General features: G+C 43.6%; 2 protein-coding genes across 12 annotated transcripts in view; both read right to left on the minus strand.

Moving 5' to 3' along the window:
• Positions 1–17,977: 17,977 nt before the first annotated feature.
• Positions 17,978–62,278, minus strand: macroh2a1 (macroH2A.1 histone). Of its 4 annotated transcripts, none has more exons than XM_084178690.1 (9): positions 62,200–62,278; positions 60,072–60,268; positions 58,788–58,894; positions 58,322–58,519; positions 47,806–47,916; positions 40,984–41,074; positions 37,729–37,818; positions 19,407–19,581; positions 17,978–18,801 (listed from the first exon to the last, which is right to left on the minus strand). In XM_084178690.1, exons 2-9 carry the CDS (start codon positions 60,241–60,243, stop codon positions 18,636–18,638), a joined length of 1,110 nt encoding a protein of 369 aa, XP_084034816.1. In that variant the 5' UTR covers positions 60,244–60,268; positions 62,200–62,278; the 3' UTR covers positions 17,978–18,635. The 4 variants fall into 4 exon arrangements, with proteins under 4 accessions (XP_084034816.1, XP_084034818.1, XP_084034819.1 ...); XM_084178692.1 differs by having other exon boundaries at positions 47,806–47,913; positions 62,200–62,268; XM_084178693.1 differs by lacking the exon at positions 40,984–41,074 and adding an exon at positions 42,875–42,974 and having other exon boundaries at positions 47,806–47,913; positions 62,200–62,268.
• Positions 62,279–90,777: 28,499 nt separating this feature from the next.
• Positions 90,778–144,179, minus strand: part of LOC311142213 (la-related protein 1-like) — a 53,490-nt gene continuing 88 nt past the window's right edge. The window contains exons 1-20 of one of the 8 annotated variants that reach the window (XM_084177809.1): positions 143,617–144,179; positions 129,886–129,956; positions 129,441–129,506; positions 125,869–125,949; positions 122,235–122,385; positions 116,917–117,051; positions 112,929–113,084; positions 111,947–112,109; positions 107,359–107,503; positions 106,797–106,974; positions 104,182–104,366; positions 102,696–103,100; positions 101,068–101,191; positions 100,296–100,501; positions 99,231–99,337; positions 98,839–98,996; positions 96,876–97,020; positions 94,308–94,417; positions 93,953–94,080; positions 90,778–91,757 (exon numbers count right to left, since the gene is read on the minus strand). The exon at positions 143,617–144,179 is cut by the window's right edge and continues 85 nt beyond it. In XM_084177809.1, coding sequence (XP_084033935.1) covers positions 91,536–91,757; positions 93,953–94,080; positions 94,308–94,417; positions 96,876–97,020; positions 98,839–98,996; positions 99,231–99,337; positions 100,296–100,501; positions 101,068–101,191; positions 102,696–103,100; positions 104,182–104,366; positions 106,797–106,974; positions 107,359–107,503; positions 111,947–112,109; positions 112,929–113,084; positions 116,917–117,051; positions 122,235–122,385; positions 125,869–125,949; positions 129,441–129,506; positions 129,886–129,956; positions 143,617–144,013 — 3,333 coding nt within the window. In that variant the 5' untranslated portion in view covers positions 144,014–144,179 and the 3' untranslated portion in view covers positions 90,778–91,535. Of the gene's footprint in view, positions 91,758–93,952; positions 94,081–94,307; positions 94,418–96,875; positions 97,021–98,838; positions 98,997–99,230; positions 99,338–100,295; positions 100,502–101,067; positions 101,192–102,695; positions 103,116–104,181; positions 104,379–106,796; positions 106,975–107,358; positions 107,504–111,946; positions 112,110–112,928; positions 113,085–116,916; positions 117,052–122,234; positions 122,386–125,868; positions 125,950–129,440; positions 129,507–129,885; positions 129,957–143,616 lie in introns of all 8 variants that reach the window. The other 7 variants (XM_084177807.1, XM_084177808.1, XM_084177806.1 and 4 more) reach the window with 7 other exon arrangements.

A 144,179-nucleotide genomic window follows, 5' to 3' on the forward strand; every position in this document is an offset into this window, starting at 1 on the left:
TGGGTGGGGGCCGGTGGGATGTGGCTGGGGGCCGGTGGGAGGTGGCTGGGGGCCGGTGGGAGGAGGGTGGGGGCCGGTGGGATGTGGCTGGGGGGAGGTGGGATGTGGCTGGTGGGAGGTGGGATGTGGCTGGGGGCTGGTGGGATGTGGCTGGGGGCCGGTGGGATGTGGCTGGGGGCCGGTGGGATGTGGTTGGGGGCTGGTGGGAGGTGGCTGGGGGCTGGTGGGATGTGGCTGGGGGCCGGTGGGATGTGGCTGGGGGCTGGTGGCTGGTGGCTGGTGGCTGGGGGCTGGGTGCTGGGGGCTGGTGGGAGGTGGCTTGGGGCTGGTAGGAGGGGGCTGGGGGTGGTGGGTGGTGGTTGCTCCCAGGGGGACAGACAGCAGGAATTCAACTGAAGACATGTCTGATTACAGAGTCTTTTATACTCTCTCAATACTTTCCTACTCTCTCAATACTTTCCTACTCTCTCAATACTTTCCTACTCTCTCAATACTTTTCTACTCTCTCAATACTTTTCTACTCTCTCAATACTTTTCTACTCTCTCAATACTTTCCTACTCTCTCAATACTTTTCTACTCTCTCAATACTTTCCTACTCTCTCTCAATACCTTTCTACTCTCTCAATACTTTTCTACTCTCTCAATACTTTTCTACTCTCTCAATACTTTCCTACTCTCTCAATACTTTTCTACTCTCTCAATACTTTTCTACTCTCTCAATACTTTCCTACTCTCGATCATCAACTCAATTTTCCAAGAAAAACGTGTTTATTAATGGATTGATTGATGGAATTTATTAGATCATTAAAAGTAGTCGGAGACAACAATAGAGCCATTTTCTGTTTCCTATCAAACGTCATGTATTTGTGATATTTTACCTGCCTGACTGACTGGCTGGCTAACTTGCTAGGTAATCAATCTTCTGATGACATCTGCGTTGTTGTAATAACCATAACTGCTGGTGTGTCTGCACTGGACACACACACACACACACACACACACACACACACACACACACACACACACACACACACACACACACAAACACACAAACACACAAACGGCGCGCGCGCGCGTGTGTGTGTGCATGCGTACGTGTGGTTGCTCTGAACCCCATTGTCTAATCAATCCAGGGAAGCATCCCTCCACTAGCACTAACAGGGGGTCTGACTGGGGACCGTCCCCTCTCGGGTTTCACACTGATTCAGCTGGATGTTTCTGGGGATTATGGCCAGTAGCCAGTCAGTCTAGACAAGGTTTCTGTTACATTAGTCTCAGACAAAAGACAGTCACAGGACCTGTGCACACGATCAGAGTGGAGGGGACACTACGGCTGCGTTCCCAAAACGGAACCCTATTCCACACGCAGCGCACTACTTTGACTAGAGCCCTGTGTGGGCCCTGGTTAAAATTAGTGCACCCTATAGGGAATAGAGGGCAATATGGGACTCGTCCGTAGTGTGTGCCTATTACTGGGGGGGTATAAAGGTCTGCATGTACTGTATGTCAGGGGGGTGAAACGTCCTCCAGGTTAGGCGTCTGTGAATCTGCCTCAGTGGTCATCTGCCAGCCTCAGCCAACAACTCAACGACACTCACGTCCTTTGTGCACTAACATGGTGCCTTACAACACCTTACATGAAGCCTCATTCATACACGGTACATACGAACGTGTCATTCGTCCTGATCTTGTCCACATTCTGATTGTTGCCCACATTATTTTTTTTGTCGGGTGTAGAACATTAAAAATACATATTGTGATCAGATCTTTACGCCCACCTCCAGAGGTGTTCAGGCACGCATTGTGTCTGGATATCAATCAAGTGTGAACAGATATGAATCGTCAAACCATTTAAATTATAATTATACTATATTATAAAATCATTGACAGGTAGCACCATTGACTTATGGCATCAGTAATTGTCTTAAAATAAATACATTCATATTATCTTGAAAGAATATCTGTCAAATAATTTGCATACAAGGAGGCACCAGCTAATCTGGTCACAATGCCGACACAGCGGACGGATAAGACACATTTTAATACAATGTCTAGGCGCAACAAACCTTGATCAGATAGTGATTGGATCATATTGATTAGATCATGAAATTCACGTTAAAGCAAGGTGTAAACGAGGCTAGAGACAGTACCGGAACAAGACCAATAGAATATTCTATGGCCAGTGGTGTAAAGTACTTAAGTAAAAATACTTTTAAGTACTACTTAAGTAGTTTTTTTGGGCATCTGTACTTTACTATTTATATTTTTGCAAAATTTTACTTCACTACATTCCTAAAGAAAATAATGTACTTTTTACTCCATACATTTTCCCTGACACCCAAAAGTACTCGTTACATTTTGACAGGAAAATGGTCCAATTCACACACTTATCAAGGGAACATCCCTGGTCATCCCTACTGCCTCTGATCTGGAGGACTCACTAAACACAAATGCTTCATTTGTAAATTATGGCTGAGTGTCGGAGCGTGCCCCTGGCTATCCGTAAATAAAAAATAAAAAATAAAAAAATGTGCCGTCTGGTTTGCTTAAAATAAGGAATTTGAAATGGTTTATACTTTTACTTTTGATACTTAAGTATTAAAAGTAAATGGAATTGCTAAAATGTACTTAAGTATCAAAAGTAAAATTATAAACCATTTCAAAATCCTTATTTTAAGCAAACCAGACGGCACATAAAAAAAAAAAAAAAAGAATATTTACGGAAAGTCAGGGGCACGCTCCAACACTCAGCCATAATTTACAAATGAAGCATTTGTGTTTAGTGAGTCCAGCAGATCAGAGGCAGTAGGGATATTTAAAACCAAATACTTGTAGACTTTTACTGAAGTAGTATTTTTATTGGGCGACTTTTACTTTAGTCATTTTCTATTAAGGTATCTTTACTTTTACTCAAGCATGACAATTGAGTACTCTTTCCACCACTGCCCATGGCAGACTCATTCATCAAGTTCAAATAAAGTATAGTTAAGCAACGTAGAGGTGTCAACTCATCCAAATCATACATTATGATCAATATTCATAACCTCTGATTCCCCAGCGATAAGGACATCATCTAATTTCCTTACAACACGACCACCTATCACCAAAACGAATTCCACTAATGGAGGGAAAGCCTTGCCCTCATCCTAACACTTCCTTTATCCCTGATGAGCAATATATCCCTACTTTTCCTTTACCCAAACCAAAATATTTTCCTTTACCCAAACCAAAATATTTTCCTTTACCCAAACTGAAATCCCCAACATGTCTTGAGAGGAGTCTTCAATCAGACAGGATCCATCAGCCCTGTGACAGGCTAGAATCCCCCTAAGCTCCTAATTGCTGTTCATTGTTCTGGTGGATTTTGAACTGTATGGTAATACATGACAGCCCTGGCCTGGGGTCTGGAGTCTGGGACCTGGAGTCTGGGACCTGGAGTCTGGAGTCTGGGACCTGGGGTCTGGGACCTGGAGTCTGGAGCATGGGACCTGGGGCCTGGAGTCTGGAGTCTGGGACCTGGAGTCTGGGACCTGGAGTCTGGGACCTGGAGTCTGGGACCTGGAGTCTGGAGTCTGGGACCTGGAGTCTGGGACCTGGAGTCTGGGACCTGGAGTCTGGAGCATGGGGTCTGGGGCCTGGGACCTGGAGTCTGGGACCTGGAGTCTGGAGTCTGGAGCATGGGACCTGGGGCCTGGAGTCTGGGACCTGGAGTCTGGGACCTGGAGTCTGGAGTCTGGGGCCAGGAGTCTGGAGTCTGGAGTCTGGGGTCTGGAGTCTGGAGTCTGGGACCTGGAGTCTGGGACCTGGAGTCTGGGACCTGGGGCCAGGAGTCTGGAGTCTGGGACCTGGAGTCTGGAGTCTGGGGCCTGGAGTCTGGGGTCTGGAGTCTGGGACCTGGAGTCTGGAGTCTGGGACCTGGAGTCTGGGGCCTGGGACCTGGAGTCTGGAGTCTGGGGTCTGGAGTCTGGAGTCTGGGGTCTGGAGTCTGGGGCCTGGAGTCTGGGGCCTGGAGTCTGGGGCCTGGAGTCTGGGACCTGGAGTCTGGAGTCTGGGGCCTGGAGTCTGGAGTCTGGGGCCTGGAGTCTGGGACCTGGAGTCTGGAGTCTGGGGCCTGGAGTCTGGAGCATGGGACCTGGGGTCTGGAGTCTGGGGCCTGGAGTCTGGAGCATGGGACCTGGAGTCTGGAGTCTGGGGCCTGGAGTCTGGGACCTGGGGTCTGGAGTCTGGGGCCAAGAAGAGAAGCCAGAGCACTGAGTCTCTGTGGCAGCCGGAGAAAAGCCCTAACCTACCCAAACGTCTCTTTGATTCAGCCCTACCTCTACCCCTCAACCCCCCCCCCCCCCCCCCCCCAGCCCAGCCCAGCCCAGCCCAGCCCAGCCCAGCCCAGCCCAACCCAAGATCACCAGGTGTGTTGCACCTGTCTGTCTGTTCCTCTATCTGCCCTGCCTGTGAAGACGGACCCAGACATAATCTATCTTTTCAGCCCAACGCAGCACTGGCGGCATTTAAGCCCAACGCAGCACTGGCGGCATTTAAGCCCATGTTGCACGTCTGTCTGTCTGTCTGTCAGACCAGCCTGACTGAGAATGTCTCTGCTCCCTGCAGCACATCTATAATCATGGACGTCAGAACAGACCTTACTGTATGACATGTGTCTGTGTTAAAGGATCAATGGCCCTGTCTTCACCAGGCTTACCTGACAGGATGTGACTTATGTGCCAAGAAAGCCATGGGACGGGTTGCTTTATAAAAGGGACTTGGGAGGTACATTTGTTGCTGGGCTTGTGCGCACGCACACACACACACACACACACACACACAAGCTCCAGATGAGAGATTTTGACTGGGCCTCCCTCAACAATGTTATTTAGACATTGTTGTTGTTGTTGTGTGTGTGTGTGGTTGCTCAGCACAGTTTATCCTGCTGGACTACATTACATTTACATTTACGTCATTTAGCAGACGCTCTTATCCAGAGCGACTTACATTATTATTATTTTTTTCATACCCCCTGTGGGAATCGAACCCACAACCCTGGCGTTGCAAACGCCATGCTCTATCAACTGAGCTACATCCCTGCCGGCCATTCCCTCGACTATGAGGGAGTATGTGTGGCTAAACACATACTATGACGTAATATTGAACAGTTCATCCATTATAGGCAGACATGTAAGCAAAATGTGTGTGTGCTCGCTTGGTTGGACCCTCAGATCACACACATATCCCTTAGATGGGTGTTGTGGATCAAACATCTCCTGTGTGATTCTCAGCCTGGTCCCTGGTTCGTACTGAAGGCATAGTTCACCATTGGATCCACTGGCAGGATTGAGACCACTGTTGATTTAAGATTAAAAATTTGCCAACTGCGTCACCCAAGTCAATCGTTCAACAAATATCCCCCAACATCCTTTTTTCGAATCCCTTCACATTGGCTGTGGGTGTATGAGAAGATTTGCTCTGGATAAGCCCCTGGAGAACGTTAACTCTTTGCAAGTGCTCCTGTTTCATGAAGTACGTAGTACACAGTATAGGACCTATGGGTCATGAGTCAGTATAGGACCTATGGGTCATGGTCAAAGTACTACTATAAATAGAATAGGGTACCATTTGGGATGCTAGGGTACCATTTGGGATGCTAGGGAACCATTTGGGATGCTAGGGAACCATTTGGGATGCTAGGGAACCATTTGGGATGCTAGGGAACCATTTGGGATGCTAGGGAACCATTTGGGATGCTAGGGAACCATTTGGGATGCTAGGGAACCATTTGGGATGCTAGGGTACCATTTGGGATGCTAGGGAACCATTTGGGATGCTAGGGAACCATTTGGGATGCTAGGGAACCATTTGGGATGCTAGGGAACCATTTGGGATGCTAGGGAACCATTTGGGATGCTAGGGAACCATTTGGGATGCTAGGGAACCATTTGGGATGCTAGGGTACCATTTGGGATGCAGTTCTCATCATCCAGACGGTTCTCCGTACGTTGATACCCAACTCCCATCCATGGCTGTTGTATGGAGCCTAGTGATGTTGTATGGAGCCTAGAGATGTGCTATGGAGCCTAGAGATGTGCTATGGAGCCTAGGGATGTGCTATGGAGCCTAGAGATGTGCTATGGAGCCTAGTGATGTTGTATGGAGCCTAGAGATGTGCTATGGAGCCTAGAGATGTGCTATGGAGCCTAGGGATGTGCTATGGAGCCTAGAGATGTGCTATGGAGCCTAGAGATTTGCTATGGAGCCTAGAGATGTGCTATGGAGTCTAGAGATGTGCTATGGAGCCTAGAGATGTGCTATGGAGCCTAGTGATGTTGTATGGAGCCTAGTGATGTTGTATGGAGCCTAGAGATGTGCTATGGAGCCTAGTGATGTTGTATGGAGCCTAGTGATGTTGTATGGAGCCTAGTGATGTTGTATGGAGCCTAGAGATGTGCTATGGAGTCTAGAGATGTGCTATGGAGCCTAGAGATGTGCTATGGAGCCTAGTGATGTTGTATGGAGCCTAGTGATGTTGTATGTAGCCTAGAGATGTGCTATGGAGTCTAGAGATGTGCTATGGAGCCTAGAGATGTGCTATGGAGCCTAGTGATGTTGTATGTAGCCTAGAGATGTGCTATGGAGCCTAGAGATGTGCTATGGAGCCTAGTGATGTTGTATGGAGCCTAGTGATGTTGTATGGAGCCTAGAGATGTGCTATGGAGCCTAGTGATGTTGTATGGAGCCTAGTGATGTTGTATGGAGCCTAGTGATGTTGTATGGAGCCTAGAGATGTGCTATGGAGCCTAGAGATGTGCTATGGAGCCTAGAGATGTGCTATGGAGCCTAGAGATGTGCTATGGAGCCTAGAGATGTTGTATGGAGCCTAGAGATGTTGTATGGAGCCTAGTGATGTTTTATGGAGCCTAGTGATGTTGTATGTAGCCTAGTGATGTTGTATGGATCCTAGTGATGTTGTATGTAGCCTAGTGATGTTGTATGGAGTCTAGAGATGTGCTATGGAGCCTAGATATGTGCTATGGAGCCTAAAGATGTTGTATGGAGCCTAGTGATGTTGTATGGAGCCTAGAGATGTTGTATGGAGCCTAGTGATGTTGTATGGAGCCTAGTGATGTTGTATGGAGCCTAGTGATGTTGTATGGATCCTAGTGGAGCGGCAGGTAGCTTAGTGGTTAAGAGCATTGTGCCAGTAACCGAAAGGTCGCTGGTTCTAATCCCCAAGCCGACTAGGTGAAAAATCTGCCGATGTGCCCTTGAGCAAGGCACTTAACCCTAATTGCTCCTGTAAGTCGTTCTGGATAAGAGTGTCTGCTAAATGACTAAAATGTAATGTAAATGTAGTGATGTTGTATGTAGCCTAGTGATGTTGTATAGAGCCTAGAGATGTGCTATGGAGCCTAGAGATGTGCTATGGAGTCTTGTGATGTTGTATGGAGCCTAGTGATGTTGTATGTAGCCTAGTGATGTTGTATGGAGTCTAGAGATGTGCTATGGAGCCTAGTGATGTTGTATGGAGCCTAGTGATGTTGTATGGAGCCTAGTGATGTTGTATGGGGCCTAGTGATGTTGTATGGGGCCTAGTGATGTTTTATGGAGCCTAGTGATGTTGTATGGAGCCTAGAGATGTGCTATGGAGCCTAGAGATGTGCTATGGAGCCTAGAGATGTTGTATGGAGCCTAGAGATGTGCTATGGAGTCTAGATATGTTGTATGTAGCCTAGAGATGTGCTATGGAGCCTAGAGATGTGCTATGGAGCCTAGTGATGTTGTATGGAGCCTAGTGATGTTGTATGGAGCCTAGAGATGTGCTATGGAGCCTAGTGATGATGTATGTAGCCTAGTGATGTTGTATAGAGCCTAGAGATGTGCTATGGAGCCTAGAGATGTGCTATGGAGCCTAGAGATGTTGTATGGAGCCTAGAGATGTTGTATGGAGCCTAGTGATGTTGTATGGAGCCTAGTGATGTTGTATGGAGCCTAGTGATGTTGTATGGAGCCTAGTGATGTTGTATGTAGCCTAGTGATGTTGTATGGAGCCTAGAGATGTGCTATGGAGCCTAGAGATGTGCTATGGAGTCTTGTGATGTTGTATGGAGCCTAGAGATGTGCTATGGAGTCTTGTGATGTTGTGTGGAGCCTAGTAATGTTGTATGTAGCCTAGTGATGTTGTATGGAGTCTAGAGATGTGCTATGGAGCCTAGTGATGTTGTGTGGAGCCTAGTGATGTTGTATGGAGCCTAGTGATGTTGTATGGGGCCTAGTGATGTTGTATGGAGCCTAGTGATGTTGTACGGGGCCTAGTGATGTTGTACGGAGCCTAGTGATATTTTATGGACCCTAGTGATGTTTTATGGAGCCTAGTGATGTTGTATGGAGCCTAGTGATGTTGTATGGGGCCTAGTGATGTTGTATGGGGCCTAGTGATGTTTTATGGAGCCTAGTGATGTTGTATGGAGCCTAGAGATGTGCTATGGAGCCTAGAGATGTGCTATGGAGCCTAGAGATGTTGTATGGAGCCTAGAGATGTGCTATGGAGTCTAGATATGTTGTATGTAGCCTAGAGATGTGCTATGGAGCCTAGAGATGTGCTATGGAGCCTAGTGATGTTGTATGGAGCCTAGTGATGTTGTATGGAGCCTAGAGATGTGCTATGGAGCCTAGTGATGTTGTATGTAGCCTAGTGATGTTGTATAGAGCCTAGAGATGTGCTATGGAGCCTAGAGATGTGCTATGGAGCCTAGAGATGTTGTATGGAGCCTAGAGATGTTGTATGGAGCCTAGTGATGTTGTATGGAGCCTAGTGATGTTGTATGGAGCCTAGTGATGTTGTATGTAGCCTAGTGATGTTGTATGGAGCCTAGAGATGTGCTATGGAGCCTAGAGATGTGCTATGGAGTCTTGTGATGTTGTATGGAGCCTAGAGATGTGCTATGGAGTCTTGTGATGTTGTGTGGAGCCTAGTAATGTTGTATGTAGCCTAGTGATGTTGTATGGAGTCTAGAGATGTGCTATGGAGCCTAGTGATGTTGTGTGGAGCCTAGTGATGTTGTATGGAGCCTAGTGATGTTGTATGGGGCCTAGTGATGTTGTATGGAGCCTAGTGATGTTGTACGGGGCCTAGTGATGTTGTACGGAGCCTAGTGATATTTTATGGACCCTAGTGATGTTTTATGGAGCCTAGTGTGGACAGTCAGTGGCGTCCAGCGGACTGGTCTAGATGGTTTTGGTGACAGATCCACCCTGTCTGTCACACTGGCGTGTTTCTTCATTTCTACTCACAAAAATCTGCATTCCACTTATACATACTGGAACCCCCCTGCTAGCATTTAGGTTGTGTGTTGTGCATAGGCGGTGGATGAGCTTCTGACTTCTCTAAAGAAAGGTGAGCTCACAATTATCTCGGGGGCAACCTCTTCCCCCCTCCCTCTCTCTCGCTCGCTCCACGGTCCCAGCATTCACCTTATACACAGGCACACAGACACACAGGTATCACCACGCATGGAGATTAATGACTTCACTCACTGACAATGATCCAAGAAGTTCAAGGGTGAGCCCCTTTTCAATGTGTTCAATAGAAACAGCATATTTGCGGCCTACTTGTGTAAAGGGCGTTCAGCTGTCAGCTTCTTTCCCAGCGAGAGGACTGGTTTTTTTTCTCTTCATGCCGACCTTTCCATGCTTTGATGCCCTTCATTTAGCCTGTCAACAGTGATGACACGTGCCATTTATCAGTTCCTCCATATATTGTGTGAGGCATGTTTTCCAAATCGAACAAGAACAAGCAGGTTTGTTTCGCTCAAACATAGCTGCTCGATAAAGCATAGCCCACTGAATATTTCAGCCTTTTTACAGTCAAAAGATTCTTTTGAATCTACAAAGCTGGGAATAATATAATTTGGTATTCATAAAGGCAGCAGTCCAGATCCCTTCCTGTCAGTCAGCGTAGTCTTGTTATTTTATCCCCTGGGTCTCCAAGCGGCACTCATTTCTGCGCAGGCGCATATATCAGCTCAAAAGGGAGTGACAGAATAACTGTGTCTATCTGTAACTCCATCTCTGGGTGAATGACAACGACGTCGATAGCGACGGTTTGAACAAATCCTCCCTGTCGGCTGGTGGAATCCTCCGTGGCTCCTTTGCTCTGCTATATGCCATACGCCCATCCATGAATCACCTTGAGTTTAATCATCTGCAGATACTAGAGAGAAGAGACCTCAAGGGCTGGAGTTTATCTGTGTGCCTGACCCTTTGATCTGGCCTATAGATTAACCTTGGTAGACAAAGACAGGTTGGAGATAGACGGGTGAGGCTGGGGTGTGGGGGGGGGGGGGGGGGGGGGGAGGAGAGAGGGAGGAGGTGGAGGGAGGTGGAGGAGGAGAGCGCTCAGAAACCACAGCCTGACCCCTAAGAACCTGGCAAGTCCAATAAAAGTCCACTGGTAAACAATTTACTACCCCAGCAGTGATACATCACTTGACCCGTCCTGGTATTCCCACGAGGTTGAGAGGTGCCTGCGCCTTTTTCCCTGTTATTCAGTAGGTCAGGTACTACTGAGATCTGCTAAAACAAGCAGGGAGAGCTTTACCTTAGTCATAGGGCAAAGCTCAACAAAGGCGGCATGATGATTAAAATAAATCTCTTTGTAACCATCTTGAGAAAACATTTTTATAGCTATATAAGTTAATGGCTTTTCATTCTTATCCGGAAAGGGATTCGAGTAACGTTCTATAGATATTACACTGCCTTAATAAAAAAATAGGTGAGATCAATAAGTTACTGTGACACAATCCTGGCCATTTAAAGTAAATGTTTTATAGATATCACACTACCTTTGTAAAACAAAAATAATTGGAAGATGACTCTTAATTACAATTCTGTGCAAGGTTGTTTGCTTACTTCAACGATTTCTATAAAAAGATTACTGTGACACAACCCTGGCCCCACTGGAATAAAAAAAAAAAAAAAAAAAAAAAAAAAAAAACTAAAAACAGAACATAAAGTTGAAGTCGGATGTTTATATACACTTAGGTTGGAGTCATTAAAAATCGTTTTTTCAACCACTCCACACATTTCTTGTTAACAAACTATCGTTTTGGCAAGTCGGTTAGGACATCTACTTTGTGGATGACACAAGTCAATTTTCCCCCAAAAAACTTACAGACAGATTATTTCACTTATAATTCACTGTATCACAATTCCAGTGGGTCAGAAGTTTACATATACTGAGTTGACTGTGCTTTTAAACAGCTTGGAAAATTCCAGAAAATTATGTCATGGCTTTAGAAGCTTCTGATAGGCTAATTGACATAATTTGAGTCAATTGGAGGTGTACCTGTGGATGTATTTCAAGGCCTACCTTCAAACTCAGTGCCTCTTTGCTTGACATCATGGGAAAATCAAAAGAAATCAGCCAAGACCTCAGGAAAAAATTGTAGACCTCCACAAGTCTGGTTCATCCTTGGGAGCAATTTCCAAACGGCTGAAGATACCACGTTCGTCTGTACAAACAATAGTACGCAAGTATAAACACCATGGGACCACGCAGCCGTCATACCACTCAGGAAGGAGATGCGTTCTGTCTCCTAGAGATGAACGTACTTTGGTGCGAAAAGTGCAAATCAATCCCAGAACAACAGCAAAGGACCTTGTGAAGATGCTGGAGGAAAAAGGTACAAAATTATCTATATCCACAGTAAAACAAGTTCTATATCGACATACCCTGAAAGGCCGCTCAGCAAGGAAGAAGCCACTGCTCCAAAACCGCCATAAAAAAGCCAGACTACGGTTTGCATCTGCCCATGGGGACAAAGATCGTACTTTTTGGAGAAATGTCCTCTGGTCTGATGAAACAAAAATAGAACTGTTTGGCCAAAATGACCATCATTATGTTTGGAGGAAAAAGGAGAATGCTTGCAAGCCGAAGAACACCATCTCAACCGGGAAGCACAGGGGTGGCAGCATCATGCTGTGAGGGTGCTTTGCTGCAGGAGGGACTGGTGCACTTCACAAAATAGATGGCATCATGAAGAAGGAAAATTATGTGGATATATTGAAGCAACATCTCAAGACATCAGTCAGGACGTTAAAGCTTGGTCGCAAATGGGTCATCCAAATGGACAATGACCCTAAGCATACTTCCAATGTTGTGGCAAAACGGCTTAAGGACAACAAAGTCAAGGTATTGGAGTGGCCATCACAAATCCCTGACCTCATCCTATAGAAAATCTGTGGGCAGAACTGAAAAAGCGTGTGTGAGCAAGGAGGCCTACAAACCTGACTCAGTTACACCAGCTCTGTCAGGAGGAATGGGCCGAAATTCACCCAAGTTATTGTGGGAAGCTTGTGGAAGGCTACCCGAAACGTTTGACCCAAGTTAAACAATTTAAAGGCAATGCTACCAAATACTAATTGAGTGTATGTAAACTTCTGATCCCACTGGGAATGTGATGAAAGAAAGAAAAGCTGAAATATATCATTCTCTCTACTATTATTCTGACATTTCACATTCTTAAAATAAAGTGGTGACCCTAACTGACCTAAGACAGGGAATTATTACTAGGATTAAATGTCAGGAAATGTGAAAAACTGAGTTTAAATGTATAAGGTGTATGTCAACTTCCTACTTCAACTGTATATTGCCAGCTCTGCAACTCCTGAAACAGACACCAAATGAGGCCTAGTTTCCCTAATAAACTACGTAGATATGCACTAACAGTGCTGTAACAGACAGGGAGACAGCAACACTAATGTGGAGTGGGAGTCTCTGTCCAGCACTGGGAACCCAAGTGCTTGTTGTTCTGGCGCAGTTTGTTGTTCTGGCGCAGTTTGTTGTTCTGGCGCCGTTTGTTGTTCTGGCGCCGTTTGTTGTTCTCCCAACACCGCTGTACAGTCACATGGGCCGTGATCGGCAACACACAGATATCTGAAGTCTAAACACATTCTACAGTGCTGTTATTCTCCCCTAGCGTTAGACTGGTGCTGTTATTCTCCCCTAGCGTTAGACTGGTGCTGTTATTCTCCCCTAGCGTTAGACTGGTGCTGTTATTCTCCCCTAGCGTTAGACTGGTGCTGTTATTCTCCCCTAGCGTTAAGACTGGTGCTGTTATTCTCCCCTAGCGTTAGACTGGTGCTGTTATTCTCCCCTAGCGTTAGACTGGTGCTGTTATTCTCCCCTAGCGTTAGACTGGTGCTGTTATTCTCCCCTAGCGTTAAGACTGGTGCTGTTATTCTCCCCTAGCGTTAGACTGGTGCTGTTATTCTCCCCTAGCGTTAGACTGGTGCTGTTATTCTCCCCTAGCGTTAAGACTGGTGCTGTTATTCTCCCCTAGCGTTAGACTGGTGCTGTTATTCTCCCCTAACGTTAGACTGGTGCTGTTATTCTCCCCTAGCGTTAGACTGGTGCTGTTATTCTCCCCTAGCGTTAAGACTGGTGCTGTTATTCTCCCCTAGCGTTAGACTGGTGCTGTTATTCTCCCCTAGCGTTAGACTGGTGCTGTTATTCTCCCCTAGCGTTAAGACTGGTGCTGTTATTCTCCCCTAGCGTTAAGACTGGTGCTGTTATTCTCCCCTAGCGTTAAGACTGGTGCTGTTATTCTCCCCTAGCGTTAAGACTGGTGCTGTTATTCTCCCCTAGCGTTAAGACTGGTGCTGTTATTCTCCCCTAGCGTTAAGACTGGTGCTGTTATTCTCCCCTAGCGTTAAGACTGGTGCTGTTATTCTCCCCTAGCGTTAGACTGGTGCTGTTATTCTCCCCTAGCGTTAGACTGGTGCTGTTATTCTCCCCTAGCGTTAGACTGGTGCTGTTATTCTCCCCTAGCGTTAGACTGGTGCTGTTATTCTCCCCTAGCGTTAGACTGGTGCTGTTATTCTCCCCTAGCGTTAGACTGGTGCTGTTATTCTCCCCTAGCGTTAGACTGGTGCTGTTATTCTCCCCTAGCGTTAAGACTGGTGCTGTTATTCTCCCCTAGCGTTAGACTGGTGCTGTTATTCTCCCCTAGCGTTAAGACTGGTGCTGTTATTCTCCCCTAGCGTTAAGACTGGTGCTGTTATTCTCCCCTAGCGTTAAGACTGGTGCTGTTATTCTCCCCTAGCGTTAAGACTGGTGCTGTTATTCTCCCCTAGCGTTAGACTGGTGCTGTTATTCTCCCCTAGCGTTAGACTGGTGCTGTTATTCTCCCCTAGCGTTAGACTGGTGCTGTTATTCTCCCCTAGCGTTAGACTGGTGCTGTTATTCTCCCCTAGCGTTAGACTGGTGCTGTTATTCTCCCCTAGCGTTAGACTGGTGCTGTTATTCTCCCCTAGCGTTAGACTGGTGCTGTTATTCTCCCCTAGCGTTAGACTGGTGCTGTTATTCTCCCCTAGCGTTAGACTGGTGCTGTTATTCTCCCCTAGCGTTAGACTGGTGCTGTTATTCTCCCCTAGCGTTAGACTGGTGCTGTTATTCTCCCCTAGCGTTTAGACTGGTGCTGTTATTCTCCCCTAGCGTTAGACTGGTGCTGTTATTCTCCCCTAGCGTTAAGACTGGTGCTGTTATTCTCCCCTAGCGTTAGACTGGTGCTGTTATCCTCCCCTAGCGTTAGACTGGTGCTGTTATTCTCCCCTAGCGTTAGACTGGTGCTGTTATCCTCCCCTAGCGTTAGACTGGTGCTGTTATTCTCCCCTAGCGTTAGACTGGTGCTGTTATTCTCCCCTAGCGTTAGACTGGTGCTGTTATTCTCCCCTAGCGTTAGACTGGTGCTGTTATTCTCCCCTAGCGTTAGACTGGTGCTGTTATTCTCCCCTAGCGTTAAGACTGGTGCTGTTATTCTCCCCTAGCGTTAAGACTGGTGCTGTTATTCTCCCCTAGCGTTAGACTGGTGCTGTTATTCTCCCCTAGCGTTAGACTGGTGCTGTTATTCTCCCCTAGCGTTAGACTGGTGCTGTTATTCTCCCCTAGCGTTAGACTGGTGCTGTTATTCTCCCCTAGCGTTAGACTGGTGCTGTTATTCTCCCCTAGCGTTAGACTGGTGCTGTTATTCTCCCCTAGCGTTAGACTGGTGCTGTTATTCTCCCCTAGCGTTAGACTGGTGCTGTTATTCTCCCCTAGCGTTAGACTGGTGCTGTTATTCTCCCCTAGCGTTAAGACTGGTGCTGTTATTCTCCCCTAGCGTTAGACTGGTGCTGTTATCCTCCCCTAGCGTTAGACTGGTGCTGTTATTCTCCCCTAGCGTTAGACTGGTGCTGTTATCCTCCCCTAGCGTTAGACTGGTGCTGTTATTCTCCCCTAGCGTTAAGACTGGTGCTGTTATTCTCCCCTAGCGTTAGACTGGTGCTGTTATTCTCCCCTAGCGTTAGACTGGTGCTGTTATTCTCCCCTAGCGTTAGACTGGTGCTGTTATTCTCCCCTAGCGTTAGACTGGTGCTGTTATTCTCCCCTAGCGTTAGACTGGTGCTGTTATTCTCCCCTAGCGTTAGACTGGTGCTGTTATTCTCCCCTAGCGTTAGACTGGTGCTGTTATTCTCCCCTAGCGTTAGACTGGTGCTGTTATTCTCCCCTAGCGTTAGACTGGTGCTGTTATTCTCCCCTAGCGTTAGACTGGTGGCTCTCTCTGGGCCTTTTGCACGGTTTAACCAGATTAGAGCTGCATATTCCCAATCTCCTTTTGGTTGGCTGTGGGGTCAGCGGGGGGGGGGGGGGGGGGGGGTTGGCTTTAAACTCCACAGATGAAGAAAATAAAGCAGTATGCCCCTCCATTGCAGCTGAGGTCTAGCTGGGATTGCATTTAATTTATTATTGTAAGCCAGGGAATCAGGCCATCAAAACGAACAAAACTATCAGGTTTCCTGTGCTGACTGGTCCACAGTGCGACGGGGCGAAGCCTATCAGGTTTCCTGTGCTGACTGGTCCACAGTGCGACGGGGCGAAGCCTGAGATCTGCCTTAACCGTTTGCTGCTGTTTGGAGACGAGTGGCAACACTCTGGCTGTTCCTCCTAATTCATACGCTGACGCTCGGAGACCGCAGGCCCAGAAACACAAGCAAAACACAGGCAGGCATGGCAGAGTGACAGTTGCTAAGAAGTGCCACTCCCTCCTTCACTACTTTCGTGTAACTTTCCCTTCGGCCCATCGTATTGGCTGTGGATGGAACTGGAGTTCCCAGTTCCGTGAGTTCCATGAAAGCTTAGTAGATCCGATATGTTCTCAACGGTAGTGGAAGAAGGTACTGTATCTATGTAAGCAGGGTGGCCATATTGGATAGGAAACCTACTGCCTACTGCTACTTAGCCACTGACTGTTCTCTACTTAGCTCAACCACTTTAGGTAGGAAGAATTCCTTTTCAATACTTTCATATGATTGGAGAGTCAGGAAGAACTGGTTCTCCATTCATATTGCCATTTCGCACAGAACATGATGCGGGCGAATAAAAATACAACAAAACTCCAAGTCCTCACATGACACAGACCACATAAGACTAGGCCAGGATCAGCTCCAACTTCATACCAGGCACACAACCTCCGCCACATTCACCAATATCCAGCTCTTTTCAAATGACTGACGCTTGCATACATTGACAGAAAACAATCCAGTGGAACCCAAAAACACTTTAGCAGAAACACGGAGTAATTAAGATAAATCACCAGTGGTTTGAACAGGGGCTGGTGTATGTATCTGAGAGAGGGTCCCACAGCATAATGAAGGAGGCATTACATTCCTTTCACGAACACTGGCAAGATCTTTGATGACCAGCTTCTTAACGTCCTTGATCTTCGCCAGTGTTTGTTTTTCACTCTGTAATTTTTTCTCTCTCGCAAAGAATACAATTTAAATCTGCAAGGGACTCTGGGAACGCGGCCCTGTTCACAGGGCGGAGGACTGGCCCCGGCCTTGTACAGATGCTTTGAATTTACAGAGCTTTCCCTGCGAGAGGAGGGGGGGGGACCTTGCCTGTATTTCCTGGGGATTAGTCGTCAGATGGGCGCCCTTCGAGGAGGTCCTGGGTCTCTGCCTCCCTCTCTCTCTCTCACTGTGGCGCTGGGAAAGTGACCCCCGTCTGACTCCTGGTCCTCAGAGCGCCCTGCCAACATAGCCCCAGGATGAGACCGAGGCCTAGGGTCTCTGCGCCCACCGCCTTCACACTACTTAAAATGGTAGTAGGCTACAACAGCTAGTCCTCCATGCTCGCTCATTCACACAGACAGACACACACGCACACACTTTCTGATATGGTTACATTAGTTACTAGAGAGTATAAAAAAAACATTGTTTTCAATATATGTTACTGGATTGGATAGTCCTGTATTTTCATGTTTTGCAATATTAAGAAAGCTTTTATTTTTCTTCAAGTCATCATTAGAAAGATATTGAATATTCCAAAACGCAAGTGGTGCTTACAGCAATTAGTTAATGCAGCATCCATTCTGATCCACTCATTGTATCAGACACTTCATTTTGGACATCTTAATGAAAAGAGGTCTTTCCAGCACAAAATGGCTCTGTGAAAGACCCCACTCCTGACGATAGGGAGCCATCTACTGGTGAGAGAGAGAGGACTCATTGCCTGTGAGCAAAGAGAGGACTAATTGCCTGTGAGCAAAGAGAGGACTAATTGCATGTGAGCAGAGAGGGGACTAATTGCCTGCGAGCCGAGAGGGGACTAATTGCATGTGAGCAGAGAGGGGACTAATTGCATGTGAGCAGAGAGAGGACTAATTGCGTGTAAGCAGAGAGGGGACTAATTGCCTGCGAGCCGAGAGGGGACTAATTGCATGCGAGCCGAGAGGGGACTAATTGCCTGTGAGCATAGAGGACTAATTGCCTGTGAGCAAAAGCCTGTACAACTTCTTTCAACTCCTCAAACAAAATGCTATATTATGTCAATAGCTTTATAGCTCAATAAAAACACAAATAACTATTTTCTTTTCAAATAAGTTTTTCTTTTAGAGTTGGCAAAGTGAAAATCAGAATAAAAACTAACCGTTTAAAAAAAGGAAAACCTTGTCACTGTAATATTTTACTAAAACATTTCACACACTCCATCTAGTGTATACCACTGGTAATACATCATGAACATAAAACGTTCTGTTCCAATTAAAAAAGAGACAAATTTAGAGACAAATCTCTACCACAGTATTGCAAACACTTGGAATGCAACCCTTTCAGTTTTAGCACACAGAACTTAAGTAATAATTAGCCCACAGAACTTCAGTTTTAGCACAAGGAACTTAAGTAATCATTAGCACATAGAACTTCAATTTTTAGCACAAGGAACTTAAGTACCACCATCCTGATCGAACAGGGCCTTGCTCAGTGCGACGCAACATTACAGAACATTCAGATAGAAACAAACAGAACAGACTCTGTCGTGTACAATAAAGGGGAATCATGTCAGAGAGAAGACAACATTCAGAACGTTTGTGCCCTTCTGAGCGGGACCCGGGTCTGACGCCACCAGGGACAGAGTGACATCTGAACTCCATGTCAAACAACAACTTCAAGGATATATCTCAACAAATAAAATAAAATATAATCCAAATAATTTCCTCTCAATAAAGTTTTTTTTTTTTTTTTTTTTTATCACTGGTAAACATCTTTCATTTTTCTCTCAAAAAAAAAAATCCAAAACAAGCCTGTAGTAATGCAATGGGGAGGTAGCTTAGTTTGTGTCGAGCTTGGCCATTTCCTGCACATAGATCCCTATGCTCTCGCTGTCGAACAGCACAAAGTAAACCGTCTTGATGGAAGAGGACATGGTGGCAACAAAGTAGCTGGAGATGGCTTTCAAAATGAGCTGGGCAGCCGTCTGCTTCGGGAAGCCATTCCTGAGGGAAGAAATAATAATAATACAATTATATTCATTTATTTCACTTTTATAGCGCTTTTCATTACATAAAGAATATCGAGGGGGGGAAAGAGACAAGCAATATAGAAAAACTAAAACAAACCATTCATGAGTAGATGAAGATCAGGACAAAAGGGTCAAATAACTGATTATGACGACAGTAAGTGTCAAATTGTTAGTTGTAAAGCTTTTCCTTAAGTTATCAGGAGAAATGGGACTGTTAAGGTTGGTGAATTGACATCCTAAAGTGATAGTCATTTTCAATACATCACAATAATAATAATAATAATAATAATAATAATAATGCCATTTAGCAGACGCTTTTATCCAAAGCGACTTTTACAGTCATGTGTGCATACATTTTTACTGTATCACAGCAAGCCATATTACATACTACTATACCAACGTATGGATCATACCTTAATGTGACAACCATTACTTCAACCAAAACAGTAAAATGAAGTAGCATGCTTTTCATGGTGACAAGCATCATGGTGATAACCATGTGGATGGATACCATGGAGACACAAAGGCCTTAGGAGCGTGTTGAGGCTTGTTGCTAGGGGAGGGGAGGTTATATAGTACCTTCCACTGCCAATCGAAGGGAAGGCCACAGACTTGAGCTTCTTCTCGTCAGCCAGGGCCAGGCAGTTCTTCACAGTCTTCTCCAGCAGTTCCTCACACTTGTCCGAACCCCAGCCTGGACTGTTGCAGTGGATCACAAACTTGGCAGGGAGTCCATAGCCAGAGGACAGCACCGCTACCAGATGAAGACAGAGAGGCAGAAGAGAGAGAGAGAAACAGAGAGGAGAGAGAGAGAAACAGAGAGGAGAGAGAGAAACAGAGAGGAGAGAGAGAGAAAGTGAGACAGAAATGAGTATTAGCCTTCTTCCGCATGTGTTGAATTTTCCCCTAAGTGTGAAGAAAACTGACAGAAGAATTCCAAAATACTGACATATTGCAAATTCACACTCACGATACACAATTACAACATTCATGTCAAATAATGAATAAGGAAAGAGAGAAGAGAAGAGAAAGAAGGGGGGAGGGGGGAATGCTCCGATAGCTTGATGCTGCTGATACCAGGGAAATAGACGAGGAGGGTTGGAGAAATCACTTCTCCAGAGGGACTGAGCTCTTGGAAGCCGCATGAAAGGTTGGCCGCCAGAGAAAGAGAGAGGCAAGGGGGAGGGAAGGAGAGAGAGAGAGACACTTTCCCCCCCCCCTCAGGGCTGGAGGTAATTGAGTGACTGTGTTCATCTCTGGAGCACACAGCATCAGGAAAGCCCCCTCCCCCTCTCCCCACACTAACTCATCTGAAGGCCCTGATGCTGTGAAGTGAAATACCCTCCATTTGGACTTCATTAGGCCTCTGTGAGCGTGTGACTGGCCTGGACTGGCTTAAGACAAAGTTAACCAAAAAAGTTGATCTCCAGATGGAGGCGGAGAGCCAGATATGGTGTGACTTGAACATGATTTACTGAGCGCATTTACTGACTGACTGTATAGAGGGAGAGTTAATGATGACTGGCTGACTGTATAGAGGGAGAGTTAATGATGACTGGCTGACTGTATAGAGGGAGAGTTAATGATGACTGACTGACAGTATAGAGGGAGAGTTAATGATGACTGACACTGTATAGAGGGAGAGTTAATGATGACTGGCTGACTGTATAGAGGGAGAGTTAATGATGACTGACTGACAGTATAGAGGGAGAGTTAATGATGACTGACACTGTATAGAGGGAGAGTTAATGATGACTGACACTGTATAGAGGGAGAGTTAATGATGCCTGACTGACTGACTGTATAGAGGGGGAGTTAATGATGACTGACTGACTGTATAGAGGGGGAGTTAATGATGACTGACTGACTGTATAGAGGGAGAGTTAATGATGACTGACTGACTGTATAGAGGGGGAGTTAATGATGACTGACTGACTGTATAGAGGGGGAGTTAATGATGACTGACTGACTGTATAGAGGGAGAGTTAATGATGACTGACACTGTATAGAAGGAGAGTTAATGATGACTGACTGACTGTATAGAGGGGGAGTTAATGATGACTGACTAACTGTATAGAGGGGGAGTTAATGATGACTGACTGACTGTATAGAGGGGGAGTTAATGATGACTGACTGACTGTATAGAGGGGGAGTTAATGATGACTGACTGACTGTATAGAGGGAGAGTTAATGATGACTGACTGACTATATAGAGGGAGAGGTAATGATGACTGACTGTATAGAGGGGGAGTTAATGATGACTGACTGTATAGAGGGGGAGTTAATGATGACTGACTGTATAGAGGGGGAGTTAATGATGACTGACTGTATAGAGGGGGAGTTAATGATGACTGACTGACTGTAAATAAGGGGAATTAATGATGACTAACTGTATAGAGGGGGAGTTGATGACGACTGACTGACTAGAGGGGGAGTTAATGATGACTGACTGATTTTATAGAGGGAGAGTTCATGATGACTGACTGACTGACTGTATAGAGGGAGAGGTAATGATGACTGACTGATTGTAAAGAGGGGAGTTAATGATGACTGACTGCATAGAAGGGGAGTTAATGATGACTGACTGACTGTATAGAGGGGGAGTTAATGATGACACTGTATAGAGGGGGAGTCAATGATGACTGACTGTATAGAGGGGGAGTTAATGATGACTGATTGACTGTAGAGAAGTGGAGTTAATGATGCGTGACTGACTGTAGAGAGGGAGAGTTAATGATGCCTGACTGACTGTGTAGAGGGAGAGTTAATGACTGACTGACCGTATAGAAGGGGAGTTAATGATGACTGACCGTATAGAGGGAGAGTTAATGATGACTGACAGACTGTATAGAGGGAGAGTTAATGATGACTGACTGACTGTATAGAGGGAGAGTTAATGATGACTGACTGACTGTATAGAGGGAGAGTTAATGATGACTGACTGACTGTATAGAGGGGGAGTTAATGATGACTGACTGTATAGAGGGATTATTAATGATGACTGACTGTATAGAGGGAGAGTAATTGATGACTGACAGTGTATAAAGAGAGAGTTAATGTTCACTGAATGACTGTATAGAGGGAGAGGTAATGATGACTGACTGTATAGAAAGGGAGTTAATGATGACTGTCTGACTGTATAGAGGGAGAGTTAATGATGACACTGTATAGAGGGGGAGTTAATGATGAATGACTGAGTGTATAAAGGGAGAGTTAATGATGACTGACCGTATAGAGGTAGAGTTAATTATGACTGACAGACTGTATAGAGGGGGAGTTAATGATGACTGACTGTATAGAGGGGGAGTGAATGATGACTGACTGTATAGATGGGGAGTTAATGATGACTGACTGTATAGATGGGGAGTTAATGATGACTGACTGTATAGAGGGGGAGTAATTGATGACTGACTGACTGTATAGAGGGGGAGTTAATGATGACTGACTGATTTTATAGAGGGAGAGTTAATGATGACTGACTGATTTTATAGAGGGAGAGTTAATGATGACTGACTGACTGTATAGAGGGAGAGTTAATGATGACTGACTGTATAGAGGGGGAGTTAATGATGACTGACTGTATAGAGGGGGAGTTAATGATGACTGACTGTATAGAGGGGGAGTTAATGATGACTGACTGTATAGAGGGGGAGTTAATGATGACTGACTGTATAGAGGGGGAGTTAATGATGACTGACTGTATAGATGGGGAGTTAATGATGACTGACTGTATAGAGGGGGAGTAATTGATGACTGACTGACTGTATAGAGGGAGAGTTAATGACTGACTGTATAGAGGGGGAGTTAATGATGCCTGACTGACTGTAGAGAGGGAGAGTTAATGATGATTGACTGATTTTATAGAGGGAGAGTTAATGATGACTGACTGATTTTATAGAGGGAGAGTTAATGATGACTGACTGATTTTATAGATGGAGAGTTAATGATGACTGACTGACTGTATAGAGGGGGAGTTAATGATGACTGACTGACTGTATAGAGGGGGAGTTAATGATGACTGACTGACTGTATAGAGGGAGAGTTAATGATGACTGACTGACTGTATAGAGGGAGAGTTAATGATGACTGACTGACTGTATAGAGGGAGAGTTAATGACTGACTGTATAGAGGGAGAGTTAATGATGACTGTCTGACTGTATAGAGGGGGAGTTAATGATGACTGACTGTATAGAGGGGGAGTTAATGATGACTGACTGACTGACTGACTGTAAAGAGGGAGAGTTAATGATGACTGACTGACTTTATAGAGGGAGAGTTAATGATGACTGACTGTATAGAGGGAGAGTAATTGATGACTGACTGTATAGAGGGAGAGTTAATGATGACTGACTGACTGTATAGAGGAAGAGTTAATGATGACTGACTGACTGTATAGAGGGAGAGATAATGATGACTGACTGACTGTATAGAGGGAGAGATAATGATGACTGACTGTATAGAGGGAGAGTTAATGATGACTGACTGACTGTATAGAGGGGGAGTTAATGATGACTGACTGTATAGAGGGATTATTAATGATGACTGACTGTATAGAGGGAGAGTAATTGATGACTGACAGTGTATAAAGAGAGAGTTAATGTTCACTGAATGACTGTATAGAGGGAGAGGTAATGATGACTGACTGTATAGAGGGAGAGTAATTGATGACTGACTGACTGTAGAGGGGGAGTTAATGATGACTGACTGTATAGAAAGGGAGTTAATGATGACTGTCTGACTGTATAGAGGGGGAGTTAATGATGACACTGTATAGAGGGGGAGTTAATGATGAATGACTGAGTGTATAAAGGGAGAGTTAATGATGACTGACCGTATAGAGGGAGAGGTAATGATGACTGACTGATTGTAAAGAGGGGAGTTAATGATGACTGACTGTATAGAGGGAGAGTTAATGACTGACTGATTGACTGTATAGAGGGGGAGTTAATGATGACTGACTGTATAGAGGGGGAGTTAATGATGACTGACTGCATAGAAGGGGAGTTAATGATGACTGACTGACTGTATAGAGGGGGAGTTAATGATGACACTGTATAGAGGGGGAGTCAATGATGACTGACTGTATAGAGGGAGAGTTAATGATGACTGACTGACTGTATAGAGGGGGAGTTAATGATGACTGACTGTATAGAGGGATTATTAATGATGACTGACTGTATAGATGGGGAGTTAATGATGCCTGACTGACTGTAGAGAGGGAGAGTTAATGATGCCTGACTGACTGTATAGAGGGAGAGTTAATGATGACTGACTGATTTTATAGAGGGAGAGTTAATGATGACTGACTGATTTTATAGAGGGAGAGTTAATGATGACTGACTGACTGTATAGAGGGAGAGTTAATGATGACTGACTGACTGTATAGAGGGGGAGTTAATGATGACTGACTGTATAGAGGGGGAGTTAATGATGACTGACTGTATAGAGGGGGAGTTAATGATGACTGACTGTATAGAGGGGGAGTTAATGATGACTGACTGTATAGAGGGAGAGTTAATGATGACTGACTGACTTTATAGAGGGAGAGTTAATGATGACTGACTGTATATAGGGAGAGTTAATGATGACTGACTGTATAGAGGGAGAGTTAATGATGACTGACTGACTGTATAGAGGGGGAGTTAATGATGACTGACTGTATAGAGGGATTATTAATGATGACTGACTGTATAGATGGGGAGTTAATGATGCCTGACTGACTGTAGAGAGGGAGAGTTAATGATGCCTGACTGACTGTATAGAGGGAGAGTTAATGATGACTGACTGATTTTATAGAGGGAGAGTTAATGATGACTGACTGATTTTATAGAGGGAGAGTTAATGATGACTGACTGACTGTATAGAGGGAGAGTTAATGATGACTGACTGACTGTATAGAGGGGGAGTTAATGATGACTGACTGTATAGAGGGGGAGTTAATGATGACTGACTGTATAGAGGGGGAGTTAATGATGACTGACTGTATAGAGGGGGAGTTAATGATGACTGACTGTATAGAGGGAGAGTTAATGATGACTGACTGACTTTATAGAGGGAGAGTTAATGATGACTGACTGTATAGAGGGATTATTAATGATGACTGACTGTATAGAGGGATAGTAATTGATGACTGACAGTGTATAAAGAGAGAGTTAATGTTAACTGAATAGAGGGAGAGGTAAGGATGACTGACTGATTTTATAGAGGGAGAGTTCATGATGACTGACTGACTGACTGTATCAGTCATAGAGGGGGAGTTAATGATGCCTGACTGACTTTATAGAGGGGGAGTTAATGATGACTGACTGACTGTATAGAGGGGGAGTTCATGATGACTGACTGACTGTATAGAGGGGGAGTTAATGATGACTGACTGTATAGAGGGATTATTAATGATGACTGACTGTATAGATGGGGAGTTAATGATGCCTGACTGACTGTAGAGAGGGAGAGTTAATGATGCCTGACTGACTGTATAGAGGGAGAGTTAATGATGACTGACTGATTTTATAGAGGGAGAGTTAATGATGACTGACTGATTTTATAGAGGGAGAGTTAATGATGACTGACTGACTGTATAGAGGGAGAGTTAATGATGACTGACTGACTGTATAGAGGGGGAGTTAATGATGACTGACTGTATAGAGGGGGAGTTAATGATGACTGACTGTATAGAGGGGGAGTTCATGATGACTGACTGAATAGAGGGGGAGTTAATGATGACTGACTGACTGTATAGAGGGGGAGTTAATGATGACTGACTGACTGTATAGAGGGGGAGTTAATGATGACTGACTGTATAGAGGGGGAGTTAATGATGACTGACTGTATAGAGGGGGAGTTAATGATGACTGACTGTATAGAGGGGGAGTTAATGATGACTGACTGTATAGAGGGGGAGTTAATGATGACTGACTGTATAGAGGGGGAGTTAATGATGACTGACTGTATAGAGGGGGAGTTAATGATGACTGACTGACTGACTGTATAGAGGGAGAGTTAATGATGACTGACTGACTTTATAGAGGGAGAGTTAATGATGACTGACTGTATAGAGGGATTATTAATGATGACTGACTGTATAGAGGGATAGTAATTGATGACTGACAGTGTATAAAGAGAGAGTTAATGTTAACTGAATAGAGGGAGAGGTAATGATGACTGACTGATTTTATAGAGGGAGAGTTAATGATGACTGACTGATTTTATAGAGGGAGAGTTAATGATGACTGACTGATTTTATAGAGGGAGAGTTAATGATGACTGACTGATTTTATAGAGGGGGAGTTAATGATGACTGACTGTATAGAAAGGGAGTTAATGATGACTGTCTGACTGTATAGAGGGGGAGTTAATGATGACACTGTATAGAGGGGGAGTTAATGATGAATGACTGAGTGTATAAAGGGAGAGTTAATGATGACTGACCGTATAGAGGTAGAGTTAATTATGACTGACAGACTGTAAAGAGGGGGAGTTAATGATGACTGACTGTATAGAGGGGGAGTTAATGATGACTGACTGTATAGATGGGGAGTTAATGATGACTGACTGTATAGATGGGGAGTTAATGATGACTGACTGATTTTATAGAGGGAGAGTTAATGATGACTGACTGACTGTATAGAGGGAGAGTTAATGATGACTGACTGACTGTATAGAGGGAGAGTTAATGATGACTGACTGACTGTATAGAGGGAGAGATAATGATGACTGACTGACTGTATAGAGGGAGAGTTAATGATGACTGACTGTATAGAGGGAGAGTTAATGATGACTGACTGACTTTATAGAGGGAGAGTTAATGATGACTGACTGTATAGAGGGAGAGTAATTGATGACTGACTGTATAGAGGGAGAGTTAATGATGACTGACTGACTGTATAGAGGAAGAGTTAATGATGACTGACTGACTGTATAGAGGGAGAGATAATGATGACTGACTGACTGTATAGAGGGAGAGATAATGATGACTGACTGTATAGAGGGAGAGTTAATGATGACTGACTGACTGTATAGAGGGGGAGTTAATGATGACTGACTGTATAGAGGGATTATTAATGATGACTGACTGTATAGAGGGAGAGTAATTGATGACTGACAGTGTATAAAGAGAGAGTTAATGTTGACTGACTGATTTTATAGAGGGAGAGTTAATGATGACTGACTGATTTTATAGAGGGAGAGTTAATGATGACTGACTGACTGTATAGAGGGAGAGTTAATGATGACTGACTGACTGTATAGAGGGAGAGTTAATGATGACTGACTGACTGTATAGAGGGAGAGTTAATGATGACTGACTGACTGTATAGAGGGGGAGTTAATGATGACTGACTGTATAGAGGGGGAGTTAATGATGACTGGCTGTATAGAGGGGGAGTTAATGATGACTGACTGTATAGAGGGAGAGTTAATGATGACTGACTGACTTTATAGAGGGAGAGTTAATGATGACTGACTGTATAGAGGGATTATTAATGATGACTGACTGTATAGAGGGATAGTAATTGATGACTGACAGTGTATAAAGAGAGAGTTAATGTTAACTGAATAGAGGGAGAGGTAAGGATGACTGACTGATTTTATAGAGGGAGAGTTCATGATGACTGACTGACTTTATAGAGGGGGAGTTAATGATGACTGACTGACTGTATAGAGGGGGAGTTCATGATGACTGACTGACTGTATAGAGGGGGAGTTAATGATGACTGACTGTATAGAGGGATTATTAATGATGACTGACTGTATAGATGGGGAGTTAATGATGCCTGACTGACTGTAGAGAGGGAGAGTTAATGATGCCTGACTGACTGTATAGAGGGAGAGTTAATGATGACTGACTGACTGTATAGAGGGGGAGTTAATGATGACTGACTGTATAGAGGGGGAGTTAATGATGACTGACTGTATAGAGGGGGAGTTAATGATGACTGACTGTATAGAGGGGGAGTTAATGATGACTGACTGTATAGAGGGGGAGTTAATGATGACTGACTGACTGACTGTATAGAGGGAGAGTTAATGATGACTGACTGACTGTATAGAGGGAGAGTAATTGATGACTGACTGACTGTATAGAGGGGGAGTTAATGATGACTGACTGTATAGAAAGGGAGTTAATGATGACTGTCTGACTGTATAGAGGGGGAGTTAATGATGACACTGTATAGAGGGGGAGTTAATGATGAATGACTGAGTGTATAAAGGGAGAGTTAATGATGACTGACCGTATAGAAGTAGAGTTAATTATGACTGACAGACTGTATAGAGGGAGAGTTAATGATGACTGACAGACTGTAAAGAGGGGGAGTTAATGATGACTGACTGTATAGATGGGGAGTTAATGATGACTGACTGTATAGAGGGATATTTAATGATGACTGACTGTATAGAGGGAGATTTAATGATGACTGACTGTATAGAGGGAGAGTTAATGACTGACTGTATAGAGGGGGAGTTAATGATGCCTGACTGACTGTAGAGAGGGAGAGTTAATGATGCCTGACTGACTGTAAAGAGGGAGAGTTAATGATGATTGACTGATTTTATAGAGGGAGAGTTAATGATGACTGACTGATTTTATAGAGGGAGAGTTAATGATGAATGACTGTATAGAGGGGGAGTTAATGATGACTGACTGACTGTATAGAGGGGGAGTTAATGATGACTGACTGACTGTATAGAGGGAGAGTTAATGATGACTGACTGACTGTATAGAGGGGGAGTTAATGATGACTGACTGACTGTATAGAGGGGGAGTTAATTATGACTGACTGACTGTATAGAGGGGGAGTTAATGATGACTGACTGACTGTATAGAGGGGGAGTTAATGATGACTGACTGTATAGAGGGGGAGTTAATGATGACTGACTGTATAGAGGGGGAGTTAATGATGACTGACTGTATAGAGGGGGAGTTAATGATGACTGACTGTATAGAGGGGGAGTTAATGATGACTGACTGACTGACTGTATAGAGGGAGAGTTAATGATGACTGACTGACTTTATAGAGGGAGAGTTAATGATGACTGACTGTATAGAGGGATTATTAATGATGACTGACTGTATAGAGGGATAGTAATTGATGACTGACAGTGTATAAAGAGAGAGTTAATGTTAACTGAATAGAGGGAGAGGTAATGATGACTGACTGATTTTATAGAGGGAGAGTTAATGATGACTGACTGATTTTATAGAGGGAGAGTTAATGATGACTGACTGACTGTATAGAGGGAGAGTTAATGATGACTGACTGACTGTATAGAGGGAGAGATAATGATGACTGACTGACTGTATAGAGGGAGAGTTAATGATGACTGACTGTATAGAGGGATTATTAATGATGACTGACTGTATAGAGGGAGAGTAATTGATGACTGACAGTGTATAAAGAGAGAGTTAATGTTGACTGAATGACTGTATAGATGGAGAGTTAATGATGACTGACTGACTGTATAGAGGGAGAGTTAATGATGACTGACTGACTGTATAGAGGGAGAGTAATTGATGACTGACTGACTGTATAGAGGGGGAGTTAATGATGACTGACTGTATAGAAAGGGAGTTAATGATGACTGTCTGACTGTATAGAGGGGGAGTTAATGATGACACTGTATAGAGGGGGAGTTAATGATGAATGACTGAGTGTATAAAGGGAGAGTTAATGATGACTGACCGTATAGAAGTAGAGTTAATTATGACTGACAGACTGTATAGAGGGAGAGTTAATGATGACTGACAGACTGTAAAGAGGGGGAGTTAATGATGACTGACTGTATAGATGGGGAGTTAATGATGACTGACTGTATAGAGGGAGATTTAATGATGACTGACTGTATAGAGGGAGATTTAATGATGACTGACTGTATAGAGGGAGAGTTAATGACTGACTGTATAGAGGGGGAGTTAATGATGCCTGACTGACTGTAGAGAGGGAGAGTTAATGATGCCTGACTGACTGTAAAGAGGGAGAGTTAATGATGATTGACTGATTTTATAGAGGGAGAGTTAATGATGACTGACTGATTTTATAGAGGGAGAGTTAATGATGAATGACTGTATAGAGGGGGAGTTAATGATGACTGACTGACTGTATAGAGGGGGAGTTAATGATGACTGACTGACTGTATAGAGGGAGAGTTAATGATGACTGACTGACTGTATAGAGGGGGAGTTAATGATGACTGACTGTATAGAGGGGGAGTTAATGATGACTGACTGTATAGAGGGGGAGTTAATGATGACTGACTGTATAGAGGGGGAGTTAATGATGACTGACTGACTGACTGTATAGAGGGAGAGTTAATGATGACTGACTGACTTTATAGAGGGGGAGTTAATGATGACTGACTGACTGACTGTATAGAGGGGGAGTTCATGATGACTGACTGACTGTATAGAGGGGGAGTTAATGATGACTGACTGACTTTATAGAGGGGGAGTTCATGATGACTGACTGACTGTATAGAGGGGGAGTTAATGATGACTGACTGACTGTATAGAGGGGGAGTTAATGATGACTGACTGACTGTATAGAGGGGGAGTTAATGATGACTGACTGTATAGAGGGGGAGTTAATGATGACTGACTGTATAGAGGGGGAGTTAATGATGACTGACTGTATAGAGGGGGAGTTAATGATGACTGACTGTATAGAGGGGGAGTTAATGATGACTGACTGTATAGAGGGAGAGTTAATGATGACTGACTGTATAGAGGGGGAGTTAATGATGACTGACTGACTGACTGTATAGAGGGAGAGTTAATGATGACTGACTGACTTTATAGAGGGAGAGTTAATGATGACTGACTGTATAGAGGGATTATTAATGATGACTGACTGTATAGAGGGATAGTAATTGATGACTGACAGTGTATAAAGAGAGAGTTAATGTTAACTGAATAGAGGGAGAGGTAATGATGACTGACTGATTTTATAGAGGGAGAGTTAATGATGATTGACTGATTTTATAGAGGGAGAGTTAATGATGACTGACTGATTTTATAGATGGAGAGTTAATGATGACTGACTGACTGTATAGAGGGAGAGTTAATGATGACTGACTGACTGTATAGAGGGAGAGATAATGATGACTGACTGACTGTATAGAGGGAGAGTTAATGATGACTGACTGTATAGAGGGAGAGTTAATGATGACTGACTGACTGTATAGAGGGGGAGTTAATGATGACTGACTGTATAGAGGGATTATTAATGATGACTGACTGTATAGAGGGAGAGTAATTGATGACTGACAGTGTATAAAGAGAGAGTTAATGTTGACTGAATGACTGTATAGATGGAGAGTTAATGATGACTGACTGACTGTATAGAGGGAGAGTTAATGATGACTGACTGACTGTATAGAGGGAGAGTAATTGATGACTGACTGACTGTATAGAGGGGGAGTTAATGACTGACTGTATAGAGGGGGAGTTAATGATGCCTGACTGACTGTAGAGAGGGAGAGTTAATGATGCCTGACTGACTGTAGAGAGGGAGAGTTAATGATGACTGACTGTATAGAGGTAGAGTTAATTATGACTGACAGACTGTAAAGAGGGGGAGTTAATGATGACTGACTGTATAGATGGGGAGTTAATGATGACTGACTGTATAGAGGGAGATTTAATGATGACTGACTGTATAGAGGGAGATTTAATGATGACTGACTGTATAGAGGGAGAGTTAATGACTGACTGTATAGAGGGGGAGTTAATGATGCCTGACTGACTGTAGAGAGGGAGAGTTAATGATGCCTGACTGACTGTAAAGAGGGAGAGTTAATGATGATTGACAGATTTTATAGAGGGAGAGTTAATGATGACTGACTGATTTTATAGAGGGAGAGTTAATGATGACTGACTGTATAGAGGGGGAGTTAATGATGACTGACTGACTGTATAGAGGGGGAGTTAATGATGACTGACTGACTGTATAGAGGGAGAGTTAATGATGACTGACTGACTGTATAGAGGGAGAGTTAATGACTGACTGTATAGAGGGAGAGTTAATGATGACTGACTGTATAGAGGGGGAGTTAATGATGACTGACTGTATAGAGGGGGAGTTAATGATGACTGACTGACTGACTGACTGTATAGAGGGAGAGTTAATGATGACTGACTGACTTTATAGAGGGAGAGTTAATGATGACTGACTGTATAGAGGGAGAGTAATTGATGACTGACTGTATAGAGGGAGAGTTAATGATGACTGACTGACTGTATAGAGGAAGAGTTAATGATGACTGACTGACTGTATAGAGGGAGAGATAATGATGACTGACTGACTGTATAGAGGGAGAGATAATGATGACTGACTGTATAGAGGGAGAGTTAATGATGACTGACTGACTGTATAGAGGGGGAGTTAATGATGACTGACTGTATAGAGGGATTATTAATGATGACTGACTGTATAGAGGGAGAGTAATTGATGACTGACAGTGTATAAAGAGAGAGTTAATGTTGACTGAATGACTGTATAGAGGGAGAGGTAATGATGACTGACTGTATAGAGGGAGAGTAATTGATGACTGACTGACTGTATAGAGGGGGAGTTAATGATGACTGACTGTATAGAAAGGGAGTTAATGATGACTGTCTGACTGTATAGAGGGGGAGTTAATGATGACACTGTATAGAGGGGGAGTTAATGATGAATGACTGAGTGTATAAAGGGAGAGTTAATGATGACTGACCGTATAGAGGTAGAGTTAATTATGACTGACAGACTGTAAAGAGGGGGAGTTAATGATGACTGACTGTATAGAGGGGGAGTTAATGATGACTGACTGTATAGATGGGGAGTTAATGATGACTGACTGTATAGATGGGGAGTTAATGATGACTGACTGTATAGAGGGAGATTTAATGATGACTGACTGTATAGAGGGAGAGTTAATGATGACTGACTGTATATAGGGAGAGTTAATGATGACTGACTGTATAGAGGGAGAGTTAATGATGACTGACAGACTGTAAAGAGGGGGAGTTAATGATGACTGACTGTATAGAGGGGGAGTTAATGATGACTGACTGTACAGATGGGGAGTTAATGATGACTGACTGTATAGAGGGAGATTTAATGATGACTGACTGTATATAGGGAGAGTTAATGATGACTGACTGACTGTATAGAGGGGGAGTTAATGATGACTGACTGTATAGAGGGATTATTAATGATGACTGACTGTATAGATGGGGAGTTAATGATGCCTGACTGACTGTAGAGAGGGAGAGTTAATGATGCCTGACTGTATAGAGGGAGAGTTAATGATGACTGACTGATTTTATAGAGGGAGAGTTAATGATGACTGACTGATTTTATAGAGGGAGAGTTAATGATGACTGACTGACTGTATAGAGGGAGAGTTAATGATGACTGACTGACTGTATAGAGGGGGAGTTAATGATGACTGACTGTATAGAGGGGGAGTTAATGATGACTGACTGTATAGAGGGGGAGTTAATGATGACTGACTGTATAGAGGGGGAGTTAATGATGACTGACTGTATAGAGGGGGAGTTAATGATGACTGACTGTATAGAGGGGGAGTTAATGATGACTTACTGACTGTATAGAGGGAGAGTTAATGATGACTGACTGACTTTATAGAGGGAGAGTTAATGATGACTGACTGTATAGAGGGATTATTAATGATGACTGACTGTATAGAGGGATAGTAATTGATGACTGACAGTGTATAAAGAGAGAGTTAATGTTAACTGAATAGAGGGAGAGGTAATGATGACTGACTGATTTTATAGAGGGAGAGTTCATGATGACTGACTGACTGACTGTATCAGTCATAGAGGGGGAGTTAATGATGACTGACTGTATAGAAGGGGAGTTAATGATGACTGACTGACTGTATAGAAGGGGAGTTAATGATGAATGACTGAGTGTATAAAGGGAGAGTTAATGATGACTGACTGACTGTATAGAGGGGGAGTTAATGACTGACTGTATAGAAGGGGAGTTAATGATGACTGACTGACTGTATAGAGGGGGAGTTAATGATGACTGACTGACTGTATAGAGGGGGAGTTCATGATGACTGACTGACTGTATAGAGGGGGAGTTAATGATGACTGACTGACTGTATAGAGGGGGAGTTAATGATGACTGACTGACTGTATAGAGGGGGAGTTAATGATGACTGACTGACTGTATAGAGGGGGAGTTAATGATGACTGACTGTATAGAGGGGGAGTTAATGATGACTGACTGTATAGAGGGGGAGTTAATGATGACTGACTGTATAGAGGGGGAGTTAATGATGACTGACTGTATAGAGGGGGAGTTAATGATGACTGACTGACTGACTGTATAGAGGGAGAGTTAATGATGACTGACTGACTTTATAGAGGGAGAGTTAATGATGACTGACTGTATAGAGGGATTATTAATGATGACTGACTGTATAGAGGGATAGTAATTGATGACTGACAGTGTATAAAGAGAGAGTTAATGTTAACTGAATAGAGGGAGAGGTAATGATGACTGACTGATTTTATAGAGGGAGAGTTAATGATGACTGACTGATTTTTATAGAGGGAGAGTTAATGATGACTGACTGATTTTATAGATGGAGAGTTAATGATGACTGACTGACTGTATAGAGGGAGAGTTAATGATGACTGACTGACTGTATAGAGGGAGAGATAATGATGACTGACTGACTGTATAGAGGGAGAGTTAATGATGACTGACTGTATAGAGGGAGAGTTAATGATGACTGACTGTATAGAGGGATTATTAATGATGACTGACTGTATAGAGGGATAGTAATTGATGACTGACAGTGTATAAAGAGAGAGTTAATGTTAACTGAATAGAGGGAGAGGTAATGATGACTGACTGATTTTATAGAGGGAGAGTTAATGATGACTGACTGATTTTTATAGAGGGAGAGTTAATGATGACTGACTGATTTTATAGATGGAGAGTTAATGATGACTGACTGACTGTATAGAGGGAGAGTTAATGATGACTGACTGACTGTATAGAGGGAGAGATAATGATGACTGACTGACTGTATAGAGGGAGAGTTAATGATGACTGACTGTATAGAGGGAGAGTTAATGATGACTGACTGTATAGAGGGATTATTAATGATGACTGACTGTATAGAGGGAGAGTAATTGATGACTGACAGTGTATAAAGAGAGAGTTAATGTTGACTGAATGACTGTATAGATGGAGAGTTAATGATGACTGACTGACTGTATAGAGGGAGAGTTAATGATGACTGACTGACTGTATAGAGGGAGAGTAATTGATGACTGACTGACTGTATAGAGGGGGAGTTAATGATGACTGACTGTATAGAAAGGGAGTTAATGATGACTGTCTGACTGTATAGAGGGGGAGTTAATGATGACACTGTATAGAGGGGGAGTTAATGATGAATGACTGAGTGTATAAAGGGAGAGTTAATGATGACTGACCGTATAGAGGTAGAGTTAATTATGAGTGACAGACTGTATAGAGGGAGAGTTAATGATGACTGACAGACTGTAAAGAGGGGGAGTTAATGATGACTGACTGTATAGATGGGGAGTTAATGATGACTGACTGTATAGAGGGAGATTTAATGATGACTGACTGTATAGAGGGAGATTTAATGATGACTGACTGTATAGAGGGAGAGTTAATGATGACTGACTGTATAGAGGGAGAGTTAATGATGACTGACAGACTGTAAAGAGGGGGAGTTAATGATGACTGACTGTATAGAGGGGGAGTTAATGATGACTGACTGTATAGATGGGGAGTTAATGATGACTGACGGTATAGATGGGGAGTTAATGATGACTGACGGTATAGATGGGGAGTTAATGATGACTGACGGTATAGATGGGGAGTTAATGATGACTGACTGTATAGATGGGGAGTTAATGATGACTGACTGTAGAGAAGTGGAGTTAATGATGCCTGACTGACTGTAGAGAGGGAGAGTTAATGATGACTGACTGTATAGAGGGGGAGTTAATGATGACTGACTGTATAGAGGGGGAGTTAATGATGACTGACTGTATAGAGGGGGAGTTAATGATGACTGACTGTATAGAGGGGGAGTTAATGATGACTGACGGTATAGAGGGATTATTAATGATGACTGACTGTAGAGAAGTGGAGTTAATGATGCCTGACTGACTGTAGAGAGGGAGAGTTAATGATGACTGACTGTATAGAAGGGGAGTTAATGATGACTGACTGACTGTATAGAGGGGGAGTTAATGACTGACTGTATAGAAGGGGAGTTAATGATGACTGACTGACTGTATAGAGGGGGAGTTAATGATGACTGGCTGACTGTATAGAGGGGGAGTTAATGATGACTGACTGACTGTATAGAGGGGGAGTTAATGATGACTGACTGACTGTATAGAGGGGGAGTTAATGATGACTGACTGACTGTATAGAGGGGGAGTTAATGATGACTGACTGACTGTATAGAGGGGGAGTTATTGACTGACTGTATAGAGGGGGAGTTAATGAGGACTGACTGACTGTACAGAGGGAGAGTTAATGATGACTGACTGACTGTATAGAGGGGGAGTTAATGATGACTGACTGACTGTATAGAGGGGGAGTTAATGATGACTGACTGACTGTATAGAGGGGGAGTTATTGACTGACTGTATAGAGGGGGAGTTAATGAGGACTGACTGACTGTACAGAGGGAGAGTTAATGAGGACTGACTGACTGTACAGAGGGTGAGTTAATGATGAATGACGTATAGAGGGGGTGTTAATTATGATTGTCTTTTTCATCAGTCGCTCTTCAAATGTTTCAGGATTAAAGAGATAGTTCACCAAAATGACAAAATTCCATTGGTTTCCTTACCCTGTAAGCAGTCTATGGACAAGAAAGAGGTTTTGAAGATATTACAGGGATGTCATGAAGACAGCTAGATCTTACCTTACAGGGATGTCATGATCACAGCTAGATCTTACCTTACAGCAGGGTTCTTCAATTCCGGTCCTGGAGGGCCGAAACACCTCTGTTTTTCATCCTCTCCTTCTAATCAGGGGCTAATTCAGACCTGGGACACCAGGTGAGTGCAATTAACTACCAGGTAGAAATAAAAAACAGAAGTGTTTCGGCCCTCCAGGACCGGAATTGAAGAACCCTGGTCTACAGGGATGTCATGATCACAGCTAGATCTTACCTAAACCATAGGCTATTGAGTCAAATGTCTTGACGAAAAAGATGCTCATCAGGTTGGTGCAACGTTGATTACAATCAGACCTAAATCTTCATAATCTAATTAGGTTGTGATGTAGTGACCTAACAGGAGTCATTCAGAACCCCCCATGCTGTGCAGGTCCATCCTCGCCTGTTAGCTACAATATGTTCATGGTTTGAGTTGGAACTTCCACCTGTGCCAATCACTGGACAGTGGACACTCCCTACCTCCAGCCATCCTAACGGTTGGTCTTGGTTTCTCCCTACCTCCAGCCATCCTAACGGTTGGTCTTGGTTTCTCCCTACCTCCAGCCATCCTAACGGTTGGTCTTGGTTTCTCCCCACCTCCAGCCATCCTAACAGTTGGTCTTGGTTTCTCCCTACCTCCAGCCATCCTAACGGTTGGTCTTGGTTTCTCCCTACCTCCAGCCATCCTAACGGTTGGTCTTGGTTTCTCCCTACCTCCAGCCATCCTAACGGTTGGTCTTGGTTTCTCCCTACCTCCAGCCATCCTAACGGTTGGTCTTGGTTTCTCCCTACCTCCAGCCATCCTAACGGTTGGTCTTGGTTTCTCCCCACCTCCAGCCATCCTAACGGTTGGTCTTGGTTTCTCCCTACCTCCAGCCATACTAACGGTTGGTCTTGGTTTCTCCCCACCTCCAGCCATCCTAACGGTTGGTCTTGGTTTCTCCCTACCTCCAGCCACCTCCAGGGGGCCGTTCTTCTTCCGTAACTCCAGCATGGCATCTACAAACTCCTCCCCTCCCTTCTTCTCCAGAGCACCACCTGTAGGGAAACAGTCTGGGGTCTTTAGTGTCCTCCTCCTGTTGTTGTTGTTGTTGTTGTGAGTGCAGACAGACAGACAGAGGTAGAGGGACGGACAAGCGGACAGACAGCAGACATGCATCTGGGTCTGAGCTGAGTGAGAGCTGTGAGAGAGAGGCAAGACTTCTCTCATTTGACCTCTGAATCTCTTCGCCCCACTGTTCACCACAGTTCCCATGTACACGGAGGGTACAAAACATTAAGAACACCTGCTCTTTCCATGACAGACTGACCAAGTGAATCCAGGTGAAAGCTATGATCCCTTATTGATGTCACTTGTTAAATCCACTTCAATCCGTGTAGATGAAGGGGAAGAGACAGGTTCAATAATTATTTTTAAGCCTTGAGAAAATTGAGACATGGATTGTGTATGTGTGCCATTCAGAGGATGAATGGGCAAGACAAAATATTTAAGTGCCTTTGAACGGGGTATGGTAGTAGGTGCCAGGCACACATGTTTGTGTTAAGAACTGCAATGCTGCTACAGTGGGGGAAAAAAAGTATTTAGTCAGCCACCAATTGTGCAAGTTCTCCCACTTAAAAAGATGAGAGAGGCCTGTAATTTTCATCATAGGTACACGTCAACTATGACAGACAAATTCCAGAAAATCACATTGTAGGATTTTTAATGAATTTATTTGCAAATTATGGTGGAAAATAAGTATTTGGTCACCTACAAAAAAGCAAGATTTCTGGCTCTCACAGACCTGTAACTTCTTCTTTAAGAGGCTCCTCTGTCCTCCACTCGTTACCTGTATTAATGGCACCTGTTTGAACTTGTTATCAGTATAAAAGACACCTGTCCACAACCTCAAACAGTCACACTCCAAACTCCACTATGGCCAAGACCAAAGAGCTGTCAAAGGACACCAGATACAAAATTGTAGACCTGCACCAGGCTGGGAAGACTGAATCTGCAATAGGTAAGCAGCTTGGTTTGAAGAAATCAACTGTGGGAGCAATTATTAGGAAATGGAAGACATATAAGACCACTGATAATCTCCCTCGATCTGGGGCTCCACGCAAGATCTCACCCTGTGGGGTCAAAATGATCACAAGAACGGTGAGCAAAAATCCCAGAACCACACGGGGGGACCTAGTGAATGACCTGCAGAGAGCTGGGACCAAAGTAACAAAGCCTACCATCAGTAACACACTACGCCGCCAGGGACTCAAATCCTGCAGTGCCAGACGTGTCCCCCTGCTTAAGCCAGTACATATCCAGGCCCGTCTGAAGTTTGCTAGAGTGCATTTGGATGATCCAGAAGAGGATTGGGAGAATGTCATATGGTCAGATGAAACCAAAATAGAACTTTTTGGTAAAAACTCAACTCGTCGTGTTTGGAGGACAAAGAATGCTGAGTTGCATCCAAAGAACACCATACCTACTGTGAAGCATGGGGGTGGAAACATCATGCTTTGGGGCTGTTTTTCTGCAAAGGGACCAGGACGACTAATCCGTGTAAAGGAAAGAATGAATGGGGCCATGTATCGTGAGATTTTGAGTGAAAACCTCCTTCCATCAGCAAGGGCATTGAAGATGAAACGTGGCTGGGTCTTTCAGCATGACAATGATCCCAAACACACCGCCCAGGCAACGAAGGAGTGGCTTCGTAAGAAGCATTTCAAGGTCCTGGAGTGGCCTAGCCAGTCTCCAGATCTCAACCCCATAGAAAATCTTTGGAGGGAGTTGAAAGTCCGTGTTGCCCAGCGACAGCCCCAAAACATCACTGCTCTAGAGGATATCTGCATGGAGGAATGGGCCAAAATACCAGCAACAGTGTGTGAAAACCTTGAAGACTTACAGAAAACGTTTGACCTGTGTCATTGCCAACAAAGGGTATATAACAAAGTATTGAGAAACTTTTGTTATTGACCAAATACTTATTTTCCACCATAATTTGCAAATAAATTCATAAAAAATCCTACAATGTGATTTTCTGGATTTTTTTTCTTCTCATTTTGTCTGTCATAGTTGACGTGTACCTATGATGAAAATTACAGGCCTCTCTCATCTTTTTAAGTGGGAGAACTTGCACAATTGGTGGCTGACAAAATACCTTTTTTTTCCCCCACTGTAGGTTTTTCACACTCAACAGTTTCCTGTTTGAATCAAGAATGGTCCACCAACTTGACACAACTGTGGGAAGCGTCGGAGTCAACATGGGCCAGCATCCCTGTGTCAACATGGGCCAACATGGGCCAGCATCCCTGTGGAACGCTTTAGACACCATGTAGTCCATGCCCCGACGAATTGTTCTGAGGGCAAAAAGGGGGGGGGGGGGTGCAACTCACTATTAGGAAGTTGTTCTTAATGTTTTGTACACTCCGTGTATAAAGCAACTAAATATTACTACTAGTTATTAACTAGTCATTATCTAGCTACTACTACTACTACTGCTGCTGTAGTAGGCTTTTCCTTTCCACTTGATCAGATGGTGACATTTTCAGACACTTCCTGTGTGTTACATTTCAGATTTAGCATGGATTCCCTTCTGGTCAGCCCTTCTAACAGTGGGAAGTGATGCAGGCAGATAATCAGAGAGGAGGAGGAGGAGTTGAATGGATCAGAGTGTTCACAAAAATCATCCACACAAAACAAATCAAGGGAAAGGCAGGCAGATGGAAGAACATCTATTTAAAAAAAAACGAATTGAGGCTTTTTAGAGGTTAGTAAAACACAAAGCATTGGTGCATGTTCTTCCAACTACTTCATCCAATAGTGACACAACAGAGCCTACCAAAGAAAACATGATGAAGTCTGCTCTTTGGAAGTTATTAGTTTGTTACACAGTAATTGGTGGTTCAATAAAGGTTTATTTTAATAAACATAGTATGGCTAGGAACTACTATATCAACTATACTTTGTTGTTGTGGTTGTTGTTGGAAACAAAACTTCAGATCCAGAAACATAAACAGACAATCTCTCATGCGTTGACGTCAATCTCTTATTGATCAATGCATGATTAACACAAAAGTCTGAATTACACTTCATCCAAAGTTAGAATTCCACCCTGAGAACAAATTTGTCTAAGAGGAGGAAGAAGATGCATTATGGAATGCTTTGCTACAGGTGTCGGCATGGTAACACATTGTACCCATGGTGATGAGGGAGGGTTCTATTACCTACTTCACCACCAGTGTAGAGGGTGGAATTGGTCGGGTGAACAACAGCCTCGCAGTCAATGGTGGAAATGTTGGCTTGAACAACTTGCAACTACAAACAATGACAACAGGCAGTCAACATGGAGGTAAAACACAGTGAGTGGGAAGGAGGAAGAGGAGGGGAAGATGAAGAACATAAAACATAAAGAAAGGGATCGGGGGGAAAGAAAGAGAGAGGTGAGAGTGATGTGTTCCTTCTTTATTCTTTCAGGAACACAGAAGACTGACCGACCGACCACAGGAGACTGACTGACTGACTGCCCGCCCACTGACTGACCGACCGACCACAGGAGACTGACTGACTGACTGCCCGCCCACTGACTGACTGCCCGCCCACAGGAGACTGACTGACTGACCGCCCGCCCACAGGAGACTGACTGACTGACCGCCCGCCCACAGGAGACTGACTGACTGACTGACTGACCGCCCGCCCACCCACAGGAGACTGACTGACTGACTGACTGACCGACCACAGGAGACTGACTGACTGACCACAGGAGACTGACTGACTGACTGACTGACTGACTGACCGACCGACCACAGGAGACTGACTGACTGACTGACCGACCGACCACAGGAGACTGACTGACCGACCACAGGAGACTGACTGACTGACTGCCCGCCCACTGACTGACCGACCGACCACAGGAGACTGACTGACTGACTGCCCGCCCACTGACTGACTGCCCGCCCACAGGAGACTGACTGACTGACCGCCCGCCCACAGGAGACTGACTGACTGACCGCCCGCCCACAGGAGACTGACTGACTGACTGACTGACCGCCCGCCCACCCACAGGAGACTGACTGACTGACTGACTGACCGACCACAGGAGACTGACTGACTGACCACAGGAGACTGACTGACTGACTGACTGACTGACTGACCGACCGACCACAGGAGACTGACTGACTGACTGACTGACTGACCACAGGAGACTGACTGACTGACCGACCACGGGAGACTGACTGACTGACTGACTGACTGACCGACCACAGGAGACTGACTGACTGACCGACCACAGGAGACTGACTGACTGACCGACCACGGGAGACTGACTGACTGACCGACCACGGGAGACTGACTGACTGACCGACCACGGGAGACTGACTGACTGACCGACCACGGGAGACTGACTGACTGACCGACCACGGGAGACTGACTGACTGACTGACCACGGGAGACTGACTGACTGACTACGGGAGACTGACTGACTGACCACGGGAGACTGACTGACCGACCGACTACAGGAGACTGACTGACCGACCACGGGAGACTGACTGACTGATTGACCACGGGAGACTGACTGACTGATTGACCACGGGAGACTGACTGACTGACTGATTGACCACGGGAGACTGACTGACTGATTGACCACGGGAGACTGACTGACTGACTGATTGACCACGGGAGACTGACTGACTGACTGATTGACCACGGGAGACTGACTGACTGACCACGGGAGACTGACTGACTGACCACGGGAGACTGACTGACTGACTGACTGATTGACCACGGGAGACTGACTGACCACGGGAGACTGACTGACTGACTGATTGACCACGGGAGACTGACTGACTGACTGATTGACCACGGGAGACTGACTGACTGACTGAATGACTGACCAATCCAGAGACAGACAAGACAGGCAGAGAGGGGGGTGACAACTGCTCTGCAGAGATTTGACAAAATCCTAGAATTTCATCTGAGGGATAAGCCTGAGATCCAACGTGTGTATTATTTTTCAGAAGAAATCCATTTGTTTCTAACAAATATTCAATTTGGGGATGGTATCCCATTTAAGTTCAGCATTCAAGGATCTTTCAAACCGCAGAGTGAAAGGGAGCTCACCTAGATCATCTTTAAGGTCAATGTCTGCATTGGTGGGGTTGATGACCCCCTCCACGTCAAAGCCAGCCAAGTTACTGACCTCACTGTGCACCAGGTTTAGCTGGGGAGAGAGCATGCCACCCGCAGGCAGGGAGGGGGTGGGGGGGGAGCAAAGCCATTAGATCGATCACACCACAGCTTAGTGTAGGACTGATTTGGTCCAAATAGTATTTAGAAGAGTGCAGGATTCAGAAAGCAAGCCTCGCAGAAAATTAAAATGGTTACCCCATTAGCCTGTTAGTTTGAGACAAACTATTGATTGAGACACTGCACTGGAAAGACATGCATGGGCTTTTAGAAAAACGAACAGATTACGTAGTTATTGAGTATTGGGCCAGGTGCTTCAGATTTTAGGCAACTGGGAGTGAGGTATATAAATTGCCCATAGAATTTAGAAGCAGAGAAGGATAAAACAATCCCAAACCAGAGTACCACCATCAGAGAGTGGATATCAAAACAAAATAAAATGTTTACAATAGCCCAGAAAATGACTTGATATCTCCATGAATGAATACACTGGTTAATTTCTACTGTGAAATCTCCAAAAGACAAAACTATTTTAAAAAAGAAGGAAGAGGCACTGATACATTACATCAACTAAATGACTTGGGCTACGTCCTCAAATGGTACCCTGAATACTATGTTTGGGACGAAGACTTATACTTGAGTCTCTTCCCGCACCCATTGTGTCTGACAACACAGAGCCAATAAATTAGCAAAGTGAGACAACGTGTACTTCCATCTGAATGAATAAAGTGTGCTTTCAGTCAGAAGAACCCACCACCAGTGAGCAGTAAATTAGGGTTAATGACGTTCATTTGATTCATTATTTTCCATTGATTTCAACTAAATGCAGCAATCTGTGATTAGCTCCTTCATCAACTGCTCTGCCCTGACAGCAGGAGAACATCTAACGGTCAACCACATACTGCAGCTAAATTATTTGAATTCCATTGATTTAATGTAGATTTATTTTCCATCAAATCTAACTAAAATATATAAAAAAGGAGGTCAAAAATGTTTTATAGAATTGGGCATAAAATCATTGGACAGATATTAAAACACAGCAATCGACTTCTGATGTTTTCCAAACTCTTTCTTTCAACAAGGGGCACTTCACTGCAAAATAGGCTCAACGAGCAAATAGACATTGTTGTGCATGATGAACCACAAAGACCTTCTCACGCACACCATCCTAGCTGCCAGCTATGGCAGCGTCCACTCTACAGTAGATTAACTGTAGATTAACTGGTTAGTTTAGCGCATGTGCGGCAGCCTGGTTTGTTAGCGTACGTTTGCGAGGACAAAGTACGAGGTGACATCAGCAAGTAAACAAAGAAAATAAAGCACTTGATTGTCTTCAATGCAGCGGAGCAGCAGCGAGGAGGGAGGGGGGGGAACCCCTTTCAGATACACATGCACAGTTGAAGTCGGAAGTTAACATACACCTTAGCCAAATACATTTAAACTCCGTTTTTCACAATTCCTGACATTTAATCCTAGCAAAAATGCCCTGTCTTAGGTCAGTTAGGATCACCACTTTATTTTAAGAATGTGAAATGTCAGAATAATATTTATTATTATTATTATTATTATTATCATTATTTATTTCAGCTTTTATTTCTTTCATCACATTCCCAGTGGGTCAGAAGTTTACATGCACTCAATTAGTATTTGGTAGCATTGCCTTTAAATTGTTTAATTTGGGTCAAACATTTTGGGTAGCCTTCCACAAGCTTCCCACAATAAGTTGGGTGAATTTTAGCCCATTCCTCCTGACAGAGCTGGTGTAACTGAGTCAGGTTTGTAGGCCTCCTTGCTCACACACGCTTTTTCAGTTCTGCCCACACATTTTCTATAAGATGAGGTCAGGGCTTTGTGATGGCCACTCCAATACCTTGACTTTGTTGTCCTTAAGCCATTTTGCCACAACTTTGGAAGTATGCTTGGGGTCTTTGTCCATTTGGAAGACCCATTTGCGACCAAGCTTTAACTTCCTGACTGATGTCTTGAGATGTTGCTTCAATATATCCACAATTTTCCTTCCTCATGATGCCATCTATTTTGTGAAGTGCACCAGTCCCTCCTGCAGCAAAGCACCACCACAGCATGATGCTGCCACCCCCGTGCTTCAAGGTTGGGATGGTGTTCTTCGGCTTGCAGGCTCCCCCCTTTTTCCTCCAAACATAACGATGGTCCTTATGGCCAAACAGTTCTATTTTTGTTTCATCAGACCAGAGGACATTTCTCCAAAAAGTACGATCTTTGTCCTCATGTGCAGTTGCAAACCGTAGGCCTTTTTATGGCAGTTTTGGAACAGTGGCTTCTTCCTTGCTGAGCGGCCTTTCAGGTTATGTCGATATAGGACTGGATATAGATAATTTTGTACCGGTTTCCTCCAGCATCTTCACAAGTTCCTTTGCTGTTGTTCTGGGATTGATTTGCATCTCTAGGAGACAGAACGCATCTCCTTCCTGAGCGGTATGACGGCTGCTTGGTCCCATGGTGTTTATACTTGCATACTATTGTTTGTACAGATGAACGTGGTACCTTCAGGCGTTTGGAAATTGCTCCCAAGGATGAACCAGACTTGTGGAGGTCTACCATTTTTTTCTGAGGTCTTGGCTGATTTCTTTTGATTTTCCCATGATGTCAAGCAAAGAGGCACTGAGTTTGAAGGTAGGCCTTGAAATACATCCACAGGTACACCTCCAATTGACTCAAATGATGTCAATTAGCCTATCAGAAGCTTCTAAAGCCATGACATCATTTTCTGGAATTTTCCAAGCTGTTTAAAAGCACAGTCAACTCAGTATATGTAAACTTCTGACCCACTGGAATTGTGATACAGTGAATTATAAGTGAAATAATCTGTCTGTAAACAACTGTTGGAAAAATTACTTGTGTCATGCACAAAGTAGATGTCCTAACCGACTTGCCAAAACTATAGTTTGTTAACAAGTAATTTGTGGAGTGGTTGAAAAACGAGTTTTAATGACTCCAACCTAAGTGTATGTAAACATCTGACTTCAACTGTAGAAGTAACCATGATGTATCCTAAATGGCACCCTAGTCCCTATATAGTGCACTACTTTTGACCAGAGACCTATGTGCCCTGGTCAAAAGTAGTGCACTGTAAAGGCAATAGGGGTGCCATTTGGAACGCATCCCATGGGATTCATGGGGAGATACTGGTTTAACAGTCTACACTGGAAGGACCTCCTTTTACAATGCCTTGAGAACGTATTACTTACAGCCTGAATTTAAAATGGATTACATTGAGATTTTGTGTCACTGGCCTACACAAAATACCCCACAATAGCAAAAGTGGAATTACGTTTAATTACAAATTAAAAGATGAAATGTCTTGAGTCAATAAGCAAAGAAGGGCACCTATTGGTAGATGGGTAAACGTTTTTTTTTTTAATGCTGAAAATGAATATCCCTTTGAGCATGGTGAAGTTATTAATTACACTTTGGATGGTGTATCAATACACCCAGTTACTACAAAGATACAGGCGTCCTTTCTAACTCAGTTGCCGGAGACGAAGGAAACCGCGCAGGGATTTCACCATGAGGCCAGTGGTGACTTTAAAACAGTTACAGAGTTTAATGGCTGTGATAGGAGAAAACTGAGGATGGATCAACAACATTGTAGTTACTCCACAATACTAACCAAATTAACAGAGTGAAAAGATAAAAGCCTGTACAGAATAAAAAAATATTCCAAAACATGCATCCTGTTTGCAATAAGGCACTATAAAACTGCAAAAAATGTGGCAAAGAAATGAACTTAATGTCCCTAATACAAAGTGTTATGTTTGGGGCAAATCCAACAACACATCACGGAGTACCACTCTTCATATTTTCAAGCATGGTGTTGGCTGCATCATGTTATGGGTATGCTTGTCATCGGCAAGTCATAGGGAGTTTTTTTTAGGATAAAAAGAAACGGAATAGAGCTAAGCACAGGCAAAATCCTAGAGGAAAACCTGGTTCAGTCTGCTTTCCAACAGACAGAGACAAATTCACCTTTCAGCAGGACAATAACCTAAAACGCAAGGCCAAATATACACTGGAGTTGATTACCAAGACGACATTGAAAAGTTCCTGAGTGGCTGACTAGCAATGATCAACATCCAACTTGACAGCTTGAAGAATATTAAAAATAATAACGTGCAAATATTGTACAATCCAGGTGCGCAAAGCCCTTAGAGACTCACCCAGAAAGACTCACAGCTGTAAATCACTGCCAAAGGTGATTCCAACATGTATTGACTCAGGGGTGTGAATACTTATGTAAATTTAATATTTATGCGTTTCATTTTCAATACATTTGCAAAAATGTCTAAAAACATGTCTTCACTTTGTCATTATGGGGCATTGTGTGTCGATGGGTGAAAAAAAAAAACGATTTAATCCATTTTGAATTCAGGCTCTAACAACAAAATCTGGAATAAATTGAGGGGTATGATTACTATCTGAAGGCACTGTACATGAACCCTACAGGAAACACATGCTGATTGGCCATGGAGAAACATATTTTTTTAGGTGAAAGGTTGATCCATAAACTGTTATACGTTTTGCTGCCATAGTCAAAGTTTCAGAACAAATCATCTATATACACAAAACAAATAACAGTATACCAAAAAAAATAAAAAGAATGTTGTTTAGGAAATGAGGAAACAATGTTTAGTAAATAAAAAAATAATTCAGATATTCATAAGATGGCGTCAATCACTCTACATTCTCCACTATAATGTCTTGGCTCCTGGCATATTTCCCTCATTACACTATTATCAACGACATCACCCTGAACGCATGGAACCCTTTGTTAATCTCAAATGAGGAGAAGCTGCGAGGTGTAGCGGAGTGGCGGCGGAGGTACCTACCTTCTGACCCAGGAAGAGACTCTTGGTGGAGAGGACAGTGAATCCGTCCGTAGGTGTTCCTTCTGTGGTGCTGTCTGCCGAGGCAGCTTTGCTCACCTCTCCCCGTTTCTGCTGGGCCAGAGCGAGACAGATGAGAAACATCAGGTGATATTATGTAGACCTAGACAACACTGTTCAAAACATTCAGTGACATTAGGACTTTTGCGTAAGGGAGTTTGCATTATAAAGCTGAGGTGCGCTGAGTGGGACAACCTCAATTGTATTATCATGTTGATATCTATGGGGTCTACGTTCAAAGTCTCCACCAGAACCAACTCGCCTATATAACCTTTTGTATACCTTTGCTTGCCTATAATATAACATATTGTATACCTTAGCCTTAAGTTATATTATAAACTGGGTGGTTCAAGCCCTGAATGCTGATTGGCTGAAAGCCGTGGTATATCACGGCTATTACATTTTTTATTAACCTGTTTTTAATAGCAATAAGGCACCTCGGGGGGTATATTGGTATATTGCCAATATACCACGGCTAAGGGCTGTATCCAGGCATGTGTTTGGTATAAACTGTAGGGTAAATACACATGTAGGTAGAGTCATCCTCATTTTTTTTCTCCTTTTCTTTTAAAAGAGCTTTGTCACAACGGACCAGTCAGTCAATGATCAGTAGACTTAATATTACATGATTAAATCTGTGAAATAGTTTTCCTCCCCAAGCTGTTCACAGGCATTTATTTAACACCATTCTGCATTTTTGCCATCTATTTTCCCCAACTTCAAAAATCAGTTAAATCACAATAAAATAAAATAAAATGTTTTCTTTCAGTTACAAAATTAACAGCCCTGGCTGAGCCCCATACGCGAGTGCCTTGGCCGCGTTGCAGTTACAATGTAGCGGTGTCTGAACGCGCCAAATGAAAAAGCACAGGATATCTGTGATAAAACAGCTCTGCTCCACGAGGAGGCAAAAAGGGAGCTTCGCCCCTCAGTTGAAACTTGTGCCGCCACAATTTTAGTTTGATGTCCCTATAAAAAAAAAGTTATAATGATTGTGTGACAGGCTGGAGCGAAATCTGTGCTATATCAGAGCACGCTGCGGTGTGTGTGTGTGTGTGTGTGTGTGTGTGTAGGGGGCTATGGAAAGCCACCGGGCGGTTAGGTATGACTACTTTGGGTTTCCATAAAAAGTGGGGGAAAAATGCTGCTCATCTCTGTGGTAGGCTAAGTGAATAACGAGATACCTGTAATATTTTATTTAGATTTATAAGGACGGGGTCAAGTTTACAGTTGAAGCTGCTTCGCTCAACTCTGCCTCACGCCCCACCACTACAGAGTTCAGTTAGCTTCTTAGCTAGCTGTAAAAAAAAGGCATTACTGTTATTAGCCTTTTTAGCTCTAACCAGCTAATCTGCCACTGCAAAAACAGCCCCCCACAATCTTTTTATCATCAATTTCTCTCAGCCAATCATCAGTCATTTGTGTAAGCGCTGTGCTTGTTGAATGTCCTTCCCTATAAGCGTGCTGAAAGTCTGTTGTCAATTAGTTTACTGTAAAATAGCATTTTATCTGGTCAAACATCATTTTTTCCAAAGGTTTACTAAGGGTTGGTAACAGGCTGATTGGTCGGCTATTTGAGCCAGTAAAGGGGGCTTTACTATTCTTAGGTAGCGGAATGACTTTTGCTTCCCTCCAGGCCTGAGGACACACACATTCTAGTAGACTTAAATTGAAGATGTGGCAAATAGGAGTGGCAATATCGTCCGCTATTATCCTCAGTAATTTTCCATCCAAGTTGTCAGACCCCGGTGTCTTGTCATTGTTGATAGACCATTTTTTCACCTCTTCCACACTTACTTTGCAGAATTCAAAATTACAATGCTTGTATTTCATAATTTGGTCAGATATACTTGGATGTGTAGTGTCAGCGTTTGTTGCTGGCATGTCATGCCCAAGTTTGCTAATCTTGCCAATTAAAAAAATCATTAAAAGTAGTTGGCAATATTAGTTGGTTTTGTGATGAATGAGCCATCTGATTCAATGAATGATGGAGCGGAGTTTACCTTGTTGCCCAACATTTAATTGAAGGTGCTCCAAAGCTTTTTATGTCATTTATCTTTGTTTCATAGTATAGTTTCTTCTTCTTTTTATTCAGTTTAGTCACATGATCTCAATTTGCAGTACGTTTGCCAATCGGTTGTGGAGCCAGACCTATTTGCCATCTCTTTTGCCTCATCCCTCTCAACCATACAATTTTTCAATTCCTCATCAATCCATGGGGATTTAACAGTTTTTAGCAAATGTCTTAAATGGGTGCATGCTTCTTAGTAACTGGGATAAGCAATTTCATAAATTGTGTCAAGTGCAGCATCTGGTTGCTCCTCATTACACACCACGGACCAACAAATATTATTCACATCAACAACATAGGAATCACTATAAAACGTATTGTATGACCTCCTATACACAATATTATGCCCAGCCTTTGGAACTTTGGTTTTCCTAGATATGGCTGCTATATTGTGATCACTACATCCGATGGATTTGAATACTGCTTTCAAACTAATTTCTGCAGCATTAGTAAAGATATGATCAATACATGTTCATGATTTCATTCCTGTACTGTTTGTAACTACCCTGGTAGGTTGATTGATAACCTGAACCAGGTTGCAGGCACTAGTTACAGTTTGAAGCTTTCTCTTGCGTGGGCAGCCTGATGAAAGCCAGTCAATATTTAAAAATCACCCCGAAAGTATACCTCTCTATTGATATCACATATATTATCAAGCATTTCACACATATTATCCAGATACTGACTGTTAGCACTTGGTGGTCTATAGCAGCTTCCCACCAGAATGGGCTTTAGGCGAGGCAGATGAACCTGTAGCCATATTACTTCAACAGTATTTAACATGAGATCCTCTCTAAGCTTTACAGGAATGTGGTTCTGAATATAAAAACAGCCACACCTCCACCTTTGGCATTTCTGTATTTTCTATAGATCTTATAACCATGTATTGCTACCACTGTACCATCAAAGGTATTATCTATGTGAGTTTCAGATATTGTCAGAATATTAATGTCATTTGTTAATAGCAAATTATTGATTTCATGAACCTGGTTTCTTAACACTTTTCTGGGATGCTTCATTATTTGTATTTCTTTACTGGGAAGCTTAGCAGAGGTAGACATGCACAAGTTATTTGTATTAGTGCAGGGTGAGCTGCACACAGTGGACTTCCTACTAGGGCACACCAGCTCAGTGCAAATAGCATTACTCTGGTTCATAGACACATGATTACTGCATACAATAGCTGTAGGATAAGCAGAGGCATTCCGGGCAGTAAGAGGGACATAAATTAGGTTACTTACATTGTGTCTTCCAACACCCCTAGGATAATGTACATTTGCTGAAGCATTATGACAACTCAGCGACACAATGGTAGGGATTAAATGAGCTGGGCTTGGGTCATTGATAAGTAATTGTCTCAACGCAGCCTTATAATGCTGTGAAAGGATCCAGGAACCAAAATGATTTGGGTGGATCCAATCTTCCTTATAATACAAGCTTTGTTTCCAGAAGGTATCAAAATTGTCAATAAATGTTACACCCACAGAGCTGCAATAGTCTCGTAGCAAGTTATGGAGGGCTAAAAGTCTGCTGAATCGTTCAATGCCACGATTTAGGGAGGGCAGAGGGACAGATATTATGGGGCATCTGTTGGTCCCAATCAGTTCTTTAAAATCCATCTTCAGCTGTTCTGAGCTGCCCTTCATAATGTCATTCGACCCAATATGAACCATGACAGTATCAGCCCCCGGTGACTGACTCACAGCCACGGGAAGCAACCTGGTGACATCTAAGGCTGTTGCGGTGACCGTGTTACCGCCACACCGGCGGTCACGAGTCATGAAGGCAGTCAAATTCCACGTGACCGTTTACTCACGGTAATTAGGCTTCTCCAAGCTCTGATGCTGCTGATGGTCATTAGTAGCCTACCTAACTTGCTAACTGCCTGGTACTCAGCACTCTATTGTCCCTCTAAATCACTCTGACATCAATGCAAAAGAGCCCATGAGCTCATGTTGCGCAACATTTCAAATAGGCTATGCAATTAAGCGAGAAAACAGAGTGATGGCCTCTACTAAAAAGAGGAGGATCAGCTTTCTATAGGCTAGGCCTACTACATTATTTCTCAACTTTCCTAATATTAAGCACATTGCTTATATTTACAACAGGAGTATAGCCTACCTGGCTGGCATGAAAATAAACCACGGGGAAAAGCTTCCTCCATTCGCTATTTAAGTGCATACATGACATGTATTTTTTCCCGCTGACCCTGTTTCAAGACAGGTGCATGATAATGGTCCATTCTAAATCAAAACAAATTTCACACATATTATTTAGTATATGTAAAGACAAGATTAAATCAATAATAGTCTGATGGTGACAATATTAGCCTATCACTTGTGAATTATATATTATCACTTGTGAATGATGCCCAGCATAAGAAACAATGCCTTTTTTTAGTGACGTTTTCTAATCATAGTAGTCGCACACCTCATGTAGCCTAGCCCATAGTTTGTATCCCAACTAAAGTGGCCAAATAACTTCTTAAAATAAAATGTTGATAAACTATTAGGCTATTTAAGCTAAAACGTTCTGATCTGTTGCGTCAGCCACATTGCGTAAAAAAAGTTTGATGCTAGTGGTTGTATTAATTTGGGATCTATCGCATCCCACAACTGTCCGAGACTATGTTTGGAATATTTATTTCTCGCACAGAATAGGTTGACTTTTGTACTATGGGGGATAGTAGATTGACATAGGCTAGTGCTTTTGCTGTTCGTTAGGCCTACTCATCTTGTTGGCTGATGAAAAGTAATTGTGGACAGTTTGTCATAATTTGTGGGTTGTTTGTTTGTCCACCCGCCTCGAGGATCGACCACAAGTTCTCAATGGGATTAAGGTCTGGGGAGTTTCCTGGCCATGGACCCAGAATGTCAATGTTTTGTTCCCCGAGCCACTTAGTTATCACTTTTGTCTTATGGCAAGGTGCTCCATCATGCTGGAAAAGGCATTGGTCGTCACCAAACTGTTGGGAGAAGTTGCTCTCGGAGGATGTGTTGGTACCATTCTTTATTCATGGCTGTGTTCTTAAGGCAAAATTGTGAGTGAGCCCACTCCCTTGGCTGAGAAGCAACCCCACACATGAATGGTCTCAGGATGCTTTACTGTTGGCATGACACAGGACTGATGGTAGTGCTCACCTTGTCTTCTCCGGACAAGGTGTTTTCCAGATGCCCCAAACAATCTGAAAGGGGATTCATCAGAGAAAATGACTTTACCCCAGTCCTCAGCAGTCCAATCCCTGTACCTTTTGCAGAATATCAGTCTGTCCCTAATGTTTTTCCTGGAGAGAAGTGGCTTCTTTGCTGCCCTTCTTGACACCAGGCCATCCTCCAAAAGTCTTCGCCTCACTGTGCGTGCAGATGCACTCACACCTGCCTGCTGCCATTCCTGAGCAAGCTCTGCACTGGTGGTGCCCCGATCCCACAGCTGAATCAAATTTAGGAGACGGTCCTGGCGCTTGCTGGACTTTCTTGGGCACCCTGACGCCTTCTTCACAACAATTGAACCTCTCGAAGTTCTTGATGATCCGATAAATGGTTGATTTAGGTACAATCTCACTAGCAGCAATATCCTTGCCTGTGAAGCTCTTTTTGTGCAAAGCAATGATGACGGCACGTGTTTCCTTGCAGGTAACCATGGTTAACAGAGGAAGAACAATGATTTCAAGCACCACCCTCCTTTTAAAGCTTCCTGTCTGTTATTCGAACTCAATCAGCATGATAGAGTGATCTCCAGCCTTGTCCTCATCAACACTCTCACCTGTGTTAAAGAGAGAATCACTGACATGATGGCAGCTGGTCCTTTTGTGGCAGGGCTGAAATGCAGTGGAAAATGTTTTTGGGGGATTAAGTTCATTTTCATGGCAAAGAGGGACTTTGCAATTAATTGCAATTCATTTGATCACTCTTCATGACATTCTGGAGTATATGCAAATTTCCATCACCAAAACTGAGGCAGCAGACTTTGTGAAAATTTGTATTTGTGTCATTCTCAAAACATTTGACCACGACTGTACAGCCTGCGCAAAAAAACTAAGCACAGCTCATGCCTTTCAAGCAACTTTTTTCTAATCATCATCAGTCGCATCCATGCAGCCTTACAATGTATTAAAAATCTAAAACATATAGTCCAACGTTTGTAGAATAACTAAAGTTACACTGAATAGCCGCATGTGCGCACTCCCGCAAATATCCTTTCTATTTTATTCAGCTTTGGTCAATTGTATTCTTCATACTATAAAATACTATAAAATAATGCCATGGAATTCTAAGCAAATCTTGTCTGCTAAATGAACTAGTGCAGCCCACAGCCATTTGGCATAGCCAGATCAGGGCCTAACATAAGGACAACTCAGAGTATGCTATTCTGTTCTTCTGAAATAGACCACATTTTCTTCATATCATGCTTCTTTAGACCTGTCTGAAATAAATAATGGATTTATTGTGAATGTGTAAGCTATATTACATGGATTTATTAGACTTTTTTAAATGTAGATGTTCCAAAAGGTCTGCATCAGTGGCTTGTAGGCTATGTGTGGAAGCCAGGAGATGCTAAATGTGTATATGTTAATTAACGTTAAAGTACCGTGAGATCGACAGTTATTTGCTTGACAATCACCGGCTGACAGAATTTCGTGACCGCCACAGCCCTAGTGATATCCTGAACTTTTGCCCCAGGAAAAAACAAAAGTCTTTGTCCCAGGTACAGATATATTTAATAGCAACTGGTTCGTAGGAAGAGAGTGGATGGAATACTTGGTTACTGCAGATGTATTTTGGTTCCAATGTCGAAAGTTCTGTATTAGGTCCAATGCTAATGCAGACAAGGCCTTCACCCAAGGCAGCTATTCTAACTGGAAGCATGCTATTGGTAGAACCCAAAGGATTCTCTAGGCATCATCAAGCAAGGACATTTGAAATGCACTGCACTGTGGAAAGGAAAACAAGTTCGAAGTGCTATGGGAACTGAGCTGTAAACACGTGTTGATAGGCAGCTGGCAAGAACTCATTTCCCACTTTGACAAACGTTTTCAGGTCGGCCCAGACGAAGCATGCTACACCCAAGGAACGCTCAACTAATCCAACGGGCATCTTACAAGAAGATTTCTGGGAGCATTAAATTATTGATTACTCAGGGATGTTCCACGGAGCATCAAGGCAGCTGCAACTCTTTTGAAAAGGTAAGAAACAAATCTAGCCGTTTAGTTTTTATCCAAATCTTGGTGGAGTCATTTTCAGCAAAACCCTAGGGTATGGAACGGCAAAATGAGTTCTTTAGTCAGCCTATGTTTTCATTTCCAAAACAGCCTTGCTTAGTGTGTAGGGCACTGTCCACGGTGCTGGTTGAGCGCAACAGAGATTTCGCGGCAACCTGTCACTTCTTGTTCTAAAGCACTCACTGGTCTCGGCATTTGAACGTTTTAGGTTTACTGTGGTATAGCGTGATATAAGCAAAATTCAATATGATTCCAATGCAAGAACCCAAATGACACCCCTGGGTGAAGCTACATATCGGTATGTTTCATCATAGAGATAGATAACTATAGTAATAGAATGTAGGTTCTCTTGCTAGCCTATATTGCTTCTCGTGGTTGTAAATGGATTGAACTGTACATATTGGAAACGTTTTTATGGTAGGCCGGCATTGCCTAATTGATTACGTGGGTCGAATTTGATTCACAGAAGTGTAGTGGTCGCAACGTGTTGCTGAACTAAATGACCTTTTGTTTACTGCATTTGTTTACTGTTAATGTAACTATCCTAACTATAGATTGCGTCATGCCTTTATGATCTGATATTTTATTTACAGGCCGACCACTTTTGTTCTGTTCACATTTGCAGTTGTGTCGGTATTCTAAGCCAAACTGCTTTTTAGTATTTTTGTTTTGCACAAATAACTAGTCTACTACTTTCAGCATTTAGTTTGTATTATTTTGGTAAGACAGCTGTCTCTGCATTCACATAGGCTGTTTGTAATAGGTGAATTACCCTATCTATCTTGTAGCCTATTTCCAAATAGTCCTTGCTTTAGTGTGATACAGCGCAGCGGAGATGGGCTACAGATTTCGCACCAAACTGTCACTTCAAAAGTACTCAATGGTCTCGGAGTCTCGGCATATGAACTTTGTTTAATTGTGGTATAGCGTGATATAAGCAAAATTCAATATAATTTCAATGCAAGAACCCCCCCCCCCCCCCCCCCAAAAAAAAAATTAAATAAATTGTGCCCCCTCAATGATTTCAACTGCTCCCCTAGTCACTTTATCCTGGCGCCGGGTCGGTCTGCATGGTAAATAATTTCCACCAAATAAGCAATTTCTACCCTCTTTGCATCAAATATGTATGATGCAGAGACAAGTTAATAAAAAAATAAATCATGGTGACAGCGCTTCAAACAACGGTACCCCAAAAAACGTTTCAGACAAAGTCAGGCGCCCACGTTCCAGCGGCCATGGCTCCAGTACAGTAGGTGGCATTAATGTACAATAACGTTAGATGCCAGCAGCCGATAAACCCCACAGAAGGGGCAGGGGGGCGACAACGGTAGCTAGCTAGCCATACACCGGTAGTCTTGTCTTGCGATGCCTAGTAAATTCACCAAAAGTATATTAAAGAATAGATTAGGCTATCAAAAGAGTATGGCTAAGCTATTTTACGTAGTGCCAGAGAATTGAAGTCGCCAACTGCGTCAGTTCAATTAGGCCTAAACGTGCAATAGAAAGTAGGCCTAGTGTGCTTATAGCTTATTTAATGAAACCCTGGCTGTTGATGTCCTAGCCAGTAGATCGCAAAGCAGGGCATCCTGCTAAACTTTTTGGAAATGGCAAGTTCACTTTCTCATCCATAAAAGCATCTCATGTGCAAATACTCTTCAGGGTGGCATTTCTATTAGGAAGGATCGTTAAAATAATGACACTTCCTCATTTTTAAATATTATGGGGCCACATACATTTGGCAGCCAAGCACAAGTTATCAGTGAAGCCTATTATGGTCTAGACAGGAAGTTGAAATATCTTCACGCCTAGAATAAAAACCTCCAGGCTTCCGTCAAAAGAGTCAATTAAATAGAAAAAAAATAAGAATTACAAGGGGGCAGTTTGGAAAAACGAATCCTGTGTGAATCGTCCTCTGGAATAACGCACGTGCTTGGATAATACACTGAACCAAAATATAAAAACGCAACACATAAAAATGTTGGTCCCATGTTTCATGAGCTGAAATAAAATATCCCCGGAATGTTCCATCCCCACAAAAAGCTTATTTCTCTCAAATGTTGTGCACAACTTAGTTTACATCCATGTTAGTGAGCATTTTTCCTTTGCCAAGATAATCCATCCACCTGACAGGTGTGGCATATCAAGAAGCTGATTAAACAGCATGATCATTACACAGGTACACCTTGTGCTGGGGACAATAAAAGGCCACTCTAAAATGTGCAGTTTTGTCAATCAACACAATGCCACAGATGTCTCAAGTTGAGGGAGCGTGCAATTTGCAGGAATGTCCAACAGAGCTGTTGCCAGAGATTTTAATGTTAATTTCTCTACCATAAGCCAAGGGCCTCCAAAGTCATTTTAGAGAATTTGGCAGTACATCACAACCGCAGGCCACGTGTAACCACATCAGCCCAGGACCTCCACATCCGGCTTCTTCACCTGCGGGATCGTCTGAGGAGGAGGGTGCTGAGGATTATTTCTGTCTGTAATAAAGCCCTTTTGTGGGGAAAAACTCATTCTGATTGGCTGGACCTGGCACCCCAGTGCATGGGCCTGGCTCCCCAGTGGGTGGGCCTGGCTCCCCAGTGGGTGGGCCTATGCCCTCCCAGGCCCACCAATTGCTGTGCCCCTGCCCAGTCATGTGAAATCCATAGATTAGGGCCTAATTAATTAATTCATTTCAATTGACTGATTTCCTTCTATAAAAACTGTAACTCAGTAAAATCTTTGACATTGTTGCATGATATTTTTGTTCAGTATATTTACATACCCAACGTCTCTAGTAATACTAGTCCCGTCCAATAGAACAGGCTTATAAGCGTAGAGTGCGCCACATCATCCCATGGGATCTTTCAAGGCGGCGCACAGCAGAAATATCACTGAAATATTCTAGTTCCTACACATCACCTTCTACATTCAAACAACATAGGCCTTTTATAGGGTAAGTTGATGAGCAAAATGTGAAGCTTCATGCTCATGCCAGTCCCCTTTAGAACGCAATATTAGTCTTCCTAGTCGGACTCTGCAATAATTAAGCGGTGTGTACGTGTGCGAAAGCTGTTTCAGCGTGTTTTGGGAGTCGAGCGAGAGTCGACTCCTTCGACTCCAACAACAGGAGTCGTTCACCCCTGTACAGAACGTTGGAATTGAACCCTTATATAATTGTATACCTTAGCTTTGGCCCTTTTCCCTGCTGCTGCCTTTTTGGCAGCTGATTTCTTGGTGGCGGACATCTTGGATTTCTTCATGGCGGGAGGAGGCGTGATGACAGCCTCCAGCTTGCCCTTTGACCCCCTCTTCTTAGCCAGCAGCTCAGGGTGGATGTTAGGTAAGACTCCGCCCGCTGCGATGGTCACACCTTTCAGCAGCTGCAGAGAGACAGTTGGTGAAATCATGTGGTCTGCATTCGGATTGCACCCCTCTATAACCAGCGGATGACCTTACAAAGATGGGGCATGTATTGAAGCTAAGGTTGCAAAATGCCGGTAACTTTCCCAAAATCCCCAGGTTTTCGAGAAATCCCGGTTGGAAGATTCCCAGATTTCCTGTTTATTCCCTCTGGATTCCAGGAATCTTCCAACCAGTATTTCTGGAAAACCTGGGAATTTTTGGAAAGTTACCAGAATAACAGCTCACCTGGTTGAGCTCCTCATCGTTGGCGATGGCTAGAAGGATGTGTCGTGGTGTGACACGCCCCTTCTTATTGTCCCTGGCTGCATTGCCCGCCAGCTCCAGGATTTCAGCTAAAACACAATAAAAAAAGGTAGAGATCGATCCTTTAGCATTACACAGATTTGACCTGGTGCAGAGGTCTGACAATGTAACTCAAAAGCATCCACTGGCCAGAGGCCAAATAAGCCCAAGACCAGCAACATTGGAGATAAATCAGAATTACGCTGCTTTCAGAAGTGGAAGAACAGTGAGGAGTAGTAAGGGCACTGGGTACGCAGGTCCACAGGAGGGATTAAGACTCCATCGATATCTTTAAGGAGCAGCGCAGTTAAAAACAGGATTTTCCTGTGTTTTTTATGATATTTCCTCACTATGAGGTCAAAATAACAATGAAGTTGTGAAAATGATATTGCCCTTTTTTGTGTAAGAGCTGTTTGAAACAGAATCCTGGAATTTCCAATAGAGACTGGCTCCAGCAGATACCTTCTCACGCAACAGAGCTGTGAGACACGAGATGAGACAGGTGCCAGAGAGGATGGCCCATTACCGCCACCAACAGCACGGGTGGTGAAATTACATTCAGAATTAGAAACTAGATAACTAGCTAGCGTGTACTAGCCAGCTGCTAGCGTGTACTAGCCAGCTAGCGTGTACTAGCCAGCTAGCGTGTACTAGCCAGCTAGCGTGTACTAGCCAGCTAGCGTGTACTAGCCAGCTAGCGTGTACTAGCCAGCTAGCGTGTACTAGCCAGCTAGCGTGTACTAGCCAGCTAGCGTGTACTAGCCAGCTAGCGTGTACTAGCCAGCTAGCGGGAGTTATTTTCATTAAATTAAAACACACAGTGATGTATTAGACAGAGTGATGTTTTCTGCATGGGGCTTTAACATCTCCTCTCACTGATCAGTTAATCTCCCAACATGGTTGAGCAATACACTTTATTCGCCTAAATATCTCATCACAAAACGTGAACAGTTTGACCGATTTAAAAGTTAACTACTGTACAACATTGCACTGTTGCTCTCTCACCAGTGCGATATTCCAGAACAATTGTCTCACAACATGGCATCAACCAAAAAAAACAAACATTCAAAAGCTAAGTAAAGCATTGTACTGAGACAGTGGATATGTCCCAAACGGGCACCCTTTTACCACCCCCCCAATATAGTCCACTACTTCTGTCCAGGGCACAAATGGGTAATTTGGAACGCATCCAGTGTCATCATATATATATATTTTTTGCTTCCTCACCAGTGAGGTACTCCAGAACAGCGGCCATGTAGACAGGGGCGCCCACACCGACCCTGTACTTGGGCAGGCCCTTCTTGATGTAACGCAGCATTCGCCCCACAGGGAAGATGACTCCGGCCTTAGTCGACCTGGACGTCTTGGTGGTCTTCTTTTTTCCTCCTCGGCTGGACATGGTTTTGCTACCAGTGTGTGAGGCCCTGCTTACAGGAAAGAGTCATATTTGTTCGTCACAATCGAGTTGTTGTGAGAAGTATACTGTCAAACACAAATCAAACAAGGCCTATACAATACTGTGTTAGAAAATTGGGTATTATTCTATAATATATAATACATCAAGTCATACTATCAGAATATAAATATGATTTTTTTTAAATGTGGTCACTGTTTGCAGAGGAAATGCATAATTTCCTAATTAACATATTTCCTCAAGACCCTCAAAATCTTGAGACATTATGTTTCTCTTTTTGTAATTGATACATTTATATTATATAAATTATATTATTTTAAAGAACGATGTGAGAGTTGTAAGTGTATTACAACTACCTAGGTAATGCCAAGTTGGCAATTCATCAGCACTAGGCTATTATTCATTTTACATTTGTACAATTGTTTTAGTCATTTAGCAGACGCTCTTATCCAGAGCGACTTACAGTTAGTGAGTGCATAAATGTTTCATACTGGCCCCCCCGTGGGAATCGAACCCACAACCCTGGCGTTGCAAGCTCCGTGCTCTACCACAGGCTAGCTACAGATGGTTACAACAGATAATGGGATTTAACCAAATATTTTTAGTATTCATTACTGGGAGTAACAGGTTTGTCCATACAAAACGTTGCCAGAGATTTTTCAACTAACCTGGTATTGGCGATACCATCGTCGTTCTCGATTTGGCTAAACATGTATCTTCTAAAATGTCTGTGTCCAGTTGCAGGTGGTGCGTTCGAAGTTAGAAAATGCTCTGTTATTAAAATAAATAAAAGAAACGTGCTCCATGAAGTAATCCAACAATGTGTACGCCGCCATGTAGTATATTTGCTTGAGACAGGTGACTCCACCTCAATGTGCCGTATGTCATGAGGACACTCACCTGTCTTGATCAATGAGAGAAGATTTCAAATATACTACATGGCAGCGTACACATCGTTGGATTACTTCATGGAGCATATTTTTTTGTTATTTTAATAATGGAGTATTTTTTAACTTCAAAACACACCACCTGCAACTGGACGAAGACATTTTAGAAGATACATGTTTGGCTGAATCGAGAACGAAGATAGTACCGCCAATCCTCTGGCGACGTTATGTATGGGCAAACCTGTAAATCCCAAGTAATAGATACCACAAATCTTTGCTTAAATCACATTATCTGGTGTAAAAAATTTTTTTTGCTTAAATCACATTATCTGGTGTAAAAAAAAATATTTGCTTAAATCACATTATCTGGTGTAACAATCTGTAGCTAAGAACAGGCCTACTTTCTATAAAGTAGCCTACCTCAAGCTCGCTTATACACAACCATACAATAAAAAGTATACATTGATTGATACGTTAAAATACATTGATAGTGAAAATAGGCCTAAAACAAGTTAATGTCATGCTGCTACAAGGGGGAAAGACATTGCTTTCTGAAGAATAAAATATAAAAAATGTCATGGCCAGATTGAGACGTGTAAATGCACTCCAATTGACTGAGAATTGAACACAGCAACATCTGTCAGAAAGTCAGAGCCATCCAGGTGCACAAGACCGAGATTTAAGAGTCATTTTTTTTTAGCGGGGTCTGTCAAGAGAACGATTTCCGCGTGTAAACGGTTCATTTGATTTCGTGCACAGGTAGGCCTATTGAATGTTAACAAAATGACATTCAATCAATAAACGGCGTTTAAAATGATAACGGCGAACCGAAGGACATTAGCTTACTCACGTCGCGCGTTTTCGGAGTTGCAAATAGTAACGTCATATTTCCAGTTAGCCCTCATAGCTCTAAATAGCCTACAATTTCGCCCTACTTGCAAGATAAAAGACAAACATGGCAACGTGAACGATTGAGGAAGGATAAATGTGACATATCAGAAGCACCTGGCTCAACGATGCGCACCCGATGTAAATGTTATTGTTAATTACTTACAGAAAAGGGGAACAGCGATATGTCTTCTGTCAACACCCGGTAGGCTACAACAAGCTTGGGCAGTGTCCTCAACTCCCACAATCCACAGCGAAATAATATATTGAACTGGGCCAGCGCTGTTTCCTGTTCTGAAATGAATAGATTTCAGACTGCAAGAAACCTCACCTCTCCATATGCCTGCTGTGAACTTTAACCTACCCACTATTGACAACCGCTATTCCTAAGCATATGATTGGTAATACGTATATAAATATCCCTAAACATCACACTAAAAGTCAAACATTTCACATCACCCCTGTCAAACAGACGTGTGCTGAATTCCACACCGGCTAATTAACATTTAAAAATCATGGAATGAGAGAACATTTTGTTCATATGGATATCAGTGACTGGGTAAGTGCTTTTTAAAACCCCACACAGATCATGTCGCCTTTTTAGATCAGTGCTCATGAAACCCATCTCCAATGGGGATATGATATTGTCATTCGTAAAACCATGTTATTCACTCTCGATATAATTGAAGTAATTGATCATGCATGTCTGAGTATATGGAACTCAGTAACTCATATGTAAGCAGACTGTGCTAATGATATTTATTCTGCAGTATTCAATAGTAGCCTATCAAGCCCTTTTTAATATCAAAGATCTTGACAGAGGTTGGATGTTATGTCTATGTGTAAGGCAGTGGTGGCTGCTGAAGGGAGGACGGCTCATAATAATGTCTGGAATGGAGTCAATGGAGTGGTATCAACCACATGGTAACCATGTGTTTGTGTTTGATACCATTCCATTAAATCCATTCCAGCCATTATTATGAGCCGTCCTCCCTTCAGCAGCCTCCACTGGGGTGAAGGACGTCAGGCTGGCTGCTTAGCGAGTACCGCTTTCTCCTGATTCAGCTCATACCTCGAACCCAGGACCTATGCCAGGACCTTTCTCCTGATTCAGCTCATACCTCGAACCCAGGACCTCTGCCTCGCAAACTCACGTGACGGCCCTCCTGAAGCGTCTCACCCAGTTGCGCCATAGAAAGTGGAGACACTTCAGACTGAGTGAGTCTCACAGATCCCCATCTGCAGTGAGGCTGTTACCACACTAGAGGTCATGAGAGAGAGAGAGAGAGAGAGAGAGAGAGAGAGAGAGAGAGAGAGAGAGAGAGAGAGAGAGAGAGAGAGAGAGAGAGAGAGAGAGAGAGAGAGAGAGAGAGAGAGAGAGAGAGAGAGAGAGAGAGAGAGAGAGAGAGAGAGAGAGAGAGAGAGAACTCTGCATAAAATGTCATTTGTGTACAGCGTAAAACACCAGATAACGCATGCAGAGCAGAATTAGGCTGGTACCTGCTAATGATCAAAATCCAGAAAAGTGCCGTTAAATTCTACAACCACCTAAAAGGAAGCAATTCCCTAACCTTCCATAGCAAAACCATTCCCTAATGAGAGATTAACCTAGGAAATAGTCCCCTAAGCAAGCTGGTCCTGGGGCTCTGTTCACAAACACAAACAAACCCCACAGAGCCGCAGGACAGCAACAGCAACTAGCAATTAGACCCAACCAAATCATGAGAAAACTAAAATATAATTACTTGAGACATTGGAAAGAATTTACAAATAAACAGAGCTAACTGGAATGCTATTTGGCCCTGAACAGAGAGTACACAGTGGCAGAATACCTGAAGTGGCAGAATACCTGACCACTGTGAGGAAAGCTTTGACTATGTACAGACTCAGTGAGCATAGCCTTGCTATTGAGAGAGGCCGCCGTAGGCAGACCTGGCTCTCAAGAGAAGACAGGCTATGTGCACACTGCCCACAAAATGAGGTGGAAACTGAGCTGCACTTCCTCACTTCCTGCCAAATGTATGACCACATTAGAGACACATATTTCCCTCAGATTACACAGATCCACAAAGAATTAGAAAACAAACCCAATTTTGATAAACTCCCTTATCTTCTGGGTGAAATACCACAGTGTGCCATCACAGCAGCAAGATTTGTGAGAAAAGGGCAACCAGTGAATAACAAACACAATTTTTACCCATATTTATGTTTATTTATCTTCCCTTTTGTACTTTAACTATTTGCACATCGTTATAACACATCGTTATCGTTATAATAGCCATAATATGACATTTGAAATGTCTCTATTCCTTTGGAACTTTTGTGAGTGTAATGTTTACTGTTCATTGATAAATGTTTATTTGACAGGGTTTGAAGTGTTGAGTCCTTCTTCCCTAAAAAAACAACAACACCAGTCTCTTCTGATCTAGTCTCAAACAGTGGTGTAAAGTACTTAAGTAGTACTTTAAATAATTGTTACTTAAGTCGTTTTTTGGTGTATCTGTACTTTACTATTTATATTTTTGACTACTTTTACTTCACTACATTCCTAAAGAAAATAATGTACTTTTTACTCTATACATTTAACTTCACACCCAAAAGTACTCGTTACATTTTGAATGCTTAGCAGGACAGGAAAAAGGTCAAATTGATGCACTTATTATTATTATTTTTATTTTTTATTTATTTTTTCACCTTTATTTAACCAGGTAAACCAGTTGAGAACAAGTTCTCATTTACAACTGCGACCTGGCCAAGATAAAGCAAAGCAGTGCGATAAAAACAACAACACAGAGTTACATATGGGGTAAAACAAAACAAAGTCAAAAATACAACAGAAATACATATAATATACAGTGTGTGCAAATTTAGCAAGTTATGGAGGTAAGGCAATAAAATAGGCTATAGTGCAAAATAATTACAATTAGTATTAACACTGGAATGATAGATGTGCAAGAGATGATGTGCAAATAGAGATACTGGGGTACAAATGAGCAAAATAAATAACAATATAGGGATGAGGTAGTTGGGCGGGCTAATTTCAGATGGGCTGTGTACAGGTGCAGTGATCGGTAAGGTGCTCTGACAACTGATGCTTAAAGTTAGATCCCTGGTCTTCCCTACTGCCTCTGATAAACACACATGCTTTGTTTGTAAATTATGTCTAAGTGTTGGGAATGTGCCCCTGGCTATCCATAAATTAAATTAAATTAATATAAATAAGGAATTTGAAATGATTTATACTTTTACGTTTGATACTTAAGTATATTTTAGCAATTACATTTACTTTTGATACTTAAGTATATTTAAAACGAAATACTTGTAGACTTTTACTCAAGTAGGATGTTACTGGGTGACTCACTTTTACTACTAAGTTATCTTTACTTTTACTCAAGTATGACAATTGGGTACTTTTTCCACCACTGGTCTCAATTATCAGGCTTTGTGGGTAAAAGCATAACAAAAGGCCATGACAGTTAGTTCAACCTTCACCCGAATAAGATAGAAGCTTACAAAAGCCATCATTGAGACAAAAATAAAGCAATAAAACACCTTAATACCTTTTGTTTTGTTTGCTTCCAGTGAAATAAAATGTAATTCCACACTAGAGTTTTATGCACTCTTGCCTTGCACTAATGGAGGCCCTAATGGAGGTGATGAAACCTGCTCCAGAGCACTCAGGACCTCAGACTGGTGCGAAGGTTCACCTTCCAACAGGACAACGACCCTAAGCACACAGCCAAGACAACGCAGGAGTGGCTTTGGGACAAGTCTCTGAATGTCCTTGAGTGGCCCAGCCAGAGCCCGGACTTGAACCAGATCGAACATCTCTGGAGAGACTAGAAAATAGCTGTGCAGCGACGCTCCTCATCCAACCTGACAGAGCTTGAGAGGATCTGCAGAGAAGAATGGGAGAAACTCCCAAATACAGGTGTGCCAAGCTTGTAGCGTCATACCCAAGAAGACTTGAGGCTGTAATCGCTGCCAAAGGTGCTTCAACAAAGTACTGATTAAAGGGTCTGAATACTTATTTCCAGGGTTTAAAAAAAATACATTTGCAAAAATGTCTGAAGACCTGTTTTTGCTTTGTCTTTATGGGGTATTGATGAGGGGGGGAAACGATTTAATCAATTTTAGAATAAAGCTGTAACATAACAAAGTGGAAAAAGTCAAGGGGTCTGAATACTTTCCGAATGCACTGTAGGTCCACTTACTACAGGTACATCCATGTACGCTCCATCAGTCTGCACTGTAGTTCTACCAATCTGTTTTACGGCCTCTGCATACGATACATCATGACTGATCCTATATCTCTGAGCCTCTGTACCTGGCATCCACCCAATGTGTTCTCCCCCACAATTACAGCACTTAACCTTCACATTGCTTCCACATTCACCGTAATCATGTGCCCCTCCACACTTGGCACGTCTTTTATTTCCTTTACACTGAGCAGCTACATGTCCCCATTATTTGGCATTTAAAAACACTGCAGTGCATTTAAAAACGTTCCAACATTGAAACTAAGGAATCCAAATCTGTACTTTTCCCAGCAAGACTTTCTCAAACCTCAGCATCACTGATAAGCTTTCACTTCTTTGACCCTTGTAGTGTCGAGTCAATGTTGCTAATTATTGCTGTTAAACAAAGGAGTCCACTTATACTGAACTTTGATCATAAGTTTTATTCATATCACAAGATTTCAGCATAAGTGTACAGATGTATATAGCATCCGGAGAGCAGTGGTTCCCAAATTGCAATGTCTGCTCTGCTCTTCTTCGTTTTTACCCAGTATATATAATCTTCCCAAGATATGGGTGGCTCCCTCTACTGTCCAATCCCCTGTCTACAACACACAGACTTCTCTGTCCTATGTGGCATCACACTAAAACAATTCCCTCTGACACTAAATAAACATCCTCTCAGGTTCCACTTAAAACCATTAACAAAGTCATAATCTTAATACACTACACCCTCTTTCCTACTGATCAACCTTTAGGCCTCAATCACTCTGCCTCCCTTCACATGTGATTTAATATCATCCGTGGACATACAGTTGAAGTCGGAAGTTTACATACACTTAGGTTGGAGTCATTAAAACTTGTTTTTCAACCACTCCACAAATGTCTTGTTAACAAACTATAGTTTTGGCAAGTCGGTTAGGACATCTACTTTGTGCATGACACAAGTAATTTTTCCAACAATTGTTTACAGACAGATTATTTCACTTATAATTCACTGTATCACAATTCCAGTGGGTCAGAAGTTTACATACACTAAGTTGACTGTGCCTTTAAACAGCTTGGAAAATTCCAGAAAATTATGTCATGGCTTTAGAAGCTTCTGTTAGGCTTATTGACATCATTTGAGTCAATTGGAGGTGTACCTGTTGATGTATTTCAAGGCCTACCTTCAAACTCAGTGCCTCTTTGCTTGACATCATGGGAAAATCAAAAGAAATCAACCAAGACCTCAGAAAAAAAATTGTAGACCTCCACAAGTCTGGTTCATCCTTGAGAGCAATTTCCAAACGCCTGAAGGTACCACGTTCGTCTGTACAAACAATAGTACACAAGTATAAACACCATGGGACAATGCATCCGTCATACCGCTCAGGAAGGAGATGCGTTCTGTCTCCTAGAGATGAACGTACTTTGGTGCGAAAAGTGCAAATCAATCCCAGAACAACAGCAAAGGACCTTGTGAAGATGCTGGAGGAAACAGGTACAAAAATATCTATATCCACAGTAAATGAGTCCTATATCGACATAACCTGAAAGGCTGCTCAGCAAGGAAGAAGCCACTGCTCCAAAACCACCATAAAAAAGCCAGACTTCGGTTTGCAACTGCACATGGGGACAAAGATCGTACTTGTTAGAGAAATGTCCTGTTGTCTGATGAAACAAAAATAGAACTGTTTGGCCATAATGACCATTGTTATGTTTGGAGGAAAAAGGGGGTGGCTTGCAAGCCGAAGAACACCATCTCAACCGTGAAGGACGGGGGTGGCAGCATCATGCTGTGGGTGTGCTTTGCTGCAGGAGGGACTGGTGCACTTCACAAAATAGATGGCATCATGAGGAAGGAAAATTATGTGGATATATTGAAGCAACATCTCAAGACATCAGTCAGGAAGTTAAAGCTTGGTCACAAATGGGTCTTCCAAATGGACAATGACCCCAAGCATACTTCCAAAGTTGTGGCAAAATGGTTTAAGGACAACAAAGTCAAGGTATTGGAGTGGCCATCACAAAGCACTGACCTCAATCCTATAGAAGATTTGTGGGTAGAACTGAAAAAGCGTGTGCGAGCAAGGAGGCCTACAAACCTGACTCAGTTACACCAGTTCTGTCAGGAGGAATGGGCCAAAATTCACCCAACTTATTGTGGGAAGCTTGTGTAAGGCTACCCAAAATGTTTGACCCAAGTTAAACAATTTAAAGGCAATGCTACCAAATACTAATTGAGTGTATGTAAACTTCTGACCCACTGGGAATGTGATGAAAGAAATAAAAGGTGAAATAAATCACTCTCTCTACTATTATTCTGACATTTCACATTCTTAAAATAAAGTGGTGATCCTAACTGACCTAAGACAGGGAATTTTTACTAGGATTAAATGTCAGGAATTGTGAAAAAATCCTTTTAAATGTATTTGGCTAAGGTGTATGGAAACTTCCGACTTCAACTGTAGATATTGAGACCCCAGTGATGACTCCCCTCAATCTAGCATACGCACCAGGGCTTTTAATCGTCTTCCCATTAAGCTTTTCCATTTTCAAAATCTTGTCTTGCTGAGCCTGGCTACCACACAATATTAACAATCTACAATTTCCAATGAACCAGGAAATTGTCCTTGACCCTCATCCTCCTGCTCCATACCATCAGAACTGACACCCATATTGTTGGTATTCCAGCACAGCTGTTGCTTCACCAACTTTTTCTCAATTTCCTCCATTTCGTCCGCACTACTCGCCGCCATTTCTCTGAACTATTGATCAACTCTACACGCTTCACCAATCAAGGAACCTCATGGCCAACTCCTCAGTAAGGAAAGTAGCTATTGGCTGTCCTAAAAGTCGCTAAATGACGTCATCGCCTAATTTGCATAATTGGCCATGTGCATGTAATTTTGATGGACGCTGTACAGTCGTGGTCAAAAGTTTTGAGAATGACACAAAATACTATTTTTCACAAAGTCTGCTGCCTCAGTTTTGATGATGGCAATTTGCATATACTCCAGAATTTCATGAAGAGTGATCAGATGAATTGCAATTAATTGCAAAGTCCCTCTTTGCCATGAAAATGAACTTAATCCCCCAAAAACATTTTCCACTGCATTTCAGCCCTGCCACAAAAGGACCAGCTGCCATCATGTCAGTGATTCTCTCGTTAACACAGGTGAGACTGTTGACGAGGACAAGGCTGGAGATCACTCTGTCATGCTGATTGAGTTAGAATAACAGACTGGAAGCTTTAAAAGGAGGGTGGTGCTTGAAATCATTGTTCTTCCTCTGTTAACCATGGTTACCTGCAAGGAAACATGTGCCGTCATCATTGCTTTGCACAAAAAGTGCTTCACAGGCAAGGATATTGCTGCTAGTAAGATTGCACCTAAATCAACCATTTATCGGATCATCAAGAACTTCAAGGAGAGAGGTTCAATTGTTGTGAAGAAGGCGTCAGGGCGCCCAAGAAAGTCCAGCAAGCGGCAGGACCGTCTCCTAAATTTGATTCTGCTGCGGAATTGGGGCACCACCAGTGCAGAGCTTGCTTAGGAATGGCAGCAGGCAGGTGTGAGTGCATCTGCACGCACAGTGAGGCGAAGACTTTTGGAGGATGTCCTGGTGTCAAGAAGGGCAGCAAAGAAGCCACTTCTCTCCAGGAAAAACATCAGGGACAGACTGATATTCTGCAAAAGGTACAGGGATTGGACTGCTGAGGACTGAGGTAAAGTCATTTTCTCTGATGAATCCCCTTTCCGATTGTTTGGGGCATCTGGAAAACACCTTGTCCGGAGAAGACAAGTTGAGAGCTACCATCAGTCCTGTGTCATGCCAACAGTAAAGCATCCTGAGACCATTCATGTGTGGGGTTGCTTCTCAGCCAAGGGAGTGGGCTCACTCACAATTTTGCCTAAGAACACAGCCATGAATAAAGAATGGTACCAACACATCCTCCAAGAGCAACTTCTCCCAACCATCCAAGAACAGTTTGGTGACGACCAATGCCTTTTCCAGCATGATGGAGCACCTTGTCATAAGGCAAAAGTGATAACTAAGTGGCTCGGGGAACAAAACATCGACATTTTGGGTCCATGGCCAGGAAACTCCCCAGACCTTAATCCCATTGAGAACTTGTGGTCGATCCTCAAGAGGCGGGTGGACAAACAAAAACCCACAAATTCTGAAAAACTCCAAGCATTGATTATTGTCAAGTTATGCGTGATTTCTGGCTGACCACAGCTCTGCCCAAACTTGAAAACGGCTTTATCCTTGATGAACGCAAAGGACAACTCAAAACTGTTCACTTTATGATTTTTTATTGTCATAAAGATGGAACAGAATAGGTTGATAACCTTCAAAACACACAAACAAAAAACCATGGATTAGTTACAAATAACTCTCAATTCCACTTTCTCAAAAATAAGCATAAACTAATGTTACTGAATCCTCAACCTAACCAAACAATCATTTCATCATTTAGATTAACCTAGGATCATTGCAAGTTAATAATTAAATATCAATATCATAATTAAACATTTAACAACACACATGATTATAGTAACGTTACTGTCAAGTTCTACGTTCACATAATGAAGTCTTCACTATTTAATTTAATTAATAATTGTATGTTACAACCAAACAAAAGGGCATATAGAAGCATGAATTCACAACACATTCTGTCCTACCAGTTGCGTCTTTGGATGATCAGGAGCTGTGGTCATTGGTATCTCTTCTCAGGAATGAGTGAGAGCCAAGTAAGCTTTTACCAAACATTTCGATGCCATGCACATGCACTGCTTGTGGGTGCGCAGGTTAATATGGTCCCCAGAGCACTTCCTGGTGGTTAGTTTCAACAGCTCCGGTTGCATGGTTGCCCCCTGCAGGTTGGGAGTGCTTTGAGCACCCTGGGTGGATTTAGGCTTGAGTGCTCGGTATAGCTTGTAGTCAGGAATTGACACAACAATTATGCAAGAATGGGCTGCCATCAGTCAGGATGTGGCCCAGAAGTTAACTGACAGCATGCCAGGGCGGATTGCAGAGGTCTTGAAAAAGAAGGGTCAACACTGCAAATATTGACTCTTTGCATAAACTTAATGTAATTGTCAATAAAAGCCTTTGACACTTATGGAATGCTTGTAATTATACTTCAGTATACCATAGTAACATCTGACAAAAATATCTCATAACACTGAAGCAGCGAACTTTGTGAAGACCAATACTTGTGTCATTCAAAACTTTTGAGAGACGAAAAGTGAGTAAAAAACACCCTACATTTACATCCCGCCCTGAATGTAAGCCAGGGCGGGATCAGCCAGCGGTGGCTTCCCACATGCACGATTCATTTGCAGTCTGGACGCGGAGGAGTGAACATCTCCTGCTCTGACTGCAGCTGGGAGGGACTGCTGTGCGAGGACTGGGCCGCCTGTGAGCGCTTTGGGACGGGGGTGGGGCCCCCTCATTGAGAAGAGGAAGAACGATACGTGCTTTCACGTCAGAGTCTCCAATAACACCAGAAGAAGTCGCTAGTCGCTTTTTTGAAAATGTGTCGCAAGAAGGGTCTGAAAACTCGCTAAATATAGCGACAAAGTCGCTAAGTTGGCAACACTGCCTCATACGAACAACGTACACAACTCGACCTCCCGTGGGTCAGTGCTGCCATTCCCTTTTCTAATGTTGCCGCTAAACAGATATCTCTCGTGTTTAGGCTCGTTGTTTTTCTCTTTGCTTCAGCTCTGATAGCGCCATGTAACCAAGGGAATGAACCGAGACATGTTGGGATATACCACCTCTTCTTCTTCTGTCAAATGTGGGACCTTATATAGACAGGTGTGTGCTTTTCCAAATCATGTCCAATCAATTGAATTTACCACAGGTGGACTCCAATCAAGTTGTAGAAACATCTCAAGGATGATCAATGGAAACAGGATGCACCTGAGCTCAATTTCGAGTCTCATAGCAAAGGGTCTGAATACTTATGTACATAAGGTATCTGTTTTATGTTTGTAATAAATTAGCAAAAATGTAGCTTTGTCATTATGGGGTATTGTGTGTAGATTGATGAGGAACATTTTTTATTTAACCCATTTTAGAATAAGGCTGTAACATAACAAAATGTGGAAAAAGGGAAGGGGTCTGAATACTTTCATAGGTAAGGCTGATTAGGGAAATATAAGTATGCCCCCAATGCAATTCGGAAGTCTAATATATCCAAAGTGCGATTTCAACTCATTTGTCCTTTTTTTTGTAAAATTAACTAATAAATGTCCTTTGTTAAATTTATATAATAACATTCCAACCTTGTTTAGCATTATCTAGTCCAAATATGGCCACTATTTCTTCCCATTTGCGTCACTTTCAATGGGAGGACTTTTATTTTGAAGGCGACCCGCAAATTCCACTATTGTTTCTAATCCTTATTGCAGCTATTTTCACATAGGTCGATTTACCTATGTTTTAAAATAATAGGCTGTATATACCGCCTGGAATCTCGCAGATGGCAATTGACCGATGACACTACAGCATTAAGTAACGGCTATTGCTCTCATCTCCTCCTATTCTACACTGTATTCTACACTCTATTCTACAATATATATCAATTTCACTGAGCCTTATGCATTCTGTAAAAATAATAGTTTTCTGTGAAGTAGGGCAGGGTCGGCACCCACCAACATATATTGTTCTGAAATCGTTTCTGCAGTTAGAATCTGTTGTTAGAAATAATAATAATAATAATAATAATATGCCATTTAGCAGACGCTTTTATCCAAAGCGACTTACAGTCATGCGAGCAGACATGTTTGTGTATGGGTGGTCCCGGGGATCGAACCCACTACCTTGGCGTTACAAGCGCCGTGCTCTACTTTATTTTTTATTTTTTTATTTCACCTTTATTTAACCAGGTAAGCCAGTTGAGAACAGGTTCTCATTTACAACTGCGACCTGGCCAAGATAAAGCAAAGTAGTGCAATAAAAAACAACACAGAGTTACATATGGGGTAAAAAAACATAAAGTCAGAAATACAACAGAAAATATATATACAGTGTGTGCAAATGTAGCAAGTTATGGAGGTAAGGCAATAAATAGGCTATAGTGCAGAATAATTACAATAGTATTAACACTGGAATGCTAGATGTGCAAGAGATTATGTGCAAATAGAGATACTGGGGTGCAAAAGAGCAAAATAAATAACAATATAGGGATGAGGTAGTTGGGTGGGCTAATTTCAGATGGGCTGTGTACAGGTGCAGTGATCGGTAAGGTGCTCTGACAACTGATGCTTAAAGTTATTGAGGGAGATAAGAGTCTCCAGCTTCAGAGATTTTTGCAATTCGTTCCAGTCATTGGCAGCAGAGAACTGGAAGGAATGGCGGCCAAAGGAGGTGTTGGCTTTGGGAATGACCAGTGAGATATACCTGCTGGAGCGCAGACTACGGGTGGGTGCTGCTATGGTGACCAATGAGCTAAGATAAGGTGGGGATTTGCCTAGCAGTGATTTATAGATGGCCTGGAGCCAGTGGGTTTGACGACGAACATGTAGTGAGGACCAGCCAACAAGAGCGTACAGGTCACAGTGGTGGGTAGTGTATGGGGCTTTGGAGACAAAACGGATGGCACTGTGATAGACTACATCCAATTTGCTGAGTAGAGTGTTGGAGGCTATTTTGTAAATGACATCGCCGAAGTCAAGGATCGGTAGGATAGTCAGTTTTACGAGGGCATGTTTGGCAGCATGAGTGAAGGAGGCTTTGTTGCGAAATAGGAAGCCGATTCTAGATTTAACTTTGGATTGGAGATTCTTTATGTGAGTCTGGAAGTTGAGTTTACAGTCTAACCAGACACCTAGATATTTGTAGTTGTCCACATACTCTAGGTCAGACCCGTCGAGAGTGGTGATTCTAGTCGGGTGGGCGGGTGCTAGCAGCGTTCGATTGAAAAGCATGCATTTAGTTTTACTAGTGTTTAAGAGCAGTTGAAGGCTACTGAAGGATTGTTGTATGGCATTGAAGCTCGTTTGGAGGTTTGTTAACACAGTGTCCAATGAAGGGCCAGATGTATACAAAATGGTGTCGTCTGCGTAGAGGTGGATCTGAGAGTCACCAGCAGCAAGAGCGACATCATTGATATACACGGAGAAAAGTGTCGGCCCAAGAATTGAACCCTGTGGCACCCCCATAGAGACTGCCATAGGTCCAGACAACAGGCCCTCCGATTTGACACACTGAACTCTATCTGAGAAGTAGTTGGTGAACCAGGCGAGGCAGTCATTTGAGAAACCAAGGCTATTTAGTCTGCCAATAAGAATGCGGTGGTTGACAGAGTCGAAAGCCTTGGCCAGGTCGATGAAGACGGCTGCACAGTACTGTCTATTATCAATCGTGGTTATAATATCGTTTAGGACCTTGAGCGTGGCTGAAGTGCACCCGTGACCAGCTCGGAAACCGGATTGCATAGCGGAGAAGGTACGGTGGTATTCGAAATGGTCGATGATCTGTTTGTTAACTTGGCTTTCGAATACTTTCGAAAGGCAGGGCAGGATGGATATAGGTCTGTAGCAGTTTGGATCTAGAGTGTCACCCCCTTTGAAGAGGGGGATGACCGCGGCAGCTTTCCAATCTCTGGGGATCTCAGACGTTATGAAAGAGAGGTTGAACAGACTAGTAATAGGGGTTGCGACAATTTCGGCGGCTAGTTTTAGAAAGAAAGGGTCCAGATTGTCTAGCCCAGCTGATTTGTAGGGGTCCAGATTTTGCAGCGCTTTCAAAACATCAGCTGTCTGAATTTGTGTGAAGGAGAAGCGGGGGGGGCATGGGCAAGTTGCAGCAGAGGGTGCAGAGTTGGTGGCCGGGTTAGTGGTAGCCAGATGGAAAGCATGGCCAGCTGTAGCAAAATGCTTGTTGAAATTCTCGATTATTGTAGATTTATCGGTGGTGATAGTGTTTCCTAGCCTCAGTGCAGTGGGCAGCTGGGAGGAAGTGCTCTTATTCTCCATGGACTTTACAGTGTCCCAAAACTTTTTGGAGTTAGTGCTACAGGATGCAAATTTCTGTTTGAAAAAGTTAGCCTTTGCTTTCCTGACTGCTTGTGTATATTGGTTCCTAACTTCCCTGAAAAGTTGCATATCGCGGGGGCTATTTGATGCTAATGCTGTACGCCACAGGATGTTTTTGTGCTGGTCAAGGGCAGTCAAGTCTGAGGAGAACCAGGGGCTATATCGGTTCTTAGTTCTGTATTTTTTGAATGGGGCATGTTTATTTAAGATTGAGAGGAAATTACTTTTAAGGAACAACCAGGCATCCTCTACTGACGGAATGAGATCTATATCCATCCAGGATACCTGGGCCAGCTGAGCTACAGAGGATAAGAAACAGATAAGACTAGCGTTCCTGCAACATAATTGTTTTTGAAATATATAATTTGATACCTGACAAATTAAGCTAATTGATTGCATCCAAATTGGGCATTTTAATTTGTAGGATTCATATAATATTCAATAAATATAATACGTAACATCTGATTTGGACCAAACTTTTTTCTAACAATGAGTTAGACATGAGGAATCCTAAGAAATTGTATTTGAGAAATGCTTGTGCTTCTAGCTCCGACAGTGCAGTAATATCTAACAAGTAATATCTAACAATTTCACAACATATACCCAATACACACAAATCTAGTAAGGAATGGAATTTAAGAATATATACATATATGGACAATATATACATAATATTATAGAATATAATGCAGTATATACATATGAGATGAGTAGTGCAAGATATGTAAACATTATTAAAGTGACTAGTGTTCCATTTCTTAAAGTGGCCAGTGATTTCAATAGGCAGCAGCAGCCTCTAATGTGCTAGTGATGGCTATTTAACAGTCTGATGGCCTTGAGATAGAAGCTGTTTTTCATTCTCTCTGTCCCAGCTTTGATGCACCTGTACTGACCTCGCCTTCTGGATGATAGCGGGATGAACAGGCAGTGGCTCGGGTGGTTGATGTCCTTGATGATCTTTTTGGCCTTCCTGTGACATCGGGTGCTGTAGGTGTCTTGGAAGGCGGGTAGTTTGCTCCCGGCAATGCGTTCAGCAGACCACACCACCCTCTGGAGAGCCCTGCGGTTGTGGGCGGTGCAGTTGCCGTACCAGGCGGTGATACAGACCGACAGGATGTTCTCAATTGTGCATCTGTAAAAGTTTGAGGGTTTTAGGTGCCAAGCCAAATTTCTTCAGCCTCCTGAGGTTGAAGAGGATCTGTTGCGCCTTCTTCACCACACTGTCTGCGTGGGTGGACCATTTAAGTTTGTTAGTGATGTGTACGCCAAGGAACTTGAAGCTTTCTACCTTCTCCACTGCGGTCCCGTCGATGTGGATATGGGGGGTTTGTTTGTTTTGTTTTGTTGACGTTGAGTGAGAGGTTATTTTCCTGGCACCACACTCCCAGAGCCCTCACCTCCTCCCTGTAGGCGGTCTCGTCATTGTTGGTAGTCAAGCCTACAACTGTTGTGTCGTCTACAAACGTAATGATTGAGTTGGAGGCGTGCTTGGCTACGCAGTCATGGGTGAACAGGGAGTACAGGAGGGGGCTGAGCACGCACCCTTATGGGGCCCCAGTGTTGAGGATCAGCGAAGTGGAGATGTTGTTTCCTACCTTCACCACCATTTCAGAACAATCTGAGATTGTGGGCGTCATGGCTTGATGAAATGACATGGAGCGACCGTTCACTGCAAGTTTTTTGTTAAAGAGCAAGTTGTCTTTTAAACAACACAAAGCATACTTCTGCACAATCATTGCAGATTTCACTAATCTTGTTAGAATGGAAGAAAATCTTGCTTGTTATCCCCTGGAATTTGTTTGAAAATCGAGCATAAATGAATGGTAATCGGATTATACCTAAACCTGCAACTGTAAATTCCAGCCACAATATACTGTATATCTGTAAAGTCACATGATAAAACAGGATTTTGATCAATAGGAATCAAGTATAGAACATTGGAATTGATCTATCACCAGGACAACGTAAAGTAACAACAGCCAGCCAGGGCTTGTGAAAATAAAACATATTACATTAAAAGTATGGTAGCCTACACTGTACATTAAATGTTCATTTTCTTTTAAGACATGAAGGGTGAAATCTCTCAAATGAACAGCAATGGTCAGGTCCCTCTCCAAATGAACGTCAAGGGTCAGGTCCCTCTCCCAATGAACCCAAGCAGTGGAAGACAGGTAAAAAATAATCCCTCGGGGAAGACGACTGCCCCCCTCTCATTAAAATGCAACGGCTGTTTAGCGTAGTGGGTAGCTGGCTTTATAGGACCATGCCGAGCATCGCTTGGTGAGACGCTGCCAGCCTGCGCGCTTTTCTCTCACTTTAAGAAAGCAGAGACAGTGCCAGTGTAGTGTCGAGTCAATGTTGCTAATTATGCTGTTAAACAAAGGAGTCCGCTTATACTGAACTTTGATCATAAGTTTTATTCATATCACAAGATTTCAGCATAAGTTTACAGATGTCATGATCACCCGGAGAGCAGTGTCCGAAAATAATATGTCTGCTGCTCTAATCAAACTCTGTTCAAACCCAGTACTTATAATATTCCCCAAGATATGGGTGGCTCCCTCTACTGTCCAATCCCCTGTCTACAACACACAGACTCCCATCTGTTCTATGGGGCGTCACTCTAAAACGGCTCCCTCTGAAACTGAATAAACATCCTCTCAGGTTCCACTTAAAAACATTAGCAAAGTCATAATTCATCATACACTACACCAGACAGTTTGCTTTGCAGGTCAGCCGTTTAGGCAGTGCGCCGATACCTTTGAATTTGATGTGGGCATTTGAACTCCGCCTTGTAAGCCTCGCGGCCAGCTGGTTTATGCACTGGTTGCTTTCACATTGTTGTCGGCATAGGTGGCACATCCAATAAGGGATGGATCGAAATGTACATAATGGGTACCTGGAGGAAAACTGGGGAGGGTCATGCTTTTTTTCAATTTAAGTCAAGGGGAGGGTTTAGTATTTTTTAAAATCTAGTCCAGGGGAGGGTCATGTAATTTCTAATGTATGTATTTTCAATATTTCTTAGTTTTTTTAGAATTAGTTGCTTATTAAGCTATGTATGATATGTGCCTGGTGCCCGCCCCTCATCTCTGATGCTCCGCTGGGCGCGCAATATCAAGTGCGCCTATAGACTATTTAGTGTGGTCTCAATCAAATTATCCATAGCCTATAGGCTATAGGCTACAAAGTGCATGCTTGGAGAAGCACAGCGCAAAGTTATATTGCTAAAATAGCTGCTGGGATGGGCTGTATAAAACTAGGCAGCATTACACACTGCAATGGATGTTCCAACACTGAGCCCCGGCCTGCTCTGCTCTCACTTTTTTTGTGTGTGCTGCCTAACCAATGGCTGTGCTGTGTAGGCCTACGGTGGCAGTTCAGGAGGAGAGTCAAAGGCTTCTTCACGAAAATAATTTTTGATTAGGCCTAGTCCAAAAAACTAAAAACTTGACACCCATACAGTGCATTCGGAAAGTATTCAGACCACTTGACTTTTTCCACATTTTGTTACGTTACAGCCTTGTTCTAAAATTGATTAAATAAAAAAAATGTCCTCATCAATCTACACACAATACCCCATAACGACAAAACAAAAATAATCTTTTTTTTTTTTTTGCTAATTAAAGAAAATGGGAAAATAAATCATGATCTGCCCAATTCTGTACTACCATGAAATTAAAGTTCTAAACCAAATAAATCCCTAACTTCTTCGAAATTGAGCTCAGGTGCATCCTGTTTCCATTGACCACCCTTGAGGTGTTTCTACAACTTGATTGGAGTCCATCAGTGGTAAATTCAATTGATTGGACATGATTTGGAAAGGCACACATCTGTCTATATAAGGACCCACAGTTGACCGTGCATGTCAGAAGGACAACCATCTGTGCAGCACTCCACCAATCAGGCCTTTATGGTAGAGTGACCAGATGGAAGCCACTCCTCAGTGAAAGGCACATGACAGCCCGCTTGGATTTTACCAAAAGGCACCTAAAGGACTCTGACCATGAGAAACAAGATTCTCAGGTCTGATGAAACCAAGATTGAATTCTTTGGCCTGAATGCCAAGCGTCATGTCTGGAGGAAACCTGGCACCATCCCTACGGTGAAGCATGGTGGCAGCATCATGCTGTGGGGATGTGGGAGACTAGTCAGGCTTGAGGTAAAGATGAACGGAGCAAAGTACAGCGAGATCTTTGATGAAAACCTGCTCCAGAGCTGCCAATGTATTTTTAATACAGTTGCAAACATTACTATAAACCTGTTTTTGCTTTGTCATTACGGGGTATTGTGTGTAGATTGATGAGGGGGAAAAAACAATTTAATCAATTTTCGAATAAGGCTGTAACGTAACAAAATGTGGAAAAAGTCAAGGGGTCTGAATACTTTCCGAATGCACTGTAACCTGCTCTGGGTTAGGCTAAATCAGCGCTAATGCCGCGTCAAGAATACTTTCCGAATGCATTGTAAATAGGACCAGGAGTTTCTCTCCTGTTCAGATCAGATGCTCAGGTCAGATGTTCGGGTCACGTGGTCAGGGAAAACTCCGGTCCCTTTGAACGGCATGCCCATCTGTCGATCGGTCCAAAGTCCTCTTACTGGGTTTGATTAATAGATGTTGGACAAGACACTTGCAAGATAACGACCGCCAATAATGATAACCGCTGGTTACTTAAAGCGGCAGTCAGCAGTTGAAACAATAACAAAGCATACCCGTTTCGCTAAAAAGCTGAGGGATGTAACCACTCTCAAATTCAGACAGCGCTATGGATGCAAGGACTGTTTAAACCATGTTTTGAGGCTAAATAGGGTTTAAACATTGGAGTAAAACAAGCTTATATTTTGGATTCTGATGGTGTACGACAATTAAACTAAGCTCACGCATTTATTTACATTTTACATTTTAGAAGACGCTCTTATCCAGAGCGACTTACAGGAGCAATGATGGTTAAGTGCCTTGGTCAAGGGCACATCGACAGATTTTTCACCTAGTCGGCTCGGGGATTAGAACCAGCGACCTTTCGGTTACAGGCACAACGCTCTTAACCACTAAGCTACCTGCCGCCCAAAAGTTTTAGGATACATTTACATTTTAGTCATTTAGCAGACGCTCTTATCCAGAGCGACTTACAGGAGCAATTAGGGTTAAGTGCCTTGCTCAAGGGCACATCGACAGATTTTTCACCTAGTCGGCTCAGGGATTAGAACCAGCGACCTTTCGGTTACTGGCACAACGCTCTTAACCACTAAGCTACCTGCCTACAAGTCCAAAAATGAATGTGGCAACTGCAGATTGGCTCCTTAGTGTTTACCCTAGCCTGCCCCCTCCTGGAAGATAAGAGACTCTAGTGACCTAGTGTTACCCAAGTCTGTATTTTATCAGCCATAAACATTCCCCTGTTTATAATGCATGCCAAATGCAGCTAGATATAATCACCTTAGGGAACAAACAGAAAATTATGCAGCCAGATATTGAAGAACGTCCGTGTGAGTTTCAAAGGTCAGTGATAACTTCCATGTGAGGGTGCAAAGCTCAGGAAACATGTCAGGACCGAGGTTTAATGATACTTTACCAGTCAGACATAACCTCTTTATCTGATTAGAAAGCAGAGGTCTGTTTAATTATTTTGGAATAAATATATTTCTGAAATTAAGATTGAAAGACGTTACGATGTTGTATACTCCCAGAATTATGCAGCAAGTGTTTGATTTGAGTTTGATTTGTCTAACTAATAAGCGAGCCCATCAACGATGATTAGGTAACACTTTACTTGACACCCAGTGTCATCACACGTTATGACACGGTCATAACCATGTCATAATACGTCATAACAGCTGGCATAACTTGTCATAACCTGTCATAACATAACTACTGATCGCACAAATGGATGATGATAATTGATTAACCTTTGAAACAGGAAGAAAACGGAGACCTGACTTCGTCACTAAAACTCTCCCCATCCCGTAGGTTGACCTGGTGAAGCTGCGCCATGCTGTGAAGACGGTGGTCCTCTTCATCTCTGCTCCCATGGTGAAGCTGCGCCATGCTGTGAAGACGGTGGTCCTCTTTATCTCTGCTCCCATGGTGAAGGTGTGCTGGCCGGTGATGTTTTGGAGGGGGAACCCAATGCGGCACAGAGCTGCCCCCCCCCCCCGGGGGCCTGTTGGAGTTGGCTTTCTGTGCTGGGCAGACAGCATGGTTTCTCATACTACTCACAGGTAATGTCTCTGGCTGGGTGCTGGGCAGACAGCCATGGTTTCTCATACTACTCACAGGTAATGTCTCTGACTGGGTGCTGGGCAGACTGCCATGGTTTCTCATACTACTCACAGGTAATGTCTCTGGCTGGGTGCTGGGCAGACTGCCATGGTTTCTCATACTACTCACAGGTAATGTCTCTGGCTGGGTGCTGGGCAGACTGCCATGGTTTCTCATACTACTCACAGGTAATGTCTCTGGCTGGGTGCTGGGCAAACTGCCATGGTTTCTCATACTACTCACAGGTAATGTCTCTGGCTGGGTGCTGGGCAGACTGCCATGGTTTCTCATACTACTCACAGGTAATGTCTCTGGCTGGGTGCTGGGCAGACAGCCATGGTTTCTCATACTACTCACAGGTAATGTCTCTGGCTGGGTGCTGGGCAGACTGCCATGGTTTCTCATACTACTCACAGGTAATGTCTCTGGCTGGGTGCTGGGCAGACTGCCATGGTTTCTCATACTACTCACAGGTAATGTCTCTGGCTGGGTGCTGGGCAGACTGCCATGGTTTCTCATACTACTCACAGGTAATGTCTCTGGCTGGGTGCTGGGCAGACAGCCATGGTTTCTCATACTACTCACAGGTAATGTCTCTGGCTGGGTGCTGGGCAGACAGCCATGGTTTCTCATACTACTCACAGGTAATGTCTCTGGCTGGGTGCTGGGCAGACAGCCATGATTTCTCACACACGGTACAATACCTGTAGAAAGTACACATTCAATTTGACATTTTGTTGCTTTATTGGCTAGGCACTGAGTAAAGGGTGATGGGACAACATGGTGCATTATCACATAACACGGGGAAAGACAGGGTCAAAAAAGGGTTATGTTTTGTCCTAGTGCAGGAAATTAAATGTTACAAGCACATTCAATGCTGTGGCAAATCACCTACTAGAGGACTGAGAGAAAGTGCAGCTCTCCCGGACAGTATCTTTGATAATACTAATAAATAATATGCCATTTAGCAGACGCTTTTATCCAAAGCGACTTACAGTCATGTGTGCATACATTTTTACTGTATGGGTGGTCCCGGGGATCGAACCCACTACCCTTGGCGTTACAAGCGCCGTGCTCTACCAGCTGAGCTACAGAGGACCACACGACTGACTCTTGACACTTTTAACTTTGTGATCCCCTCCCAGTCAGGCTTCTCCACCATCCTGCCCTCTACAAGCACTTCCACAAGCAGCACCATGAGTGGACGGCTCCCATCGGAGTGGTGTCTCTCTACGCTCATCCTCTGGAGCACGTGGAAAAATTTTCAAGGACATCACCTCATTTCACCTTTTTATTTTCGGACGCCGTTTCCCAATGTTCTTCAACTTGGGGATTTAATTAGGAGAAAAAAGTACATTCTTCTCGGTTTTCTTTCATGTACAGTACACTGGTTTATTTTGTACCAAATCTATCCTCTACCGTCCTCCTCTGCAGGTTCAACTAGAACTTTGGAGTCCTGGGGGGGCTCTAGACAGGCTACACGGCACCAGCTTCAGGAAGACCAAGACCTACGAGCATCACACCCTTCTGACTGAGAGTATCCCAGACCCCCCCCCCCCCCAACCCAAATGTCACCTCTGACCTCCAGCCTGTAAGGACCATGGCTCCATGCCAATAATCTCTCCTTCCTCCTGTAAGCGTGCACTCGTTAAAAAAAAAATATATATATATGCCATTTAGCAGACGCTTTTATCCAAAGCGACTTACAGTCATGCGTGCATACATTTTTGTGTATGGGTGGTCCCGGGGATCGAACCCACTACCCTTGGCGTTACAAGCGCTGTGCTCTACCAGCTGAGCTACAGAGGACCGTTTCTCTACTGCCCATAAATGTAAAAGCGTTGGATTGGTGTAGGCATGGGCTAAAGTAAGTTTCCATATACTGATCATTTTCTTTCAAATCCGTAAAAGAAGTGTAGCGCACAGAGAAAGGAGCGATTTATTGAAATGAAAGATTAAAAGATTAACTGCCTTTAAAAACGAACGAATCCCTTTGGAAACAGCCTAGCTATGAGTTAGAAACAGTTACTCTAGTGTCAAAATTTACTACAAAGTGTAAATAGGATAATTTTGGTCTACAATAAGAGTTTGGAACATCCGTGCGTCACAACGGGTAAATTTAGGTTGGTGATTTGATTTGACGATGTCCATTTGCCCACTAACATTGCGTGTACAGCTGTGGTGATCGCTCGCTATCCAATAGCATAGACAGTGAGACAGACCTGCCCAGCAGCTCAGACTTTGTGCATTTTTTTTACACCAAACACCTTAGTTAATGTTAAATTGCTCAACTACAACATCCTCGGCAAAATTAACGTCTAAATTAACTACAGATTTGAGTTATCTTAGATTCATTCTGGGGATTTTGAAGGAAGTGAAATAGGCTTCCGTGTCTACAGTGTCTCATGGGGGGGGACAAACAACCAAACGTGGAATCGGCCAGGAAACACACCTCCAAGACTGAAATCTTGTTTTTCTAATGAGCGACAGAAACACACACGTGCCAATCCGCGTGTTCAGTGGCTCTTTAAAGGAGAGATACTGCCACGCAATCAGAGTATTCCTATCCTCAGTTCTGGCACTAGAATGGCTTGACTGTCACTCTTCATTTTGAGTTTTTAATAAAAATGGACTCTGTCACTGAACGCACATCATGTGGTAATTCACAACTTTTTTTACCTGCTTGATCAGAAGAGACTGACTTTTTTTATTTTATTTTTATTTAAGAAATGTGAATGTTTATAGCACTTTCTACCTTTTCCAGTCTAGTTCTCCGCTGTAGCTGTACATTATATTTAATCCCTATATTTTATAATCCGACTGTTGGATAGCACTTTACCATGGTTTACATTAAAGGGATAACTTTGGGATTTTGGCAATAATGCCCTTTATCTACCTCCCCAGAGAGCAGGCTAGCACATACCCATAGACTTCCAGTGATTGTGCTAACGCTAGTTAGCATTGGCTTGCGAAATTACCTCCAACTTTCTTCATACTGGACACAGAGACATCAAAATGGTGTCCACCAGTTCATCGGACTCTGGGGGAAGTAGACAAAGGGCCTCGTTGCCAACATCCCAAAGTATCCCTTTAAATAATGAAGATGCATTTATTTTATTAGTCATCTTATTTTATTGTTAGGACTGTCAAGAGTTAATTAGTTAACTGTTTCTAATTTCGGTGCACTTCTTTCCCGCGATTAACCACATTGTCTGAAAGCATTGAAAATACACTGAAAACATCCAAAATACAATCTATACAGCTAAAATCTACAACGCCATGTAAAAAAAAAAAAGGTTAAAGAAAGTGTGCTCTCCATTTACCTATTTTTGATAACCGTTACATCCATATTCTTGTTTTTTTTTAAATAAAAATTCTTAAATTACAGTTCATTTTCAGCAAATCCAATGTGATTAACAATTATATCTTTTCATCATTTGACAGGGCAAACTGTTAGTAAATTTGTAGATCCATGGAAAACCATACAAAAATCCCATCCTTGTCACCCTTTTGTAATGTACAACCTCTGTACCGATGGATAAATGGGCCCTTTGAAGGTTCGTGATCTGTCCGAATCTGTGCATTGTTGTAGAATAAAACCTTTGAAACAAATGAGATGTGTTATTTGAATTTTTTCTAAGCTTTGACACAAAAATCAGCATTCAACAGCATCGTTACATCTGTAAATATTCTATACTCATTTTCTCCATTCTTCCACACATAATCAATAGTCTGCTACAGTAAGGGTTGGAAAATGAAGGTAACTTTCCCAAAATCCCCAGGTTTTCCAGAAATCCCAGTTGGAAGATTCCCCAGAGGTAGTAATAAGCAGGACATCCGGAATCCTCCAACCAGGATTTCTGGAAAACCTGGGAATTTGGGGAACGTTACTGGAATTTTGCAACCCTAGTATTAGTCAAAACAATATGATCCATCAGTGTTCAGAGCCCTATACTACGAGAAATTAGCGAGGTAACTTTGGTCAACTCCGAGTTCAACTTGGGATAACCGGTCACACAAATGTGGCTCGCCTTTTAGCCAGGTACATTCCTATGGTCACGAATCCTTCAGAATTTACCGGCAAGCTAACTCAGGGTTAACTCCATTTATCCTGAATGAAGTGTTTGAGCCGCGAGTTGAGGACCAATGAAATCAGATTCCCTCCCGCTCTCAAAGATTGCGTCATCATCCCCTTCATTTGAGGAAGACGGATTCAATATTTTCTGAAATTAGCAATGACAAAATGCATTTTAAACTTCAGGCACAGTAACACTTTCGTATGACTTAATACAATTATTTTATCATAGGAGTGGGTAAAAAAAAGCTGCTTGTGGTTGTGCATTGATAAGCAATATATATATCGGGAAAAGGGTGCTGTTGCTGGTGCATTGATAAGCACACCAAAGACGGCATTAACGATAAGTAATAAAATAAAGACAGCACTTCTAAAAGCCTATTTCACACCATAGCCTGATGAATTTGCAAGATAACTTTTCTTTCATTTTGATTGACACATATGAAAATGTGGCACTGACTCGCCCATGGATTGACGTTCCAGTATTTTCTCAATGAAGACGTCGGCGTTCGACTAGCCGTGCGCGACATGCACGAGCAATAACAAACCTGCTAGTTAGCGGCAGGTGGACGAGTAATATCCACCGTTGTAATACGGATTCATCGGATTTCATTGGTCCTCAACTTGCGGCTCAGACATCATTCAGGATAAATGGAGTTATGCCGCATTCACGCGCTCATCGAAACTAGAAAACTGACATTTCCGTCTTGCTAACTGGTTGAACGCGGCACGTGTATAATTACAACCAGTTAGCAAGTCGAGTTTCCTAGCACGTGAACGCGGCATTAGCCCTGATTTAGCCTAACCCGGAGCAGGTTACAGTGCATTCGGAAAGTTTTCAGACCCCTTGACTTTTTCCCACATTTTGTTACATTACAGCCTTATTCTAAAATGGATTACATTATTTTTCACCCCCCCTCATCAATCTACACACAATACCCCATAATGACAAAGCAAAAACAGGTTTATAGAAATTTTTGCAAATTTAGTTTAAAAAAAACAGAAATCACATTAACATAAGTATTCAGACCCTTTACTCAGTACTTTGTTGAAGCACCTTTGGCAGTGATTACAGCCTCGAGTCTTCTTGGGTATGACGCTACAATCTTGGCACACCTGAGTTTCTCCCATTCTTCTCTGCAGATCCTCTCAAGCTCGCTCAGGTTGGATGGGGAGCGTCGCTGCACGGCTATTTTCAGGTCTCTCCAGAGATGGGGTTGTCCCGAAGCCACTCCTGCGTTGTCTTGGCTGTGTGCTTAGGGTCGTTGTCCTGTTGGAAGGTGAACCTTCGCCCCAGTCTGAGGTCCTGAGCGCTCTGGAGCAGGTCTTTTATCAAGGATCTCGCTGTACGTTGCTCCATTAATCTTTCCCTCAATCCTGACTAGTCTCCCAAGTCCCTGCCGCTGAAAAACATCCCCAGAGCATGATGCTGCCACCACCATGCTTCACCACAGGGATGGTACCAGGTTTCCTCCAGACATGAAGCTTGGCATTCAGGCCAAAGAGTTCAATCTTGGTTTCATCAGACCAGAGAATCATGTTTCTCAATGTCTGAGAATTCTTTAGGTGCCTTTTGGCAAACTCCAAGCGTGCTGTCATTTGCCATTTACTGAAGAGTGGCTTCCATCTGGCCACTCTACCATAAAGGCCTGATTGGTGGAGTCCTGCAGAGATGGTTGTCCTTTTGGAAAGTTCTCCCATCTCCACAGAGGAACTGTGGAGCGATGTCAGAGTGACCATCGGGTTCTTGGTCAGCTCCCTGACTAAGGCCCTTCTCCCCTGATTGCTCAGTTTGGCCGGGCGGTCAGCTCTAGGAAGTCTTGGTTGTTCCAAACTTCTTCCTTTTAAGAATGATGGAGGCCACTGTGTTCTTGGTGACCTTCAATGCTGCAGAAATGTGTTGGTACCCTTCCCCAGATCTGTGCCTCGACACAATCCTGTCTCTGAGCTCTACGGACAATTCCTTCGACCTCATGGCTTGGTTTTTGCTCTGTCATGCACTGTCAAATGTGGGACCTTATATAGACAGGTGTGTGCCTTTCCATATCATGTCCAATCAATTGAATTTACTACAGGTGGACTCCAATCAAGTTGTAGAAATATCTCAAGAATGATCAATGGAAACAGGATGCATCTGAGCTCAATTGCGAGTCTCATAGCAAAAGGTCAGAATACTTATGTAAATAAGATAATCCTGTTTTTTTTTTATTTGTAATACATTTGCAAAAATGTCTAAAAACCTGTTTTCGCTTTGTCATTATGGGATGTTGTGTGTAGATTAATGAGGGAAATGTTTTATTTAATCCATTTAGAATAAGGCTGTAACATTACAAAATGTGGAAAAAGTCAAGGGGTCTACATACTTTCCGAATGCACTGTAGATCTGAAGGATTTGTAGCCATAGAAATGTACCTGGCTAAAACGTGAGCAACTTTTGTGGTACCGGTTATCCTGGTATAGGGCTCTGGACTTCATAATAAATAATAATATGCCATTTTAGCAGACGCTTTTATCCAAAGCGACTTACAGTCATGTGCGCATACTTTTTTTACTGTATGGGTGGTCCCGGGGATCGAACCCACTACCCTGGCGTTACAAGCGCCGTGCTCTACCAATTGAGCTACAGAGGACCACCAAATTGTCATGGTATAATTGACTTTGACAACAACAACCAATATACATATGCTTTCTTATTCAACCAGAAAAACCAGCAGTTATATGTATATATAATATAATATATATGTAGCGGTATATCAAAGTTAACTGGCTTATTTAATAATCCTGCTTTCTGGAGATCCCCACAGGAAAACACAAGTAAATAAGAGGACGATGACAGGTGGTGGTTAAGGTTTTTGTCCATTTTATGTTTTTTTTTTTTATTTAATAAGGAAAAGCATAATTACTACAAATTACAAATAACACTAATAGCGAATCACATCAGCCTACATAGCAGATATTATGAATATTAAAATGTTATAATACAAGATCTCATTCAAGTATTTTAAATTTTTCTGTTTTATATATTTTTTTTTTGTTCCTTTTTCTTCATTTTCTATTTTTTTTACCCCCCTCATGACAAGCCTAGGATATTGTAAAGGTAATGAACTATTAACATTTTCAAAATGGTTCATATACAGCTATTTTTATCTATATGGCTTTATGGAATTGTTTCTCCTAGTTCAGTTCCCAGACATCATAGCCATTCACATCCTCTAAATATTGACATCATTGACAAACCCAAAGACGGGTTACATCCCTCTTCCTCCCTTCCCCTCTTTCTCTCCCAAGTCCGGCCCAGTCCACCTGACCCTGCAGGATGCCAGACGTGGCGCCCCCTAGTGTTCATTGGAGCACCAGCTGATCCATCCGCAGGGTTTGTGTCACAATGCTAAAAATAAAATAAAAAAAATAATAAAAAATTAAATAGGCTGGACCCCAGAGCACCGGTCTCACCTGTCCCCTCTATCCTGGTCCAAGACGAGGGGGGTGGAACACAGAGGTGACCTTCACTGGGGAGGGGGGGGGGGCGTCTGTCTGTGTGGCTGTCTGTGGAAGGGCGCCCCCTGGTGACACCACATCCTCTCAGAGGATTAACTGGGTTGGGAAATGGTTGGAGTTTTGTCGTATTGTCTTTATTCCGCAAGTAAATGATTTCTTGAGTGATTCACCAATCATATCAGCCTCCTGAATTGACCCGCAGCTCCCTTGAGCTAAGCCCACAAGACAGAAAAAAAGAAGAAGCTAAAAACAAAACGTAATTCTTGCTAAACTCTTGTAAATTGTTCAACAATGGCGGTTAATGATTTTTTAATTTTTTATTTTAAACAAAACATGAAGACAACTGGACATTCTAACACAGCGACCAGTGAATCTGAATCATTCCTTTGCACCTCCAGCAGAAGGAATAGTTTTAACTGTTATTCATGCCAATTGATATTTAACTAAAGAGGACCATTATACTTCACTGATCAATAACTAGTTAGGGAGACTATTCAACCATCAACTTTGACACATGATACAATTTGTGTAAAGTTTTAAATTGCCTGTCGCGTGAACACACCAGTGGTTCACATCACGCAATTTGTAAACAAAATTTATCAAAATTAAAAAAATGACATTCTGCAAATTAACTTTGATTTGAAATTGAACTCTACTTCCTGGAAACGTGTGATGTTTTTTGTTGTTGTTGTTGTTGTATTGAATGTCAGTTGATGCCCTAATGTAAAATGTCCCTTTATTTGTACTATACTATTTTCCCATTTCTTGAAAGTCCAGAGGTCTCAAATGCATATTCGATACAGACATACCCATCTACCTACCCCTAGAAACACAGCAAATTAAAAAGCATTAAAACGATTATCTTAAGAGACCATTAAAAAAAAAAAAAAAAAAAAAAATATGTTGAGTACGTACATGTAAGGAGAATATATAATCTGTTCTATAAACAATAAAACAAGTAGCAGGAAGGTGTCATCTCTCTTCATCAGTTCACATTTACATTAGTGGAGAAAAAAAAAAAAGTCAAATCTATTTTGATGATATCAGTACTCATGTCGGATAAAGATTAAGTTATCTAAACCAGATTATTATAGTTGATCTGACTGGTAGAACAGGTTGGTTGGGATCAGAGGGGATACATAGCCTGTCCATTGGTTGTACTCCTCCAGAAGAACAGAGTAGAGCCGCCACTCTCTGGAAGAAACACTGAGGGGTGTGTGTGTGTGTGTGAGTGATGGTGGGATGCGAGGGTATAGGCCATGCCAAGCTGCAGACTGAAGCGTAGTCTTGTTTAGCCCTGGAAAGCAGGCCATTACCCCCCCCCCAAAGCCCACCACACACCTAAAGCACCTGCCTTTCCTCTCTTTTCTTCAAGTAATCCGGATTGGTGATTCCAGTCCTGTAGCCTCAATAGTGTACGATGGATGGATGGATGGATGGTAGGATGATCGGGTAGGTAGATGGATGGAGGGGGGGGGGGGGGGGGGGGGGCGTCAGGGGTGGGAGCGGCCCCCCCAGCAAAGCTGTTTTAGCACAAAGAGCCACAAATTGCAAACACACCGAGGGGTGGGGAGGAGGGGGGGGAGGCTTTGTAACAGACCATATGACACTTGGAAGACAGTTCAGAGGGGTGCTGTTTGGCAGGCAGGGGGTCACTGAGTGGCCACTATTGTAGGTGGTGACCGACGTTGCATATTTGCAATGATCAATGCTGTACAATCGACATTAAGGTGGCGGGCACAAATTAAGCAGAAAAACCATTAAAATAAGGCAACTTTCAACCATCTTGAGACTGGTACTAGTCATTTATGTTCAACATTTGGTTACTTGTTTTTTTTTTTTTTTTTTTTCCCCTCGCCCGGTCTTCTCTTCTCTCCAGCCCAAAACAAGTCAAATATTTTTTTTTCCTCCTTAATTTTTCAAAGCATCAGTTTCCAATCCACCACTCGAAGAAAGAAAAAAAAGAAAAAGAAAAAAAATCAGATCTTGAGGAATCGGTCATCGGTCAGCCAACAGATGGGAGTTAAATGGAAAGGTCCAACGATAGAAAGGGGGCCACAAGGTTTGCAGTAGCCATCAAAACGTGCTCAAAAACCATGTTCATTCCCACATAGTAACCACTGGGAGAATATGCTAAGGTTTGCAACAAAAAAATCAAAAATGGAACACTTCATCCATTCCTTCAATAGTCTTCGTCTCGTCTCTAACAAGACAAAACTCTCGGTGTTTCAAACCAAAGAAATTAAAAATGGAAGAGCCTTGATTTATTTAAAATCACGAGACATTCATCAAAGTCAATCTCTCATGCTTGCGTGAACCATTGGACCCCCCCCCCTTGTGTTGCAGAAAGGATTTGATGACGTTGAGTTGATCCGCGTGGCCGAGGGTTGTCCGGGGTTACTTTGGTGGCTTGGCGTCTGATGCGGTGGCCGAGGCCTGGGCTGCAGGTCGCTGGCTCTGGCTGCTGTTTTTGGCATCATCCTTGGCGGGGCCCTGGGCGAACAGGGCTGGGCCGAAGCCAGTTTGGCTGTGGGGGCGGCTGGAGCCCTGGGAGGGGTGGCGGCGGCGACCGTCTCCGCTGGATGAGTGTCTCTTGCGGCCTCCCTCCTCCATCGGGGGCTGCAATGAAGGACAAATGGTGAGATGTGGGATTGACCGGGGCCCTACAGACGTCCTCTAACAGAACGTTCCGTAACAAAGTCTGCGTCTCAAGTGCACAACTTTGACCAGAGTCCTATGTGCCATGTGAGATGGAGTCAAAAAAACTACAGGGTGAACAAGGTAGTCAAGAAACTAGTCTCGCAGCAATGGGTGCCATTTTGTTAATGTTTAACAAACCCGCTTGCTCAGTACTTTGAACCTACAAAAGCCTGACGGCGCATGATAGCACTCTGATAAAAGCCTTGTCAAACAAACATCTACATTTTTAAAAATGTCATTGGTAGCACTGGTGCTCCCACTTAAAAAAAGTTAGGAGCACCACATTAAATTTAGGAGCACCAGAAAATACAATATAAGAATTCTAGCTACTTTTGAAGCACGTTGTGCCATAGAAGCTAATATGTAACTAAATACATTAGTTTATTATAAAAGCTAAAATGTTGATACGAACGCAGTCATTTGTGGAATATTAGGTTTCTACATTGTGTAAAAGTACCATTTTCCAATTGAGATGCATTACATATAAAATGTATCTTTAAAAATGTCAGGTTTGTGATGAGGACACGCGAGAGATCTGTCATTCATTCATTCATTGCTGTGATCATTAAATCTCCTGAAGAAGAAGCAATCCCTTTCTTTTCTTTCAGTGGATAAACTGGTGACGTTACCGGTTAGTTAAAGCCCAGTTTCCCAAAAGCATCTTAAGTCTAAGTTAATCATTAGAACTTTCGTAGGGAGCATCGTTAAATCTCTTGAGCTGTTCCCCAAAACCATCGTTATTGACGTTGCACCTTAAAACGCTGGTAATATAATGGCAGCCTCAGAACAGCTTATTTTGCCCTCCTTTACACACACACACACACACCTGGTTTATCCGTCTCTCTGTGACCGGCGATCACTTTCCAAAGCGACTTACAGTTATGCGTGCATACATTTTACGTATGGGTGGTCCCAGGAACGGGACCAATGTCTTCGCAATTGATACAAACAAGCAACTTACAAAAAGATGCTTAGAATGAAAACAGAGATGACTGCATTACAATATAAACAGTAGGCTATAGGCCTATTTCAAATCATGTTGAAATACATTTCCCGTTCAAATCAACTTAGTTACTTGTAGGCTACAGTCTGTAATTGGTCTCAATATATTTGTAGCCTAACGTGCTCAATGATGTGCCAAAATCGGTGATTTAGTGCATTAATATTGGGTAAGCACTAGAATAATCCGCCTCAATATTTGCAGCCATAGGTGGTAATATCTCTCTAGGACAGCGTTTCCCAAACTCGGTCCAGGGGACCCCAAGCGGTGCACGTTTTGGTTTCTGCCCTAGCACTACACAGCCGATTCAAATGATCAGAGCTTGATGAAGAGTTCAACATTTGAACCAGCTGTGTAGTGCTAGGGCAAAAAATATATATATATACACGTACACACCTTGGAGTCCCCAGGACCGAGTTTGGGAAACCCTGATCTAGGAGATGATCCGTCGTCAGTATTGTGAAATAAATATAATGTTCTGGAAATATTTAAAAGCTGATCCGAGAGCAGCGCTGCCTTTCTTTCGATCCTATTAGTATCAACACATGCTCCAACAACGCACTAAGCGACCGTTCTCTCCAAGTGGTGTTTTGGGAAACGCATGTTACATCTTCATGCATCGTTAAAAACACTCGTAAGCCTTAAGTTCCATCACTAAATCGGGACACCGGGCCCCGGTTTTGACCTGGTTGGGCCAGAAGCAATCCGTTTTCTCTCTAATAATGGTGCAACTATGACGCTATCGAATCTGCACCCTCATTTCTCTCTAGGGCACTCGGAAACAATGGTACAGTGAGCGACTGAATGAACGCCTCATCATTAAAACAATTATGATCTGGGAGATTTTCTTTTCCATAGTCGCACAGTGCTTCCAAAATACAACTCCTGGTCGCACAGCTAAATATTTCGACCAAATTGGGTCGCACATTAGAGCCCTGATGATAACACTCCGATAACAACCTTTAAACCGTTAAACCTTTGTTATTCACTCACGTGGCTGGTAGTGAAAGTTGTAGAAAACGTGCCTAAATGCACACTTCAACAGGTTTCCATAGTAGTCGAAAGTTGCTGTAGAAAACAAAAAACTATTTTTTCACAGGTTTCCCCTACTTACATCGATTCTGAAATCCTCGAGACGCTTGAACTTGCTCAGGCACTCCTGCAGCTTGGGGTCGATCTCCATGTTCTTGTTTTTGGAGTATTTAAGAAACGCCCAGAACTTCTCCAGTCCATACAGCTGGCCTGTGAGAGACGGGGACACAGAAAAAGGGGGACAGTGTTAGGGAGCTACGTCATTAAAGGATACTTCCCAAATTGCACCCTATTCCCATATGCAAGGCTCTTGGGTCAAAAGTTCCCCACTTTATGGCGAATAGGGTGCCATTTGGGACACAGAAATGTACCCAAAATGGAGAGTTACTGCGCTGTGATAATGTGTAGAGTTGAGGTTCCCCTGGGCGACCTCTTACCAGCTTCGTAGTCTTTCATGGTCTCCTCCTGGAAGTCCTTGAAGATGTCTGGTCTGAATTTCCTCTCCAGTCCGTAGCTATAGTACCTGAACAGACACTCCAGTCCATACCTGCAACACACAACAGGAATTTAAAAATCAGCCTTGTGTGGTGATCAAGCAGACTGAACAAACACATTGTACATTTTTAGTCATTTAGCAGACGCTCTTATCCAGAGCGACTTACAGGAGCAATTAGGGTTAAGTGCCTTGCTCAAGGGCACGTCGACAGATTTTTTTCACCTAGTCGGCTCGGGGATTAGAACCAGCGACCTTTTCGGTTACTGGCACAACGCTCTTAATCACTAAGCTACCTGCCACCCCATCTAACACCAGTAGTGGGCAACTCAGATCCTGGAAGGCCACAATGGACCGCAGGCTGTTGTTCCAACCCAGCAGTAAGATGGCTGATCCAACTAATTGCAGTAGTCTGAATGGAAGACTATGCTTGATTGAAACCAGGTGTGTTAAGGAGCTAGGGCTGGGCGATAGCTAATTCATTCAAATGAATGTTTTAGCGCAATGTTCCAAATGCCCGTATCGCAAGAATCACAGTTTTTATTATTTTTTTTGCTTTTATGAACGTTCGGTGTCGTTGGTTTCGTCTCCTGTGCTGTGTGCCCTGACAACAAGCCCCTCCTCCTCCTGTGCTGTGTGCCCTGACAACAAGCCCCTCCTCCTCCTGTGCTGTATGACCTGACAACAAGCCCCTCCTCCTCCTGTATGACCTGACAAGCCCCTCCTCCTCCTGTGCTGTATGACCTGACACCAAGCCCCTCCTCCTCCTGTGCTGTATGACCTGACACCAAGCCCCTCCTCCTCCTGTATGACCTGACAAGCCCCTCCTCCTCCTGTATGACCTGACAAGCCCCTCCTCCTCCTGTGCTGTGTGCCCTGACAACAAGCCCCTCCTCCTGTGCTGTGTGCCCTGACAACAAGCCCCTCCTCCTCCTGTATGACCTGACAACAAGCCCCTCCTCCTCCTGTATGACCTGACACCAAGCCCCTCCTCCTCCTGTGCTGTATGACCTGACACCAAGCCCCTCCTCCTCCTGTGCTGTATGACCTGACAACAAGCCCCTCCTCCTCCTGTGCTGTATGACCTGACAACAAGCCCCTCCTCCTCCTGTGCTGTATGACCTGACACCAAGCCCCTCCTCCTCCTGTATGACCTGACACCAAGCCCCTCCTCCTCCTGTGCTGTATGACCTGAAAACAAGCCCCTCCTCCTCCTGTATGACCTGACACCAAGCCCCTCCTCCTCCTGTATGACCTGACACCAGGCCCCTCCTCCTCCTGTATGACCTGACACCAAGCCCCTCCTCCTCCTGTATGACCTGACACCAAGCCCCTCCTCCTCCTGTGCATCTTCCCACTGGCTTACAGACACCAAGCCCCTCCCCCTGCCATTCACAACAACAAAATAGAACTTATTCTCTGCCAACAAGCAGTTTAAACTCGCTATTCGCAGTTGAGGTTTGGACCAACAGAAAATCCGGGTGGACCTGGGTACATTTTTTATAATGCATCTTAGAAGAAGTTGGTCATTATTAGTGGATGGGCATTGTGCATGGTTGAGGTTAAATTTGTAACAAAAAGGGCATTTTCATAGACGGCCTTGAAAGCCAGAACAGTGATCATTGCAAAAGAAGGTTAAACTATTTTGATAAAATAAGTAAATTATTAGTGTGTGTCTTATTGTTGTGGAAGGCTTATATTTATCCTGGGTATAATTTTATAAGCCCTGAATTCATTAGATTATTCCTTACTGTTTGAAAAGCAGTGTATTGAGCATTAATTGTGCAATAAAGCAATAAAATAAAAAAAGATATATCGTGAATAGCCCATAAGTAAAACATTGTAACATTATACAATCAAGGTAACTGCCATGCCGGATCTTCCCCCCCCCCGGAGCCGAATATCCGATTCACATTACTGTGCTCAAACCCACCCCCCCCTTCACGTTTATCTCTCTACTCACTCTCTTCTGAACCATGATGATGTAGCCAATGTCTCTGCCTCATTTCTGAACAGCAGAATATATATATATATTTTCTTAAACGTGCGGCTATTTGAACGAACATCCCAAAAGTAAATACATTTGTAGGCAACAACCTTCTCCGTCTGTAGTAACTAAGGAATTTGCAGTAGCTTCAAGCAGGGAGCAGTCTACATATAAAACAACCTGCATTTTAACCACACGTGTACATTTGTGATGATGTCATCTTTATAGTTATGCTGCCATGTCGTAGCCTGAGTTGAAGAAGAAAAAAGAAAAGAAAAGAAAAACTCCTACTTTGACTGTCCTGCCCACCCCCCCCCTACTTTGCCAATGATGGTGAAAACGGAACATTGAATCGCTATTTAGACTGTCTCTCGACCTAGAGTACGCTGCACATGAGCAGACCCTCTCGAACCTTTAGCTGTAGGGAAGAAAGGTCCAGGAAAAGTCCGATCCGCAGCCACAAATATCTGTGTATAAAATCAGTAGACGGATAAGTATTAAGCAGATAATGAAATTAAACATTACCTGTATCCCTCCTTTCCGTCCTCCACCACCAGCTGTCTGAACTCCTCGTACATCTTCCTGTTGAAGTGATCCCTCAGGAAGAACGACCAGAAACGGAACAGCGTGTTCATCTCCTGGGATTGGCCGATGCCCAACCGCTTGCGCTCTGCGATTGGTGGAGTAGAGGGGTGAAAGGTCAGACACTTATGGCTGTGCTGTGGCCCAAATGCCAACATTCCCCATATTTTTCAAAAGTAGTGCACTATGTAGGGAACAGGTTGCCATTTGGGACGTAGCATCCTGTGTAACAAAGCAAGCCACTGCTATTATGATTTTTATACACACTTTTATACAGGTAATGAGCTGAGATTTGGAGCACACTCTTAAAGGGAGTGCTCCTAATCTCAGCTTGTTGCCTGTATAAAAAGACACCTGTCCACAGAAGCAATCAATCAAATCAGATTCCAAACTCTCCACCATGGCCAAGACCAAAGAGCTCTCCAAGGATGTCAGGGACAAGATTGTAGACCTACACAAAGGCTGGAATGGGCTACAAGACCATCGCCAAGCAGCTTGGTGAGAAGGTGACAACAGTTGGTGCGATTATTCGCAAATGGAAGAAACACAAAAGAACTGTCAATCTCCCTCGGCCTGGGGCTCCATGCAAGATCTCACCTCGTGGAGATACAATGATCATGAGAACGGTGAGGAATCAGCCCAGAACTACACAAGAGGATCTTGTCAATGAGCTCAAGGCAGCTGGGACCATAGTCACCAAGAAAACAATTGGTAACACACTACGCCGTGAATGACTGAAATCCTGCAGCGCCCGCAAGGTCCCCCTGCTCAAGAAAGCACATATACAGGCCCGTCTGAAGTTTGCCAATGAACATCTGAATGATTCAGAGGAGAACTGGGTGAAAGTGTTGTGGTCAGATGAGACCAAAATGGAGCTCTTTGGCATCAACTCAACTCGCCGTGTTTGGAGGAGGAGGAATGCTGCCTATGACCCCAAGAACACCATCCCCACCGTCAAACATGGAGGTGGAAACATTATGCTTTGGGGGTGTTTTTCTGCAAAGGGGACAGGACAACTTCACCGCATCAAAGGGACGATGGACGGGGCCATGTACCGTCAAATCTTGGGTGAGAACCTCCTTCCCTCAGCCAGGGCATTGAAAATGGGTAATGGATGGGTATTCCAGCATGACAATGACCCAAAACACACGGCCAAGGCAACAAAGGAGTGGCTCAAGAAGAAGCACATTAAGGTCCTGGAGTGGCCTAGCCAGTCTCCAGACCTTAATCCCATAGAAAATCTGTGGAGGGAGCTGAAGGTTCGAGTTGCCAAACGTCAGCCTCGAAAAACCTTAATGACTTGGAGAAGATCTGCAAAGAGGAGTGGGACAAAATCCCTCCTGAGATGTGTGTAAACCTGGTGGCCAACTACATAAAATGTTTGACCTCTGATTGCCAACAAGGGTTTTGCCACCAAGTACTAAGTCATGTTTTGCAGAGGGGTCAAATACTTATTTCCCTCATTAAAATGCAAATCAATTTATAACATTTTTGACATGCGTTTTTCTGGATTTTTTGTTGTTGTTATTCTGTCTCTCACTGTTCAAATAAACCTACCATTAAAATTATAGACTGATCATGTCTTTGTCAGTGGGCAAATGTACAAAATCAGCAGGGGATCAAATACTTTTTTCCCCTCACTGTATACACACACACACACACACACACACATACTATAATGTGAAATGTGTGTGACAACATTACTTTCTAGACCGTGACGAAGTCAGAAGTCTCTAAATGGAAGATAGTAAAGCAATAGAAGCAGTATATGAAATGGTGACTGCTTGAAATGGCGAAGGTGCTACGCCTTTACTGTTTAAGTGTGTGAATGAGTGATCAAGTCTGTGTGTGTGTGTGTGTGTCCTTTGTCTGTTCAGGAAGAAAAGACATGGGTAGCTATGGGTACCGTTTAGGCAGCGCCGACGGTACTTGTGGTAAACGTGTTGAGTGAAGCCGTTCTCCTTGAGCAGCTCGTGGGATGGGTGCTGGAACTTGGGGAGCGACTGGGGGGTGCAGCCAATTCCCCCCAACGCAGGGATACCCTCTGAGGGGCTGGCGTTGGAGCTGGAGAGAGAGGGGAAGAGTCATTAAACTCACCAATGACAAATTAAACCTGAAATTAACATTCAAGTAGATTTACCAAGGTGTAAGTGGTAAACCACTCAATACGACTTCCAACAAATTGTTATGGTGGTGAAATGTTCTAATTATGACATAAGATAAAGCCTTTTGTAGGTAAAATGAACAGGTAAAGTGTACACTTTCGCAAATCACCACAGGAGAGGAGACTTGTCTCACCTGACGGAGGCGGTGCGGGACCGGTGTTCTCGCGAGTCCATCACCCAGCCAACGTGGCACTCCATTGGTGGGTTGGAGCTGTGTCTGGTCTTCCTCTTCCTCGGGGTCTGGAGAGAGAGAGGACTGTTAACCACACAGTACCGACAGCACAGTACCGACAGCACAGTACCGACAGCACAGTACCGACAGCACAGTACCGACAGCACAGTACCGACAGCACAGTACCGACAGCACAGTACCGACAGCACAGTACCGACAGCACAGTACCGACAGCACAGTACCGACAGCAGTCCAGCGGTTCAGACCTAAATCCAGCCCAGTTGGAAGTGAAAAACTCTTTACAAATCACGTATAAAACAGATGAGCAGCAGAGGTCAGATATCATCTATACGTACCCTGAAAAAGTATTTTCCCCCTTTCTGATTTTCTCTATTTTTGCATATTCAGTGTTATCAGATCTTCAACCAAATCCTAATATTAGATAAAGGGAACCGGAGTTGACAAAAAATAATAATAAATATATATTTATTATTTTTTGTAAACTCAGGTTCCCTTTATCTAATATATACATACATGCATACACATACTACCGGTCAAAAGTTTTAGAACACCTACTCATTCAAGGGTTTTTCTTTCTTTGTACTATTTTCTACATTGTAGAATAATAGTGAAGACATCAAAACTATGAAATAACACACATGGAATCATGTAGTAATCATGTGTAAGGGGGCAATTACATTTTCACACAGGGGCATTGTGTGTTGCATAACTTTGTTTCTGAAATAAATGAAATAAGTATGTAAGTGTTGTGTTATTTGTTCACTCAGGTTCCCTTTATCTAAAATTATGTTTGGGTTGAAGATCTGATAACATTCATTATCAAAAATATGCAAAAGTAGAGAAAATTAGAAAGGGGGCAAATACTTTTTCACAGCACCGTACACCTGGGAGATCAACATCTACCAGAATGTTCCCTGTGAGCTCAACATCTAACAGAATGTTCCCTGGTAGATCTAGGAGATCTGGGTGAGTTGAAACAAAATGGCAGAAACTCTTATTTGTTACCATGGCGTCGACAGGCCGGCTCTCCTTCACCACAGGGTAGAAGCGGGGCGTCATGGGGGGGTCCTTCCGGTGCGGGGTGCGAGGCGTGCGGGGTGTCCGGGCACTGCGGTAGTTGGGCGAGTCAGGCACAGTAGTCGGGAGGGAGCGTGCTATTGTAGAAGGCTCAGGGGCACCGAATAGTTTGTTCGCCAAGGCGTCTACAGGAACTGAGAGATTTGAGACAGAGGAGTCATGAGTGATATCCGGAATACAGTTATGGGTCATTTTAGTACCACAGCTATATATATAGGATATGAATAAGACAGGTATCCTATGTGGACGTATTCCTATAGTTTAAAAAGCTTGTCAGTGTGTGTGTGTGTTGCAAAGCCATAGAACCATTTTCACTTGGAGACCACCAACGTATTCTGTTCTCTACATCTGGTGTCATGTCCCAATGTTGGTTCGGTTGAGTGGTTGTGCTTGGCACTGGATTTAGCCACAACTGTGTGACCCGTTTTATTGAGAGGTCTGCGTCTTGTCTGTGTGTGTGTGCGCGCGCGTCTGTCCGTGTCTGCCTCATTCGTGTGTGTGTGTGTGTGTGTGTGTTCGCGTGTCTAGTCCGTGTCTGCCTCGTTCGTGTGTGTGTGTGTGTGTGTGTGTGTGTGTGTGTGTGTGTGTGTGTGTGTGTTCGCGTGTGTGTGTGTGTGTGTTTAGTCCGTGTCTGCCTCGTTCGTGTGTGTGTGTGTGTGTGTGTGTGTTCGCGTGTCTAGTCCGTGTCTGTGGTACCCACTCTGCTGGGGCTTGGGGGGTCCCGGTGGTACTTCCTGGTTGGGGTCGACGGGGGGCTCTGGGGTCAGGCAGTCAAACTCTTCTCGGCTGATCAGGTGAACCTTCTTGAAGTTCTCCACCTCTTGCTGCAGAGACAACATGGCAGGGAGGCTCAGTGAGACAGTGGCCAAACGTAATGGACTGGTTTGTTTCCCAGAGCCAGATTAAGCCTAGTCCTAGAATAAAAAGTGGAGATTCTCCATTGAAAGTGCTTCTTAGTCCAGGACTAGCCGTTATCTGTGTCCGGGCGATGAACATTCAAAAAGCCAAACATTTGAACATGCCTTTTTGCATGTCAACATTTTTTTTGTTCTTCTCAAGAGCCAAACAACAAAAGCCGGAGGAAACAGTTGATGGCCTATCATCAGCAATGATCTATGTAGCTTAATGTACCTTCTTCTAAAGGTTTGGTGACGGTCGGACACACACCAACAGGGCATGGTGACCAAGAAACTACAAGGCTATATTAGAGCCTTCATCTAACTGCCATTTCATTCCGGTCCATTTCAAACTGGACTAAGGCTCTAACTGCCATTTCATTCCGGTCCATTTCAAACTGGACTAAGGCTCTAACTGCCATTTCATTCCGGTCCATTTCAAACTGGACTAAGGCTCTGCCATTTCATTTCGGTCCCTTTCAAAATGGTCTGGATGTCAACAATAACAACCTCCAAACAACACAGAACCTTCAACTTTCCTCTAAGACAAAATTGGTATAAAAACAGCAAAACTATAACTACTGAACTCGAATTCTACACACTGAGCCGGCATCCACACTGGCAAGACGTTTCCTATATAGTGCACTACTTTTGACCAGGGCCCATAGGACTCTGGTCAAAAGCAGTGCACCAAAATAGGGAAAAAAGGAGCCATTTTGGATGCAGATTTTGAAACAAGACTTACATTTCCAGCCCCAGCCATCTCGAAGTCTAGCAAAGTTACCTCTGAAGACATTTGAAGAGCCATTTTCCCCCCAGAAACCCACTCCACAGAGCCCTTAGCTAAGCTCAGGCAGCCCAGCTAAGGTTTATTTATAAACAAGGGACTCTTTTTCCACACACCACTGGATGGGGGCACGTGAACGGCACAAAGAGCCCTGCCACAATGGGAGCAGGGACAACAAACACACATTCAAATGGCAACACGACCATTCTGTGGCCTGCCACATCCAGAAACACACGCGCGCGCGTGCGTGCGTGCGTACGGGCCTTGGACAGAAACGTCCACCCCCGCAGCCAGAATAGACACCTGGAACTTTTCAGAATAGCCCACTTAAGTTATATCAGTGGTACGCATTCGCTGTTCATAACAGTTTGTTTTGTTATGGTTTATTATTGTTGAAATGGTTTCTGGGCCTGGGGGAAGCTAGGCCTGAATTAACTGGAGATCTGGAATTAGTTAGACTATTCCCTAAATAGTGAGTTACTCCTTAAGGAAAATTCTGCTATTCACCTACATTCCCCATCGGCAACACTCGTAAAAACTAAATTGAAACATAACGAAAAATACTAAACCCCGTTTAACTCAACTTACCTTGCATGAATGTCCCTATTCTAGATAAGAGTTGAAGCGTTAGTGAAAGGGACTGACCTTGATGGTGGCGTACTCGGGTTCGTAGTTATCGTCCCACAGATCGGCTTCGTAGTAGTACAGGCCGTCGTTGATCACCTTCACCAGCTCGTTGGTCAGCTTGGAGCGCGACGTGTGGTTGCCCGTTCGGTCGCCCCCCGGGTGCTTCCGCAGGTAAGGCGGCGTCTGCGTCACGATGAGGATTTTGTTGACGTCGTTGTCGGCGATTTCGCAGTCCGAGTCGTCGTCGGACCAGTCGGTGAAGGTGTTCCTGCGGCCGTCTATCTGCTCCATCTCCTCGTCGAACATGAAGTCCAGCTCCTCGGGCTCGTCCTGCTCCTCCCTGGCTGCCATGGGGGCTGAGGAGGCCGAGGGGATCGGGCTGGGCCCTGGCTGGGGCACCGGGGAGACAGCCTCGTCCTTCTGCTGCAACGAGGGGGTCTACCATCAGTCACCGCCCAAGGGAGGAGGGAGGGGGACATGGATGGATGACGAGGTGGAGAGGGAGACAAGGAAGTGGAGAGAGGGCAATGTAGAGGTATGGACATACCACAAAATGGCACCCTATTCCCTATTATGTAGTGCACTCCTTTTGGACTAAGGCTCTGGTCCAAAGTAGTGCACTAAATAGGGAATAGTGCACTAAATAGGAAAGAAGCCTTTGTTAACAAGTTTTTGTTGCAAGCATCATGTTGCAAGCATTGGGTTTTGTTGTAAGCATGACGATGCGCAACTGCCCTGATATCCATAGTAGTATTTTTGACAATATATTGTCGTATCGTTTTGACAATATCGCAATATTATTTTGGCGCTAGTTGGCTATACCTGCACCAAAACGCCAGTATTTCCTTCATAGCTGTTTCTGCATCTTCTTTTTAAATAGGGAGACAAATTGGTTTTCAGCACTTATATTTCCATGACTGATCAAAACTCATTTTCTCATGGCTCTTGTCCCTCTGCAGTAGACATATGGTGAGCAATATGTTCGGAACAACAAATCGCAATAAAATCAGTGTTGAATCTCAATACATATCGGTACCCAAGTATCGCGATAATATCGTTTTGTGAGGTCCGTGGCAATTCCCAGCCTTAATCCATAGCAGTAATTAATTGCTGAAACAAAAAACCTGCAAACGGAACAACCCCAGGGGCTTTTTCAGGACGCAACAATACAGAACGTTCAGGTGAAAATACATAGAACCGACACTCATCTTTGTCATGAAGAATAGACAACCTTTTTTGACCGCTATCACAAGCCTCATGTAGGACGATAGTCTTGTATGAGAGAGAGAGGTGACAGAGCCATGGTTCTGCATCCTCTATCAATGCCAGACCACTCAACTGGACACAGAGTGACTGGAGTAAGAGAGAGGAAGGGGCCAATAGACAATCATGTCATATCTACACATGACATTTCTATGTGCTGAAACGTACTTAGTGTTTGAATCCCCCTTCCGGACACGCTCCGTCCCTCTCCTCTCCTCTCCTCTCCTTCAGCTCCACTCACCTTGGGTCGGGCCGGGGAGGGCCTGGGCCTCTTCTTCACCTCGATCCAGGACTCCGAGTCCAGGTCGGGCAGACTCGCCGACAGACCCTTGGACATGCTCTTCAGGTTGGACACGTCCTGCTCCACTTTGGGCTGCATGGAGGCCCTGGTCGAGCCCCTGGTGGGCGTGGAGGACCGGGGAGACCCTGGAGCAGATTCTGTCGATTAGATTGACTATAGGTGATCCCTAGTCTAGACAAGCCTACAGATGTACAAGGTGGACAGACAGACAGACAGACAGGTGATCAGTAGACAAGCCTACAGATGTACAAGGTGGACACACAGACAGACAGGTGATCAGTAGACAAGCCTACAGATGTACAAGGTGGACAGACAGACGATCAGTAGACAAGCCTACAGATGTACAAGGTGGACAGACAGACAGACAGACGGGTGATCAGTAGACAAGCCTACAGATGTACAAGGTGGACAGACAGACAGGTGATCAGTAGACAAGCCTACAGATGTACAAGGTGGACAGACAGACAGACAGACGGGTGATCAGTAGACAAGCCTACAGATGTACAAGGTGGACAGACAGACAGGTGATCAGTAGACAAGCCTACAGATGTACAAGGTGGACAGACAGACAGACAGACAGACAGGTGATCAGTAGACAAGCCTACAGATGTACAAGGTGGACAGACAGACAGACAGACAGGTGATCAGTAGACAAGCCTACAGATGTACAAGGTGGACAGACAGACAGACGATCAGTAGACAAGCCTACAGATGTACAAGGTGGACAGACAGACAGACGGGTGATCAGTAGACAAGCCTACAGATGTACAAGGTGGACAGACAGACAGACAGGTGATCAGTAGACAAGCCTGCAGATGTACAAGGTGGACAGACAGACAGACAGACAGACAGGTGATCAGTAGACAAGCCTACAGATGTACAAGGTGGACAGACAGACAGACAGGTGATCAGTAGACAAGCCTACAGATGTACAAGGTGGACAGACAGACAGACGGGTGATCAGTAGACAAGCCTACAGATGTACAAGGTGGACAGACAGACAGACAGGTGATCAGTAGACAAGCCTGCAGATGTACAAGGTGGACAGACAGACAGACAGACAGGTGATCAGTAGACAAGCCTACAGATGTACAAGGTGGGACAGACAGACAGACAGGTGATCAGTAGACAAGCCTACAGATGTACAAGGTGGACAGACAGACAGACAGACAGGTGATCAGTAGACAAGCCTACAGATGTACAAGGTGGTGAGACAGACAGACAGACAGGCGATCAGTAGACAAGCCTACAGATGTACAAGGTGGTGAGACAGACAGACAGACAGGCGATCAGTAGACAAGCCTACAGATGTACAAGGTGGACAGACAGACGGGTGATCAGTAGACAAGCCTACAGATGTACAAGGTGGGACAGACAGACAGACGGGTGATCAGTAGACAAGCCTACAGATGTACAAGGTGGTGAGACAGGTGAGTGAGCTCACTATATCAGCAACCTTCCATTCCCCTTGAACTACCGGATGGACTGATCAGTGTCTAAGTCCTAAACAGCACCATATTCCCTATATAAATGTAGTGTGCTATTTGGTACGCCGACATAGTTACCTTTCACACTCCTTGAACTAGTTACCCAATGGGACTAAAATCAACATCTACTTAACACAGCAAGAGAGCCCTTGACTGAATCAGCGCGAGTCCTCAAGAGGAGCAGGGTGAAATAAGTCCTATGGTTTCCACACCTCACGGTATCACACTGTGTATCACACCTCCGTCCTTAAGAAAACCCAGGGGCCTGGACTAAGGCCCAAACTGAGCCAACGTGGAGGCGTTTAGCCTTCACCGGAGTGTTGTAATGCTGTAAGTGGATTGCGAGACACTGTCAAGTAGACGGTGACTGTGGCTGGCTAGGTGGCGGAGTACAGCCGTGTGCTGAAAGAGTCAACTCTGTATGGCCAAGTGCAACTGTCTGTTTTGATAGTGGATGTGAAGATATATACACAGGTCTGTTCGATAGTGGATGTGAAGATATATACTCAGGTCTGTTCGATAGTGGATGTGAAGATATATACTCAGGTCTGTTCGATAGTGGATGTGAAGATATATACTCAGGTCTGTTCAATAGTGGATGTGAAGATATATACTCAGGTCTGTTCGATAGTGGATGTGAAGATATATACTCAGGTCTGTTCGATAGTGGATGTGAAGATATATACTCAGGTCTGTTCGATAGTGGATGTGAAGATATATACTCAGGTCTGTTCGATAGTGGATGTGAAGATATATACTCAGGTCTGTTCGATAGTGGATGTGAAGATATATACTCAGGTCTGTTCGATAGTGGATGTGAAGATATATACTCAGGTCTGTTCGATAGTGGATGTGAAGATATATACTCAGGTCTGTTCGATAGTCACTATATTGCTAGGATTCTAAATACACCAGTCTGTTACAGTGGGTTTCGCTGACTAGGTGGATCGATATACCTGTTTTGAGTAGCTAAATGGATACCCACCCGTTCTGATAGGGACTTCGCGATGCAGGTTCTCCATCTGTTTTATAGTGTGTGGCTTGGCATAGTGGGTGTAGTTGCTATACCTGTCTGCTCAGTGGGCATCTGCCGGGGCACGAACTCGGGGCAGTGGATGAGCTGGGTCAAGTCCACCTGGTTGTGGTCCGGTCCCATGGACAGACCTGGTAGAGGCCACTTCTCCGGTTCTACCTTCCGACGGATCTTCATTTCAATGATCTCCACCTCTTTGCTGCCCTTCAAAGACTACGGGTAGATTTAAGAGCGTTGAGGGAATGAGACACAATGACATAGTATCCATCTACTCTATATGAGTGTGTGTTTTTTTTGGAGTGTATTTGTTCTCCTAAAACCACGAGGGCAGGATTGGACCCCTTGCTGGCCGAATCCGGCACCCCTGTCCTGATCTAGAATATGCTCAATGCCTGGGGAGTTGGAACACATTCATGCATTACATTCAAAAACGTCTAAAAGCTTTGAGGTAAAGAAACTACTGCAGAAACAGTTTTTTTTTTTAGAAGTCAAAGCTCTATGAAAAGCCTTGAATTATCTACAAATTATAAAGCTGATGAGGTCTGAAGGCATAGAGACATATTTATTTCTGGAGCTAAAGCCATCTTGCGTACGTACCTCTATGATGAGGTTGACGTCGGTGGTAAGAGCCTGCACCCTGTGGAAGCTGGCGACCAGGCCAAGAGACAGGAAGCCCTCCTGATCCATCTTCCTGCGCAGGAAGAAGTCCCGCTCCAGGTTGTCAAGGCTGAAGTAGTACTCACTACAGGAGAGATACAGGAAGTCAAAACGAGGAGGATTAAGGCAGTCTTCCTAGAATTAGAATGCCTTTATGAAGACGTGCTCAATAGAACAAAATCTAAAAAAAAAAAAAAGAAATTTGGCAAAGCCAACGTCAGGGAATTTAATAATACAATGTGGGGAAAGTGTTGAAACTAAAGATTTGGCCACATTCTAAGCTTCGTTTTGGAGTGGAAATAAATGGAATTTCAACTGCAATCCGTTGTATTGGAGCTGGAATTCCATCATGGAAATCGTAGGTCTGTGTTTGCACACCTTCATGTTAAATTCTGTGGCTACCCATACGAGAACGTTGGCACGCACCAACGTCAATCCTTTTGGTTGAAAGCGTCTGCTAAGTGGCGTAAGTTATTTACATTATTCCAACCCTGAAAAAAAATAAGTGACATCCGTTTCCTCCTGAACCATTTGACCTATACATTTACATCATTTAGCAGACGCTCTTATCCAGAGCGACTTACAAATTGGTGCATTCAACTTATGATAGCCAGTGGGACAACCACTTTATTTTTTAAATATTTTTTTTATGGGGGTGGGGGAAGAAGATAAGAGCGTCGTAACCAACGGTAGTCGTTATAGAGCGTCGTAACCAACGGTAGTCGTTATAGAGCGCCGTAACCAACGGTAGTAGTTATAGAGCGTAGTAACCAACGGTAGTCGTTATAAAGCGTCGTAACCAACGGTAGTCGTTATAGAGCGTAGTAACCAACGGTAGTCGTTATAGAGCGCCGTAACCAACGGTAGTAGTTATAGAGCGTAGTAACCAACGGTAGTCGTTATAGAGCGCCGTAACCAACGGTAGTCGTTATAAAGCGTAGTAACCAACGGTAGTCGTTATAGAGCGTAGTAACCAACGGTAGTAGTTATAGAGCGTAGTAACCAACGGTAGTAGTTATAAAGCGTAGTAACCAACGGTAGTCGTTATAGAGCGCCGTAACCAACGGTAGTCGTTATAAAGCGTAGTAACCAACGGTAGTCGTTATAGAGCGTAGTAACCAACGGTAGTAGTTATAGAGCGTAGTAACCAACGGTAGTAGTTATAAAGCGTAGTAACCAACGGTAGTCGTTATAGAGCGTAGTAACCAACGGTAGTCGTTATAGAGCGCCGTAACCAACGGTAGTAGTTATAGAGCGCCGTAACCAACGGTAGTCGTTATAAAGCGTAGTAACCAACGGTAGTCGTTATAGAGCGTAGTAACCAACGGTAGTCGTTATAGAGCGCCGTAACCAACGGTAGTCGTTATAAAGCGTAGTAACCAACGGTTGTCGTTATAGAGCGTAGTAACCAACGGTAGTCGTTATAGAGCGTAGTAACCAACGGTAGTAGTTATAGAGCGCCGTAACCAACGGTAGTAGTTATAGAGCGCCGTAACCAACGGTAGTAGTTATAGAGCGCCGTAACCAACGGTAGTCGTTATAGAGCGTAGTAACCAACGGTAGTCGTTATAGAGCGCCGTAACCAACGGTAGTAGTTATAGAGCGCCGTAACCAACGGTAGTCGTTATAGAGCGTAGTAACCAACGGTAGTCGTTATAGAGCGTCGTAACCAACGGTAGTCGTTATAAAGCGTAGTAACCAACGGTATTCGTTATAGAGCGTAGTAACCAACGGTATTCGTTATAGAGCGTAGTAACCAACGGTAGTCGTTATAAAGCGTAGTAACCAACGGTAGTCGTTATAAAGCGTAGTAACCAACGGTATTCGTTATAGAGCGTCGTAACCAACGGTAGTAGTTATAGAGCATAGTAACCAACGGTAGTCGTTATAGAGCGTAGTAACCAACGGTAGTAGTTATAGAGCGTCGTAACCAACGGTAGTCGTTATAGAGCGTAGTAACCAACGGTAGTAGTTATAGAGCGCCGTAACCAACGGTAGTCGTTATAGAGCGTCGTAACCAACGGTAGTAGTTATAGAGCGCCGTAACCAACGGTAGTAGTTATAGAGCGCCGTAACCAACGGTAGTCGTTATAGAGCGCCGTAACCAACGGTAGTAGTTATAGAGCGTAGTAACCAACGGTAGTCGTTATAGAGCGCCGTAACCAACGTTAGTAGTTATAGAGCGCCGTAACCAACGGTAGTCGTTATAGAGCGCCGTAACCAACGGTAGTAGTTATAGAGCGTAGTAACCAACGGTAGTCGTTATAGAGCGCCGTAACCAACGGTAGTAGTTATAGAGCGTAGTAACCAACGGTAGTAGTTAAAGAGCGCCGTAACCAACGGTAGTAGTTATAGAGCATAGTAACCAACGGTAGTCGTTAAAGAGCGCCGTAACCAACGGTAGTAGTTATAGAGCATAGTAACCAACGGTAGTCGTTATAAAGCGTAGTAACCAACGGTATTCGTTATAGAGCGTCGTAACCAACGGTAGTAGTTATAGAGCGTAGTAACCAACGGTAGTCGTTATAGAGCACCGTAACCAACGGTAGTCGTTATAGAGCGCCGTAACCAACGGTAGTCGTTATAGAGCGTAGTAACCAACGGTAGTCGTTATAGAGCGTAGTAACCAACGGTAGTAGTTATAGAGCGTAGTAACCAACGGTAGTAGTTATAGAGCGCCGTAACCAACGGTAGTAGTTATAGAGCGTAGTAACCAACGGTAGTCGTTATAAAGCGTCGTAACCAACGGTAGTAGTTATAGAGCGTAGTAACCAACGGTAGTCGTTATAAAGCGTAGTAACCAACGGTATTCGTTATAGAGCGTAGTAACCAACGGTATTCGTTATAGAGCGTAGTAACCAACGGTAGTCGTTATAAAGCGTAGTAACCAACGGTATTCGTTATAGAGCGTCGTAACCAACGGTAGTAGTTATAGAGCATAGTAACCAACGGTAGTCGTTATAGAGCGTAGTAACCAACGGTAGTAGTTATAGAGCGTCGTAACCAACGGTAGTCGTTATAGAGCGCCGTAACCAACGGTAGTAGTTATAGAGCGTAGTAACCAACGGTAGTCGTTATAGAGCGCCGTAACCAACGGTAGTAGTTATAGAGCATAGTAACCAACGGTAGTCGTTATAAAGCGTAGTAACCAACGGTATTCGTTATAGAGCGTCGTAACCAACGGTAGTAGTTATAGAGCGTAGTAACCAACGGTAGTAGTTATAAAGCGTAGTAACCAACGGTAGTCGTTATAAAGCGTCGTAACCAACGGTAGTAGTTATAGAGCGTCGTAACCAACGGTAGTAGTTATAGAGCGTCGTAACCAACGGTAGTAGTTATAGAGCGTAGTAACCAACGGTAGTAGTTATAAAGCGTAGTAACCAACGGTAGTCGTTATAAAGCGTAGTAACCAACGGTAGTAGTTATAGAGCGTAGTAACCAACGGTAGTAGTTATAGAGCGTCGTAACCAACGGTAGTAGTTATAGAGCGTCGTAACCAACGGTAGTAGTTATAGAGCATAGTAACCAACGGTAGTCGTTATAAAGCGCCGTAACCAACGGTAGTAGTTATAGAGCGCCGTAACCAACGGTAGTCGTTATAGAGCGCCGTAACCAACGGTAGTCGTTATAGAGCGTCGTAACCAACGGTAGTAGTTATAGAGCGTCGTAACCAACGGTAGTAGTTATAGAGCGTAGTAACCAACGGTAGTCGTTATAGAGCGTAGTAACCAACGGTAGTCGTTATAGAGCGTCGTAACCAACGGTAGTCGTTATAGAGCGTAGTAACCAACGGTAGTCGTTATAGAGCGTCGTAACCAACGGTAGTCGTTATAGAGCGTAGTAACCAACGGTAGTCGTTATTGAGCGTAGTAACCAACGGTAGTCGTTATAGAGCGTAGTAACCAACGGTAGTCGTTATAAAGCGTAGTAACCAACGGTAGTCGTTATAGAGCGCCGTAACCAACGGTAGTAGTTATAGAGCGCCGTAACCAACGGTAGTAGTTATAGAGCGTAGTAACCAACGTTAGTCGTTATAAAGCGTCGTAACCAACGGTAGTCGTTATAAAGCGTAGTAACCAACGGTAGTAGTTATAGAGCGTAGTAACCAACGGTAGTAGTTATAGAGCGTCGTAACCAACGGTAGTCGTTATAAAGCGTCGTAACCAACGGTAGTCGTTATAAAGCGTAGTAACCAACGGTAGTAGTTATAGAGCGCCGTAACCAACGGTAGTCGTTATAGAGCGCCGTAACCAACGGTAGTCGTTATAAAGCGTAGTAACCAACGGTTGTCGTTATAAAGCGTAGTAACCAACGGTAGTCGTTATAAAGCGTAGTAACCAACGGTAGTCGTTATAAAGCGTAGTAACCAACGGTAGTCGTTATAAAGCGTAGTAACCAACGGTAGTCGTTATAGAGCGTCGTAACCAACGGTAGTCGTTATAGAGCGTAGTAACCAACGGTAGTCGTTATAAAGCGTAGTAACCAACGGTAGTAGTTATAGAGCGTAGTAACCAACGGTAGTACTCACATCTGCCTCTTGATGTAGTCCTTGAGCAGGTCCTGGTCCACAGAGTACAGGTCGTTGCTGCTCATGTTGTCGTAGTAGTAGGTCACTGGAGCGCCAAACTTCTGGCCGTAGGCGCCGTCCTTTCCGTCGTAGGCCTTGTAGCCATGATGGTAGTCATAGCGACCTGGCGGGAGACACGGTAGTAGTCAACCATTACAGGGTGGCTGTTACAAACCTACTAAAATAAACCAGGCTACAGAGACGGTTCAGCAACAGCAGAGAGACATTCGCCGCACAGCGGTTGAGCTTAGGAAGGCGTGTGATTCCACTCTAAAATTGGAACAAGCTAAGAGAGCCAGAGAGTAAATATGTCTCTAAATATGTGTTTAAAGACTTAAATATGGCGTCCTGTCAGGAAAACATTCTTAAAGACTGCTGAAACGGTGTGTTCCTGTGGAGAGAGAGAAGAGTCGTAAAACTCCAAAACGGAGGGATCTCAGGCCTAGTAAGGAAGGAGAACGGCAGGTTTCATCACGATAGGGGATGGGTCGGGTGGAGAAAGGAGTGTGTTAACTTTTCTCCACTCACCCTGTTCCTCCCACTTTCTCCTCAAATTAAGGGGGGGGGCAGTGTTTCCTGTTGGAGGCAGGCAGGCAGACTTCCATGGCCCAGCCAGAGGGGAGAGGCTGGTGGCCAAAACCAGCAGGCCCGGGCACCCTGCATCCCCCTCGTGGCACTGAGGGATCACAGGCCTTGCCTCGTACTAACACACTCCGGTTGTTATTAAATTGCTTTGTTTTTACTGTATCCTTAGGTGGGGCCAGATCAGGGTTAGATAGGACAAAGGCAAAGCCATGAGCACAACCACACAGACAGAGAGAGAGAGAGAGAGAGCTAGCAGAGAGCTAGCAGAGTGGAGAGCTTGGCTGGGCTTCAAGGCATGTGGCTAAGCTTCATTCGCCAGTATTGTTCTACAGAGAGCCTTGAGGGTTGGAGAGCTCACCTCTGCTGCTGCCGCCTCTTCCTCGTCCCCGGCCCCGGCCCCTGCCACGACCACGCCCCCGGAACCCGGCACGGAAGGGAGCACCCTCGCTCTTCACGCTGGACACCTCATCATGGTCCTCACGCCATTCACGCTCGTACTTCCCGCTGTGCCAGTCTGAGAAAATAAAAAAACTTGTAAAACACACTCAAATAAAACAAAATGAATGTCAATGTTGACCCCTTTATAAAAGCTAAACCAAGCCTTGTTCCAGCAGAATCAAATGATTATCTATTACATATAACCTTTAGGACATAGAAATGTTCATTTACTGTATAAACGGATGGTCCCACTTCATATTTTAAATTCATATGAAAATGACAAATCCAAATGATTTGCTTCGCCATTATAGTAGTTGGGGTTCGGTTCAAACGTGGTGAAATCGAATCATGTGAACAGTCAAAATAATAAAAAATGTCAGCTCTAGCCTACCTTTTGGATTGGGTCGCTGCAAAAAAACGTATTTTTGTGAAAATCCTTGATTTGGACATTCAATTTAAAATGGGGCATTGCAACTCTAGAAGGTAGTCTGCCTGAAGTAAACACTTCTAAAGGTAAGATATAGGACTGAGATACAGGGTCTTATACTCTGCCATCACACGTGCAGCACAGAAACGCCACTAGCCTGAAAGCAACACAACGGTCCCTTGCTAGCTGCCTGTTGAATTAAAAAAGGGGAAGTATACCCTTCCAAAAATATATTTTAAAAATAAATTTTATTCAAATGTTGTCTCCTGATGTGGCTAAAACATTATTGTGAACTTAAAAACATCCAATTTGGTTGTTATAAAAAAAAAAAAAATTAAGTGTGAATTTGAGAGTGAAAACCTGGAGAAACTGAATTTGGATTTTATAAAGGCCCTATAAAATGACTAAAATAGAACAGGAATATTTCCTGAAGAAAATGTGTGGGCTTGCTTCAGCTGTCAAAATATTTTGTACGGTAATATTTTGTATGGTAGAGTTAAAATGTACAATTAAAGCTGAAGCATTTCGGTATAGTAAGAATAGGTGTTACTTCACTAGACCGCTATATATTTTATCACATTCAATTCTGAAAAATGGTAGATCTATGCCTCTGAAAAATGAACTGTGACTAAAACTCAGCTGGGACAGGCTTTCAATGGGGCTGTCCCACACCTGACACCAATGTAGTGGATTGAGGGGGGGGGGGGGGGGGGGTACCCTGACTGGGACTCCAAATCGGTTGTGAAGCACAGCTACAACTAGAAGTTACTTTTCATAGCAGGTTAGGAGAGCATTTTAGATAACCCTAACATTAACCTAATTCTCCTAACCAGCGAAGTTAATTCTCCTAACCCGCTACAAAAAAACAAACAAAAAAGTCCCTTCCGGTCATAGCTGTAGTCGACCTAGTCAAAACCCTCACACCCTGGTCCCTGTGCCTAATTTCAAAACCATTATACTGTCGTGATCCTTGCTATACGAGTCAGGTTACAATTCCCACCGAGTGGGGCAACCCTATTGGCATGATGCGTAGGGTGTTTGCCTTCCGGTTTCGCTTCCCTGCCCACCGACATTTGCTACATTGGTGTCAGAACTGGGATGGCAGCAGTCAGGTAATCTGAGTGCATGGCTAGGACGTGCTAGGGGGCTGTGTAGTGGAAGCACAGGGATGTGCCTTCCCGTCCAGTGGGGGCAGTGTAGCGATCCTACTGTAGCGCGTTTGCCTTGCATGCCAGAGGCCCGGGTTCTACTCCCTGTCGCTAAAATAACAACAGGCTAAAACCTCTTGGTGAGGTTGCTAGGTGTTGTACTAAGGTTGTTTAGATATTGTATTATTACAAGGGGTAACATTTAAATTGTCTCATAATTTTTTTTTTTTTTTTTTTTTTTTTGCTCGCCTCTTAGAAAAAATAACAAAATCCGTTATACAGTTAAGTGTGTGAGAGAGAGATAGATCTATCTCTAAGTTTTACCCCTTGTAATAATACTAAACAACCTTAGTACAACACCTAGCGAGGTGTTAGCCTTTTGTTATTTTATGCCCTCCCAGGCCAATCATTCAAGGGTTTTTCATTATATTTACTATTTTCTACATTGTAAAACTATGAAATAACACATATGGAATCATGTAGTAACCAAACAAGTGTTAAATCAAAATATATTTTAGATTCTTCAAAGTAGCCACCCTTTGCCTTGATGACAGCTTTTCACACTCTAGGCATTCTCCTAAACAGTTTAATGAGGTAGTCACCTTGAAAGCATTTCAATTAACAGGTGTGCCTTCTTAAAAGTTAATTTGTGGAATTTCTTTCCTTCTTAACGCGTTTGAGCCAATCAGTTGGGTTGTGGCAAGGTGGGGTGGGGGGGGTTTCCTGCATATAGCCCTATTTGGTAAAAGACCAAGTCCATATTATGGCAAGAACAGCTGAAATAAGCAAACCAGATAATACGGCGCATTGCTGCAGAATGCTGTGGTAGCCATGCTGGTTAAGTCTGCCTTGAATTCTAAATAAATCACAGACCGTGAAACCAGCAAAGCACCCCCACACCTCCTCCTCCTCCATGCTTCACGGTAGGAACCACACATGCGGAGAACATGGGTTCACCTACTCCGCGTCTCACAAAGACACGGCGGTTGGAACCAAAGATCTCAAATTTGGACTCATCAGACCAAAGGACAGATTTCCACCGGTCTAATGTCCATTGCTCGTGTTTCTTGGCCCAAGCAAGTCTCTTCTTACTATTGGTGTCCTTTAGTAGTGGTTTCTTTGCAGCTGATTAACGCAGTCTCCTCTGAACAGTTGATGTTGAGATGTGTCTGTTACTTGAACTCTGTGAAACATTTTTTTGGGCTGCAATCTGAGGTGCAGATAACTCTAATGAACTTATCCTCTGCAGCAGAGGTAACTCTGGGTCTTCCATTCCCGTGGCTGTCCTCATGAGAGCCAGTTTCTTCATAGTGCTTGATTGTTTTTGCGACTGCACTTGAAAAACACTTTCAAAGTTCTTGAAATGTTCCAGATTGACTGACCTTCATGTCTTAAAGTAATGATGACTGTCATTTCTCTTTGCTTATTTGAGCTGTTCTTGCCATAATATGGACTTGGTCTTTTACCAAATAAGGCTATCTTCTGTATACCCCCCCCCCCCCCCCCGTAACACCACCACTGGTTATAAACAACTATATCTTGATTACGTAAGTATTCAACCCCATGAGTCAATACATGTTAGAATCACCTTTGGCAACGACTACAGCTGTGAGTCTTTTTACTCCTGAACATATTTAGGCTTGCCATAACAAAGGGGTTAAACACTTATTGACTTAAGACTTGTCAGCTTTACATCTGTAATTAATTTGTAAAAATGTCTAAAAACACAATTCCACTTTGACATCATGGGGTATTGTGTGTAGGCCAGTGATAATTGTTTTTCAATTTAATCCATTTTAAATTAAGGCTGTAACACAACAAAAATGTGGAAAAGGTCAAGGTGTGTGAATTACATTTACATTTTTACATGTTAGTCATTTCGCAGACGCTCTTATCCAGAGCGACTTACAGTTAGTGAATACATATATATATTTTTTTTATACTGGCCCCCGTGGGAATCGAACCCACAACCCTGGCGTTGCAAACGACATGCTCTATCAACTGAGCTACATCCCTGCCGGCCATTCCCTCCCCTACCCTGGACGACGCTGGGCCAATTGTGCGCCGCCCATGAGTCTCCCGGTCGCGGCCGGCTGCGACAGAGCCTGGATTCGAACCAGGATCTCTAGTGGCACAGTTAGCACTGCGATACAGTGCCTTAGACCACTGCGCCACTCAGGCGCAGTGGTCTAAATACTCTCTGAAGGCACTGAATATAGGGAATACTGGCTCTGATCAAAAGTAGTGCACTATATAGGGAAAAGGGTGCTATTTGCAACCCAGCCAGGCTGACATGAGGGGTCAGGCTGGCGCTGGGTGATGATGTCAGTCACCTCGGAGGTCGTTCCTGTTGTTGGGGGGCATCCTGGGAACCTCGTTCTGACGGGTGTTGTTCCTGGAGGCCGAGCGCTCTCTGGGCCCCTCCGACTTCACCTCCATCATCAGCGGCACCCACTTGTGCTTGTTTCCTACACACACACACAGCTGTTAGAGAGGCGCCGGTCTGTCACATTTACACAACACCAATATTTTTTGATTATTTTGATTCATGCCAGACCAAGCGTGAGATGCAGGCAGACCGGGATAGCAGGAAACTAGTTGACGTGTGCAGGGGGAACGACAGAGCAGCACTGAACAAGCTGCACTGTAACTTCTCCTGCCCTACATATTACATTTTATTTTTTTTAAGGTTTCACGGCTGGAACTCTAAATCCAATTGAGAAGTCTGACATCTAAAATAAATACCCCACGTTTTACTCCGTTTACTGCACAAACTACTCAGTTTTGTCATCGCTGGAACAGTGCCCTCCCCCCATGTTTTATTCAGCCCGAGGTGTAGTTCCCTTGCTGGCCAGCTGGCGGTGTCAGCGGTCTGTTAGTGGAGTGTGCGTGAGCGCAGAAGACTAGAGCGAGCACGTTGGACTGAAGTGATTCACAGCTACACCGTCAGCAGATGGGCACAGGGCCACGTCACTCTTGATGGTGTACTCTGGGAGAGCAAGAGTGACGTGGCCCTGTCTGCTGAAGGTGGGTGGGAGAATAAGTCACCTTTACTTGCCAAATACATATTTGCACGTACAGGAATTTAACGGTCCTGCAGAGTTATAGACAATATACAGAAAAATACAAAATATATCCACATACATTATGTACACTATGAATACTGAAGCTAAAAACACTACAGACTGCACTATGAACTACATTATACAGTGGCTTGCAAAAGTTACTCATCCCCCTTGGTGTTTTTCCTATTTTGTTGCATTACAACCTGTAATTTAAATTGATTTTTATTTGGATTTCATGTAATGGACATACACAAAATACTCCAAATTGGTGAAGTGAAATAAAATAAAAAATAAACTAGTTTCAAAACATTCTAAAAAATAAACAATGGAAAAGTGATGCATGCATATGTATTCACAACTTTTGTTATGAAGCCCCTAAATAAGATCTGGTGCAACCAATTACCTTCAGAAGTCACATAATTAGTTAAATAATGTCCACCTGTGTGCAATCTAAGTGTCACATGATCTCAGTATATATACACACCTGTTCTGAAAGGCCCCAGAGTCCGCAACACCACTAAGCAAGGGGCACCACCAAGCAAGCGGCACCATGAAGACCAAGGAGCTCTCAAAACAGGTCAGGGACAAAGTTGTGGAGAAGTACAGATCAGGATTGGGTTATAAAAAAATATCAGAAACTTTGAACATCCCACGGAGCACCATTAAATCCATTATTTAAAAATGAAAAGAATATGGCAGCACAACAAACCTGCCAAGAGAGGGACGCCCACCAAAACTCACAGACTAGGCAAGGAGGGCATTAATCAGAGAGGCAACAAAGAGACCAAAGATAACCCTGAAGGAGCTGCAAAGCTCCACAGCGGAGATTGGAGTATCTGTCCATAGGACCACTTTAAGCCGTACACTCCATAGAGCTGGGCTTTACGGAAGAGTGGCCAGAAAAAAGCCATTGCTTAATGAAAAAAATAAGCAAACACGTTTGGTGTTCGCCAAAAGGCATGTGGGAGACTCCCCAAACATATGGAAGAAGGTACTCTGGTCAGATGAGACTAAAATTGAGCTTTTTGGCCATCAAGGAAAACGCTACGTCTGGTGCAAACCCAACACCTCTCATCACCCCGAGAACACCATCCCCACAGTGAAGCATGGTGGTGGCAGCATCATGCTGTGAGGATGTTTTTCATCGGCAGGGACTGGGAAACTGGTCAGAATTGAAGGAATGATGGTGTTAAATACAGGGAAATTCTTGAGGGAAACCTGTTTCAGTCTTCCAGAGATCTGAGACTGGGACGGAGGATCACCTTCCAGCAGGACAATGACCCTAAGCATACTGCTAAAGCAACACTTGAGTGGTTTAAAGGGAAACATTTAAATGTCTTGGAATGGCCTAGTCAAAGCCCAGACCTCAATCCAATTGAGAATCTGTGGTATGACTTAAAGATTGCTGTACACCAGCGGAACCCATCCAACTTGAAGGAGCTGGAGCAGTTTTGCCTTGAAGAATGGGCAGAAATCCCAGTGGCTAGATGTGCCAAGCTTATAGAGACATACCCCAAGAGACTTGCAGCTGTAATTGCTGCAAAAGGTGGCTCTACAAAGTATTGACTTTGGGGTGGTGAATAGTTATGCACGCTCAAGTTCTGTTTAATTGTCTTATTTGTTGTTTGTTTCACCAAAAAATATTTTGCATCTTCAAAGTGGTAGGCATGTTGTGTAAATCAAATGATACAACCCCCCCCCAAAAAAATCCATTTTAATTCCAGGTTGTAAGGCAACAAAATAGGAAAAATGCCAAGGGGGGTGAATACTTTCGCAAGCCACTGTAACTATGTGTAGAGATTAGGCTTGTGACGCTCATGGAATTTTGGATGACGGTTATTGGTCAGCAAAATGACTACAGTCACAGGAATAACCATATATACAGTTGAAGTCGGAAGTTAACATACACCTTAGCCAAATACATTTAAACTCAGTTTTACACAATTCCTGACATTTAATCCTAGTAAAGATTCCCTGTTAGGTCAATTAGGATCAACACTTTATTTTAAGAATGTGAAATGAAGAGAGATAATTATTATTTCAGCTTTTATTTCTTTCATCACATTCCCAGAGTGCCAGAAGTTTACATACACTCAATTAGTATTTGGTAGCATTGCCTTTAAATTGTTTAACTTGGGTGAAACATTTTGGGTAGCCTTCCACAAGCTTCCCACAATAAGTTGGGTGAATTTTGTCCCATTCCTCCTCACAGAGCTGGTGGAACTGAGTCAGGTTTGAAGGCCTCCTTACGCGCAAACACTTTTTCAGTTCTGCCCACAAATTGTCTATAGGATTGAGGTCAGGGCTTTGTGATGGCCACTCCAATACCTTGACTTTGTTGTCCTTAAGCCATTTTGCCACAACTTTGGAAGTATGCTTGGGGTCATTGTCCATTTGGAAGACCCATTTGAGACCAAGCTTTAACTTCCTGACTGATGTCTTGAGATGTTGCTTCGATATATCCTTCCTCATGATGCCATCTATTTTGTGAAGTGAACCAGTCCCTCCTGCAGCAAAGCACTCCCACAGCATGATGCTGCCACCCCCGTGCTTCACGGTTGGGATGGTGTTCTTCGGCTTGCAAGGATCCCCCTTTTTCCTCCAAACATAATGATGGTCATTATGGCTGAACAGTTCTGTTTTTGTTTCATCAGACCAGAGGACATTTCTCCAAAAGGTACGACCTTTGTCCCCATGTGCAGTTGCAAACCGTAGTTTGTGGCTTCTTCCTTGAGGAGAGGCCTTTCAGGTTATGTCGATATAGGACTCGTTTTACTGTGGATATAGATACTTTTGTACCTGTTTCCTCCAGCATCTTCACAAGGTCCTTTGCTTTTGTTCTGGGATTGATTTGCACTTTTCGCACCAAAGTACGTTCATCTCTAGGAGACAGAACGCGTCTCCTTCCTGAGTGGTGTGACGGCTGCATGGTCCCATGGTGTTTATACTTGCATACTATTGTTTGTAAAGATGAACGTGGTACCTTCAGGCGTTTGGAAATTGCTCCCAAGGATGAACCAGACTTGTGGAGGTTTATACATTTTTCTGAGGTCTTGGCTGATTTCTTTTGATTTTCCCATGATGTCAAGCAAAGAGGCACTGATCTTGAAGGTAGGCCTTGAAATACATCCACAGGTACACCTCCAATTGACTCAAATGATGTCAATTAGCCTATCAGAAGCTTCTAAAGCCATTTTCTGGACTTTTCCAAGCTGTTTAAAGGCACAGTCAACTTAGTGTATGTAAACTTCTGACCCAATGGAATTGTGATAGTGAATTATAAGTGAAATCTGTCTGTAAACAATTGTTGGAAAAATTACTTGTGTCATGCACAAAGTAGATGTCCTAAACGACTTGCCAAAACTATAGTTTGTTAACAAGAAATGTGTGGAGTGGTTGAAAAACGAGTTTTAATGACTCCAACCTAAGTGTATGTAAACTTCCGACTTCAACAGAGAGAGAGAGATATATATATATATATTATATATATGCAAAGAGTGTGCAAAGCTGTCATCAAGGCAAAGGGTGGCTATTTGAAGAATCTCAAATATAAAATATATTTTGATTTGTTAAACGTTTTTGGTTACTACATCATTCCATATGTGTTATTTCATAGTTTGTTTTCACTATTATTCTACAATGTAGAAAATAGTAAAAAAAAAAAAAAAAAAAAAAAAAACTTGAATGAGTATGTGTTCTAAAACTTTTGACCGGTAGAGAGTCTGTCAGTGGCAGGGGCCTAAGGTAGTGCAGAGTGCAATGTGCAGTTGTAGGATGAAAGTGTAGGGTGCATAGTCCATGGATGAATAGTGCAGGGTGCATAGTCTAAGTAGGAAGATCAACATGGACCAGGTGGCCGGTTGGTGAGGGCCCCAGCGTAGGGGGGGATAAAGCTGTTCAGGTGACAGGAGGTTTGGTTGTGATTGACCTGAACCGTCTGCCAGAGGCGAGTCCAGGGAGGGAGGGAGAAAGGGAGAGCGAGAAGGACAGAGTGAAAACAAAAAAAAGTATTGCAGGGCCAGAAAGAGGCACGGGAAGTCTCTCTCTAGTCAGTGAGGAAAACACTCGCTGGCTGGCAGGCCGGTGGAATTTCAACCCTTTATCGCTGCCAAAACACCTGCCTGCATGGCCTCCTACTCAGTGTGGGTGTAGTAGCCACAAGGCTGTCTGTCTCCCCCCTTGCAAAACATTTAGTAAACATGATTCACTTTCCTCACGTGGGAATGGATATTCCTACGTTGTTTAAGCCTACAGCAGTAAATTAAAAACGCGGACAGCTTTTCCAAATACTGTTAAATCAGGTCACGCCATCATTGATGTAAATACAATGACTGTAGAGTCTATTTGTTACAGTTTGTGTGTTCAGACAAACATTTGTTCTGTGCCAAAAGCCCTAAAGGTTGGACGTCCTGCCACACAAGGTTCTGTTTCTCTGAGCTGCTGTATGAACTCCACCACTTCCTAACCTCATATTCACCATCTCCAGCGTCTACATATGTGAACACGCACATTTCTACACTGTAGTTTAGTTTTTTTTTAGTTTTTTTTTTTAAAGATAAGAGGTCAATCCAAGTAAAGGAACCCACCTTTCTTCTTCTGTCCATTCTTCTGAGAGTCCTCGTCTCCGTTCTTCTCCTCTCCAGAGTCGTCCGACCTGGCCTTCCGGTTCTCCTTGCTCTCTTCATTGGCGTCGCATTTCTCTTTCCACTCCTTCTTCACCACGGGCTTCTTAGGGGCCTGGGGAGCAGGTTAACACAGGGTTTACCACCCGGGTAGTGTGCAACCCAAGTTTACCACCCAGGTAGTGTGCATCCCAAGTTTACCACCCGGGTAGTGTGCAACCCAAGTTTACCACCCAGGTAGTGTGCAACCCAAGTTTACCACCCGGGTAGTGTGCATCCCAAGTGTACCACCCAGGTAGTGTGCATCCCAAGTTTACCACCCAGGTAGTGCGCATCCCAAGTTTACCACCCAGGTAGTGTGCATCCCAAGTTTACCACCCAGGTATAGGAGCGTCACTTAGTGTGCATCCCAAGTGGCACCCTATACTCGATTTGGGACCTGGTCAAAAGGTGGTGCAGTAAATAGGAAATAAGATGCCATTTGGGACAAACACGAAGGCTGCTGGTCACAGGTCACAGGTCACAGGTCACTCACCTACAGTACACAGAGGAGAGACCACCCAAAACCCCTAATTCCTATTATTTACAGCGTAAAAATAACACTAATATTATGTGAGAATATTTTTTTGTCAACAAATGTTACATTTTTTTGTCTAGGATATTTTTCAGCAGTGGTGGCAAAGTTAGTGTGTGTGTGTGTGTGTGTGTGGGGTGTGGCCAATGTAGTAAGTGTGGCCAATAGCGGCGTGTTAAAGGCCCTCCTCCTGTTATAAAGCTAATTTCCTGCAATTCTAGAGACATTTCCCATGGGGCAAGACAACATTTTATGGTTTTAAAGCTAATTTCCTGCAATTCTAGACATTTCCCATGGGGCAAGACAACATTTTATGGTTTTAAAGCTAATTTCCTGCAATTCTAGACATTTTGCCATGCCTTATGCTGTGTTCTTATGCCATCTGAGTGACTCAAACGTTATAACAGAATCAATAGGGGCCTAATGCCATGACATTTTTTATACTTTACATTCTCACTGACTGTCTAGTTTTTATTTTGATGATTATTTAGTTCTCAAAGATGATCTTATTGCTCCAATATATTTTCTACATACTTCATATCTTGGGTTTTAGTCATTTAAGTTCACACTGAAAATGTTTTACCATTTTGAAAATTATTGGCGCCACAATTTAGCAGCAGCGCGCCATCACCGCTAATATAGGGGAAACACTGCGTTATATAATAAAGTTGGTAGCAGCATGTGAAAAACTGTTGCAGCTCAAGTCTCCTACAAAACCCATAATGCAATGCTCGCTCTCTGGCCTGGCTGGCCGGCTAGCTAGCTGCACTACATGACCAAAAGTATGTGGACACCTGCTCGTCGAACATCTCATTCCAAAATCATGGGCATTAATAGGGAGTTGGTCCCCCCCCCCCCCCCCCCTTGCTGCTATAACAGCCTCCACTCTTCTGGGAAGGCTTTCCACTAGATGTTGGAACATTGCTACGGGGACTTGCTTCCATTCAGCCACAAGCATTAGTGAGGTCGGGCACTGATGTTGGGCGTAAACTAACTTCGCCTGGATAGCAATATTCTAACCTTCTCAGATTTTCACGCAACTTTAAGTCAGGACTGAGACCGGACCTCTCAGGAACACGCAACGCCTCTTGGAAAGCTATTCTGGTGTCTTTGGCATAAAACAATTGTTTAATTGTCCCGCTGTTAGGCTTTTAGAAGACTGAGGCGGATTTTCCTGAACGGTCCAGTCTCATTTTTTTAAAATTATAAATACATTTTTAAGATTTCATTTTCAGCCAAATGTGTCGACATTCACACACAAATGTCACATTGTGGTCCGATTGTGTTCAGATCTGGCTGACACGTGGTGGTCAGGGCCGCATTGGGTTCAGATCTGGCTGACACGTGGTGGTCAGGGCCGCATTGTGTGCGGATTTCTCCTCAGACACAAATCAGGCTACCGAAAGTGCATACAGTGGGCGACGTCATCAGCACTCCACCCACAAGTCTCCAGAAAAACGTGTGTTTTGGGACCGAGAGGCCATGTTTTCATCATAACGTTGAAGGAAATACGTTCAGAGCGTGTGAGGAACATGTTTTGCTGGCCTCAAATGCTAGCCAGCTAGCTAATATTTAGAAGAAAAAAAAAATAATGTTTGACTAGAGTTATGGTAACCTATTTGCAATCCTTTTAGCTTTCCTTGCTAGCTTCCTGGCTATCTACAGAGGTTAGCTGGCTTGTTAGCTACAGCCATCAAGTTGATGTTGTGGAATCATATTTAGCCTGTTCCACCACCGTTTGCAGTATGCACACTGGCATTTTAATATAGTGCGGGGAAAAGGGAATCCACAATGTGGACACGGTGGACACATTTAAACGTAGGTGTGGACATGATGTGTTCGGAATTCCGTGATCAGAAATTCCATGATCAGAAATTCCATGATCAGAAATTCCATGATCAGAATACAAAAACTGTATTAGCTGCCAAGTCTTGACATGGCCAAAGAGTTGCCTAGAGACGGTTGCAGATCCTGTGTGTAATCAACGTTGCTCATTTAGTCATGCAGCGTGTAATTTGAGACTTAGTCAAATCAAATGCAAATTTAGTTCACTTGATGTTTGAGCTCACTCACTAAGCTAAATAACTTTTCCCACGGGCACTTTGCATAGGAAGACGATGCAAAGCATTCAGTTGAAGGGTTAGTTTCGCAAAGACTAGGCTAGTCGTTTTCACACTTGTACTACACGCACGTCAACATTATTTAGGATTTTTTTTTTTTTTTACATGTTTTCTTTTTACCGTGTCGCAAAAATTAAGTAATCCACAAAAAACCCAGTCACCTAGTTAGCAAAGACACCCCTAACAATGCACTGGAATAGGGATGTCCATTCAAATGTGTTAAGATAACTCACTCGCTGTACAAACCCATGCAATCACATTCAAACAGAAGAACTGCATACTTTTCTGTATTTGAACAGGAACCAGAATAGCTGTTAACATTACTAAGTATAAATGAGCAAACTACTGGAAAACCAATAGCCTAACATGGGAAGTTAATGGCCATTGAGCACTGAATACCTAATATAATGCTAATTTCCTGTGGCCACTGCACGCACACCTGATACCAATTTCTGAAGAATCTGAAGTAATACCGATTCCTTTTGTGTGATCGGAAGTTAAAATCAACACCACTCATCAAGCTTCCAATGGTTATGTTCACCCCAACCAGCAGGCCACTCCCCAATCATACTCCTGGACATCCACAAACTGCTGGTTGCACAGACCCACATTATGTCTACGCTTGGACTAAACCATTTTCATGCTGGCTCTCCATTGATTGGTAGTTCCGTTCAACCCAGGAGTAGGCTTTTTAAAAAAATCAAGGTCCGTGCAACAGTCTCCCCATTATTATTAATTCCCCAAGCAAGCTTTTGATTGGTTAACGTCACCCCAGGTAGCAGGCCATCCCACTATACTCCTACTGAGTATCCCGTGTTTCAGGTCATTCAGGTTCTATGGAGCCAGGAGGCCGTGGAGGCTCCTGGTTCAGGCAGCTCCAGGTCCATGTGAAGGGTGAACTTACTGGGGATCTCCGTGTGGAGCCCACTTCTCTGATCTGCCTGACGGGCATGGGGCATGACACAATCCCAGTCACAACTTCAATCTGAGTACAGGGGACAGAAGGGAGGGGGGTTTTTTTTAGGACAAGAGGGCGCAATCACAATCACAGGATTGCGTCCTGGATGAAAATATTTTTTTTTGTTTGTTGCAATTTCAACAACACACAGACAATGACAGATGATGATGATGATGATGACGTGTATATGTCTGTGTTCAATGACATGTAACCGGTGTGTATTGAAAATTGTATGGAATTTGTCATTGTTATGAGATTGCTTAAACTAAAGAGCAAGAATGCTGATTCATTCTATAGAATTGAATTTGCTGACATTGTATGGGCAGAATTCTATAGAAAATGTTCTCATTCTGTGGACAGAATTGTCAGAAGTTTCTAAAGAGGTTTGGTGTCTGGGGAGGGTTGTGGCAGTTGAGGTGTGACACCGAAATTCAGGCCCTCCACCCAACAACACACATTAAAACTACACTCACAAACCTAACCACTGAGAAAACAACATTGAAGTGTGAACCTCAATTCCAATAAATTCTAGAAATTACCTAAAATAATTGAACTATTCTCGCACTTTCAATTAATAAACTGACATTTTATGAGTGAAGCAGTCTTATCAAAATATATACAATAGCCCTTGGGACATAGTAATGACAATACACCTTCACAGGCTTTCTGGGGGAAAACGGCAATCTATTTTAAAGCTTTAAAAAAGATCTAAAATATCAATATCAAATGATGTTACCTAATTTTTCGAGAAACGGACTGATTTAGCAGCGTTTGAAAAGTTTGGTTGCCGACAACCCCCCAGAATAGCAGCAGAGGTCCGGGGGTTATTGTGGGGATCCCTAAAAGGGCATCCGTCCTATAGGGACCCGTCCAGGCCTGGTTATTCCTGGCCCTGCTCTGACCTACATCTCCTCAGGCCTGCGCTAGCCTGGCAGAACGCACGCAGCAGCCACTCCTCACCTCGCCCCCCCGCCTGTCTAAAAAAGGGGTTTACTCTGCCAGTGACAAACTATCGCCCCGATCCCAGCTGTCAGAAATAGCCTGCGGAGTTATGCTACTTTAAGAGGCCACAAATGAGTTGCATCCTCCGTCCGTGGTACCCGCCGCCTGGGAAAATGGAAGACGGAATGTATGGATGCCTCAGGTGACTGGACTGCACTGCTACATGCAGAGCTGGTGAGTCCTCTACCCGTCTCAGATGTATATTTAAGCCTGCAGTCCTGAGCCTTGGAGTTCATGTTTTCCCTCTCAAGTTGATCTCTCGGGCGGGGGTCCGAAACCTCTCGGGAGGGGCTCCTAAACCTCTCGGGGGGTGGGGGGGTATTTTTCTAACTGCAGGACCATAGTCAAGTGTGCTCTCAAATATACTATTTTCCTCACACTATGTAGGGAATAAGGTGCCATTTGGGACACAAACTAATTATGCTGTGTGCAAGTAGTCCTACCGTGTGTTGCTAACTAAGGACGAAGCAGAACGACCTAAGATCTCAGAGAGACAAAAGAGCCAGTCGAGTCACTTTGTCTGAGCGCGCTCTACAATTACCCACCCCCACCCCCACACCACTAAACACCCACAGCAGCGTCATAAACAGGGGGGAATAAAGAGCCAACTTTATTTACGTCTCCTCATCATCATCACTATTCTCCTGTGCTGTTCCTCAGGGTCCCCGCCCCCCCCGGCCTGCACACTGTTGTTTTCCCACCAATGAGGCGTTAGACCAAGTCTCCTGTTCTAAGAGGTATTAGTAATTGATAAGTCAAGGTGACTGGTTGAGACTGGTTGAGACTGGTTGAGACTGGTTGAGACTGGTTGAGACTGGTTGAGGCTGACTGAGACTGGTTGAGGCTGGTTGAGACTGGTTGAGACTGGTTGAGACTGGTTGAGACTGGTTGAGGCTGACTGAGACTGGTTGAGGCTGGTTGAGACTGGTTGAGACTGGTTGAGACTGGTTGAGACTGGTTGAGACTGGTTGAGACTGGTTGAGACTGGTTGAGACTGGTTGAGGCTGACTGAGACTGGTTGAGGCTGGTTGAGACTGGTTGAGACTGGTTGAGACTGGTTGAGACTGGTTGAGACTGGTTGAGACTGGTTGAGGCTGACTGAGACTGGTTGAGGCTGGTTGAGACTGGTTGAGGCTGGTTGAGACTGGTTGAGACTGGTTGAGACTGGTTGAGACTGGTTGAGACTGGTTGAGACTGGTTGAGGCTGACTGAGACTGGTTGAGGCTGGTTGAGACTGGTTGAGACTGGTTGAGACTGGTTGAGACTGGTTGAGACTGGTTGAGACTGGTTGAGACTGGTTGAGACTGGTTGAGGCTGGTTGAGACTGGTTGAGACTGGTTGAGACTGGTTGAGACTGGTTGAGACTGGTTGAGACTGGTTGAGACTGGTTGAGACTGGTTGAGGCTGACTGCAGAGGTCCTGTTCCTTGTGAATAAACAAAAAAACCTGACCCTAGGCAACAGTAACAAGGGTCTGGTTTCAATGACAGACTCTTTTGGCAACTTCCCAACAGACAACGAAGCAGACATGCCAGAACGTTGCGATTCGAAACCAAAGCTTGCAGGCAAAACCTTTGCAGTGGTTTAAGTTAAGGTAGTTGACGCGAACTAGCCACCTGTGAAATGCACTCTATAAAACATTACCTCCTGGGCCTCCCGAGTGGCGCAGCGGTCTAAGGCTTGAGGCGTCACTACAGACCCGGGCTCGATCCCGGGTTCGATCCCGGGCTATGTCGCAGACATCGGGAGACCCATGGGGTGGTGCACAATTGGCCCAGCGTCGTCCGGGTTAGGGGAGGGTTTGGCCGGCCGGGATGTCCCTTGTCCCATCGCGCTCTAGAGACTCCTGTGGCTGGCCAGGCGGATGCACGCTGACACGGTCGCCAGGTGTACAGTGTTTCCTCCGACACATTGGTGTGGCTGGCTTTCGGGGTTAAGCGAGCAGTGTGTCAAGAAGCAGTGTTACTTGGTAGGGTCGTGTTTCGGAGGACGCATGGCTCTCGACCTCCGTACGGAATTTGCAGCGATTGGACAAGACTGTAGCTACCAATTGGATATCACGAAATTCGGAGAAAAAAATTAATAAAAAATAAGCACAAAAAAAAGTAAATAAAAAAGAAACTCCTTGATCTCCATCTTGCTAGCTACTATTTAGTATTTTATTCAAGCGGATAGTGACGTAGTTCCTCTATGCCTAAAGAGTCCATCGTTGAAACCAGACCCTAGTCACTGTTGCCTAGTCACTGTTGCCTAGTGACGTAGTCCCTCTATGCCAAGCTGACCTTCTGTTATGTACAGACGTTTTAAGACGGAACATTAAAAAAAATTGGGGAGGAAACCTGATGTCTAGAGAGGCTATGTGTTCGCTACTACTGAAAACAGCACTGTGCCCTACTCAACTGGCCACTGGTGGGTGGGTGTGTGGGTATGTGTGTGTGTGTATGTGTGGGGGTATGTGTGTGTGTGTGTGTGTGGGTATGTGTGTGTCAGCAGTTCTATCTCCGGGCGCTGACTTACCTGCGTTTCTTTAGTTGCGATCTCCCCTGGGGTTGGCCAGTTCATAGCGTCGCCAAAATCTCCAACCTAAAAAAGACCGTCCAGGGAATTTAACACTCTTTAGAGAGAGTCTTGAGTCCCAAATGGCACCCTATTCCCTGACCAGGGCACTATATAGGAAATAGGGTGCCATTTGGAAGGCCAACATGTATTTATGCTGACCATATTAAAGCTCCACTACATCAACAGGGTGTGGCCCAGAATAGGGCCTCTTTTACAACAAAGATAAGAATCCAAACTGTGTGAATGAAGCACTTTAGAGGGTTTTCTATCATTTACATACCAGGAAGCATGGACTGTTCGTCAGCATAGCCTCGGGTGTACACACAAACACATATGCTCAGTCACACACACACACACACACACACACAGGCTATGGATTGGCCAGCAGCAGGTGGATGTTTACCTTTCCTCCTCTCCGAGGCCGGGGGTTTGGGGCCTTCACCACCTTGGCTGGGCCTGTTGTGGGCGGCGGCTCTGTAGAAACAAAGATGGTGGACATCACAACACAGTCTGCCTTCTACAGCCATCAAAAAAAAAAAAAAAAAAAAAAAAAAAAAAAAAAACTGGCAACAGGGGAAATGAGTTTTTACATTTACAGTTAAGTCATTTAGCAGACGCACTTATCCAGAGCGACTTACAAATTGAGTTCTACTTAATGTCTTGGTTGCTGCATTCCAAATAGTACCTCATTCCCTACGTAGAGTCCTACGGGCCCTGGTCAGCAGTAGTGCACTGTATAGGGAATAGGGGGCCATTTGGGACGCAAACCCGAGTCGTCTTTAGGATTTAACGAGTCCTGGAATGAACTAACAACTACACAGTCATGGAGCCACGTAAATCACATGTGTATCCCTTCAACCCCACTAGCAGAAACAAAACTAGGAATATGTTCTGGGTCGGTGAGGAGGCTGTCCGATGCTCACGGCGTTGGCAGAAGGAACGCCGTCCGGGTCACAGCGAGTACATCAACACAGGCTGTATCCCAAATGGCACCTTATTCCCTATATAGTGCACCACTTCTCTTCATTTGAAATACTAATTCTGTGCACAAATGCAACATTAACTCGTACGTACATCTCATAGAGACCATTATTGAGAACGTCAGATTTTTTCATTTTAGGAGGTTATAACAGCACATTATGAACCTTCGCAGTCCTCCGAAGTTCTCCATAGGGCTCTGGTTAAATGTAGCGTACTATATAGGGAATAGGGTGCCATTTGGGAAGCATTCACAGTCAACTGCTGATATGGTCCTAAGCAATGGCATGGGACTGTCTGAAGTATGTGCTCTCTGATACAGCTGAAATTCGGAGCCACTAAAAAGAGAGCACTGTGTTAAGTCGATTTTTTGGACTGGTGGAGAACATAGTGCACCTGACCTGAGTTCACATTTATCTTATTATGTAGCCCATACTGTACTCTACCAAAGCCTGTGTCCATTGTGAACCCGAGGGCCATGAAAGTAGTCAACAACTGACCACCATAAGGAAGCTAAGAAGGCAGCATTGAGCCGGTGAGGTTGGGTATGTCTGCTCAGTTGCTGGGCTGTTGACACGCCGTGCAAATCTGTGTCAATCTCCTTATTGGCAATCATGGCCTCGGACAAAGCCAGACACACAGTGAGAAGTAAAAAACAAATATATATATATACACACACACACACACACACACAAACTCAGCCAAAGCCACTTACAAAATAAATGGTGAGCGGCCAACAGCAGTGTGTGTGTGTGGTGGGATGTTGGGCCTGTCTCCGCTAAGAGTTATACATCTCCAACTGGAGCAGGACATGGCCGCTTTGTGTTCACTTCTTCACCAGCTTGTATGTATGTATGTATGTATGTATGCATGCATGCATGCATGCATGCATGCATGCATGCATGCATTCGGAAAGTATTCAGACCCCTTGACTTTTTTCACATTTTGTTAAGTTACAGCCTTGTTCTAAAATGGAATAAGTTGTTTTTTTCCTCATCAATCTACACATCATACCTATAATAATAATAATAATAATAATAAACCATTTAGCAGACGCTTTTATCCAAAGCGACTTACAGTCATGCGTGCATACATTTTTGTGTATGGGTGGTCCCGGGGATCGAACCCACTACCTTGGCGTTACAAGCGCCGTGCTCTACCAGCTGAGCTACAGAGGACCACATACCTCATAATGACAAAGCAAAAACAGTTTATAGAAAGTGTCGTTTTTTTTTGTGTGGAAATATAACATTTACATAAGTATTCAGACCCTTTAATCAGTACTTTGTTGAAGCACCTTTGGCAGCGATTACAGCCTTGAGTCTTCTTGGGTATGACGCTACAAGCTTGGCACACCTGTATGTGGAGAGTTTCTCCCATTCTACTCTGCAGATCCTCTCAAGCTCTGTCAGGTTGGATGGGGAGCGTCGCTGCACAGCTATTTTCAAGTCTCTCCAGAGATGTTCGACGGGGTTCAAGTCCGGGCTCTGGCTGGGCCACCCAAGGACATTCAGAGACTTATCCCGAAGCCACAACTGTGTTGTCTTGGCTGTGTGCTTAGGGTCATTGTCCTGTTGGAAGGTGAACCGTCGCCCCAGTCTGATGTCCTGAGTGCTCTGGAGCAGGTTTTCATCAAGGATCTCTCTGTACTTCGCTCCGTTAATCTTTCCCTCGATCCTGACTAGTCTCCCAGTCCTTGCCGCTGAAAAACATCCCCCACAGCATTCCAAAAGTCTTCCATTTAAGAATGATGGAGGCCACTGTGTTCTTGGGGACCTTCAACGCTGCAGACATTTTTTGGTACCCTTCCCCAGACCTGTGCCTCGAGACAATCCTGTCTTGGAGCTCTACGGACATTTCCTTCGACCTCATGGCTTGGTTTTTGCTCTGACATGCACTGTCAACTGTGAGACATTATATAGACAGGTGTGTGCCTTTCCAAATAATGTCCAATCAATTGAATTTACCACAGGAGGACTCAAATCAAGTTGAGCTCAATTTCAAGTCTCATAGCAAAGGGTCTGAATACTTATGTAAATAAGGTATGTTTTTTTATTTTTAATAAATTTGCTACAATTTCTGAAAACCTGTTTTCGCTTTGTCATTATGGGGAATTTGTGTGTAGATTGATGAGGGGGGAAAATAATTGTATCCAATTTAGAATGAGGCTGTAACTTAAAATGTGGAAAAAGTGAAGGGGTCTGAATACTTTCCGAATGCACTGTATGTATGTAGAAATGAAAAGGTAAATCCTTATGTACGACATTGTTTCGAATGGCAACATTTTGATTCCCTAAATGAAACCCAGGACATTGTAATCAAGGACAAAAAAAACGGGCAGAGATTAGCTTTTCTAATGTGTTTCTCAACGTGCAGAGCGTTGTGCCAGTAACCGAAAGGTCGCTGGTTCTAATCCCCGAGCCGACTATGTGAAAAATCTGTCGATGTGCCCTTGAGCAAGGCACTTAACCCTAATTGCTCCTGTAAGTCGCACTGGATAAGAGCGTCTGCTAAATGACAAATAAATAAATAAAATATTTTTTTTTTAATAAGGGGAACTGGTCAAGAGTCATTGCAGCACTAACACTAGTTACATTTACTGTTACAGTTAGAGTCATTTTACACATCTAGACAAGTGCTCATTATGCAAATGTATTTATGTTTTCAATAGACATTGGAGACAAAATAATTGTATTATGTTGTCAACAATCTACAACCAACCCTTCTAAAGGATTCATCATATTAATCTTACCCCTGTCTAACAAGATTTCAGTAGATTTTCACCTACAAGTCTGAATAAAAGAATGTGTGGTTACCAAATAAAAAAAGGCAGAGCCAACTGGGCCAATCCAGAGCGACGGGGCACGAGGGCAGGGTGGAACTGAACTAAATCGGAATAAAAAGGGGAGCCCAGAACTGGGAATGCAGGTTTTAGTATGACCCTCTCCAATGACCTTCTGACCTTTTTGATAGGGGGTCGAATTACCCGAGTGTTCCACAGTCAAAGGTAATGGCTGTCAAAGAAGTTTAACGCTTCTGACATTATGAATCGGGCAAACAGTTGCGCGCCCCCGCCCCCCCCCGGTAATCCCTCCCAGTTATTCTTTCCCCCCTTAACGTATTGGGATTTGGGGGATGGTGTAGGCCTATGTTGATTGACATGTGCCTACAACGTGGTTTTCGCAACTATTTAATAGATTGGGTGTTGACGTGCCAAAAGCTACATCCACGGCTGATGACACCAATTTATTTTGCTTTTATTTTATTTATTACCTAAGCTACGGCCTCCCCTCCGCAACAAGGCAGTCTCATTTTTATAAAAGGTGCATGTACTCTGCTCTAAAAAAAACCCAGATTAAACATTAACTTGAAAGATAAAATGTCCCCAACTGTCAAAATCCTACCAAAAAAAAATATGTTATCAGCAAAGCTGATTGTGAACTCAGGGTGTTTTCAGTAAGACCTTCAAACAAACAAAAAAACAAAAAAAATTCATGCTGAAAGATAAGTTAACATGCTGCGTTTCGTGCTTAAGTGGTGGCAGGTAGCTTAGTGGTTAAGAGCGTTGTGCCAGTAACCGAAAGGTCGCTGGTTCTAATACCCGAGCCGACTAGGTGAAAAATCTGTCGATGTGCCCTTAAGCAAGGCACTTAACCCTAATTGCTCCTGTAAGTCGCTCTGGATAAGAGCGTCTGCTAAATGACTAAAATGTAATAAATGTAAGCAGTGGCACTCAAACCCATTGTCATAATGATTAAAAGAACTGGGCCAAAGTGTCTTGTTCTCTGAAAAGGCTAACAAGCCAATGGAACAAACCCAAACTCGCAACACACAGCCTAAGGTTAGGACGCAGGAGATTAAGATGATCCGGGGACTGCAGTAATGCAGTTTTCCCCAAACGGTCAGAGGGATTGAAAAGCTTGACTTTGTACATTGCCCTCTCTTCAAACGGTTCACTAAACATGGACCAAACTCAGGGATGGGTGTTCAGTGGTAAACGATGTATCCATGTGGGTATTAGGCCGTCCACACTGTGCTCCATGCAAATCAGATTATATTTCAAAAGGGCAGCTGTGAGAAGGATGGCCTATATCAGGGGTAGCCTAGCGGTTAAGAGCGTTGGGCCAGTAACCAGAAAGGTCGCTGGTTCGAATCCCAAAGCCGACTAGGTGAAAAATCATAACTCTAATTGCTCCTGTAAGTCGCACTGGATAAGAGCGTCTGCTAATCAGTGGTTCAGGGTCAGCAACAGGCACGCAAATGTATATATTTTTTTGGTCTGTATTTTATAACTACCTACCCACATGTACACTACGAGTCAAAGGTTTGGACACACCTACTCATTCAAGGGTTTTTCCTTATTTTTACCAAGAAGGAGAGTGATTGAGTGCTGCATCAGATGACCTGACCTCCACGCAATTGAGATGGTTTGGGATGAGTCGGACGGCAGAGTGAAGGAAAAGCAGCCAACAAGTGCTCAGCATATGTGGGAACTCCTTCAAGACCGTTGGAAAAGCATTCCAGGTGAAGCTGGTTGAGGGAATGCCAAGAGTGTGCAAAGCTGTCATCAAGGCAAAGGGTGGCTATTTGAAGAATCTCAAATATAAAATATATTTTGATTTGTTTAACACTTTATAGGTTACTACATGATTCCATATGTGTTATTTCATGGTTTTGATGTCTTCACTATTATTCTACAATGTAGAAAATAGTAAAAATAAAGAAAAACCCTTGAATGAGTAGGTGTCCAAACTTTTGACTGATACTGTACATATTACCTCAACTAACCGGTACCCCCGCACATTGACTCTGTACCGGTAACCCCTGTATTTAGCCTCCCTACTGTTATTTTATTTTACTGCTGCTCTTTAATAATGTTTTATTCTTTACTTATCTTTTCGTTTTTTTCCCTTAAGACTTGTTTGTTGGTTAACGGCTTATAAGTAAGCATTTCACTGTAAGTAGAGAAGGAAAGAGAGGGTAGGGAAGGAATCTAGTTGATGATCGTTGCTGTAGCCTGTACTGCTGAATACCAGCGATAAGGCACAACCAACCGTGCGTTATCAGAAAGAAATATAATTACCTGGGATATGATAAATAGAGCCTCCGTTCATATTCCAATACAATTTCAGTATAGCTGACGGAAAGTATTACAATGTAAAAACAAAGGTGAAAGGAAAATGTCTCTAGATCTGATTTATCAGCCGTTGTCTTTTTTCAAAAGTCAAGAAGTTGAAACAAGCACACTTTTAGTTTTTTAAAATATATATATATATATATATATATATATATATATATATATATATGACCGTGTGGTGTGTGGGGTTAGGACTTCAATGGAAGTGCAGCAGTGTGCTCAACCGTATGACACCACGGAGAAGTGTTCTGTTACACCACCCCAAAGTCTGTGTGTTCAGCCCAGCAGCAAGCCGCTCTGGTTCAGCCTCCACCTGTGAGGGATCGTCAACCACGTGGGCTGCAGCCCCTGTGACAGCTCCTGGGGAAACGCAGCACTACGCCCAGTCACCCTCTCTCTCTCAATCACCCTCTCACAATCATCTCCCTCCCTCCCTCCCTCCCTGCAGTCAAGATCAGAGCAAGTCTCTGCAGTCGTGCACAGACAGCCAGAGGCAATGATTAGCATTAGCCAGCTGTCATGGCCACCACCCCCCCCCCACCACCAGCCTCCCTCTATCCACCTCACGTCACTCCCTCTTCCCCATCCTACTCGCACATAATCATAGCCCCCTCCATCCCCTCCAAACCTCGTCAGGTGGAGATCACAGCCTCATTCTCAGGGGAGTTACAGTGCACCGAGTCTCTGAAAACAGCCCCCCCCCCCAAATATAAATAACGATATGGGGGCTATTAATAAGCACTGTGCCACGTAAGCACCAAGGTCTCCAATAAATACCGTACCGGGGGGGGGGGCAATATTCATCCAACCCTGTTAGTGAGCAGAGAGCCACCAGACAGAGACAGAATGGAACAGGGCCACTGCCACCCCATATGCTTAGCTAGCCAACCATGTAACTACTGAAGGACACGTAGTACGTTGGTACTGTGCTCCGCTGTGTTGCTAGCCACGGTAAGGAGCATAACTAACCAGCTAGCTATGCATTTGGAATTGCATTAACATCTCAGTTGCCACAAACAAGACAAGCAAAGCAAGCAACCTATAAATGGGATGTCTGTCTGAGAGCTTAAATTAGAGCATGTGAGAAGTGCTTTATTAAATCTTCAAGCAGCAGACATGAAAAGATACCAAATGAATCTTGTTTATTCTTTAGAAGCATTAGTTATTCGGACAGAAGCTGAACTAGAACTGGGCCGGATTAGATCCAAGGAGCACAGCGGCAGAGCTGCAGCAACACAGGATGACTGAGGCCAGCGGCAGAGCTTCTGCAACACAGGATGACTGAGGCCAGCGGCAGAGCTGCAGCAACACAGGATGACTGAGGCCAGCGGCAGAGATGCAGCAACACAGGATGACTGAGGCCAGCGGCAGAGCTGCAGCAACACAGGATGACTGAGGCCAGCGGCAGAGCTGCAGCAACACAGGATGACTGAGACCAGTGAGAACCAAATATGGAGGAAAAGACAGGTTGCATGTTGCCAGCAGCCACACAGCTTCTCCCTCCCTCCCTTCCCCAGACATCTCTTGAAGACTCTTGCTAGCGTCACATGATCAGAAGGGTGACATCACCACCCGCTGAGTAACAGGCTCAGACACTAGAGTGCTGGCTGAGCTGCAGAGAGGAGGTCGCTGTCTCTCTGCCTGAGGCCACCCACCCACACCCTTAAAACAGTGAGCTTTCACTGGGATGTGTCCATAATCGCTGTGCCCAGACAGATGCAGCTCTTTATAGATAAAAAAAGGCCAGAGCTGAGAGACAAACCTGTGTAGACGGCTTGATCTATCGAAACAGCCGAGAGAAAGGAAGGGAGGACTTCACTACCCATAGTTTTGCCTTTTTTTCTGGTAGACTGGTACCTCAGTGAACCCAAAAGGGGCTTTCTCAACCCAAAACTCAGAGCTGAATATATAGTGCAAAATGTCTGGTCAAATGGCAACCAGGGGGGGGGGACCTGACATAAAAAAAGACAGTCTATTCCACCACAAACTAGGGCTAGGCGATATGGCAAAAATATCATATCACAATATTCTTCACATTTTTTGACGGTATTTTACGTTTTTAAATAATAAAAGTTCTAAATTTGCTTTATGAGTTGTGCATGACCCTAGAGTGGCAACACAAATTCTAAGTGATTTCAATGGGTCTTTCTCCATTCTGATTGAACAGTATAAAAACAAACAAACTTAAACCGCATAATTTTCACAATTGTCATACATTTCTGCATTTCCTGCAACTCATTTGAGACATTTCCACGTAGGGCTGCACGATATGGGCCCCCCCCCCCCCCCCAAAAAAAAATCGAGGATTTATTTTTAACCAAATATTGCAATTGCAATTTGCCTTGCGATTTAGATCAAAACACATTGGTGAACTGTTGGAATCATGAAAACAGAATTATTCTTCTAATTCTATATTTAGAATATTAGTGGGCACTTTATTTGTCTATTCACCTACTTTTTGGAACGTAATAGTTTTTAAAATTAAAATAAAATATAAGTGGGCACTTCGAATACAGTGTTTGACATTACAACTTAGGAAAAAGCCAGGGAGGAGTTATTGTGACAGGGTAGGAACCAAAGTGTTGGTCAGTGTTTCCCAGGGGGACCCTATAATATTTGGCTACACTAAATGTTTTCTCTTTACTTCATGTAGCTAACATATTCACAATTCGCCTATTCCTCTCTGATTTAGAAGATACTGTTGCACAAACATCATGCTGATCTAGGTCAACACCATCACTGGTATCAGGGTGTATAGCTAGCCACGTTTGCTCTGACTCTGTACATTTATTAGCTAGCCACGTTTGCGCTGACTCTGTACATTTATTAGCTAGCCACGTTTGCGCTGACTCTGTACATTTATTAGCTAGCCACGTTTGCGCTGACTCTGTACATTTATTAGCTAGCCACGTTTGCGCTGACTCTGTACATTTATTAGCTAGCCACGTTTGCGCTGACTCTGTACATTTATTAGCTAGCCACGTTTGCTCTGACTCTGTACATTTATTAGCTAGCCACGTTTGCTCTGACTCTGTACATTTATTAGCTAGCCACGTTTGCGCTGACTCTGTACATTTATTAGCTAGCCACGTTTGCGCTGACTCTGTACATTTATTAGCTAGCCACGTTTGCGCTGACTCTGTACATTTATTAGCTAGCCACGTTTGCGCTGACTCTGTACATTTATTAGCTAGCCACGTTTGCGCTGACTCTGTACATTTATTAGCTAGCCACGTTTGCGCTGACTCTGTACATTTATTAGCTAGCCACGTTTGCTCTGACTCTGTACATTTATTAGCTAACTAGCTAGCCAGCTAACTAGTGATTACCATCTAACATGATTTATTTTAGCCACAACTTATTAAGAAAAGACAAACTGTTTGCAGACATTAAGATACCCAATGGTGTAATTATAGAACGCTTGTGGGTTTATATTAAGAATCAAAGTGGAAAGCAGCATTGTCATCAACATCTTGTTGCATCTGCTGCATTCACGTGCAGACTTATAACGAACACTTAATCACAAAATTAAGACAAAAGAGCACCACAGTTGTAACTTGATTGCAGCCTAGCGTCACTCACTACAGCGAGAGAACTTCATTTACACCAACTAGTAAGCAGACAGTAAAGGCGTCCGCATGCGTCCCAGCCGAAACAGTTTGGGAAGAGTTTGTGCATATATGACGTTTTTATTTGTTTTGGACTACGGTAAGGTTTTTTTGGGTTGTTCGGGCACAAAAAATTCTTGAGGCAAGCCGAAGTCTACGCCCCTTCGTCGGTGATTGGTCAACAGTAGGGATTATTCAGTAAAGTCTGTCATTCAACGAGAGACGACTCTTTTTCATGCAAATTTTTTCCATTTAGAAATACTGCACTAAACAGCTTAGTTAGATGTAAAATTGCACGACTAAGATCTCCTGAGCAAAACATCAAAATTAATGTCAGATCTCAAGTTAGATTAAATGACTATTTTGAGGAAGTGTACACTGGCTACGGCATCTCAAAATGGACAAACAGTACTAGTTCAGCTTTTTTCAAGCGAAAGTCTTAAGGGAGTATGCGAGCACTAAGGCTGACCCCAATTATTCGACTGGTCGATTGTTTGGTCAATAGGATTTTTACGACCACAATGTTTTAGTCGAGCAGTAGTAAATATATATTTTTTTTTATGGCACACGACACCCGTCTTATTAGCGTCCATCTCAGTGAACTAATGCATTGCGGAGGCCACGGAGACGGCACAGTCCAAGAAGAAGGGGAGTGTGGCTAAAATGCACAATGCACGTCTCTCTCCAGAATGCACTCTCTCCCGCCAATTTGTTCACGCTCATTGTTTCATAACTTCACTGTGTGAATTGTTTGCGTTTGATTGTTAGTGTCTATCAATTCCCTGTTACATATCACCAGTAGTACATTGATCATTAATTCCTATAATTTCCTAATCTACAATGTTGGTTTGGTTACGGTAATGTCTGTTAACGCATTCAATATATTATTATTCCAGTCTTTTACCGTTCTCATTGTCGGAGTGGGACACGTTGTTTGCAGAGCGCACAACCTACGCTACACTTGTGAGAAACAAGTTTTGGTTTATTTCATTCTATTTACGAGTTGTCAATTTAGTCATTGTCTTTTGTTCGGAGCGCGCCTGTCAATGCAGAGTAAGGACTAGCACCTGATTACGCATAGAAGTAGGCCTATAGGCTACCAGGCCTGCGCGCAAATGTAGGAATATAAATGTGCCCATTTTGGGGTCTGATAGTATTTCTGATTGGCTTAATGCACCACCACTAATGAGCTGTGGAGCTTCTCAAAGTAATACTTTCTTCACCTCAAACAGCAAGCAGTGGTCTAAGGCCCTGCATCGCAGTGCTAGCTGTGCCACTAGAGATCCTGGTTCGAATCCAGGCTCTGTCGTAGCCGGCCGCGACCGGGAGACCCCATGTGACGCCGCACAATTGGCCCAGCGTCGTCCAGGGTAGGGGAGGGAATGGCCGGCAGGGATGTAGCTCAGTTGGTAGAGCATGGCATTTGCAACGCCAGGGTTGTGGGTTCGATTCCCACGGGGGGCCAGTATGAAAAAAATATAAAAAATATTATGCATGAATTATGCATAAGAGCGTCTGCTAAATGACGTAAATGTAAGTCTGTTTTTACATCCATTGAGAATGACAATTCCTCTAAGTATTTAAGTATTTGAAGTATCTCTCCCTTTTGATAACCACTCAGTGTTAATGGGAAAATGACATGCTCTGATCCAATGGGAACGTCATATAATAGGCCTACCTGATTACTTCTTATCCTTTGTACACTGGCGCAGTAAACTCTGAGGGCCCAGAATATTTTATACAATGTTGCAAGGAGCTTCAGGCTGGACCCAAGTTATTAGTTGATTCAATGTTTCAAGTTCGTTGCAGACAGGCCATGCTTAGCCAATGTTATAGGACATTTGTTTTTAAAAATCAGGATATTTTCTACCTGCAGGTTGCAATGTTTTTATAGGCTATTTTTACATAGTTGGCAATAAAAGTAACTTTTTAGATTTGTATCATTTTTCATTTAGATTTGGATAGACTTTTGATTAACCACATGACAATTATTTTGAGATATACGAAGACGTTATTATAAATGAAACTGTTCCATGAAAACGTGTATAGAAAAACCATTACTGGCACGCAGATCTCTGTAGAAATGGTAAGATAACAAACTTTCTCATGTGGAATGCCAGTTGGACTCCTCGTGTACACCATTACCGGCAACAAACAGAGAGTAAGGGTAGAGGAGGATGGTCAGGACAGGGTAAGCTTTTCTTCTTCTGGTTATCTTGATCTCTGGTTCCCTCAAGTAATTTGCATCTTATTTCATCAAACAGTGAGCTTAAAGCATCAGACAAGCTCAATGCATATATAGTTGATTTTATTAAAACACAGACATGTGTAGGGCCCTGTGAAGATGTAGACATATGGCCTATTGCGCAACTTGTACCATACTTCATGTACAGATCATCACCGTACATCCATATTTGAGTCCTAACCAGCTTTTCTCGAGAGGTAGACAATGATTAGTGAATATCACTGGCGTTTCAGGCAAATGAGATGCCATGAAATAGATTTTAGGCAAACATGACAATATTTGTACATGTCAACTAGATTAAATTTTTACACCGAATGACAGCTTTAGTGATTAAAAGAAAACTGTGTTGAATCAATTCCCATCAGATTTCACATTCATGCATAACATTTCGCCATGTATCAAAACAACATGTGGCAGACTTGATGATGCTAGCAACACTAGCTAGTAGCTAACTGGCTCACTGTGCGTGGGGGAGGGGGAGAGCGTCCGAATAGTGAGGCCTAGTTGCATTGTTTACGCCTGTTTTGTCCTTCCCGCAAAAGCCAAGCAAACAATGGGCCCTAAATAATATGACAACGGCCCCACTCTGCTGTGATATGCTGTTCGAATGTACCAACGATTAGTTATCGCCGTTATAATCGACGATATCAAAAAAATCACATGGCTGAGAGACCACGTTGTCTTGACACAACCACTGTGGAATTCTGGGATACACACATTTTGCAACCGGTCTCCTCCCAATCTCTGTGTCAAACGCATGTGGTGACACAGCTAACACTAAACTAGCGAACTATCTATTAAAACGACGTTCTTTCTACCTAGTATTCTTTACCAGGCGGATCCGACTATTCGTCTCTGGCGACATGGCCACAAGCAACCGAATTGGGTTGTCCACGTTTATATCTAGCTAAGTGGCTAGCATAGCAAAGGGCTAACTAGTTTAGTGGCTAGCACCAAGCTAGCATGTGATCATGCGACGGATGTAGCCATGACGAATCATTACAATTTAAGAGCCAGCTATCTGCCCGTAATGACAGGCTAATCTGAACACATAACTTGGCATGTTCTACGACAGACACCAATTAAAATTGTTAGAAATGCGTACTAAAACACGGACAGCTACAATAATACAATTATTGTTCCTTGGCATTTAGTGGAAGGGAACACGTGGAGATGACACGTGACGTTCCAATAAACGTTGCTATTTGTTTTAACGACTTAAGTGTTGGATAAAACTGAGCAAATATTTTCCAGGGCTGCTTTTATATATTTTAGCAACGTGTAAAATTATCTGCCACAAGTGTAGTGTTTATAAATAACGTGATTTGGATTCCGGTATATGCCTGCTTTACCAAGCTAGTTCGAGCATGAGGATTAGCTAGTTAGGCCCAGTTGCTATTGTTAGCCATCAGCACTCACTTTCAGCGTGTAGGGCTAATATTTCTCAACTGAAAACAGGGAGCTTCAAATATAAATTGGCAGTATGTCACTGTAAACAGTGCTCCACAAAGCTGGACCAAAACAGTGCCTGGTAAAATGACTAAGCTATACCTGGCGTTTAATAGTAACGTTAAAACGTAAAACGCGTGCCACCCGTGACAATGGTAGTAGTCTATACAGCCATGCTAACTAGTTAAATTAGTTAGCAAGTCACTTAATCGGCAGATAGCACAAAATACATAAACGTGCAAAGAAAAATTACACTAATTCGCCCAGTCGATGTGTCTAGTAAGTGTAACGACACATGAAACCTCGCTGGGTTCAACTTGTACCCGACTGAGGCCTGACACTGGCAAAAAAAAAAAACTTAGCTAGCCAACGTTTGTTATTGCATTTGCACAAATGTACAAAATAGGCGTTCTTCTGAAAGAGATGACAGAGTACGATGTTTGGAACGTCAACTCCAATTAGACCGTGGAAGAAGCTTACAATCGACTATTCCAGAAATAGTTTGGGGCCTTGTTCTATATATAACTAGTTAGAGCAGTCTACTACATGCGCGCAAGAGAGGGCGAGCAAGTTTGCAATGCAGCGTTATCCTGCGAGGAACTCCCTACTATCATATCTGACAGCAACATATCATGTGTGGCCTGTAAGTGGCTCAGGTGAATGCATCATAAACCCAGTAGTCACCACGAAAATGGTTGTTATGGGAGGAATACAAACCATGATGTGCTTGTCCATTGACGTTGACCACGGTCACCGCGTTCATTTTCTTAGTCCATGGGTTCACCTTGGGCGGGGGTGCTTCAGCAAACTCATTTTTGCTACATTTCACACACTCTTCCGTTTGTCCAGTCGTTTGCTTCTCTTGATCCAGGATGTCTTTCTCTTGATTGTTACTCTCGTCTTTAGCCTGTTTGGAGTTTTGCTCCTTCATTGCGACCCCCCCCTGTTCCGAGTTGTCTGCTTTCATATTGCTGCCGTCTTCGGCAACACCCGTCTGTTTGGCCCCCTTTTCCAGACAGTCCTCTCCGTGTTGTATCATCTTGCTCGCATGCCCATGCTCCTCTTCTTTGATAAGAGGATTATTGGGTAGGAGAGTCTCCACCTGAGTGGCCATTTCCCCTTTTCCTCACGATATCCCCCAAATTCGCCTTTCAACTCAAGAAATAAAATGTGAAGTATTCCTCGAGTAAACTCGTTTCTATCGTTACTCCACTCCACCCCTAGACCAAATAGCCTTCAGTCTAAGACGCAGAGTGGTTTGTGTTGAATTAAAACATATA

The sequence above is a fragment of the Coregonus lavaretus genome (genome assembly GCF_964263955.1).
Source record: "Coregonus lavaretus genome assembly, chromosome: 15".
Classification (NCBI taxonomy): domain Eukaryota; kingdom Metazoa; phylum Chordata; class Actinopteri; order Salmoniformes; family Salmonidae; genus Coregonus; species Coregonus lavaretus.

Excerpts from the sequence above, each read along its gene's own strand:
- macroh2a1 (XM_084178693.1), bottom strand. The coding sequence starts at position 60,243 with ATGTCCAGCCGAGGAGGAAAAAAGAAGACCACCAAGACGTCCAGGTCG. Across the intron at positions 42,975-47,805 it reads GTCTCTTCCTGGGTCAGAAG|CTAAACCTGGTGCACAGTGA; the intron begins GTAGGTACCTCC and ends CTCTCTCCCCAG. Across the intron at positions 19,582-37,728 it reads CCCCCTGGAGGTGGCTGGAG|CGGTGCTGTCCTCTGGCTAT; the intron begins GTAGGGAGAAAC and ends TTCATCTGGTAG.